The sequence below is a fragment of the Nycticebus coucang genome, chromosome 9 (assembly GCF_027406575.1).
Source record: "Nycticebus coucang isolate mNycCou1 chromosome 9, mNycCou1.pri, whole genome shotgun sequence".
Taxonomy (NCBI): Eukaryota; Metazoa; Chordata; class Mammalia; order Primates; family Lorisidae; genus Nycticebus; species Nycticebus coucang.
Genome location: NC_069788.1, coordinates 92,392,544 through 92,536,722, shown reverse-complemented (window position 1 = coordinate 92,536,722; position 144,179 = coordinate 92,392,544). Strand labels below are relative to the sequence as shown.

Genomic DNA, 144,179 nt, shown 5'->3' with positions numbered 1-144,179 from the left:
TCTTCTGTAGTCTAAGCATCCTGCTTATACTTTCCTCTTTTTTTTTTTTTTTTGAGATGGAGTCTCACTTTGTCCCCCTGGGTAGAGTGCCGTGGTGGTATCATAGTTCACAGCAACTTCAAACTCTTGGGCTCAAGTGATTCTCTTGCCTCAGCCTCCCGAGTAGCTGGGACTACAGGAGCCTGCTATAAAGCCCAGCTATTTTTAGAGACAGGGTCTTACTCTGGCTCAGGCTGGTCTCTAACTTTTTAGAGACCCACCTTCCTTGGCTTCCTAGAGTGCTGGGATTACAGGCATGAGCCACCACGCCCAGCCCTACTTTCCTCATTTTCTTCTAGTTTTTTTTTGTTCATTTAGCAAATTATTATGATCAGGTAGTATATATGATTATATATTGCTAAGTCAGTATATACTGCTGACTTCCTTTTAAAAATAAAAAAAAATTTCTTTAAGTGACTAGTCAAATGCAGTAGTGAAAAGAAGGGAAAGAATGGAAGAAATTTGATTTGTAACTGACTGTGAACAATGAGTTGAGATAATAATTCACTACCTTTAGCCTATGCTGACTTCTTTTTTTTTTTTTTTTTGAAATTACACAAGAATAATAGATTCTTTATCAAAGCAAATCCACAAATGTGTACATGCAAATAATAATACACCACAACCGAGTTTAATTTCAGAATGCAAGGCTGGTTCCATATTTGAATCAATATATGAATTTTGCTACTAAAAATATAAAAGCTGCATCCTAAAATAAGTAAAATTAAAAGAACAACGGGGGAAGCCATTTTAACATAGTACACCCAAGAGTCGATATTACTAACGATGTTCAAGTCATTTGAATCTGATTCTACGAAAAAAAGAGTTGGACACAAGCATAAAGGCTTATTACCTAAATAATCAAGAATAGAAAATTTACCGGGCTTGATAGTCAAGAATCAAGATAGTTGATAAATAGTCAAGAATTAGAAAATTTTCCAGGCATGGGCAGCACCTGTGGCTCAAGGAGTAGGGCGCTGGTCCCATATGCCGGAGGTGGCGGGTTCAAACCCAGCCCCGGCCAAAAAAAAAGAAAATTTGCCAGGCTTGATAGCTCATGCATGTAATCATAGCACTCTGGGAGGCCGAGATAGGAGGATCTCTTAAGCATAGGAGCTCAAGATCTGAGCAAGGATGAGGTTCCTTATCTATTTTTTTTTCTTTTTTTTTTTATTGTTGGGGATTCATTGAGGGTACAATAAGCCAGTTACACTGATTGCAATTGCTAGGTAAAGTCCCTCTTGCAATCATGTCCTGCCCCCATAAAGTGTGACACACACTAAGGCCCCACCCCACTCCCTCCCTCTCTCTTTCTGCTTCCCCCCCCCATAACCTTAATTGTCATTAATTGTCCTCATATCAAGATTGAGTACATAGGATTCATGCTTCTCCATTCTTGTGATGCTTTACTAAGAATAATGTCTTCCACTTCCATCCAGGTTAATACGAAGGATGTAAAGTCTCCATTTTTTTTAATGGCTGAATAGTATTCCATGGTATACATACACCACAGCTTGTTAATCCATTCCTGGGTTGGTGGGCATTTAGGCTGTTTCCACATTTTGGCGATTGTAAATTGAGCTGCAATAAACAGTCGAGTACAAGTGTCCTTATGATAAAAGGATTTTTTTCCTTCTGGGTAGATGCCCAGTAATGGGATTGCAGGATCGAATGGGAGGTCTAGGTTGAGTGCTTTGAGGTTTCTCCATACTTCCTTCCAGAAAGGTTGTACTAGTTTGCAGTCCCACCAGCAGTGTAAAAGTGTTCCCTTCTCTCCACATCCACGCCAGCATCTGCAGTTTTGAGATTTTGTGATGTGGGCCATTCTCTCTGGGGTTAGATGATATCTCAGGGATGTTTTGATTTGCATTTCTCTAATATATAGAGATGATGAACATTTTTTCATGTGTTTGTTAGCCATTCGTCTGTCGTCTTTAGAGAAAGTTCTATTCATGTCTCTTGCCCATTGATATAAGGGATTGTTGGCTTTTTTCATGTGGATTAATTTGAGTTCTCTATAGATCCTGGTTATCAAGCTTTTGTCTGATTGAAAATATGCAAATATCCTTTCCCATTGTGTGGGTTGTCTCTTTGCTTTGGTTATCGTCACCTTAGCTGTACAGAAGCTTTTCAGTTTAATGAAGTCCCATTTGTTTATTTTTGTTGTTGTTGCAATTGCCATGGCAGTCTTCTTCATGAAGTCTTCCCCCAGGCCAATATCTTCCAGTGTTTTTCCTATGCTTTCTTTGAGGATTTTTATTGTTTCGTGCCTTAAATTTAAGTCCTTTATCCATCTTGAATCAATTTTTGTGAGTGGGGAAAGGTGTGGGTCCAGTTTCAGTCTTTTACACGCAGACATCCAATTCTCCCAACACCATTTATTGAATAGGGAGTCTTTCCCCCAAGGTAAGTTCTTGTTTGGTTTATCGAAGATTAGGTGGTTGTAAGATGTTAGTTTCATTTCTTGGTGTTCAATTCGATTCCAAGTGTCTATGTCTCTGTTTTTGTGCCAGTACCAAGCTGTCTTGAGCACTATGGCTTTGTAGTACAGACTAAAATCTGGTATGCTGATGCCCCCAGCTTTATTTTTGTTACTAAGAACTGCCTTAGCTATACGGGGTTTTTTCCGGTTCCATACAAAACGCAGAATCATTTTTTCCAAATCTTGAAAATACGATGTAGGTACTTTGATAGGAATGGCATTGAATAGGTAGATTGCTTTGGGAAGTATAGACATTTTAACAATGTTGATTCTTCCCATCCATGAGCATGGTATGTTCTTCCATTTGTTAATATCCTCTGCTATTTCCTTTCTGAGGAGTTCATAGTTTTCTTTATAGAGGTCCTTCACCTCCTTCGTTAGGTATATTCCTAGGTATTTCATTTTCTTTGAAACTATGGTGAAGGGAGTTGTGTCCTTAATTAGCTTCTCCTCTTGACTGTTATTGGTGTATACAAAGGCTACTGACTTGTGGACATTGATTTTATATCCTGAAACATTACTGTATTTTTTGATGACTTCTAGGAGTCTTGTGGTTGAGTCTTTGGGGTTCTCTAAGTATAAGATCATGTCGTCAGCAAAGAGGGAGAGTTTGACCTCCTCTGCTCCCATTTGGATTCCCTTTATTTCCTTGTCTTGCCTAATTGTATTGGCTAGAACTTCCAGCACTATGTTGAATAGTAAAGGTGACAGAGGACAACCTTGTCTGGTTCCAGTTCTAAGAGGAAAAGCTTTCAGTTTTACTCCATTCAGTAAAATATTGGCTGTGGGTTTGTCATAGATAGCTTCAATCAGTTTTAGAAATGTGCCACCTATGCCTATACTCTTCAGTGTTCTAATTAGAAAAGGATGCTGGATTTTATCAAATGCTTTTTCTGCATCTATTGTGAGGATCATGTGATCTTTATTTTTGCCTCTGTTAATATGGTGGATAACGTTTATGGACTTGCGTATGTTAAACCAGCCTTGCATCCCTGGGATGAAGCCTGCTTGATCATGATGAATGACTTTTTTGATGATAAGCTGTAATCTATTGGCTAGTATTTTGTTGAGAATTTTTCCATCTATATTCATGAGTGAGATTGGTCTGAAATTCTCCTTTTTGTTTGGGTCTTTTCCTGGTTTTGGTATCAGGGTGATGTTTGCTTCATAGAATGTGTTGGGGAAGATTCCTTCTTCCTCAATTTTTTGGAATAATTTCTGCAGTACAGGAATAAGCTCTTCCTTGAAGGTTTGATAGAATTCTGGAGTGAAGCCATCTGGACCAGGGCATTTTTTAGTTGGAAGCTTTTTTATTGTTTCTTTGATCTCAGTGCTTGAAATTGGTCTGTTCAGGAGGTCTATTTCTTCCTGGCCGAGTCTAGGGAGAGGGTGTGATTCCAAATATTGATCCATTTCCTTCACATTGTCAAATTTCTGGGCATACAGTTTCTGGTAGTATTCAGAGATGATCTCTTGTATCTCTGTGGGATCAGTTGTTATTTCCCCTTTATCATTTCTGATTGAGGTTACTAGAGATTTTACTTTTCTATTTCTAGTTAGTCTGGCCAATGGTTTATCTATTTTATTTATTTTTTCAAAAAACCAACTCCTTGTTTCATTAATTTTCTGAATGATTCTTTTGTTTTCAATTTCATTGATCTCTGATTTGATTTTGGAGATTTCTTTTCTTCTACTGAGTTTAGGCTTAGATTGTTCTTCTTTTTCCAATTCCATAAGGTCTCTTGTGAGATTGTTGATGTGCTCTCTGTCTGTTTTTCGAATGTAGGCATCTAAAGCGATGAATTTTCCTCTCAAAACTGCTTTTGCAGTATCCCACAGGTTTTGGTAGCTTGTGTCTTCATTGTTGTTATGCTTAAGGAAGTTAGTGATTTCCTGTTTGATTTCTTCCTTCACCCATCTGTTATTCAACAGAAGATTGTTTAATTTCCATGCCTTTGGATGGGGTCGAGCATTTTTGTTAGAGTTGAGTTCCACCTTTAGTGCCTTATGGTCTGAAAAGATACAAGGTAAAATTTCAATTCTTTTGATTCTGTTGATATTTGTTTTGTGTCCCAGGATATGATCAATTTTGGAGAATGTTCCATGGGGTGATGAGAAGAATGTATATTCTTTATCTTTGGGGTGGAGTGTTCTATATGCGTCTATCAAGCATAATTGTTCTAGGGTCTCATTTAAATCTCTTATATCTTTGTTTAATTTCTGATTAGAGGATCTGTCCAGCTCTGTAAGAGGTGTGTTAAAGTCCCCTGTTATGATGGTATTATCAGATATCATATTGCTCAGACTGAGTAAGGTCTGTTTCAAGAATCTGGGAGCATTTAAATTTGGTGCATAGATATTTAGAATTGAAATGTCTTCTTGTTGTAGTTTTCCCTTGACCAATATAAAGTGACCATCTTTGTCTTTTTTGACTTTAGTTGCTTTAAATCCACATGTATCTGAAAATAAGATTGCAACTCCTCTTTTCTTCTGAATTCCATTTGCCTGAAAAATTGTCTTCCAACCCTTGACTCGGAGCTTTAATTTGTCTTTTGAAGCCAGGTGTGTTTCTTGCAGACAGCAAATGGATGGCTTGTGTTTTTTAATCCAGTCAGCCAATCTATGTCTCTTCAGTGGGGAATTCAAGCCATTAACATTTATGGAGATAATTGATAAGTGTGGTAGTATTCTATTCGTCTTATTTGGTGAGAGTCCATTGCTTAGTTTTATCTTTTGCATCAGTGTGGAGGTTAGGTTCTGTCCTTTGATTTCTGAGTTCTTACTTTGCTGCTGATCCATTGTGGTGGTCAGTGTGCAGAACAGGTTGAAGTATTCCCTGTAGAGCTGGTCTTGTTGTGGTGAATTTCCTCAATGTTTGTATATCCGTAAATGATTTGATTTCTCCATCAATTTTGAAGCTTAGCTTAGCAGGGTACAGAATTCTGGGCTGAAAATTGTTCTGTTTAAGTAGATTAAAGGTAGATGACCATTGTCTTCTTGCTTGGAAAGTTTCATTAGAGAAGTCTGAGGTCACTCTGATGGATTTGCCCCTGTAGGTCAACTGGTGCTTACTCCTGGCAGCTTGCAGAATCTTTTCTTTTGTCTTGACTTTGGACAGGTTCATCACAATGTGTCTTGGAGAAGCTCGGTTAGAGTTGAGGCGACCTGGGGTCCGATAGCCCTCTGAAAGCAGTGTGTCAGAATCTTTGGTGATGTTTGGGAAATTTTCTTTTGTAATATTCTCTAGTATGGCTTCCATTCCTCTGGGGCATTCTTCTTCCCCTTCTGGAATTCCTATAACTCGTATGTTGGAACGTTTCATAAAGTCCCATAATTCTGACAGTGAACGTTCTGCTTTCTCTCTCTTCTTTTCTGCCTCTTTTACTATCTGAGTTATCTCAAAAACTTTGTCTTCTACCTCTGAAATTCTTTCTTCTGCATGGTCTAACCTGTTGCTGATACTTTCCATTGCATCTTTAAGTTCCCTGATTGACTGTTTCATTTCCTTCAGCTCTGCTATATCCTTTTTATATTCTTCATATCGTTCATCTCTGATTTGATTCTGTTTTTGGATTTCCTTTTGGTTATTTTCCACTTTATTAGCAGTTTCCTTCATTGTTTCCATCATTTCTTTCATTGTTTTCAACATGTGTATTCTAAATTCCCTTTCTGTCATTCCTAACATTTCTGTATAGGTGGAATCCTCTGCAGTAGCTACCTCATGGTCCCTTTCCGGGGTTGTTCTGGACTGGTTCTTCATGTTGCCTGGAGTTTTCTGCTGATTCTTCCTCATGAGTGATTTCTTTTATCTGTTTCCTTGCCCTAATTTTCCTTTCACTTCCTCTTGCTCTTTAAGTTCTTGTGCCTGTGGACTAAGGGTTACAGGACCAGAAAGGTGAGAAGGTTGAAGAGCAAAAAAGGGATGAAAGAAAGGATGACCGAGTGATAAGAAAAAAAAGAAAGATAGAGAAAGGAGAGGGGGTAGGGATAAGGAATATTGACAAAAAGAAGAGAGGCACAGAAAGAGGGAGACAGGGCACTATAGGTGTACAGTAGGGTACTTTGACACAACCTTAAAAAACCCCACCTTCTGGGGGTTGGGTGCCCAGTTGGGTGGTTCCCTTGAGGTCAGCAGCTCTTTGCTAACCTGGTCAGACACAGTACCCCACCTCCACCAAGTAGAGAGGAAAGACAAAAATGCTATAAATCAAACCAAAACAAGCAAACAGAAAACTTTATGGCGATAAAATTGGGTGAAAAACCAAGTGATAGCGGTAGAAACACTAGCAAAAATGAAGTTGTAGTTATTAAAAAAGGCAGCAATGGGAAATTATAATTAAACTAGAAAAATTGAGAAAGAAAAAGGGATCTGTATGGAAAAGATTGAAATTAAGAAACAAAAGAACATCAACAACGTCAAAATAAACAAACAAAAAAACCCAACCAAACAAAAAAAAAAAAGAAAAAAAAATACACAACCAAAAACAAAGCAGTTTGTATATGTTGTTGAATATTGTCTGGGCAACACGTGGTCTTTTGGGGTGTGAGATGTTAGTCGCAGTTCTGATACGACTGGAGGCTGCTGATTTCTCAAACCCCAGCAGGTAGACACCCTAAATCTCTCTTCAGCCCACTTAAAAGGCACTTTGAACTTGTAAACTTGCTGAGCAGAAGCTTTCCCAGCTTTCTCGCTGGAATCACTGCTGAAGTGGCTATCCACTTACTCAGTGTGCCAAAACCGGTCTCACTCTGCCCCTGAGGGTTAGGGCTGCAAGGCGGCTCAGACCCCACCCTTAGGCTACTTGGTTGCTGGGTTACCAGCTCCCACCCGTTTCTAGCTCTGCTACCCTGAGGGCGGAGGTTGCCGGGGCAGATCACTGACAATGGATCCGTGTGACCCACCGCCAAAGCCAAACACTATTAGCTCCGTCTGGCTCAGCGGCTCAGACTGGGGCCCTAGACAACGGCCAAAGTTCTCCGCACTCCCACTCAGGCCTTCCCCAAGGCAGTTCAACTCAGTGCCAAGTCCAAGGACATCAAAAGAGTTCACAGGTAAGGCCTTTCTGGTTTGCAGTCTCGCTGCTACTGAACTTACAGTTGTGGGCGGGTTTAGACGGGTTGAACACACGCGACCACTTGCCGGTTTTCCACTGTTTTAGTCCTCCTCTTGGGGTCCAGAAGTCTCTCGCTGACTCCCTGTATCCTCATAGGAGTGATGATAGGCAGTTCCCACCAGCCAGAGATGCCTGGAGTCCTATCTCCCCAGACTCACGGTGCCCAGATGCAAGGAAGCTGTTACTCGGCTGCCATCTTGCTCCAGGTTCCCCTATGCTCAGAACCTAAGGTTTTCATCTGGACAACTTACCTGAGAGGGATGAACTGAGCAGAGGCCTGTATCCTGCACTTTACCAAGTCTTGCTCATCAGGAATCAGGCAAGGAAAGGCACATTCTCCTTCCTCTGGTATCTTTGGTAGACTCCTTCATTAAAAGGACAAGGTAATTTGACCACCTGCTGTCAACTGCCAAACTAGTACATGTTTAAAAGAAATACCAAGTTTTGCTTTCAGATCCAAGGTCTCAAAGCTGAGTATTTTCTCTTGATACTATCGCTACTGCTGTGATAGTAGCAAAGCATACATTTTAAGCTGATTCACACTGCTTACAGTTACCAAAAGCAAAATTAAAAAAAATAAATAACAATGATATTTTTACTTATATTAACATCCTTTTCATCTCATGGGATGCTGGTATATCATCAAAGGAAATGGAATTAATATTTACTGAGACTCTACTCCCAAATTTTCCAATGTATTTAAGTAAAATGAATTTACTCTTGAAATCAGTGATGGGGGCCAAGTGAAGATACCAATTTAAATAAAGGCTATTTTATTGCCACTATATTATTTTTTTTTTTTTAAAGTAAGACTAACAACACGATTTACTTTTTTTTCACAATTTGATATGTCAATCTTTATTTGGTTAAGACAACAAAAGTTTGCATATTTTTATCATAAGATATGTATCTTTTCTACTCATATCAAAATAACCTGATTTAATACCCAGAAAGAACAGATAGGCAATGAATGTAACTCCGTGGATTTTTAATTGGTTAAAAATTGTTAAACAAATGATAACAAAATATATTTATTAAAGGAACAGCTACTAACAGCAGGCAGTAGAGCAACATTCTTACATTGGCTGCTTTAACAATTTTATTAATAACTAGGGCAAAGAAGAAAAGAATTAAATTTTCAATTATACAAAAGCATAGGCCTATTATCTGGGTAACATTTGATATTTCTATATTTCCTCTTCTCCAATTAAAATAGTTACTGACATAAAGTCATACATTTTAAAATGATTTTAACCAAAATATTGCATTTAACACATTACCTCTAGATAGAACAGGTACTTGATGCCCGTTGAGTCAAAGATCACTAAACTAGACATCAGGAAAATCAGTCCTTTTTTTATAGCAGTATGCAAAATATTTTTTATTTTTATAAATACTTGTCATTAATACATGTAAAGCACAAACTGATATGACTATAAAAGATACTAAAAAATCAGAAGACTGTTAGCATTCAAGAGAAATGAAAACCTGAGCTGAATGTTTGACAGCTGGCACCATTCTGATGGAAGTTAAAGAAGCAGTTTACTAGACTTCTTAAACAATCATGAAATGAAAAAGTTAAATTTCAAAACACCTACAACGCACTGACACAAGAAATGACTTTTGTTGCTGACAAAAGTTTTATTAAGATAAGCAGGGTTATCTAAAGTTCACAGCCTTAAAAGCAGGGATATGTGTTAATTTTAGGTTTTAATTAATAAGCAGCAAGCTGAGTCGTCTTTTTTTTTTGTAAATTTGGTTTATTTATTCATGTGGACCTAAAAGGCTGGTTCAGTTTGTCAGAGTACAAGAGAATGCCAAGAGGTCAAAGGCATGGAGAGGAATCAACATAAATCCATTCTAACTCCTGGAAAACACAGCACTAAAAGAACAGAATTAGGAGGAATAGTTGACTTGAGGTCTAATTCAGTTCTCACTTTGGATTCCATAATATTTCTTACTAAGAAGTTGGTAAATACAAAATAAAACTTCTTATGCCATTAATTAGTAACTACCCATAGGCAGAAGGAAAGAAATAAAAGAAAGCTAATATAGCTTTGTTGAGTAAATATCTGTGAACTTGGATACATTTTAATATGTTGAATCTTGAATCATACTTATAAACCAATGGTTATTATACTACAAAACCTTACAATCAAACGTATAAGTAAGAAAAGAACAATTGATCCCCTTGCAGGGTGGGCAAGGGACTTGAAGAGAAATTTCTCTGAAGAAGACAGGTGCACGGCCTACAGACATATGAAAAAATGCTCACCATCCTTAATCATCAGAGAAATGAAAATCAAAACTACTTTGAGATATCATCTAACTCCAGTAAGATTAGCCCATATCACAAAATCCCAAGACCAGAGATGTTGGCGTGGATGTGGAGAAAAGGGAACACTTCTACACTGCTGGTGGGAATGCAAATTAACACATTCTTTTTGGAAAGATGTTTAGAGAACACTTAGAGATCTAAAAATAGATCTGCCATTTAATTCTATAATTCCTCTACTAGGTATATACTCAGAAGACCAAAAATCACATTATAAGAAAGATATTTGTACCAGAATGTTTATTGCAGCCCAATTCATAATTGATAAGTCATGGAAAAAGCCCAAGTGGCCATTGATCCATGAATGGATTAATAAATTGTGGTATATGTACACCATGGAATATTATGTAGCCTTAAAGAAAGATGGAGACTTTACCTCTTTCATGTTTACAAGGATGGAGCTGGAACATATTCTTCTTAGTAAAGTATCTCAAGAATGGAAGAAAAAGTATCCAATGTACTCAGCCCTACTATAAAACTAATTTATGGCTTTCATATGAAAGCTATGACCCAGTTATAACCTAAGAATATGGGGAAGGGGGAGAGGGAGGAGAAGGAGGGAGAAGGATGGGCCGAGGGAGGGTGATTGGTGGGATTACACCTACAGTGCATCTTACAAGGGTACATGTGAAACTTGTAAATGTAGAATATAAATGTCTTAACACAATAACTAAGAAAATGCCAGGAAGGCTATGTTAACCAGTGTGATGAAAATATGTCAAATGGTCTATAAAATCAGTGTATGGTGCCCCATGATCACATTAATGCACACAGCTACGATTTAATAATAAAAAAAACTTACAAACATAAAATCTCATTTGTTGAAGAACTTCAGAATTAATGGAATTAATTTACCCTTTTATTTAATTATTCTTTCTTTTCAAGAATGTCTTGAAACTGAGTAATCATCAGCATGCCTACACTTTCACAAATGTGTCATTAAAACATGACAGTTTTTGTCAAAATGATACAGGAAGCAATTTCAAATGAGGTCAAGGATTTTCTTACACTCTCCCAAACCATATTTTCAGTTCTTTGTGCTGTGTGGCCCATAAAAAGAAATGAGGGCAGCTGGACTCGTGTACTTTCTTTCAGCCCAATGTCATTAAATCTCCAGTGTCCCCAGCCTAGGAAAGGATCCAGTATTTAAGTGCTCTACTATAAAGCATCTCTATTTCTAAAATAGATTGCTTTTATTTTTTACTATTTTTTAAAACAGGGCTAAAGCAGTGCCCCTTAGCAGAGACAAGGCACTAATTTCCTTCTTATACCAGCTTTCCAAAGGGTGAGTTTTTATCCTGGTATGTTTACCCAGGGTTTATGGGGCTTCTCTTCTTTGTACACCTTCATGTGCTGCCTCAGATAACAGCTCTGGCTGAAGCATTTGCCACATTCCCTGCACTGGCAAGGTTTCTCCTCAGTGTGGGTTCTCTGATGTTGATAAGGTGGTAACTCTGGCTGAAACATCAGCCACAGATAGGGTTTTTCTCCAGTATGAATCTTACAGTGCTGAATATGATTGGAGCTCTGTTTAAATCTTTCTCCACACTCATCACATTTAAAAGACTTTCTCTCAGCCTGGATCCAGCAATACTGAATGAGATTAGAACTCTGAAAGAAACTTCCCACAATTAACACATTTATGGGACTTCTTTCCAATATGGATCTTCTGGTGTTGAAAAATGTTGAACTCTGACTGAAGCTCTTTTCACATTCAATACATTTATAGGATTTGTCATGCAAGCTTCTTCTCAGCCTATGCAAGCTTGAGTATAGTCATTCCCTATTTCTGCTGCTGTTGGCCTATATTGCACTTATTCTCATAGGCTTTTCTTTGGCTCTGAGAAATACTCCCTTTAGGTTTTCTTAACCTCATGGTGAATAGCCAAATATCCTTATAAGTGCGTCTACTGTCTTCTTCTGAACTAATGCTTCATTTCCTAGAGCTACACAGTTCAGAATTTTTTGCCACACAGTGCTGGTCACTACCCTCACTTGCTGGGCTGAAACGTGCATTCTTGACTCAGCTCTGTCATTAAATCTATGAAAGTCATTTATTTTGGACCCAGGTTTTTATTATAAAATGTCCAAATATTTAGGTTTTAAGGTTCTATGGTTCTAAAATCAGTCATATGGGCTAAATAATAATATTTTAAAATAGGAATTAGAATATAAAAATGTATACTTTATACATTATAAAGTTATATGGCATCAAATACTGAAAAACAGGACTAGAAGAGGAGAAATAAAATTGGTTCTTGCAGAGAAAAAGACTTAGTAGTTAAATTGTCTTTTTTTTTTTTTTTTTCAGTTTCTGGCCAGGGCTGGGTTTGACCTGCCACCTCTGGCATATGGGGCTGGCGCCCTACTCCTTTGAGCCACAGGCACTGCCCTAATAGTTAAATTGTAAAGTTAAAGAGTGATAGGACTAGGGGTAAAATGGAAGAAAACTTGGGTTATATATTGGTTAACATATTATATTACTGGCTGGTATATAATATAGAAGCCAGTCTACAGAAGAGAAAAATCTTTTTTTTAGTATAGAAAAATCTTATTGCAAGTGCTATGAACTGGTTAGATCACATCTAGAAACTCAGCATAATGGCAAACCAGAAACACCACTGTTTGCTAATTTTATAAAATAAGTTATTTCTGGGCGGTGCCTATGACTCAGTGAGTGGAGCTCTGGCCCCATATAACAAGGGCAGCGGGTTTGAACTAGGCCCTGGCCAAACTGCAACAAAAAATAGCTAGGCATCTATAGTGCCAGCTACTTGGGAGGCTGAGGCAAGAGAATTGCCTAAGCCCAAGAGCTAGAGGTTGTTGTGAGCTGTGATGCCATAGCACACTACCAAGGGTGACAAAGTGAGACTCTGTCTCTAAAAAACATGAAAATAAAGTAAGTTATTTCCAATGTTTCTCTAAAGCAAAAGTGGCATAGCGCTGACAATATTAATTCAGATATCCAGAGCCCTTAACTCAAACTTAGGTGAGATAAGGAAATGTGTGTGGTTAATTCTATGTGTCAACTTGGAGGGTGTTTTTGGATGAGATTAACATTAAATTGAGGAGATAAAGCATATCACCCCCCATAATGTGGGTGCACTTCATTCAATCAGTTGAAGACCTGAACAGAATAAAAAACCACCCCCTTGAAGCGAGAGGAAATTCTCCAGCAGATTTCCTTCAGACGGGAAGTGTACCATCAGCTCTCCTGGGTCTTGGGCCTATGAGCCCACACTTGGAGACTTTTGCACTTTCTAGTTCCCATAATCACATGTGTCAATTCCTTATAATAAATCTTTCTCTTTTTCAACCCATAACAAAGATCAAAGAACTACACCCAAAAGGTCAGTAGTATCAAGGTTAAGAAACTTTACCCTTACACAATGACTGATGGGGATAGAAGTATGAATAAACCAGTTTTTTCTCTTGTACCTGATTTGGTACAGTGTTCTTGAGAATGCTTCCTAATGAACCCCTTTTATATAAATCTTCATCTCAAGGCTACTTCTGGGGAAAATAACCCAAAACAATATATTCAAGTGGATACTTAAGGAGAACTACAGACTTTATGTACATAACATGGACTAAGTAACTGCCTATACTAACAGAACTCAGATAACTGGACAAACCCATAAGTAAGGATTCGGAGTATATTAAATTCAAACCAATAAAGCATGGTGTGGCATTGGAAAAAAAAAAAACTACTGAAAAATTAGAAACCTGAATTCTAGTTATAATTCTATGACTACAGAAGTATGAGTTTTTTGTTTGTTGTGTTTTGGGTTTTTGTTTGTTTGTTTTTTAGGCATGTGATCTTAACTAAACCACAGCCATATGGAAAACTAGAAAACAAAAACTAAATAATAGCTATGGTCTTTTTTCTAATATCCTATGAATCTTAGAGCAGTGGTTCTAAAACAAGGGCAATTCTGTCCCCTAAGTGATATTAGGGACATTTGGCAATCTTTGAAGATATTTTTGGCAATCATAGCTTGTTGCAAGTGCTATGAACTGGTCAGATCACATCTACTCAATATTAACTGCAAATCAGAAATACCACAATTGAGAGAAACAGAACAAATGTATATATATATACATATATATATATGTTTTTTCTTACCACTTTATCATAGACATGTATTCAAGGCAGTATGTAAATATGTTGAAATATGCATGCATACATTTTTCTCACCACTTTATCATATCATAGACATGCATTTGAGGCAGAATGCAAATACATGCTGAATATATATTATAAATAGACACACATACATACAAACATATATGGGAGGGAAGGGCAAGATGGCCGACTGAGAGCAGCTTCCGAGGGAGGCACCTGTCCAAAACAAAAGATAACATCCAGAAACAGCCCAGTTAAGCTGAAGACTGGGAGCCTAGCTGAGAGAGAGATGATAACTGCAGGTCACCTCTGCTAAGGCAAGCTACGACTCCAAGAAACCAAGCTTCAGGTACAAAATTCATCTGGAAGGAGGAGTGTCTGTCCCCTCCCCCCAGAAAACTGTGGTTTTTCTTTGTTTTTCTGTCTCCTTTCTTTTCTATCTTCGTTTGTTCCTGCAGGTTTTCTATGGACAAGCGGTGAACTGTGGACCTCTTACCTCACCCCATGGGTGAGTGCTGTGGGAAGTGGGGACTACTTCCTCAGAGGGACCTTGCTGTGACTCTAAACACTCTCTTGCTAGGCAGAAATATCGAACCAAGATCTTCCCTGCCATTCTGAACTTCCAGTACACCCTTCCCCCCTTACCCAATGAACCAGAAGCCTAACCCCTGCTGAGACTGAGGGAGGAGATTTTTTTTTTTTCTTTTTTATTAAATCATAGCTGTGTACATTAATGCAATCATGGGGCACTATACACTGGTTTTATAGACCGTTTGACACATTTTCATCATACTAGTTAGCATAGCCTTCCTGGCATTTTCTAAGTTATTGTGTTAAGACATTTGCATTCTACATTTACTAAGTTTCACATATACCCTTGTAACATGCACCAAAGGAGGAGGTTCTTGAGCAGTGCCCGCACTCCCTGTCTTCCGGACCAAGCGGGAGACTCAGGGGGCTGCACTGAGCTCCCCCCCCACCAGGATCTCCACCAGCAGCTGCACGGCCAGCGCCCCATGCCCACCAGGACCTCCGTACAAGGGGCGACCCGCTCCAGCCCAGACTTCCTTACCAGCAGCACCATGACCCAGCGACCAGCGACCCACACCCACCGGGCCTCCTCATGCCCTGACCTGGAACTCCACAGAGCCGTGCAACCCTGCGTCCTCCCTCCCCTCCCCTCCCTGCCTCCACACCGGCCTACTCATCTGGCCAGGGACTGTGGTAGCCGCACACCCTCTGGAGCACAGAGCCCTTCTCCTGGCCAGAGACTGCTGGAGGCTTGGGCTCTCTGTGCCAAAGTCACCAGGTGCCCGGCACTCGCAGAATTGTGTACACCACCCCCGCCCTGTTGCTGGATCTGGGTATGCCACACTCCAGAGATGCTCCCACAACAAGAACTCGCTGGCTGAGAAAGCCCCAGAGGAGCTACACTGGGTCATTTCCTACAAAGATCCAGCAACAATAGAGTGATCCCACTGGGGTCTAATCTTGGAGAGATACCTCCCCAAATCTGAGGATGCCCAGAGGTAACGGTGAAAAACAATCATGAGACAAAATCAATGGAAAAACTCTGGCAATATCAATAATCACAGTAGATCAACTCCCCCAAGGAACAATGGGGCAGACACAGCACAAGATCCCATGGCACAAACAAATAGCTGAGATGTTAGAAATCGAATTCAGAATCTGGATAGCAAATAAGATGGAATTAGAATTCCAAGCAGTAACCCAAAAGATGTCTCAAGAATTCAACGAATTCAAAAACCAAATGACCAAAGATTTTGACACATTGAGACAAGAAGTTGCAGCCCTCAAAGATCTGACACAGTAGAATCCCTCAGTAACAGAGCGGAGCAAGCAGAAGAAAGGATTTCTGACATTGAAGACAAAGCTTTCAAATGCTCCCAAACTGTCAAAGAGGAAGAGAAATGGAGGGCAAAAACAGATCACTCTCTCAGACAGCTCTGGGATAATTTGAAGAAACCCAATATTCGTCTTATAGGGATCCCCAAAAGCGATGAAGTGGCTTCACAAGGCACAGAGTCTCTTCTCCATGAGATTATGAAGGAGAACTTTCCAGACATGACAAGAGATTCTGAAATTCAGATAGCAGACAGTTTCAGAACTCCAGCACGACTCAACCCAAATAAGACATCCCCCAGACACATCATAATCAATTTCACTAAAGTTAATACGAAGGAGAAAATTCAGAAAGCAACCGGACGAAAGAAAACCATAACCTACAAGGGGAAGAATAGTAGAATAACTGTAGATCTCTCTGATGAATCCTTTCTAGCTAGAAGAAGATGGTCATCGACTTTTAATCTCCTAAAACAAAATAACTTTCAACCCAGGATCCTGTACCTAGCTAAACTGAGTTTCATTTATGATGGAGAAAGTAAATACTTTAATGACATTCACATGTTGAAGAAATTTGCCATAACTAAACCAGCTCTCCAGGATATTCTCAGACCTATCCTCCATAAAGACCAGTGTAATCCTCCACCACGAAAGTAAACCCACCCAGAAAATTTTGATCAAATTCCAACTTCCACAGTCGCAAAAAGATTAAAAATGTCCACCGGACTCTTGAAAGGCTTATCAATATTCTCAATTAATGTGAATGGTTTAAATTGTCCTCTAAAGAGGCACAGGTTGGCTGACTGGATAGAAAAACTGAAGCCAGATATCTGCTGCATACAAGAATCGCGTCTTATATTAAAAGACAAATAGAGACTCAAGGTGAAGGGCTGGTCATCTATACTCCAGGCAAATGGAAAGCAGAAAAAGCAGGCATTGCAATCCTATTCGCAGATACAATAGGCTTTAAACCAACCAAAATAAGGAAGGATAAGGATGGACACTTCATATTTGTTAAAGGTAATACTCAATATGATGAGATTTTAATTATTAATATTTATGCGCCCAACCAGAATGTACCTCAATTTATAAGAGAAACTCTAACATACATGAGCAACTTGATTTCCTCCAGTTCCACAGTAGTTGGAGATTTTAACAGCAGTGCTGGATAGATCCTCCAAAAAGAAGCTAAGCAAAGAAATTTTAGATTTAAACTTAATAATTCAACATCTGGATTTAACAGACATCTACAGAACATTTCATCCCAACAAAACTAAATACACATTCTTCTCGTCAGCCCACAGATATACTCCAAAATCGACCACATCCTAGGCCACAAATCTAACCTCAGCAAATTTTAAAAAATGGAAATTATTTCTTGCATCTTCTCAGACCATCATGGAATAAAAGTTGAACTCAATAACAATAGGACTCTGCATACCCATACAAAAACATGGAAGCTTAATAACCTTATGCTAAAGGATAGATGGGTAATAGACAAGATTAGGAAGGAAATCACCAAATTCTTGAAACAGAACAACAATGAAGGCACAAATAATCAGAACTTCTGGGATACTGCAAAGGGAGTCCTAAGAGGGAAATTTATAGCACTGCAAGCCTTCCTCAAGAAAACGGAAAGAGAGGAAGTTAATAACTTAATGGGACATCTCAAGCAACTGGAGAAGGAAGAACACTCCAATCCCAAACCCAGCAGAAGAAAAGAAATAACCAAAATCAGAGCAGAATTAAATGAAATTGAAAACAAAAGAATTATACAGCACATCAATAAATCCAAAAGTTGGTTTTGTTTTTATTTTTTTATTTTTATTAAATCATAGCTGTGTACATTAATATGATCATGGGGCACCATACACTTGGTTCATAGATTGTTTGACACATTTTCATCACACTAGTTAACATAGCTTTCATAGCATTTTCCTGGTTATTTTGCTAAGACCTTTATATTCCACATTTACTAGGATTCACATATACCCTTGTAAGATGCACCGCAGGTGTAATCCCATTAATCCCCCTCCCTCCCCTCCCTTTCCCCCTTCTCCCTATTCTTAGGTTGTAACTGGGTTATAGCTTTCATGTGAAGGTCCTACATTAGTTTCATAATAAGGGTGAGTACATTAGGTACTTTTTCTTCCATTCTTGAGACACTTTACTAAGAAGAATATGTTCCAGCTCCATCCATGAAAACATGAAAGAGGTAAAGTCTCCATCTTTTTTTAAGGCTGCATAATATTCCATGGTGTATATATACCACAATTTATTAATCCATTCGTGGATCGATGGGCACTTGGGCTTTTTCCATGACTTAGCAATTATGAATTGGGCTGCAATAAACATTCTGGTACAAATATCTTTGTTATGGTGTGATTTTTGGTCTTCTGGGTATATGCCCAGTAGAGGGATTACACGATTGAATGGCAGATCTATTTTTAGATCACTAAGTGTTCTCCGTATATCTTTCCAAAAGGAATGTATTAATTTGCATTCCCACCAGCAGTGCAAAAGTGTTCCCTTTTCTCCACATCCATGCCAACATCTCTGGTCTTGGGATTTTGTGATATAGGCTAGTCTCACTGGAGTTAGATGATATCTCAAAGTAGTTTTGATTTGCATTTCTCTGATGATTAAAGATGATGAGCATTTTTTCATATGTCTGAAGGCCGTGTGCCTGTCTTCTTCAGAGAAGTTTCTCTTCAAGTCCCTTGCCCAGCCTGCGATGGGATCTCTTGTTCTTTTCTTGCCAATGCATTTGAGTTCTCTGTGGATTCTGGTTATTAAACCTTTGTCAGAGACATAACCTGCAAATATCTTCTCCCATTCTGAGGGCTGTTTGCTTGCTTTACTTACTGTGTTCTTGGCTGTGCAGAACCTTTTTAGTTTGATCAAGTCCCAATAGTGTATTTTTGAAGCAGCTTCAATTGCCCAGGGGGTCCTTCTCATAAAAAACTCACCCAACCCAATTTCTTCAAGGGTTTTCCCTGCACTCTCTTCTAGTATTTTTATAGTTTTATGTCTTAGGTTTAAATCTTTAATCCAGACTGAGAGACAAGATGGCAGACTGAAGCCAGCTTTCAACAGAGGCTCCCATCCAGAAGGAGTTAAGGGACAGGAATTTAGTAAGTATCCTGGTGGACTTGAGCCTCACCAAGAGAGAAGGTTGAAGAATGCACATCAACACCGCTGAGGCAAGCTATGATCACAAGGACGCAAACAAAAGGTACAAAATCCACCACCAAGCAGACGGGAGTTCCCCTCCCCCATGAGACCGGCTCAAGAGCCCCACAATTAAACAAGTGGGCAGACATTAAAGGCCCTCCCACTACACTCCACGGGAGAGACCTTCTAAAAACTGGACCTACCTCCCCTACTGGGGTGTCGTGGCGTTCTCCTGCCAGGCATAAAACTGAATAAAACTTTGGGAATCCTTCGCCGGCAACCCTCCCGGCACTCCCCTCCCGCCCACTGAGGTCTGGTGGCCTGTCCCCCAGGAGTTTGGATCCTTGGGTGATTTCTCAAGGGGAGTGGACAGTCCCCGAGTTGCGACTGGTCAGCATTGACTCTGAGGCGCACCAGTGAGGAGAGGGCACCGGGCTGAGGGGGAGTCACGCCTCGCGGCACTTCCCTGCAGTGCAGTGCAGCAACCCTCCCCGGGCAACATTACGGGGCACAAGACTGAATATGACTCTAGCTTCCCCGCTGAGAGCTGAGAGCCCCTACCCTCACTCGGGGTCTGAGGGCCTATCCCCCAGGAGTTCGGATCCTTGGGTGATTTCTCAAGGGGAGTGCACAGTGCCTGAGCTGCATCAGGTCAGCACTGACTCTGGGACACGTGAGCGAGGAGAGGGCACTCTGCTGAGGGGAAATCAAGCCTTGGCGGCACTTCCCTGCAGTGCAGTGCAGGAGCCCTCCCCGGGCCGCAGTGTTGCGTAAAACTGAATGAAACTCTAGCTTCCCACCCCCCACTCCCAATCGGGGTCTGGGGGCCTATCCCCCAAGAGTTCTGATTCTTGGGGGATCTCTTGAGGGGTGTGGACCCAGCACAAACTGCGGCCACTCAGTGCTGACTCTGGGGCGTGGGACAGAGGAGAAAAGGGTTGCCTCAGTGCCCACACCAGAGCAGCAGTTCCCTGGAGGTAGATCAACAGCCATTTTTTATTTAACGGCAGAACGCTCACTTCTGGATATTCTGAGGCCACACCCCCTGTCTCCCTGGGCAACCAGAGGAGGCCACCGGTGAGCGGGGGATTTCCTGACATGGCTCACAAACCTGGGAAGCTTCCAGGGCGGGGCCGACCCAGAGAGGTGTTCGGACGCAAATCTCCAGCAGCAAAGACGTTTGAACTCAAAACAGCCCGCATTCTGTAGGTGATTTCGACAGGAACAGAGACAGAACCCCGCAAAGTTGTCTGTTCTGTTCTGTTAGCAGCATCCATCAGGGACGGGGCTAACCCTGAGTGAACACCTCCTTCCCATCACCTGCATCAAACACTCAAAGATGTCAGGCCCCATCTCCTCCTGCTAGATAGTGGCAGTCTGCGGGGGCCTGGCAGACTTCCTTGCGATTCAGGCAGGTGCAAACCCCTGGAGTGTCTGTTCACTGCAGGCAACTGGGTTAGCCATCTGCAGAGATACCAGTGACTGGGTCCAACGGAGGGGCAAAGTGGGGAAGGAGACGTCAACCTTCCTAGACTGCTCTGTTTGCTGGGTGGCTCCTCCTGACTCCACGCTGCACTGGGGTGAGCCGTGTCAGAGGAGTCACCAGGCCCCTGTGATCCAGTTCCCAGAGACCTCTAGAACTCTCCCACCCGAGACAAGTGCTGATTGAGACAGTTGATTTTGAACTGGGCTAATAGACTGAGGACTTTTTAGGCGGTGCCCTGGGTGTGCGATTGTAGGAAGGTTTGATTCTCCTTTTCCAACTGGGGCCAGAGGTGGGCTGGCGGGGTGACTTAATTGCTGATTTTTCCACAGCTGAGACTTCAAGCCAGACTAGAAGTTGCAATAGGATCAAACAGAAACCAGCTGAAAACAAGACAGAACCACTTTGCTCCACCACACCAGACAGGGCCCCAGTTTCTCAGGCCACAACACTGTACGGGCCCTCGATAAAACCCCAGGGGAAAAACCAAAGGGAGTAAAATAACCATGGGGCAGAATCAGCGGAAAAACTCTGGTAACATGAATAACCAGAATATAGCCGGGCGTTGTGGCGGGCGCCTGTAGTCCCAGCTGCTTGGGAGGCTGAGGCAAGAGAATCGCCTAAGCCCAGAAGCTGGAGGTTGCTGTGAGCTGTGTGATGCCATAGCACTCTACTGAGGGTGATAAAGTGAGACTCTGTCTCTAAAAAATAAAAAAAATAAAAAAAATAAATGAATAACCAGAATAGATCAACCCCCCCCCAAGAAAAGATACGGCAGATGTGATTGAAGATCCCATTCATAAACAACTGGCTGAGATGTCAGAAATCGAATTCAGAATTTGGATTGCAGACAAGATTAATAAAATGGAATTAGGAATTCAAGGAGAAATTCAAAAATTGTCTCAAGAATTTGACGGATTTAAAGACAAAACCACCAAAGACTTAGACACACTGAAGCAAGAACTTACAGCCCTCAAAGATATGAAATGTACAGTAGAATCCCTCAAACAGAATGGAGCAAGCAGAAGAAAGGATTTCTGACATTGAAGATAAAGTCTTCGAACGCTCCCAATCTCTCAAAGAGGAAGAGAAATGGAGAGCAAAAACGGATCACTCACTCAGAGAACTCTCAGATAATTCGAAAAAAAGCAACATAAGAATTATAGGGATTTCTGAGAACGATGAAGTGGCCTCCGAGGGCACAGAGGCCCTTCTGCATGAAATTATGAAAGAAAATTTTCCAGACATGCCTAGAGAATCTGAAATTCAGATAGCAGACAGCATCAGAACCCCAGCACGATTCAACCCCAATAAGACATCCCCCAGACATATCATAATTAGCTTCACTAAAGTTAACATGAAAGAGAAGATTCTCAAAGCAGCCTGGAGAAAGAAAACTATAACGTACAAAGGTAAGAATATTAGAATAACTGGAGATCTCTCTGCTGAAACTTTTCAAGCAAGAAGAGGCTGGTCATCAACTTTTAATCTCCTAAAGCAAAAAACTTTCAACCCAGGATCTTGTATCCAGCTAAACTGAGTTTCATCTATATGGAGAAATTAAATACTTCAATGACATTCATATGTTGAAAAAAATTGCCATAAGTAAACCGGCTCTTCAGGATGTTCTCAGACCTATCCTCCACAATGACCAACCCAATCCTATACCACAAAAGTAAACTCACTCAGAAACTTCGGATCAAACTCCAACTTCCACACTGGCGAAAGGATTAAAAATGTCCACTGGACCTTTGAAAAACTCGATACCCAAAATTCCACCAGACTTATCAATACTCTCCATCAATGTAAATGGCTTAAACTGTCCTCTAAAGAGACATAGGTTAGCTGACTGGATACAAAAACTCAAGCCAGATATTTGTTGCATACAAGAGTCACATCTCAACTTAAAAGACAAATACAGACTCAGGGTGAAAGGATGGTCATCCATATTTCAGGCAAATGGTAATCAGAAAAAAGCAGGTGTTGCAATTTTATTTGCAGATACAGTAGGCTTTAAACCATCAAAAGTAAGGAGGGACGAGAATGGTCACTTCATATTTGTTAAGGGTAAGACTCAATATGACGAGATCTCAATTATTAATATCTATGCACCCAACCAGAATGCACCTCAATTTATAAGAGAAACTCTAACAGACATGAGTAACTTGATTTCCTCCAGCTCCATAATCGTCGGAGGTTTCAACACTCCCTTGGCAGTGTTGGATCGATCCTCCAGAAAGAAGCTGAGCAAAGAAATCTTAGATTTAAACCTAACCATCCAATATTTAGATTTAGCAGACATCTACAGAACATTTCATCCCAACAAAACTGAATACACATAATTCTCATCAGCCCTCGGAACTTACTCCAAAATTGACCACATTTTAGGTCACAAGGCTAACCTCAGTAAATTTAAAGGAATAGAAATTATTCCATGCATCTTCTCAGACCATCATGGAATAAAACTTGAATTGAGTAACAACAGGAATCTGCATACCCATACAAAAACATGGAAGTTAAATAACCTTATGCTGAATGAAAGCTGGGTCAGAGATGAGATTAAGAAAGAAATCGCCAATTTTTTGGAACAAAACGACAATGAAGACACAAACTATCAGAACCTCTGGGACACTGCAAAGGCAGTTCTAAGAGGGAAATTTATAGCACTGCAAGCCTTCCTCAAGAGAACGGAAAGAGAGGAAGTTAACAACTTAATGGGACATCTCACGCAACTGGAAAAGGAAGAACATTCCAACCCCAAACCCAGTAGAAGAAAAGAAATAACCAAAATTAGAGCAGAATTAAATGAAATTGAAAACAAAAGAATAATACAACAGATCAATAAATCAAAAAGCTGGTTTTTTGAAAAGGTCAATAAAATAGATAAACCTCTGGCCAACCTAATCAGGAAAAAAAGAGTAAAATCTCTAATCTCATCAATCAGAAACAACAAAGACGAAATAACCACAGACTCATCAGAAATCCAAAAAATCCTTAATGAATATTACAAGAAACTTTATTCTCAGAAATATGAAAATCTGAAGGAAATAGACCGATACTTGGAAGCACGCCACCTTCCAAGACTTAACCAGAATCAAGCGGAAATGTTGAACAGACCCATATCAAGTTCAGAAATAGCATCAACTATACAAAACCTCCCTAAAAAGAAAAGCCCGGGACCAGATGGTTTCACATCAGAATTCTACCAAACCTTTAAAGAGGAATTAGTACCTATATTACTCAACCTGTTCCAAAATGTAGAAAAAGAAGGAAGACTACCCAACACGTTCTATGAAGCAAACATCACCCTGATCCCCAAACCAGGAAAAGATCCAACAAGAAAAGAAAATTATAGACCAATATCACTAATGAATATAGATGCAAAAATATTCAACAAGATCCTAACAAAAAGAATCTAGCAACACATCAAAAATATCATACATCATGACCAAGTTGGTTTTATCCCAGGGTCTCAAGGCTGGTTCAATATACGTAAATCTATAAATGTAATTCAGCACATAAACAAATTAAAAAACAAAGACCATATGGTTCTCTCAATTGATGCAGAAAAAGCTTTTGATAATATCCAGCATCCCTTCATGATCAGAATACTCAAGAAAATTGGTCTAGAAGGGACTTTTCTTAGACTGATAGAGGCTATCTACAGCAAACCCACAGCCAATATCATATTGAATGGAGTTAAATTGGAATCATTTCCACTCAGATCAGGAACCAGACAAGGCTGCCCATTGTCGCCATTGCTTTTCAACATTGTAATGGAAGTTTTAGCCACTGCAATTAGGGAAGAAAAGGCGATCAAGGGTATCCGTATAGGGTCAGAAGAGATCAAACTCTCGCTCTTCGCAGATGATATGATTGTGTATCTGGAAAACACTAGGGACTCTACTACAAAACTCCTAGAAGTGATCAAGGAATACAGCAGCGTCTCAGGTTACAAAATCAACATTCATAAATCGGTAGCCTTTATATACACCAACAACAGTCAAATTGAAAAAGCAGTTAAGGACTCTATCCCATTCACAGTAGTGCCAAAGAAGATGAAATATTTGGGAATTTACCTAACAAAAGACGTGAAAGATCTCTATAAAGAGAAATATGAAACTCTAAGAAAAGAAATAGCTGAAAATGTTAACAAATGGAAAAACATACCATGCTCATGGCTGGGAAGAATCAACATTATCAAAATGTCCATACTACCCAAAGCAATATATAATTTCAGTGCACTCCCTATTAAAGCTCCACTGTCATATTTTAAAGATCTTGAAAAAACATTACTTCGTTTTATATGGAATCAGAAAAAACCTCGAATAGCCAAGACATTACTCAGAAATAAAAACAAAACAGGAGGAATCACACTACCAGACCTCAGACTTTACTACAAATCGATAGTGATCAAAACAGCATGGTATTGGCACAAAAACAGAGAAGTAGATATCTGGAACAGAATAGAGAACCAAGAGATGAATCCAGCTACTTACCACTATTTGATTTTTGACAAGCCAATTCAAAACATTCAGTGGGGAAAAGATTCCCTATTTAACAAATGGTGCTGGGTGAACTGGCTGGCAACCTGCAGAAGACTGAAATTGGACCCACACCTTTCACCATTAACTAAGATAGACTCTCATTGGATTAAAGATTTAAACTTAAGACATGAAACTATAAAAATACTAGAGGAGAATGCAGGGAAAACCCTTGAAGAAATTGGTCTGGGTGAGTATTTCATGAGGAGAACCCCCCGGGCAATTGAAGCAGCTTCAAAAATACACTACTGGGACTTGATCAAACTAAAAAGCTTCTGCACAGCTAAGAACACAGTAAGCAGAGCAAGCAGACAGCCCTCAGAATGGGAGAAGATATTTGCAGGGTATATCTCTGACAAAGGTTTAATAACCAGAATCCACAGAGAACTCAAACTCATCAGCAAGAAAAAAACAAGGGATCCCATCGCAGGCTGGGCAAGGGATTTGAAGAGAAACTTCTCTGAAGAAGACAGGCGCACGGCCTTCAGACATATGAAAAAATGCTCATCATCTTTAATCATCAGAGAAATGCAAATCAAAACTACTTTGAGATATCATCTAACTCCAATGAGACTAGCCTATATCACAAAATCTCAAGACCAGAGATGTTGACGTGGATGCGGAGAAAAGGGAACACTTCTGCATTGCTGGTGGGAATGCAAATTAATACATTCCTTTTGGAAAGATATATGGAGAACACTCAGAGATCTAAAAATAGATCTGCCATTCAATCCTGTAATTCCTCTGCTGGGCATATACCCAGAAGACCAAAAATCACAACATAACAAAGATATTTGTACCAGAATGTTTATTGCAGCCCAATTCATAATAGCTAAGTCATGGAAAAAGCCCAAGTGCCCATCGATCCACGAATGGATTAATAAATTGTGGTATATGTATACCATGGAATACTATGCAGCCTTAAAGAAAGATGGAGACTTTACCTCTTTCATGTTTACATGGATGGAGCTGGAACATATTCTTCTTAGTTAAGTATCCCAAGAATGGAAGAAAAAGTACCCAATGTACACAGCCCTACTATGAAACTAATTTGGGACTCTCACATGAAAGCTATAACCCAGCTACAACTTAACATTAGGGGGAAGTGGGAAAGGGGGGTGTGAGTAGAGGGAGGGGGATCGGTGGGATCACACCTGTGGTGCATATTACAGGGGTATTTGCGAAACTTGGTAAATGTAGAATGTAAATGTTTTGGCACAGTAACTGAGATAACGCCGGAAAGGCTATGTTAACCACTGGGATAAAAATGTGTCAAATGGTTTATGAAGCGAGTGTATGATGCCCCATGATCATATCAATGTATACAGTTATGATTTAATAAAAATAAATAAATAAATAAATAAATCTTTAATCCAGTGAGAGTCTATCTTAGTTAATGGTGAGAGGTGTGGGTCCAATTTCAGTCTTCTACAGGTCGCCAGCCAGTTCACCCAGCACCATTTGTTAAATAGGGAATCTTTTCCCCACTGAATGTTTTTAATTGACTTGTCAAAGATTAAATAATGGTAATTAGCTGGATTCATCTCCTGGTTCTCTATTCTGTTCCAGATATCTACTTCTCTGTTTTTGTGCCAATACCATGCTGTTTTGATCACTATCGATTTGTAGTATAGTCTGAGGTCTGGTAGCGTGATTCCTCCTGCTTTGTTTTTATTTTTGAGTAATGTCTTGGCTATTCAAGGTTTTTTCTGATTCCATATAAAATGAAGTATTGTTTTTTCAAGATCTTTAAAGTATGACAGTGGAGCTTTAATGGGGATTGCATTGAAATTATATATTGCTTTGGGTAGTATGGACATTTTAACAATGTTGATTCTTCCCAACCATGAGCATGGTATATTTTTCCATTTGTTAACATTCTCAGCTATCTCTTTTCTTTTTTTTTTTTTTTGTAGAGACAGAGTTTCACTCCATGGCCCTCGGTAGAGTGCCGTGGCCTCACACAGCTCACAGCAACCTCCAACTCCTGGACTCAAGCGATTCTCTTGCCTCAGCCTCCCAAGTAGCTGGGACTACAGGCGCCTGCCACAACGCCCGGCCATTTTTTGGTTGCAGTTTGGCCGGGGCCGGGCTTGAACCCACCACCCTCGGCATATGGGGCCGGCGCCCTACCGACTGAGCCACAGGCGCCGCCCGGCTATCTCTTTTCTTAGAGTTTCATAGTTCTCTTTATATAGATCATTCACGTCCTTTGTTAGATAAACTCCCAAGTATTTCATCTTCTTTGGCACTACTGTGAATGGGATAGAGTCCTTAATTGTTTTTTCAATTTGACTATTTTTGGTATATATAAAGGCTACCGATTTATGAATGTTGATTTTGTAACCTGAGACACTGCTGTATTCCTTGATAACTTCTAAGAGTTTTGTAGTAGAGTCCCCACTATTTTCCAGATATACAATCATATCATCTGTGAAGAGCAAAAGTTTGATCTCTTCTGACCCTATGTGGATACCCTTGATCACCTTTTCTTCCCTAATTGCAGTGGCTAAAACTTCCATTACAATGTTAAAGAGCAATGGAGACAATGGGCAGCCTTGTCTGGTTCCTGATCTAAGTGGAAATGATTCCAATTTAACTCCATTCAATATGATATTAGCTGTGGGTTTGCTGTAGATGGTCTCTATCAGTTTAAGAAATGTCCCTTCTATACCAATTTTCTCGAGTGTTCTGATCATGAAGGGATGTTGGATGTTATCAAAAGCTTTTTCTGCATTGATTGAGAGAATCATATGGTCTTTGTTTTTTAATTTGTTTATGTGCTGAATTACATTTATAGATTTACGTATATTGAACCAGCCTTGAGATCCTGGGATAAAACCGACTTGGTCATGATGTATGATTTGTTTGATACATTGCTGGATTCTGTTTGTTAGAATCTTGTTGAATATTTTTGCATCTATATTCATTAGTGATATTGGTCTATAATTTTCTTTTCTTGTTGGGTCTTTTCCTGGTTTGGGGATCAGGGTGATGTTTGCTTCATAGAACGTGTTGGGTAGTCTTCCTTCTTTTTCTACCTTTTGGAATAGGTTGAGTAATATAGGTACTAATTCCTCTTTAAAGGTTTGGTAGAATTCTGACGTAAAACCATCTGGTCCCGGGCTTTTCTTTTTGGGGATATTTTGTATGGTTGATGTTATTTCTGAACTTGATATGGGCCTGTTCAACATTTCCACTTGATTTTGGTTAAGTCCTGCAAGGTGACGTGCTTCCAAGTAACGGTCAATTTCCTTCAGATTTTCGTATTTCTGAGAGTAAAGTTTCTTGTAATATTCATTAAGGATTTTTTGGATTTCTGAGGAGTCTGTTGTTATTTCATCTTTGTTATTTCTGATTGATGAGATTAGAGATTTTACTCTTTTTTTCCTGATTAGGTTGGCCAAAAGTTTATCTATTTTGTTGACCTTTTCAAAAAACCAGCTTTTCGATTTATTGATCTGTTGTATTATTCTTTTGTTTTCAATTTCATTCAGTTCTGCTCTGATTTTGGTTATTTCTTTTCTTCTACTGGATTTGGGATTGGAGTGTCCTTCCATTTCCAGTCTCTTGAGATGTCCCGTTAAGTTGCTTACTTCCTCTCTTTCCGTTCTCCTGAGGAAGGCTTACAGTGCTATAAATTTCCCTCTTAGAACTGCCTTTGCAGTGTCCCAGAGGTTGTGATAGTTCATGTCTTCATTGTCGTTTTGTTCCAGAAATTTGGCAATTTCCTTCTTGATCTCATCTCTGACCCAGCTATCATTCAACATTACGTTATTTAACTTCCATGTTTTTGTATGTGTATGCAGATTCCTGTTGTTACTCATCTCAAGTTTTATTCCATGATGGTCCGTGAAGATGCATAGAATAATTTCTATTCCTTTAAATTTACTGAGGTTAGACTTGTGGCCTAAGATGTGATCGATTCTGGAGTAAGTTCTGTGGGCTGATGAGAAGTATGTGTATTCAGTTTTGTTGGGATGAAATGTTCTGTAGATGTCTGCTAAATCTAAATATTGGATGGTTAGATTTAAATCTATAATTTCTTTACTCAGCTTTTTGTTGGAGGATCAATCCATCACTGCCAAAGGAGTGTTAAAATCTCCGACTATTATAGAGTTGGAGGAAATCAAGTTGCTCATGTCTGTTAGAGTTTCTCTTATAAATTGAGGTGCATTCTGGTTGGGTTCATAAATATTAATAATTGAAATCTCATCATATTGAGTCTTACCCTTAACAAATATGAAGTGACCATTCTTGTCCTTCCTTACTTTTGTTGGTTTAAAGCCTATTGTATCTGCAAATAAAATTACAACTCCTGCTTTTTTCTGGTTACCATTTGCCTGAAATATGGATGACCATCCTTTCACCCTGAGTCTGTATTTGTCTTTTAAGTTAAGATGTGACTCTTGTATGCAACAAATGTCTGGCCTAAGTTTTTGTATCCAGTCAGCTAACCTATGTCTCTTTAGAGGGCAGTTTAAGCCATTCACATTAATGGAGAGTATTGATAAGTTTGGTGAAATGTGGAGTATTGAGTTTTTCGAAAGTCCAGTGGGCATTTTTAATCCTTTTGCCATTGTGGAAGTTGGAGTTTGATCAGAAGTTTCTGAGTGAGTTTACTTTTCTAGTAGAGGATTGGGTTGGTTATTATGGAGGATAGGTCTGAGAATATCCTGAATAGCTGGTTTGGTTATGGCAAATTTCTTTAGCATATGTATGTCATTAAAGTATTTAATTTCTCCATCATAAATGAAACTCAGTTTGGCTGGGTACAAGATCCGGGGTTGAAAGTTATTTTGCTTGAGGAGATTAAACGTTGATGAGCACCCTCTTCTGGCTTGAAAAGTTTCAGCAGAGAGATCTGCAGTCATTCTAATGGTCTTCCCTTTGAAGGTAATAGATTTCTTTCGCCTGGCCACTTTGAGAGTTTTCTCCTTCATATTAACTTTAGTGGAGTTAATTATGATATGCCTGGGGGATGTCTTATTGGGGTTGAGTCATGCTGGGGTTCTGAAGCTATCTGCTATCTGAATTTCAGGTTCTCTAGGCATGTCTGGAAAATTCTCTTTGATAATTTCATGCAGAAGGGCCTCTGCACCCAGTGAGGCCACTTCATCTGTTTCAGGAATTCCTATGAGATAGATATTTGCCTTCTTCGAGTTATCCCAGAGCTCTCTGAGTGAGTGATCCATTTTTGCTCTCCATTTCTCTTCCTCTTTGAGAGTTTGGGAGCATTCAAAGGCTTTATCTTCAATGTCGGAGATCCTTTCTTCTGCTTGGTCCATTCTGTTACTAAGGGATTTTACTGTATTTTTCATATCTTTGAGGGCTGCAAATTCTTGTTTCAGTGTGTCTAAGTCTTTGGTGGTTTTGTCTTTAAATTCGTTAAATTCTTGAGACAGCTTTTGAATTTCTCCATGAATTCCTAATTCCATTTTGTTAATCTTGTTTGCCATCCAAATTCTGAATTCAATTTCTGACATCTCAGCCAGTTGTTTGTGAATGGGATCTTCAATTACATCTGCCGTATCTTTCCTTGGGGGGGTTGATCTATTCTGGGTATTCATGTTACCAGAGTTTTCCCGCTGATTCCACCCCATGATTGTTTTACTCCCTTTGATTTTCCTCTGGTGTTTTGTTGAGGACCTGTACAGTGCTGTGGCCTGAGAAACTGGGGCCCTGTTTTGTGTAGAGGGGCTAAGTGGTTCTGTCTTGTTTTCAGCTTGTTTCTATGTGACCCTAGTGAAACAGTTACTCTCGGTTGAAGTCTCAGCTGTGGAGAAATACCAGCAATTAAGTCACCCCACCCACCACAGGCAACAAATGGAAAAGGAAAATCAAACCTTCCTACAACCACACACCCAGGGCACCACCTGGATAGTCCCCAGGTGAGTGACTCAGTTCAAAAGGTCCAAGTCAATTGTCTCAGTCAGCAGCTGCCTCAGGTGGGAGAGTTCAAGAGGTCCCTGGGAACTAGATCACAGGGGTCTGGTAACTGCTCTAAAATGGCTTGCTCCAGTGCAGCGTGGAGTCAGGAAGAGCCACCTGTAAATAGATCAGTCTGGGAAGATTGATGCCTCCTTCCCCACCTTGCAGCTCTGTCACACCCAGTCACTGCTAGCCCCACAGGGCTGTGACCCAGTCAGTTGTCTGCAGTAAGCAGATACTCCAGGGGTTTGCACCTGCCTAAGTCACAGGGTAGTCTGTGTCTGCTCAACTAGGCTGCTATTCTCTGTCTTTATCCAGCAGGGGGTGGTGTGGCCTGTCAACCTCGGGCACTTGATGGAGGCTGGAGGTGTTCACTCAGTTCCAGCCCCACCCTTAGTTTATGTTACTGGGTGAAGGGAACAACCCTGTGGGAGTTTGTTTCTGACCTTGCCAGATTCCTCTGCAGAGGAGAGGCTGATTTGAGTTCCCAGAACCTGTGCCTCAGGCCCTGTCTTTAGTCCTGCAGGTTTGTATTTGCAGCACAATCAGTTGTTGGCTGTAGCCTCTTGGCCTCCTTTGTCTATAGGCTGGTGATCCCCTAAGGGCCAGGTGTGTCTTAGGCTCAGTAGATCGGTCCTCTGGGGGGGAATTTCCCGGCTCTGCGGGTGTGTTTTCTAGTCCCCGTGTTCCACCCAGGTTGGTACCGTCTCAGTAAAACCCTTTACTCACAGGGCCTGTGCTTCAGTCCCAGGTCTGTTCCATGGTGGTTGCCATCTGAGAAGATGCTTGGCCTCATCTGGTTGCCCAGGAAGACAGGAGGAGAGGCTATGGGATATCTGGGGGTGGGCCTTGTTATTGCTGAAGACGGCTGTTGCTCTGCACCTCGGGGCACCACCGCTCCAGTGTAATTCCCCCTCAGCCGACTGTCATCTTCTCGCTCCTTTGCTACAGAGTCAGCACTGGCCAGCTGCATTCCAGGTCCTGTCTACACCTCTCGAGAGTTCACCCAAGAATCTGGACTCTTGGGGGGGGCAGGTCTCCAGATCACGGAGTGAGAGTGGAGGGGAGTGTTAGGAGCTCAGAGTTGCAGGTCGTAACACCAAGCTCATTGAGACTAAATGAACAAATAAACAGATACAAAGGTTACCAGGCACATGGGCCCATAGATACAGAGACAGACGGAGACACAGACATACAGGCAACAGCCACGACAACAGCAATATAAGAACAACTGCAATAGAAATAGTGATAATCATAAAATAATTGAAAGAAAGGAAAAAAAAGAGAGAAAAAAGTGGTGTTGGAAGGAATGTTAAATGAGAAGAAGAAATTAAAATTAGAAGACATAGAAATAAAAGATATATCTATATAAAAAGTAATAAGAAAAAATTATTGAAATCTCCTCAAGAAAATGGTGAGGAAAAAACAGACAAAAACAAAACAAAACAAAAAAACCACGAAAACCGGGCGGCGCCTGTGGCTCAGCGGGTAGGGCGCCGGTCCCATATGCCGGAGGTGGTGGGTTCAAACCCAGCCCCGGCCAAATTAAAAAAAAAAAAAAACCACGAAAACCAAAAACAAAACAAAACAAAACAAAAAAAAAAGGCACCAACTACAAAAATATTCGTGTGTAGAAATATACCTATAAATATCTATATGTCTGTTGTAGGGATCAACTTTCATAGGAATATATTCATACTGTGATATACTTTCTGGACAGCAGGTGGCGCTGTGAGTGCTTCTGAGACTTATACCTGATTTACAGTTTATACCCTTACAATGGTAATCACCTTCCATGGCCGATTGCCATTTTGGAGTTTCCGTAAAAGATTGTTGCCTAAGAATTGTGCAACCTCGGCTGTTCTTTTCCAGACAGCACTTGCAACCGACTTTCCCACTCAGTGCAGGTGTCCACGCTTCCTAAGTCCCTCCACTCTGTTCCCAGGTTCCCCTGCAAACTGGCCACTGCAATTGGCCATAAGGGGAACAGTGCTGAGTTAGCGCGGTCGTTGGCGGGCTCCCGGCTCTATCTCCTGTAGCTGGTTCCCGTGGTTTCAGCAGCCAAAGCCGGTCCACGGCTTCAGTAGCTTCGCGGCTCCAGAAGCCAGAGCCGGGTCCTAGGCTTCAAGCCGGTTCCCGTGGTTGGAGCGCTCGGGGGACTTATTCTGAGTTTTATGGATCAGAGTTTCCCTTTTGGATGGGCGCCTGCCAGTTTGCCATGCGGCCTGAACCGCCAGCCCCCTCCAATGCCTGGGGGAAAGGTGCCCACCCTTTTGGGTAGTTCAAAATGTCTGTTTCCCGGGCAGGATCCCTTCCCTTCAATTGTCCAACAGTTTGCCCAGCTCCTCGTGGTTTTGAGTGGCTCTCCTTTCGGAAGCCTCCCTCAGTTCAGGATTAATTATTTGTCAATTGGATTTTGTCAGCATTTACAAGCTGCTGACCTCCGTAGGGGAGGGGCCTGCTGGCCAGCACGGCAAAGCAGGGAAGAATCTCTACAACAGAGTCTGTGATTTTAAATCACCCTTCATATATAGCAAACTGCCAGTTCGCTGGGCGTCTCCAGCTGTCTGTCCACTCCAATAATCCACACACAGGGAAGGTCCAGACCGCCTTTCCTCTCACCTGGTGGCTTGGGAGAGGTGGGCTACACATCCATCCTGTCCGCCATCATGCTCCACCTCCCCCAAAAGTTGGTTTTTTGAAAAGATCAACAAAATAGATAAACTTTTGGCCAACCTAACCAGGAAAAAAGGAGTAAAATCTCTAATTTCATCAATCAGAAATGGTAAAGATGAAACAACAACAGACCTCTCAGAAATTCAAAAAATCCTTAACAAATATTACAAGAAACTTTACTCCCAGAAATATGAAAATCTGAAGGAAATCAACCAATACTTGGAAGTACGCCACCTACCAAGACTTAGCCAGAATGAAGTGGAAATGTTGAGCAGGCCTATATCAAGTTCTGAAATAGCATCAACTATACAAAATCTTCCTAAAAAGAAAAGCCCAGGACCAGATGACTTTACATCAGAATTCTATCAAACCTTTAAAGAAGAACTAGTACCTACATTACTAAACCTCTTCCAAAATATAGAAAAAGAAGGAATACTACCCAACACATTCTACAAAGCAAACATCACCTTGATCCCTAAACCAGGGAAAGACCCACCAAGAAAAGAAAATTATAGACCAATATCACTAATGAATATTGATGCAAAAATACTCAATAAGATCCTAACAAACAGAATCCAATCCAACAACACATCAAAAAAATTATACACCATGACCAAGTGAGATTTATCCCAGGCTCCCAAGGCTGGTTCAATATACATAAATCTATACATGTAATTCAGCACATAAACAAACTAAAAAATAAAGATCATATGATTCTCTCAATTGATGCAGAAAAAGCTTTTGATAATATCCAGCACTGCTTCATGATCAGAACACTTAAGAAAACTGGTATAGAAGGGACATTTCTTAAACTCATAGAGGTCATCTACAGCAAACCCACAGCCAATATCATATTGAATGCAGTTAAACTGAAATTATTTCCACTTAGATCAGGAACAAGGCAAGGTGGCCCATTGTTTCCATTACTCTTTAACATTTTAATGGAAGTTTTAGCCATTGCGATTAGGGAAGAAAAGGCGATCAAGGGTATCCACATAGGTCAGAAGAGATCAAACTTTCACTCCTTGCAGATGATATGACTGTATATCTGGAAAACACTAGGGATTCTACTACAAAACTTTTGGAAGTGATCAAGGAATACAGCAATGTCTCAGGCTACAAAATCAATACCCATAAATCTGTAGCCTTTATATATACCAACAATAGCCAAGCCGAAAAAACAGTCAAGGACGCTATTCCTTTCACAGTAGTGCCAAAGAAGATGAAATATTTGGGAGTATACCTAACAAAGGACATGAAAGATCTCTATAAAGAGAACTATGAAACTTTAAGAAACGAAATAGCTGAAGATATTAACAAATGGAAAAACATACCATGCTCATAGCTGGGAAGAATCAACATTGTTAAAATGTCTATACTACCCAAAGCAATATATAATTTTAATGCAATTCCTATTAAAGCTCCATTGTCATAAAGATCTTGAAAAAATAATACTTCATTTTATATGAAATCAGAAAAAAACTTGAATAGCCAAAACATTACTCAGAAATAAAAACAAATATTTATGATCTATGTACAAAAGACTTAATAAAAAAAATTACTAAAAAAATGCTATGAACAAAATAGTCACCTGATTAAAAAAGAAGAAGAAGAAAAGAAATCAAAACAAAGCAGGAGGAATCATGCTACAAGACCTGAGACTGTACTATAAATCGATAGTGATCAAAAACAGCATGGTACTGGCACAAAAACAGAGAAGTAGATGTCTGGAACAGAATAGAGAACCAAGAGATGAATCCAGCTACTTATCGTTATTTGATCTTTGACAAGCCAATTAAAAACATTCCGTGGGGAAAAGATTCCCTATTTAACAAATGGTAGTGGGTGAACTGGCTGGCGATCTGTAAAAGACTGAAACTGGACCCACACCTTTCACCATTAACTAAGATAGACTCTCACTGGATAAAACATTTAAACTTAAGACATGAAACTATAAAAATACTTGAAGAAAGTGCAGGGAAAACTCTTGAAGGAATTGGCCTGGGTGAATATTTTATAAGGGGGACACCCCAGGCAATTGAAGCAGTATCAAAATTACATTACTGGGACCTGATCTAAACTAAAAAGCTTCTGCACAGCCACGAACATAGTAAGTAAAACAAGCAGACAGCCCTCAGAATGGGAGAAAATATTTGCAGGTTTTACCTCCAAAAAAGGTTTAATAGCAAGAATCCACAGAGAACTCAAATGTATTAGCAATAAAAGAACAAGTGATCCCATCTCAGGGTGAGCAAAGGACTTGAAGAGAAACTTCTCTAAAGACGACAGATGCACGATTCACAGACACGTGAAAAAAAGCTCATCATCCTTAATCATCAGAGAAATGCAAATCAAAACTACTTTGAGATATCACCTAACCCTAGTAAGAGTAGCCCACATAACAAAATCCCAAAACCAGAGATGTTGGCATGGATGTGGAGAAAAGGGCACACTTCTACACTGCTGGTGAGAATGCACACTAATACGTTCCTTTTTGAAGGATGTTTGGAGAATAATTAGAGATCTAAAAATAGACCTGCCATTCGATCCTATAATTCCTTTACTAGGTATATACCGAGAAGACCAAAAATCACAATACAACAAAGACATCTGTACCAGAATGTTTATTGCAACCCAATTCATAATTGCTAAGTCATGGAAGAAGCCCAAGTGCCCAGCGACCCACGAATGGACTAGCAAATTGTGGGACATGTATACCATGGAATATCATGCAGCCTTAAAGAAAGATGGAGACTTTACCTCTTTCATGTTTACATGGATGGAGCTGGAACATATTCTTCTTAGCAAAGTATCTCAAGAATGGAAGAAAAAGTATCCAATGTACTCAGCCCTACTATGAAGCCAATTTATAGCTTTCATATGAAGGCTATAACCCAACTATAGCACAAGACTATGAGGAAAGGGCCAAGGAAGAGGAAGGGATGGGGGAGGTTAGGGTGGAGGGAGGGTAATGGGTAGGGCCACACCTACCGTGCATCTTAGAATGGGTATAGGTGAAACTTACTAAATGCAGAATACAAATCTCTACATACAGTAACTAAGAAAATGCCATGAAGGCTATGTTGAACAGTTTGATAAGAATATTTCAGATTGTATATGAAACTAGCACATTGTACCCCTTGATTGCACTAATGTTTTGATTAGCTATGATTTAACAATAAAAAAACATATATATGTCGTTTTGATTAGCTATGATTTAACATATAAAAAAACATTTTTTAACAATAAAAAAACCAATAGGAGATATATATATATATATATATATATATATCCTCTTGGTTCTGTTGTCTAGAGAACCCTAAAGCAGAAGGTTCCTAGAGGAAGTGATGCAAGCTGAGACTCTTACAATATGTAGAAATTAAGCAGGTGATAAGCTGTAATCTATTGGCTAGGATTTTGTTGAGAATTTTTCCATCTATATTCATAAGTGAGATTGGTCTGAAATTCTCCTTTTTGTTTGGGTCTTTTCCTGGTTTTGGTATCAGGGTGATGTTTGCTTCATAGAATGTGTTGGGGAAGATTCCTTCTTCCTCAGTTTTTTGGAATAATTTCTGCAGTACAGGAATAAGCTCTTCCTTGAAGGTTTGATAGAATTCTGGAGTGAAGCCATCTGGACCAGGGCATTTTTTGGTTGGAAGATTTTTTATTGTTTCTTTGATCTCAGTGCTTGAAATTGGTCTGTTCAGGAGCTCTATTTCATCCTGGCTAAGTCTAGGGAGAGGGTGTGATTCCAAATATTGATCCATTTCCTTCACATTGTCAAATTTCTGGGCATAGAGTTTCTGGTAGTATTCAGAGATGATCTCTTGTATCTCTGTGGGATCAGTTGTTATTTCCCATTTATTGTTTCTGATTGAGGTTATTAGAGATTTTACTTTTCTATTTCTAGTTAGTCTGGCCAATGGTTTATCTATTTTATTTATTTTTTCAAAAAACCAACTCCTTGTTTCATTAATTTTCTGAATGATTCTTTTGTTTTCAATTTCATTGATCTCTGATTTGATTTTGGATATTTCTTTTCTTCTACTGAGTTTAGGCTTAGATTGTTCTTCTTTTTCCAATTCCATAAGATCTCTTGTGAGATTGTTGATGTGCTCTCTTTCTGTTTTTCGAATGTAGGCATCTAAAGCGATGAATTTTCCTCTCAAAACTGCTTTTGCAGTATCCCACAGGTTTTGGTAGCTTGTGTCTTCATTGTTGTTATGCTCAAGGAAGTTAATGATTTCCTGTTTTATTTCTTCCTTCACCCATCTGTTATTCAACAGAAGATTGTTTAATTTCCATGCCTTTGGGTGGGGTCGAGCATTTTTGTTAGAGTTGAGTTCCACCTTTAGTGCCTTATGGTCTGAAAAGATACAAGGTAAAATTTCAATTCTTTTGATTCTGTTGATATTTGTTTTGTGTCCCAGGATATGATCAATTTTGGAGAATGTTCCATGGGGTGATGAGAAGAATGTATATTCTTTATCTTTGGGGTGGAGTGTTCTATATGCGTCTATCAAGCATAGTTGTTCTAGGGTCTCATTTAAATCTCTTACATCTTTGTTTAATTTCTGTTTAGAGGATCTGTCCAGCTCTGTAAGAGGTGTGGTAAAGTCCCCTGTTATGATGGTATTATCAGATATCATATTGCTCAGACTGAGTAAGGTCTGCTTCAAGAATCTGGGAGCATTTAAATTGGGTGCATAAATATTTAGAATTGAAATGTCTTCTTGTTGTATTTTTCCCTTGACCAATATAAAGTGACCATCTTTGTCTTTTTTGACTTTAGTTGCTTTAAATCCACATGTATCTGAAAATAAGATTGCAACTCCTCTTTTCTTCTGAATTCCATTTGCCTGAAAAATTGTCTTCCAACCCTTGACTTGGAGCTTTAATTTGTCTTTTGAAGCCAGGTGTGTTTCTTGCAGACAGCAAATGGATGGCTTGTGTTTTTTAATCCAGTCAGCCAATCTATGTCTCTTCAGTGGGGAATTCAAGCCACTAACATTTACTGAGATAATTGATAAGTGTGCTAGTATTCTATTCGTCTTATTTGGTGAGAGTCCATTGCTTAGTTTTATCTTTTGCATCAGTGTGGAGGTTAGGTGCAAGGCTGGTTTAACATATGCAAGTCCATAAACGTTATCCACCATATTAACAGAGGCAAAAATAAAGATCATATGATCCTCTCAATAGATGCAGAAAAAGCATTTGATAAAATCCAGCATCCTTTTCTAATTAGAACACTGAAGAGTATAGGCATAGGTGGCACATTTCTAAAACTGATTGAAGCTATCTATGACAAACCCACAGCCAATATTTTACTGAATGGAGTAAAACTGAAAGCTTTTCCTCTTAGAACTGGAACCAGACAAGGTTGTCCTCTGTCACCTTTACTATTCAACGTAGTGCTGGAAGTTCTAGCCAATACAATTAGGCAAGACAAGGAAATAAAGGGAATCCAAATGGGAGCAGAGGAGGTCAAACTCTCCCTCTTTGCTGACGACATGATCTTATACTTAGAGAACCCCAAAGACTCAACCACAAGACTCCTAGAAGTCATCAAAAAATACAGTAATGTTTCAGGATATAAAATCAATGTCCACAAGTCAGTAGCCTTTGTATACACCAATAACAGTCAAGATGAGAAGCTAATTAAGGACACAACTCCCTTCACCATAGTTTCAAAGAAAATGAAATACCTAGGAATATACCTAACGAAGGAGGTGAAGGACCTCTATAAAGAAAACTATGAAATCCTCAGAAAGGAAATAGCAGAGGATATTAACAAATGGAAGAACATACAATGCTCATGGATGGGAAGAATCAACATTGTTAAAATGTCTATACTTCCCAAAGCTATCTACCTATTCAATGCCATTCCTATCAAAGTACCTACATCGTACTTTCAAGATTTGGAAAACATGATTCTGCGTTTTGTATGGAACTGGAAAAAAACCCCGTATAGCTAAGGCAGTTCTTAGTAACAAAAATAAAGCTGGGGGCATCAGCATACCAGATTTTAGTCTGTACTACAAAGCCATAGTGCTCAAGACAGCATGGTACTGGCACAAAAACAGAGACATAGACACTTGGAATCGAATTGAAAACCAAGCAATGAAACTAACATCTTACAACCACCTAATCTTCGATAAACCAAACAAGAACTTACCTTGGGGGAAAGACTCCCTATTCAATAAATGGTGTTGGGAGAACTGGATGTCTACATGTAAAAGACTGAAACTGGACCCACACCTTTCCCCACTCACAAAAATTGATTCAAGATGGATAAAGGACTTAAATTTAAGGCATGAAACAATAAAAATCCTCCAAGAAAGCATAGGAAAAACACTGGAAGATATTGGCCTGGGAGAAGACTTCATGAAGAAGACTGCCATGGCAATTGCAACAACAACAAAAATAAACAAATGGGACTTCATTAAACTGAAAAGCTTCTGTACAGCTAAGGACACAATAACCAAAGCAAAGAGACAACCTACACAATGGGAAAGGATATTTGCATATTTTCAATCAGACAAAAGCTTGATAACCAGTATCTATAGAGAACTCAAATTAATCCACATGAAAAAAGCCAACAATCCCTTATATCAATGGGCAAGAGACATGAATAGAACTTTCTCTAAAGATGACAGACGAATGGCTAACAAACACATGAAAAAATGTTCATCATCTCTATATATTAGAGAAATGCAAATCAAAACAACCCTGAGATATCATCTAACCCCAGTGAGAATGGCCCACATCACAAAATCTCAAAACTGCAGATGCTGGCGTGGATGTGGACAGAAGGGAACACTTTTACACTGCTGGTGGGACTACAAACTAGTACAACCTTTCTGGAAGGAAGTATGGAGAAACCTCAAAGCACTCAAGCTAGACCTCCCATTCGATCCTGCAATCCCATTACTGGGCATCTACCCAGAAGGAAAAAAATCCTTTTATCATAAGGACACTTGTACTAGACTGTTTATTGCAGCTCAATTTACCATTGCCAAAATGTGGAAACAGCCTAAATGCCCACCGACCCAGGAATGGATTAACAAGCTGTGGTATATGTATACCATGGAATACTATTCAGCTATTAAAAAAAATGGAGACTTTACATCCTTCGTATTAACCTGGATGGAAGTGGAAGACATTATTCTTAGTAAAGCATCACAAAAATGGAGAAGCATGAATCCTATGTGCTCAATCTTGATATGAGGACAATTAATGACAATTAAGTTTATGGGGGGGGGAAGCAGAAAGAGGGATGGAGGGAGGAGGGTGGGGCCTTAGTGTGTGTCACACTTTATGGGGGCAAGACATGATTGCAAAAGGGACTTTACCTAACAATTGCAATCAGTGTAACTGGCTTATTGTACCCTCAATGAATCCCCAACAATAAAAAAGAAAAAAAAGAATAGTAGTGATGCAAAAAAAAAAAAAAAAAAAAGAAGTGTGTGATTACAGCATGCTCTGTCCTTCAGAAAGGTGTGGTTCTAGATATCGACCCATTATAGGTGTTGGAATCCCTGTAAGAAACTCCATATTCTAATAAATTCACTCTTTTGTTTAAAAAAAAAAAAAAAGAAATTAAGCAGGTGATGTGAAGGAAGAGAGAAAGGATGTGGAAAGCACTGACGAAAGTGTTTTAGGCTATGGAAACAACATGAACATAGCTCCAAAAGGCAAGACTGCATCTGAAGCACCCACAAGTTAATGAAACTAAGCACTTAGATTTTATCAGTCTGTGTATTATTCTGCATCCTGAGAAAAGGAAAATTAAGAATTCCCAAAGAACATGAATTTACTATCATCAAATTACTTCTCTTTTTCTTAGAATATATTATTTCAAGAGACTTCTGGCAGGTAATTAATCCCTCTCGGTTAACGTTAACTGTGGCTAGTTAACTTGAGTAAGATTCAATTTGGAAGATTCCCAACCACTAACAGTCATTCACTTACACCAAAAATCAGCTAAGATCTTTTCCCCACCCCTTTTTCACAGACATATATGTGAGGCAATATACAAATACATGTTGAATAAATGAAAAACTAAAACTTTTAAATGATTGGTGCAATTTGATATGATAGTAAGGTCGATAATGGATATCAACTGAATTGTTAACTACAAAACAAAAAAATACAAAAATGCAATCTTCCCTGGACTCCACATATAACAGATATCCAATATACACTGGTTGATTGGGAAGGTACATCTAGCCTGGATTAATTTTAAGTCATTTATCACTTCTCATGTGTTTATTATTTTCTTTGAGTATGAATATTAAATTAACCTCTTTAAATGGACATGATTTTACTTATGACCAATTGGCTTGGAGATAAGAAATGACATTTTACTTTATTTTTTTCCTGTAAACTTGAACTTTACTTGTCTATATTGGTTTCCTCCTTATTACTTCCACCTCTATGACAGAATTATTTGGAATCTTAAATGTAAACATCCAGCTCTTTTTTATAAGACACAATGGTTACCTCTCCTATCCCCCCATAAAAACCCATTCTTTTTTTTTTTTTTGGCCGGGGGCTGGGTTTGACCCCGCCACCTCCGGCATATGGGACCGGCGCCCTACCCGCTGAGCCACAGGCGCCGCCCTAAAAACCCATTCTTAATGGTTTCTGTAATTGTGACCATATCCTGGAGACAGTAAACAGAAAGGTTAATCTCAGATTAAATAAATTCCTCAGCACCTTTAGCTAGAGTTCCTAGGAATTTCTTTCTCTAGGAAACATTGATGTAATAGGTTAAATTGATGACAATCATTTTGCCACTTTGATTAAAAATACAGATAATAAGTTACTTTTAGAACTTTTTAGCACCATCAAAAGGGGGAAAGATAGTGAAAGAATCTTTAAATTTTAGGTAACATTATGAATCTCATGAAACTTGCAGAAAATATTATGATAGTACAGATAGTACAGTAAATCTTTAAAACATAATACTGATATAAAACTACATTTCTTTCAAAACAGCTGTAACTACACTTGGAATGAAAACTCTGTTTATCATCATTTTCTTCCTAAGACATAAAGATAATCAAACATTGTTACCTTCACATAAATACATTAAGATGTCAGATTGTGTAAAAAATATACTTACAACACTTTCAAGTGACTCTGCAACAAAAATGGAAAACTTACTAGAGTGTGCGTGGAATGCACAAAGACAGGTATTTTATAACAATTTCTCTGTGTCTCTAGAAAACAGATCACTATTTGGAAACTCTCAACTCCAGTCATCCAAATTCCAAACTGACATATTCTTGGGATGCAGATTCACATGATTATGATGATGACCTGAGATATTCCTTAATAACCCAGCGAGAGATTCTATATTAATACTTTTATCTTCCTTACAGTATGAAACTTACCAACCAACCACAATATAAAACTCTGTATAGCTTTCCTACTTTGAATGATAATGTCATATTTTCCATTCCAGCTAATATAGTAATAAAAGAAACCACTCTGCCCCCAAAAATGTCTCTCAGAAGTGGAAAAAAAGCATTAGAGAAGGAATAATAAACTGTGTCAAATACTTAATGCTATTGCTAGATCAAAAATTATAAACCTAGAGATTTCAGTCATACATTTATTTATTATCAAAGAGTACAGAGCATTCTTAAAGCTGCACTTACAATGACCTGTATATAATGTCTGGGTGACATCATAAAATAGGATTATAATTTAGCAAGCTGAAATCTCATCAGTTAGGATAACTTGTCTGGCGAAAGATTCTATAAACAGGTGGAGATGGTTAAAATGAAATACAGCAAAAGATAGAATAAACAGTCTGAATCTGGTACTTCGCAGGAGAAAGACAGTAAATTCGGGCATCTGACGATAAGGATCTTCAGCAGACTTCTGCTTGGGGCAGGATGTTACACCAGCCACACCATAGCCTGGATAATGCTTCTGTCTTCAATCCACTTCCCTCTGCTTTGATTTCATGCTCCCCAAACAATTATCTCGCTTCTAAAATTCAATTTCATGCATGCCCTGACACACAACAGAGGTGTCATGAAGGCAGACATAAATATTTCTGTCATTGGAAGGGACTATCTCCCTTTTAGAAATAAATTGGTATTGTAGTTAGCACATCAGATTTTGGAAAGTTTTGTTAGCTGAACCAATTCCTGTAATTCATTAGGAACCAATTCCTGTAATTTCATCGCGATGAAATTAAAATTCAAGCTTGGAGAAACTGTAGGCCCAGGTCCTGCACTCTGCGACTTCACTCAGATGAAGCCATCCCTGAGTAGTGTTGGTCTCCCCAAGTTATTTCCACCTCTCTTCTCTAATAACAACCAAGCTTATTTACTATTTCACAGCAAGCAGACTATCACACAGAGTCCTGAAAAGAATCTGCTTTAGAAAGGAACAGTTTGAGTGATTTAAAGCAATGTTTTCCAACTATGGCCCAGATATTAAAAGATTAACATTTTCCAATATCCCGACTTTAAGAATAAAATAAATATATCTAGTTCATTTTCCTTACTCCTGGGACCTGGAAAATATCTAAGCAATAATATTAATAAGGAAAAGGTGATCAAGAAATTCGAAAGAATAAATTACATTTTAATGTGTGCACTGCTTAAAGATAAAACTACTCAGCCTAGGTATGTGTATAATTTCCCTATAGTCTACCTACCTACCTAATAATTCTTTTTTTTTTTTTTTTTGTAGAGACAAGAATCTCATTGTACCACCCTCGGGTAGAGTGCCGTGGCGTCACACGGCTCACAGCAACCTCTAACTCTTGGGCTTATGCGATTCTCTTGCCTCAGTCTCCCAAACAGCTGGGACTACAGGCGCCGGCCACAACGCCTGGCTATTTTTTTGTTGTTGTTGTTGCAGTTTGGCTGGGGCTGGGTTTGAACCTGCCACCCTCGGCATATGGGGCCGGCGCCCTACTCACTGAGCCACAGGCGCCGCCCCCTACCTAATAATTCTACAAGGAATGTAACAAAGTCATCCAGGGGACTTTTTTTAAGATTCACAACCTAGGTGCACATTATTGCTACTGTAACTATTACTGATGGAAATGTATAACCACCCTTCAGATATGTTGGAGAAAAAAAAGGTCAAGAACTATTTTGTTTTATATACCCAGGCTAAAATCACAAGGTTTTTAAAAAATTCTTTAAATCTTCTCAGATTTCAAGAAGGAAGCAGGAACAGAAAGCCCTAGAACATTCATTATTTATTACCTACAGGGCAGAGGTAGAATGCTCGACACAATGAGCAGATCTTGTCCCGAAGAACCATATATAAACTAGGCCAAAAAACCAGTGGCATCATTTCAAACATTTTATTGTTTTGTTGTTTCTAAAACTTACTTTCTTCTGGACTAGGAAAGGGAAAAATTTTCCCCTTTGTTATTTCCCAAGCTTAGTTTTTTCTGGACTGGGAAAAGAAACAAACTTGACTGTGATCAAATCTGTCATAATATTTCCACCACACTTCCAACCCTGTTAATCATTTATTCCCCTGGCTTGCAAGAAAACAGATGTCATTTTTAAAATTCTACAAGATAAAGGGCACATATGCTGTGTAACCAGGTTTTTGTACCCACATGCACGCAAACACACATGACATACATTCACACATGTATACACAAACATAAATTCTACAACCTGCTGTAATTTTCCTGACCTTTGATGCCATCATTTTCCTATAAAAGTCTATCTTTAGACATCTTGAAGAGTAGATGCTACAAATCTCCTTGGTTTACCTTTTGCCCTTCCTTTCACCTTACCCACATGCTTCAAAAAATCAAGATGCCTTTAAAGAAAAAAAATAACATGTTTTCAGAAAAGACATGAGAAGAAACTGTATTTGATCAAGAATCTAGTTTTATCATTTTAAGAAAATGTATCTGATCCCTTTCACCTTTCCTTCTTTTCTCTTCCACCTTAAAAGACAGAAAAAAATTAACATATGTGACTGTATTGGGTAGTATAAATATGAACACACACACACACAAGGATGTCAATACAGAAAATTGAACATATTTTCTCTTTGGCCTTCCCAGATAATCTTCTACAGTACGTGGATTCCATTGTCCTTTTTTTGTTAATTAAAAAAAAATAATATTTAAAACATCAACCTTATCACTACCATCTTTTAAAGTCAGAAAAACCCAAACACACAAGTAACCCAGACAAAAACTGATTTGCAAGTGGGCTGTTCTTAAAACAATCACAATACATCCCTAGGTTAATGATTACCTGACTGAATATATAAATATATGTGTTTCATATTTTTGATCAAATAATTCAAGGAAAATGATCTCCTTAAGTGTATCTTATATTGAAAAAACCTAAATAGTCCATTAATACATTATTAACACAAGCATTTCAAGTAAAGTAGGAGATTAAATGACAAGGATTAACACATTAAACAATCATATACATTGGGTGGCGCCCATAGGGTGGTGCCTGTGGCTCACAGGAGTAGGGTACCAGCCCCATATGCTGGAGGTGATGGGTACAAACCCAGCCCAGGTCAAAAACTGCAAAAAAAAAAAGAATAAGCAAATAAGCAAATCTATTCCTGGTCTGTTTGGAATTTAGATTTTCTGTTCTATTTGCTTATTCACTGCATGAAACCCAACAGAACATATTTTTATATATTCACTAAAATATAAGATCTATGAAGGCAGATTTATTAGATCTATTTTGTTGAGTGCTATATCCTCAGCACCTGTAATGAATGACACAAGGTAGCTATCTAATAAATGTTTATTAAATAAATATCCCTATTTTGGCGAGGCATTTCCACTACAGGACAGTTAAGGTCTTTGCGGGGCACAAGAGTGAATGATTTCATTATCACAGACCCGTCTAGTTTTCAGATGTCAATTAGAAAAGCAAAAATTGAACAGGAGTGGTGTAGCAAACAGCAGGAAGAGGGGTGAAAGAAAAGGAGGGCAGGAAGGAGTGGGTCAAGGACAGGGAAGGACAATAAGAATTTTGTATTTTGTGTACATCCCCCAGAAGGAAATCTGAATTATGATATGGTGTCTTATATAAACAGAAAAAGTATCTAGTACCAGGAAGCCTATAGGTTCACTGTACAACTGCACCCTTACCTTATTTTTCCGTCCCTTAACTGTTCTGCATAAACTTTTCTTTCTTTTAAAGGCCTCTCTGGCTCTCAATCTGTTCTTCCCATGGTTCCTTTTCCTTATGCATTTAGAAAGCATTACTCAGCAATCCTCTCCACCTTCCTTATCTGTCCCTCCTAGATAAGGAAAGGAAAAGGAAATTGATCTTTAACATGAGCTATATATGTGTCTAGGTCTGCTGCTCATACAACCCCTTCTCTGAACCCCTTTCTTAAATTATATTAGGAAAGATCTCCAAAATTCTCGTTCTATTCCACCAGGAGTAGAAGTATCACCTAGCCACACTTCTACTAGTCTTCTTTCATACAGAAGTCTTATGAATCCTATTTAGGCCAGTAAATAATAACTACTGTATCTGTTTATTTACGTCTCTTAAACTCTAAAAGTTATTTACATCTTATAAGAAATTTTCAAAGCTGGAACAATCTAAATATCCTTCCTGCTTTATATAAGAATCAAATTTAACTCATTCCCTGCAAAAAAATTAATTTTTTAAGTAAATTAATGCAATTTTATGCTTGGTAATGATAGATACAAATATTAAGCTACTAACATGTAATGATAAAGTAAAGTCTAATGACTACTTCAGCAACCTACTAAACTTAGCAATAATCATTTAATTCTAAGCCATGTTTAGAATCATGTATTAGAATCATGATTCATGTATTAGAATCATGTATTCTAAACATGGCTTAGAATTTCAAAAATTATTTTTCTACACCTTGATAGTATGAGTTAAAGAGATATGAGTCTACTATATTTCTCTTCTCTATGCTTAACAAACGTATCACTAGATTTTAAAAGTAAATATAGTAATAATGTATAATATAGCATTATCTCTCTCAGTAATGTTGGCCTTTGACTATCACTTTACTGGGCCATAAATCCTGACTCAATGTGTTCATTCATTTTTTTGTTTGTTTGTTTACTGTTATATCCCTAACACCCAAAACACTGCCTATCAGTAAATGAATGAATGAACAAATATTGACTAGGTACTTCCTACTGGCCAGATATTGGGCTAGACTTAGGAAAGTAGTAATAATAAAAGACTCCACTTTAATGGAAATTGCAGTGTAGAAAGAGCACATTGAACAAAAATTATGCAAATGAACTATTCAACTGTAATTGTGAAATAAAAGCTATAAGGGAAAACCATAAAGTATATAAAAATAGCATCTAATATTGCATGAAAAGTCAAAGACTTTTCTGATAAACAGACATATAAGCTAGAACCTAAGGAAAGAATAAATTTAGCAAAGGGAAGAGTGAAGAGGGAGAAACTATTCCACATAGATGAAATAGCAGGTGTGACAATCCTGAAGAAGCTGGGTGTATATTATCTTCTAAGAACTGAAAACTGGTTAGTGAGTCTAAAGAGAAGAGTTCAAAATAAGGCTGGAATAAAAGGCAGAGCTCAGATTATGACAGGGGTATTGTAAATGTTTTAAACTTCTTATGTACTGATTCCTTAACATTCCCACCTGCCCAGGCAACCAAGTGTACCAGTATGAAAAGGACGGTCCCTGCCACAAGTTCCCCTTTTTACCATACAGTTGTGACCTAGTGAAATCCCTTCTCATCTGTGTACTCCACTCTGATCCCAATAAAGGCCCACCGGTTCTCTCCTCACCCTCTCTGCCACTGCTGCTCATCTGCTTGGTAGAGACCACTCCCTGGGCACAAGGCCCCCTGCATAGCATGCTGTGCCTCCCTCTTCTAGGACCTGTGAATGTAAAAAATCCCTTTCATTTTCTTTTTTTTAAATTAAATCATATTTGTGTACATTAATGCAATCATGGGGTACAATGTGCTGGTTTTATATACAATTTGAAATATTTTCATCAAACTGGTTAACATAGCCTTCGCAGCATTTTCTTATTTATTGTGTTAAGACATTTATATTCTACACTTAGTAAATTTCACATGTACCCTTGTAAGATGCACCATAGGTGTGGTCCCACTAATTACCCTCCCTCCACCCCTCCTCCCCCTCCCCTCCCCTCCCTCTCCCCTTTCCCCTACTTCTTGGGCTATAATTATAGCTTTCTTAATTACAGCTTTCACATGATTCTCCATGGTATTTTTCCATGTCTGCATCTGAGTGATCATCCAAAAAAAAATATTTTTTAAGTAACATATTAATTATTCCTTACAACACAAACAGCAGGCTTATGGGGATCAGGATATAGCACCTCAAAATATGCCACTTTGACATAAGAATTATCTTGAGCTGAAGGCAATTGAGAATCAATAGATGTAGGAATAGCTTTCTGCACTTTCTTTATTATGCTAAAAGCAGGGCATAAATTACCCTTTGTAGAGGTGTTCCTTCCAACTCCCAGACCAGAAAGAGGAGTGATGTTACCACCAAAGATGGAGAGTCAATATAGAGATAGGTTTACATAAACAGACCTAACTAAAATAACCTGTATTTTCCATTAGTTCCTCCATATTTTTCCTTACTTCCCCATAATTTATCATCCCTTGAAGCCCAAACCTCCTTTCTTTTCCTAAAAAGGTAAATAAAACCCTGAGTCTAATTATTTTTGAGTTTCACTTATCTGTGAACTTTCCTGCATGCAAATATTAATTAAAATTTTGTGCCTTTTCTCCTGTTAATCTATCATTTATTATTTTAATTCATCAGGCCCGCATTTACTGGATGTAAGGGAAAAGAGGAAATATTTTTCCTCCCCCAACAAGGGCCTCTTAGATTGTATTAAGAATTTTGAACTTCATACCAAGAGCAATGAGAACTAAGGTATGACAATTAGATTTTAAAATGTCACTCTGGCTGCTAAGCAGAGAATGGACTAGAAGAGGACAAGGAGGCAGCAAGACCAATTACAGGATGAGTAGAGTACTGCAGGTGGGAAATGAGACTGCCTTTGAAGAAAGAAGTCACAAAGACGTTGGAGAAGTAGGTAGGGAGAATACCTCTACAAAGGGTAATTTATACCCTGCTTTTAGCAAGATAAAGTAAGTGCAGCTCTACACCTACATCTCCATCTATTTAGGGTGCCCATTTCTGAGTAGGGTGACTGAGTATGGGAGATGAGAGAGAAGTGTTCCAAGCTATGATATTGATCTAATAAGAAATATACAGTGGGTGCAGTGGCTTGTGCCTGTAATCCTAGCACTTTGGGAGGCTAAGGAGAGAGGATCACATGAGGCCAAGAGTTTGAGATCAGCCTAGGCAACATAGAGAAACCCCATCTCTAAAAAAAATTAGCCAGGCATGGTGGCAGTGAGCTACAATCACACCATTGTACTTCACCCTCTGCAACAGTGAGACTCTCTCTCTAAAAAAAAAACTTAAAAAACAATTAAAATATTTATTTAGTCTTTGTCTCTGGTTCCTGGCATAGAGTTCCTAAAAGCCATGAAATTACCTATGCAATAACAGCATCTTTTCTAATGGTTTTTGTCCCTGGCTCCTAAAATAGCTCTGGATATATAAAGGTAAAAGTAGCATCTTCTGTTATTTATAATAAGCACCTTTCAACCCCATCTGAACTTATGCTAATGAGGTGACTTTTGGAAAGCTCCTAAGGATGGAAGGCTGGTTCCCAGGGGAACCAACCATGTGACTAGAGTCAAAACTTTTGGGACTACTCCCCAACTGCTGGGGAGGGGAGAGGGCATAGAGGTTGAACTCAATCACCAATGGTCAATGATTTAATCAATTATGTTATACCTATATAATTATGACTTCATAAAAACCCTAAACTGTAAAGGGTTCAGAGAGCTTTAAGGAGCTGGAAGGTGGCACATCCTCAGGGGACATGGAAGTTCCCACCCCACCCCAAAACCTTGCCCTGTGCATGTCTTACATTTGCCAAATAGGACAAGGTTCATCCTTTATGATAAACCAGTAAATGTAAACAGCGTGTTTCCCTGAGTTCTAGCAAATTATTGAAGCTGAGGGGTCATGAGAAGCTCCTATTTGTAGCCAAATCAGATGGAAGTTGTGGGTAACCTGGGGACCCACCACATATGAATGGCATATGAAGTGGGGGCAATCTGAAACAGCCTTTAACTCTGGGTCTATGCTAATTCCAGACAGACAGTGTAAAAACTGAGCTAAATTGTAGGAAACCCAGTTGGTATCCAGTGAGAACTAGACATGAAGGTTATGCTTGGGAAGATGTAAGAAGGAAAGTAAGGAAAGAATAAAAATACCTATAAGAATAAAAAAAGAGCTTCTGGACCAAGGGTTATCTTCATTGGGTACATGCAGGCTCATCTATGGTAACATGGGGAAAATTTGGGAACCTGGAAAAACACACCTCTAAGGGGAACATGCTGCATTGTTTTCTGCTTTAAGTAATGTTTCTGTTTTAGTTTACACTGATAAAACAAAATGTCATGAACTATTACTCCTCATAGTTCTGGAGGATGAGAAGTCCAAAATCAAGGTCCCAGCAGATTTGATTTGGGGTGAGGACCTACTTCCTCACAGACAGCTATCGTCTCAATTATAACCTCACCCGGTGGAAGGGGCAAGGGATCTCTTTGGGATCATTTTTGGTAAGGAAACTAATCCCTTAATGCTCTAATGTCCTAATTGCCCTAATGACTAAAGCCTTAATGACCTAATGACCTCTCAGAGGCCCCACCTTCTAATATCATCACTTTGGAGATTAAGATTTCAACAGATTTTAGGGGCACATAAACTCCAGTCCATTACAGTTTCCATCGGTTCCTTTATCAATATAAAAACCTAACTCTCAAAATTATGTTTATAGAATTCTTTCCATCAAACATATCACTAACCAATTTTGAAATAGTCATACCCCAAGGAGGTTAGGAATGATGAAACAAAGAATCCTGTAGAACAGGAGAAGCTCAAGAGATAGGAGAGAATGGACAAAACAAATGGATGAGATCCCATAAAAAACAGAGGGACTGGGCATGATGGCTGACACATTAGCACTCAAGAGAGGCTCAGGTGGGTGGATTGCTTGAAGCCAGGAGTTTGAGACCAGTCTGAACAAGAGTTACACCCTGTCTCTACAAAAAAATAGAAAAATTAGCCAGGTGTGGTGGCGTGCACCTATAGTCCCAGCTACTGAGGAGGCTGAGGAAGAAGGATTGCTTGAGCACAGGAGTTTAAGGTTGCAGTGAACTATGATCACACCACTGCATTCTGGCCCAGGCAACAGAATGAGATTCTGTCTCTAGAAAAAATGTAAAAAAGTAGAAAGGATGGATTTAGAATTCTTTTTTTTTTTTTAATTTTTTTATTAAATCATAAGTGTATACAATGATATGATTATGGGGCATCATACACTCACTTCATAAACCATTTGACACATTTTTATCCCAGTGGTTAACATAGCCTTTCCGGCGTTATCTCAGTTACTGTGCCAAAACATTTATATTCTACATTTACCAAGTTTCGCAAATACCCCTGTAATATGCACCACAGGTGTGATCCCACCGATTCCCCTCCCCCTGCCCACCCCCCCCTTTCCCACTTCCCCCTATTGTTAAGTTGTAGTTGGGTTATAGCTTTCATGTGAGAGTCCCAAATTAGTTTCATAGTAGGACTGTGTACATTGGATATTTTTTCTTCCATTCTTGGGATACTTTACTAAGAAGAATATGTTCCAGCTCCATCCATGTAAACATGAAAGAGGTAAAGTCTCCATCTTTCTTTAAGGCTGCATAGTATTCCATGGTATACATATACCACAATTTATTAATCCATTCGTGGATCGATGGGCACTTCGGCTTTTTCCATGACTTAGCTATTATGAATTGGGCTGCAATAAACATTCTGGTACAAATATCTTTGTTATGTTGTGATTTTTGGTCTTCTGGGTATATGCCCAGCAGAGGAATTACAGGATTGAATGGCAGATCTATTTTTAGATCTCTGAGTGTTCTCCATATATCCCTCCAAAAGGAATGTATTAATTTGCATTCCCACCAGCAGTGCAGAAGTGTTCCCTTTTCTCCGCATCCACGTCAACATCTCTGGTCTTGAGATTTTGTGATATAGGCTAGTCTCATTGGAGTTAGATGATATCTCAAAGTAGTTTTGATTTGCATTTCTCTGATGATTAAAGATGATGAGCATTTTTTCATATGTCTGAAGGCCGTGCGCCTGTCTTCTTCAGAGAAGTTTCTCTTCAAATCCCTTGCCCAGCCTGCGATGGGATCCCTTGTTTTTTTCTTGCTGATGAGTTTGAGTTCTCTGTGGATTCTGGTTATTAAACCTTTGTCAGAGTTATACCCTGCAAATATCTTCTCCCATTCTGAGGGCTGTCTGCTTGCTCTGCTTACTGTGTTCTTAGCTGTGCAGAAGCTTTTTAGTTTGATCAAGTCCCAGTAGTGTATTTTTGAAGCTGCTTCAATTGCCCGGGGGGTTCTCCTCATGAAATACTCACCCAGACCAATTTCTTCAAGGGTTTTCCCTGCATTCTCCTCTAGTATTTTTATAGTTTCATGTCTTAAGTTTAAATCTTTAATCCAATGAGAGTCTATCTTAGTTAATGGTGAAAGGTGTGGGTCTAATTTCAGTCTTCTGCAGGTTGCCAGCCAGTTCACCCAGCACCATTTGTTAAATAGGGAATCTTTTCCCCACTGAATGTTTTTAATTGGCTTGTCAAAAATCAAATAGCGGTAAGTAGCTGGATTCATCTCTTGGTTCTCTATTCTATTCCAGATATCTACTTCTCTGTTTTTGTGCCAATACCATGCTGTTTTGATCACTATCGATTTGTAGTAAAGTCTGAGGTCTGGTAGTGTGATTCCTCCTGTTTTGTTTTTATTTCTGAGTAATGTCTTGGCTATTCGAGGTTTTTTCTGATTCCATATAAAACGAAGTAATGTTTTTTCAAGATCTTTAAAATATGACAGTGGAGCTTTAATAGGGAGTGCGTTGAAAGTATATATTGCTTTGGGTAGTATGGACATTTTGATAATGTTGATTCTTCCTAGCCATGAGCATGGTATGTTTTTCCATTTGTTAACATTTTCAGCTATTTCTTTTCTTAGAGTTTCATAGTTCTCTTTATAGAGATCTTTCACGTCTTTTGTTAGGTAAATTCCCAAATATTTCATCTTCTTTGGCACTACTGTGAATGGGATAGAGTCCTTAACTGCTTTTTCAATTTGACTGTTGTTGGTGTATATAAAGGCTACCGATTTATGAATGTTGATTTTGTAACCTGAGACGCTGCTGTATTCCTTGATCACTTCTAGGAGTTTTGTAGTAGAGTCCCTAGTGTTTTCCAGATACACAATCATATCATCTGCGAAGAGCGAGAGTTTGATCTCTTCTGACCCTATACGGATACCCTTGATCGCCTTTTCTTCCCTAATTGCGGTGGCTAAAACTTCCATTACAATGTTGAAAAGCAATGGAGACAATGGGCAGCCTTGTCTGGTTCCTGATCTGAGTGGAAATGATTCCAATTTAACTCCATTCAATATGATATTGGCTGTGGGTTTGCTGTAGATAGCCTCTATCAGTTTAAGAAAAGTCCCTTCTAGACCAATTTTCTTGAGTGTTCTGATCATGAAGGGATGCTGGATATTATCAAAAGCTTTTTCTGCATCAATTGAGAGAATCATATGGTCTTTGTTTTTTAATTTGTTTATGTGCTGAATTACATTTATAGATTTACGTATATTGAACCAGCCTTGAGACCCTGGGATAAAACCAACTTGGTCATGATGTATAATTTGTTTGATGTGTTGCTGGATTCTGTTTGTTAGGATCTTGTTGAATATTTTTGCATCTATATTCATTAGTGATATTGGTCTATAATTTTCTTTTCTTGTTGGGTCTTTTCCTGGTTTGGGGATCAGGGTGATATTTGCTTCATAGAACGTGTTGGGTAGTCTTCCTTCTTTTTCTACATTTTGGAACAGGTTGAGTAATATAGGTACTAATTCCTCTTTAAAGGTTTGGTAGAATTCTGACGTGAAACCATCTGGTCCCGGGCTTTTCTTTTTAGGGAGGTTTTGTACAGTTGATGCTATTTCTGAACTTGATATGGGTCTGTTCAACATTTCCACTTGATTCTGGTTAAGTCTTGGAAGGTGGCGTGCTTCCAAGTATCGGTCTATTTCCTTCAGATTTTCATATTTCTGAGAATAAAGTTTCTTGTAATATTCATTAAGGATTTTTTGGATTTCTGATGAGTCTGTGGTTATTTTGTCTTTGTTGTTTCTGATTGATGATATTAGAGATTTTACTCTTTTTTTCCTGATTAGGTTGGCCAGAGGTTTATCTATTTTATTGACCTTTTCAAAAAACCAGCTTTTTGATTTATTGATCTGTTGTATTATTCTTTTGTTTTCAATTTCATTTAATTCTGCTCTAATTTTGGTTATTTCTTTTCTTCTACTGGGTTTGGGGTTGGAATGTTCTTCCTTTTCCAGTTGCGTGAGATGTCCCATTAAGTTGTTAACTTCCTCTCTTTCCGTTCTCTTGAGGGAGGCTTGCAGTGCTATAAATTTCCCTCTTAGAACTGCCTTTGCAGTGTCCCAGAGGTTCTGATAGCTTGTGTCTTCATTGTCATTTTGTTCCAAAAAATTGGTGATTTCTTTCTTAATCTCATCTCTGACCCAGCTATCATTCAGCATAAGGTTATTTAACTTCCATGTTTTTGTATGGGTATGCAGATTCCTGTTGTTACTCAATTCAAGTTTTATTCCATGATGGTCCGAGAAGATGCATGGAATAATTTCTATTCCTTTAAATTTACTGAGGTTAGACTTGTGACCTAAAATGTGATCAATTTTGGAGTAAGTTCCGTGGGCTGATGAGAAGTATGTGTATTCAGTTTTGTTGGGATGAAATGTTCTGTAGATGTCTGCTAAATCTAAATACTGGATGGTTAGGTTTAAATCTAAGATTTCTTTGCTCAGCTTCTTTCTGGAGGATCGATCCAACACTGCCAAGGGAGTGTTGAAATCTCCAACGATTATGGAGCTGGAGGAAATCAAGTTACTCATGTCTGTTAGAGTTTCTCTTATAAATTGAGGTGCATTCTGGTTGGGTGCATAGATATTAATAATTGAGATCTCGTCATATTGAGTATTACCCTTAACAAATATGAAGTGACCATTCTTGTCCTTCCTTACTTTTGATGGTTTAAAGCCTACTGTATCTGCAAATAAAATTGCAACACCTGCTTTTTTCTGATTACCATTTGCCTGAAATATGGATGACCATCCTTTCACCCTGAGTCTGTATTTGTCTTTTAAGTTGAGATGTGACTCTTGTATGCAACAAATATCTGGCTTAAGTTTTTGTATCCAGTCAGCTAACCTATGCCTCTTTAGAGGACAGTTTAAGCCATTCACATTGATGGAGAGTAAGGATAAGTCTGGTGGAGTTTTGGGTATCGAGTTTTTCAAAGGTCCAGTGGACATTTTTAATCCTTTCGCCAGTGTGGAAGTTGGAGTTTGATCCGAAGTTTCTGAGTGAGTTTACTTTTGTGGTATAGGATTGGGTTGGTCATTGTGGAGGATAGGTCTGAGAACATCCTGAAGAGCTGGTTTACTTATGGCAAATTTTTTCAACATATGAATGTCATTGAAGTAATTAATTTCTCCATCATAGATGAAACTCAGTTTAGCTGGATACAAGATCCTGGGTTGAAAGTTTTTTTGCTTTAGGAGATTAAAAGTTGATGACCAGCCTCTTCTTGCTTGAAAAGTTTCAGCAGAGAGATCTGCAGTTATTCTAATATTCTTACCTTTGTACGTTATAGTTTTCTTTCGCCGGGCTGCTTTGAGAATCTTCTCTTTCATGTTAACTTTAGTGAAGCTAATTATGATATGTCTGGGAGATGGCTTTTTGGGGTTGAATCGTGCTGGGGTTCTGAAGCTGTCTGCTATCTGAATTTCAGATTCTCTAGGCATGTCTGGAAAATTTTCTTTCATAATTTCATGTAGAAGGGCCTCTGTGCCCTTGGCTGCCACGTCATCAGCCTCCGAAATTCCTATAACCCTTATGTTATTTTTTTTCGAATTATCTGAGAGCTCTCTGAGTGAGTGATCCGTTTTTGCTCTCCATTTCTCTTCCTCTTTGAGAGATTGGGAGCGTTCGAAGACTTTATCTTCAATGTCAGAAATCCTTTCTTCTGCTTGCTCCATTCTGTTACTGAGGGATTCTACTGTATTTTTCATATCTTTGAGGGCTGTAAGTTCTTGTTTCAGTGTGTCTAAGTCTTTGGTGGTTTTGTCTTTAAATTCGTTAAATTCTTGAGACAGTTTTTGAATTTCTCCTCGAATTCCTAATTCCATTTTATTAATCTTGTCTGCAAACCAAATTCTGAATTCAACTTCTGACATCTCAGCCAGTTGTTTATGAATGGGATCTTCAATCACATCTGCCGTATCTTTTCTTGGGGGGGTTGATCTATTCTGGTTATTCATGTTACCAGAGTTTTTCCGCTGATTCCGCCCCATGGTTTACTCCCTTTGGTTTTTCCCCTGGGGTTTTATCGAGGGCCCGTACAGTGTTGTGGCCTGAGAAACTGGGGCCCTGTCTGGTGTGGTGGAGCAAAGTGGTTCTGTCTTGTTTTCAGCTGGTTTCTGTTCGATCCTATTGCAACTTCTACTCTGGCTTGAAGTCTCAGCTGTGTGAAAAAATCAGCAATTAAGTCACCCCGCCTGCCCACCTCTGGCCCCAGTTGGAAAAGGAGAATGAAACCTTCCTACAATCGCACACCCAGGGCACCACCTGAAAAGTCCTCAGTCTATTAGCCCAGTTCAAAAGGTCCGAATCAACTGTCTCAATCGGCACTTGTCTCAGGTGGAAGGGTTCAAGAGGTCTCTGGGAACTGGATCACAGGGGCCTGGTGACTCCTCTGAGACAGCTCACCCCAGTGCAGCGTGGAGTCAGGAGGAGCCACCCCGCAAACAGAGCAGTCTGGGAAGGTTGACGTCTCCTTCCCCACTTTGCCCCTCCGTCGGACCCAGCACTGGTATCTCTGCAGATGGCTAACCCAGTTGCCTGCAGTGAACAGACACTCCAGGGGTTTGCACCTGCCTGAATCGCGAGGAAGTCTGCCAGGCCCCCGCAGACTGCCACTATCTAGCAGGAGGAGATGGGGCCTGACATCTTTGAGTGTTTGATGCAGGTGATGGGAAGGAGGTGTTCACTCAGGCTTAGCCCCATCCCTGATGGATGCTGCTAACAGAACAGAACAGAACAGACAACTTTGTGAGGTTCTGTCTCTGTTCCTGTCGTCGCCTACAGGAGACGGGCTGTTTTGAGTTCAAACGTCTTTGCTGCTGGAGAATTGCGTCTGAACACCTCTCTGGGTCGGCCCCGCCCTGGAGGCTTCTGGGTTTGTGAGCCGTGACACCGGTGGCCTCCTCTGGTTGCCCAGGGAGACAGGGGGTGTGGCCTCAGAATATCCAGAAGTGAGCGTTCTGCCGTTAAAGAAAAAACGGCTGTTGATCTACCTCCAGGGAACTGCTGCTCTGGTGTGGGCACTCAGGCGACCCTTTTCTCCTCTGTCCCGCGCCCCAGAGTCAGCACTGAGCGGCCGCAGTTTGTGCTGGGTCCACACCCCTTAAGAGATCCCCCAAGAATCAGAACTCTTGGGGGATGGGCCCCCAGACCCGGATTGGGAGTGGGGCGGGGGGAAGCTAGAGTTTCATTCAGTTTCACGCAATACTACGGTCCGGGGAGGGCTCCTGCACTGCACCGCAGGGAAGTGCCGCCAAGGCTTGATTTTCCCTCAGCAGAGTGCCCTCTCCTCGCTCACGTATCCCAGAGTCAGCGCTGACCTGACGCAGCTCAGGCACTGTGCACTCCCCTCGAGAAATCACCCAAAGAGCCGAACTCCGGAGGGATAGGCCCTCAGACCCGAGTGAGAGTAGGGGTTCTCAGCTCTCAGCGGGGAGGCCAGAGTCTGATTCAGTCTTGGGCCCCGTATGCCCGGGGAGGGTTGCTGTACTGCACCGCAGGGAAGTGCCGCCAAGGCTTGATTCTCCCTCAGCAGAGTGCCCTCTCCTCGCTCACGTATCCCAGAGTCAGCGCTGACCTGACGCAGCTCAGGCACTGTGCACTCCCCTCGAGAAATCACCCAAGGAGCCGAACTCCTGGGGGATAGGCCCTCAGACCCCGAGTGAGAGTAGGGGTTCTCAGCTCTCAGCGGGGAGGCCAGAGTCTTATTCAGTCTTGGGCCCCGTATGCCCGGGGAGGGTTGGTGCACTGCACCGCAGGGAAGTGCCGCGAGGCGTGACTCCCCCTCAGCCCGGTGCCCTCTCCTCACTCGGCGCGCCTCAGAGTCAATGCTGACCAGTCGCAACTCGGGGACTGTCCACTCCCCTTGAGAAATCACCCAAGGATCCGAAGTCCTGGGGGACAGGCCTCCAGACCTCAGTGGGCGGGAGGGGAGCGCCGGGGATTCAGGGTTGCCGGCAAAGGATTCCCAAAGTTTTATTCAGCCCTATGTCCGGCAGGAGAACGCCACGGCACCCCAGTAGGGGAGGTAGGTCCAGTTTTTAGAAGGTCTCTCCCGTGGAGTGTAGTGGGAGGGCCTTTAATTTCTGCCCGCTTGTTCAATTGTGGGGCTCCAGAGCCGGTCTCATGGGGGAGGGGGACTCCCGTCCGCTTGGTGGTGGATTTTGTACCTTTTGTTTGCGTCCTTGTGATCACAACTTGCCTCAGCGGTGTTGATGTGCGTTCTTCAGCCTTCTCTCTTGGTGAGGCTCAAGTCCACCAGGATACTTACTAAATTCCTGTCCCTTAACTCTCCTTCTGGACGGGAGCCTTTGTTGAAAGCTGGCTTCAGTCCGCCATCTTGTCTCCCCGGATTTAGAATTCTTAAAGAAGGACTGGCTCTTTAACATGACAGAGAAGATGGATATGGATTAAAAACACATTTATGGATATGGTGGTAGGAAGTGGAAGAACACCTAATATTATCTTTGTGATTCATAAGAATAAGATTTACTAAGAGTAAAGAAGGGAGCAGGTGGATTAAATGTTAGAAGAGAGCACAAGGAAGCATTTTCAGTGAGTCAAGCTGACAAAACAAATGAAGTGTGATTGCTACGTAGGCAGTCAATGATCATGGATAATCATGCTAATGATCTGCTTGGTTTTGTGTGTTTCAAGTCAGGGATCTATCAAACCTTTCCTAATTCTTCAGCTCTATAATTTTAATAATATTAATAATAATAGATAAATAAAATAATATTTATAATTAATTTAATTCTTTATTTGAGCCTCTAAAGCAAGGTATCTATACCAAAGATCCTGTTTTTACTATAATCCTGCTTTATATTGCTTTATTTCCCTATAAAAATGTAGTATTTCTGTAAACAATAATGGATTAGTCTTCCTTGTATCCCTAAAAGCACCTAGTACAGTTCCTTGTATAAAGTATTATATATTTTTACGTTTGTTAAAAATATCATATAAAATTGCTAATTAAAAAATTGAGTTCTCTTAAGATCAAGAATCTACACATTAATCAAGAAAGATAAAATACATAGAAATTAAACTAAAAGACAATTTAGAACAAGGTCAACCAAATTTATTTCTGCTAAAATAAATTTAATCCTATTATGAAGAGCAATTATTTTAATCATACTCCCGCCTCAGAAACTAAAAATGGTGACCCAGAAACAAATCCCATAATATGAGTATATGAAAATCAATCTTGAATAAACATCAGTATCATTTTAATGGCACATCTCAGTGACTCAGTTCAGCAGGAATCAGATAACTATTAGCCATCTGAAAACACAGAACTTTCTTTCCAGAAATTGATTGCCATTATCAGATTATGGTTTAATGTTATTGCTTAATCATTGCTTTCAAAGATATTTTGTACAGATGAAATTTAAAAACCAATAAGTAATCAAGTTTAAAAAAAATTCACCCTAGAAATCACTAAAATTTAGGCAGCATTCATCTTCAGACAATTTGTTACCCACAAAATAAAATCCAATTTTGGAAAAGTTGTATTAATTCTGTTAGTATCTTTTTATATCCTAAATTTGTACTTCAAAATGGACATGGTACTTCATATGTGCTCACTTTCTTTTAACTCAATGTTTCAGCCAAAACTGCCAACATCTGAAATTTAATTTTGAATAAAAATGACAGCTTATTCTTCAAGAGAATATTAGAAATTGTCCTCATGGGGCGGCGCCTGTGGCTCAGTCGGTAAGGCGCCGGCCCCATATGCCGAGGGTGGCGGGTTCAAACCCAGCCCCGGCCAAAATGCAAAAAAAAACAGAAAATAGCCGGGCGTTGTGGCGGACACCTGTAGTCCCAGCTACTTGGGAGGCTGAGGCAAGAGAATCGCTTAAGCCCATGAGTTGGAGGTTACTGTGAGCTGTGTGAGGCCACGGCACTCTACCGAGGGCCATAAAGTGAGACTCTGTCTCTACAAAGAAAAAAAAAAAAAAAAGAAATTGTCCTCATAACTATCATAGACAGACATTTTATCTGATACTTTCCCCAGTATATCCAACCATCCATGGAAAGGAAATATCAATTTTTGAAATATTTATTATTGCCATGATATGAAAAGTTGAAATTTATTGAAAAATCCTTCATGAATAAGCAAATACTTGATTAAACAAACAATGAAATTTTTTGCTGGGAAATACAATTTCCACCTAGCTGTTGAGTACATTAGTATCAGATAAATTCACACAACTATATTCAAACAGAACAGGTTATTTTCAGATCATAATTACATAACAGATGTTCAAAATCCCACTGGTTCCTTCTTAACAGTCTGATAAGAGCTGGAACTGATATATTTCGCTGGTTATTTCTCTAGGAGTTCTGCTTTAAAAAGTCACACAAAATCAAATGAAAGCCAAATAATGGTGTTATATTTTGACATAGGCTGCAGGTATTTAATAGTATTCATCTGAAGTGTATTAAATATGCTATTAGGCATTAGCACGTGCAAACTAGCAGCTATTAATACGAATTCTTCCATGGTTTCCTCAGGTCACCCTGTATCATTTTGCTCCATTCTCCTTGTTACAAGTTGGTAAAGGTCAAGAAATGCCTAAGCAAACGTAGAGAGGAATTATTTTGGCATAGTATTTAAATATATGTATTTTTGAGACAGGGTCTCACTTTGTCCCCCTCGTAGAGTGCCAATGGCATCATAGCTCACAGCAACCTCAAACTTCTGGGCTCAAAGTGAATCTCTTGCCTCAGCCTCCCTGTTAGCTGGGAATACAGGTGTCTGCCACAACGCCCAGCTTTTTTTCAAATCCTATTTTGCAAGGATTACAGGTGTGAGCCACCATGCTTGGCCTAGTATTTCATTTTTTATAACCAGCTCCTAATGTGTTTCTCACCATATGAGTACCTAATAACAGAAGGTATATTTTTATTTATATTTCCATATAAATCTTCAAGGAAACGACCAGCATATCAGCTATGTACACTACCTGAAATAGGCTTAAGTAAACACTAATTAAAACATTCAGGATCTTAGTTGTATCAATACTTCTGTACCTAAATGGTCTTTTAAATGAAAATATTTCTTTTCTTTTTTTTATTGGTTGCAACATTTTTTAATAATAATACACAATTTGAGGCATCCTTAATGTCTATGAATAGAGGAATGGTTACATACAGTTCAGAGTACTCATTTACGGGATATAATGCACTCTATCAAGGAATGAGGTAGGAATATAGTGAATATGAATATTGTTGAGGAAAAACAGCAAGTTGTAGAACATTATGCATAAATTCATATATATATGCCCAAAATAAGATCAAATCATTTAAAGAATGGTGAACTAAATGCATTTTATTTCATAATCAGCAATTGCATTGTTATATTCTCAAAATAACTTCTGCATATCCCCACTGTTCCAGCACTTGAAACATTATCTGAACATCTCCTTTGAAATTGCCTTCAAATGGTCTATTATGTCAGATGTGAGGACTCTGATGGTGTCAGATCCTCTCCTTTCCATTTGTTTCAATCTGGAAAGTAGTCAGAAGTCCCTGCAGTGACAAGATGGTCATAAATTCACTTTGTTGTATTTTTATCTCCCTAAATTGCCAAGTGGTAAGTGAAGTGCTAAGCTGTAATCAGCCCAAAAGACAAACTTCTCAAAGAATGTTAACAGTATAGACCAATATGAATGACGCTCACAGTGCCCTGGAGTGTAACAACCACAAACACTTTTAAGTGCTCAGGAGAGAGCTCTCCAAATAAGTCTGCCCTCCAACACCCTCCCTCCCCTCATCTGTCAGTGGTGCCCCACTGACTGACCTCATATGCATGAGCCAACAACCAAAGCAAATAGACAACCTACCCGATGGGAAAGGATATTTGCATATTTTGAATCAGACAAAATCTTAATAACTAGGATCTATATAGAACTTCAATAAATCCACAAGAAAAAAACCAACAATCCCATACATCAATGGGGAAGAGAGATGAATAGAACCTTTTCTAAAGAAGACAAATGGCTAGTAAACACATGAAAAAATGCTCAACATCCCTAATTATTAGAGAAATGCAAATTAAAACCACCCTGAGATATCATCTAACCCCAGCGAGAATGGCCTGTATCACAAAATCTTAAAACTGCAGATGCTGGTGTGGATGTGGAGAGAAAGGAACACTTACACTGCTGGTGGGACTGCAAACTAATACAACCTTTTTGGAAGGAAGTATGGAGAAACCTCAAAGCACTCAAGCTAGACCTCCCATTTGATCCTGCAATCCCATTACTGGTCATCTATCCAGAAGGAAAAAAAAAATTATTATAAAATACTTACGCTAGGCTGTTTATTGCAGCCCTATTTACAATCGCTAAAATGTGGAAACAGCCTAAATGCCTTTCAACCCAGGAATGGATTAGCAAGCTGTGGTATATGGATACCATGGAATATTACTCAGCCATTTTAAAAAATGGAGATTTTGCAGCATTTGTACTAACCTGTCTGGAGGTACAACACATTATCCTTAGTGAAGCATCACAGGAATGGAGAAGTATGAATCATATGTATTCAACTTTGATATGAGGACAATTAATGAAAATACTTTCTTTTTATTATTTTTTTTTACCTAGGATTCTAAGAAACCAAGAAGTTGCAGCTTTTCATCAAATTACACATTATACACATATTGTAAGAATATTGAAAATTAAATAAAATAATTAAAAATGTAGTTAAATACATGACTACATATATTAAATTTAGTAACTGAAAACATTAACAGAACACAGAAAACTTCTGAAATTCTAAATTTTTTGAAAAGCCTGTTATTTATTACCTAAAAGCCAAAAAACATATTTACTTATTTAGTACCTATATTAAAACAGTTGCATTTGCAGAGGATTTTTTAGGGCAGTGAAGCTACTATATATTACAATGGGAGTTACATGTCATCATACATTTGTCAAAACCTACAGAATGCATAACACTAAGAGGCAACTCTAAACTATGAACTTTGGGTGATAATGATTTATAATTTATCACTGTCTTACCACTCTGCTGCAAAATGCTGATAATGTAGAAGGCTATTCATGTGTTGGGAGGAAGGTGGTACATAGAAAATTTCTGTACCTTCTTAATTTTGCTGTGAACCTAAAACTGCTCTATAAAATAAAATCTGGAAAAAAAAAATGAAATCTGGATTTTTTTTTTTAAAGAAAAAACAACTTTAAAAAATTGTATTTGTGGGTGGCACCTGTGGCTCAGTGAGCAGGGCGCTAGCCCCATATATTGAGGGTGGCGGGTTCAAACCCGGCCCTGGCAGAACTGCAACAAAAAAATAGCCTGGTGTTGTGGTGGGCGCCTGTATTCCCAGCTACTCGGGAGGCTGAGGCAAGATAATCACCTAAACCCAGGAGATGGAGGTTGCTGTGAGCTGTGATGCCACAGGACTCTACTGAGGGCAATAAAATGAGATTGTTTCTACAAAAAAAAAAAAAAAGTATTTGTCTTGAAGGTTCAAAACATTACCATATAAGCTGATTCCTCTTAAAAGTCCATGTGAGTACTGAGCAATATGCCATTTTAACAAATCTAAAACAAAAATATTTCAAAATGTTCAGTGGGAGAAATACTTGTCAACTCCACTGGTATCATAAAATCTAGGCAATAGAAGCAAAGGAGATGTAAAATATTTACATGTACATTTCATAGCTTGAGGAAATGGTACTCAGGAAAAGGAGTATTGTTTATTTGGGAAAATTTTGATGAGATACATTGAATATAGGAACTGGAATGAAGAGAGAATGCTTATGTTATAGCAAGGTATAATATATACTTCAGTCCTAAAATATCACTGTCTATCTCTTAGCATGTGTGGGACAAAGTAAGAAAGAATAGAAAAATGAAAGACCAAGAACATAGAGTACTCTCTCTACTTAACTAGCAAAAATAAAGTCAGATTTTCCAAGATCAGGGATAGCGCCATTTGTTTCTCCAAAAAGCTGTTCTTTCTAACCAGAGCTCTTAGGGCCAACTAAGCTGAAAATTGTCTCCATATACTGAGTTCTAATAAGTACCTGAACAAAAAGCTGCAATAGAAAGTATTTATTTGTTACACAGTATTCTCAGGTATGGTTATGTGGGAAAATACTAAAACACTGTGGATTATAGAACAAATAGTTCAATAATTTAACAAAACTAAAAACAAGGAAGTGATTACCATAAATTATTGAATTTGCTATTTAAACTCATTTAATTCTACTAATTAGGATGGACCATATGAATGATACTTTTATTTCAACTCCAAATAAAACAAAAACTAAAATATTTGAGGGAACAAAACAGCAAAATACATAAGTTCTGGGTTTCTAATTAGCCTTCAACTTTCTGGTGTTTTCATTTATTCCTGACAAATGTAGTTTTCTACTTCTTAAGTTTCTTGGAGATAAATAGCTTATAAAGTTGCAATGTGATTGAGGTCCTATGGATAAGAAATTATAAATACAAGGTCCAAACTTTCCCCAAATACAGAAAATAGTTGAAATGGTTCAATTCAGTTTTGCTGAGAGAAAAAAATATATAGCAAGAGGTAAACAGAGGAACCAAGATCTAATCAATAATGTCTAGCACTGAAGTAGTGGTAAAGTCTTTCAAATATCTAATAGCATTAACAGATTTGATAGAGCTTTGAATATCTAGGTAAAGTTTAAAAAACAAAAGCAAAAACATAACAAAGAAAGAAGTATCTATGGTTGATATTCACATAGACTTTGTAATTTATTTAGTTACCCTAATAATATTACCTTCTTACTATCTGTTTTGGTAGGTTTAAAACATTTCCTTCATGGGCGGTGCCTGTGGCTCAGTGAGCAGGGCGCCGGCCCATATGCCGAGGGTGGCGGGTTCAAACCCAGCCCCAGGCAAACTGCAACAAAAAAATAGCTGGGCGTTGTGGCGGGTGCCTGTAGTCCCAGCTGCTGGGGATGCTGAGGCAAGAGAATCACGTAAGCCTAAGAGTTAGAGGTTGCTGTGAGCCGTGTGACGCCACGGCACTCTACCCCAGGGCGGTACAGTGAGACTCTGTCTCTACAAAAAAAAAAACAAAACATTTCCTTCATTTTGAGTATCTGATAAAATTCATTATGTTTTCCATCAAGTTTAGTTTTCTATCAGATCCACCCATATACTGTAATTATGATCTCCAATAAAATTTTAAAATGCATTGATTTCTCTCTTCTCATTAGTAACAAATTGAAATCATAGGTCTTCGAAAAGACTGTCAAGTTCTTCATCAAATTCATGTGTGCAGGTCTCAAGATGGATTTAATTTGTGCCACTTGATAACAACCTTTTCTGGATTTATAATTGTCTCTTTCCACTGGTTCGACGCTTCAATGCTATTACTGTCTTCACTTACCCAAATCTGTAAAGGAACAGTACAATCATTTAACTTAATACAATAATGATAATTGAATTCAAACAGTTAATTATTCCTATTGATAAAAGACATCTGAAAGTTTGAATTACATATTTTCAATTAAATCTTTCCTTTTTTCCAAGTAAGTTTAGTTTCTCTATTTCACACTTCAATGTTAAAACATTTAACCTGTTTAGTCATTCTAAGATTATTTTATATGATCCAATTAAATTAAAAAATTCTGGCTAAGATATTATAAAATCATTTCCCCTGGAAGAGTTATTAGTATCCTTTCCTACTCAAAACAAAGAACTCAACTTAAAACTGATCCCAACCACTCAAAAACATCTTTGTGAAGATTAACCGGACTGAAGTTAATAATGCCTTAGATTAGTAAGGAATATACATTTTAAAGCACCTTTTACATTAAATAAACCATAATCTTTTGGGGGGTTTTTTGACACAGAGTCTAGTACTATGTCATCCTCGGCAGAGTGCCATGGCATCACAGCTCACAGCAACCTCAAACTCTTGGGCTTACGCGATTCACTTGCCTCAGCCTCCCAAGTAGCTGGGAGACATCTGGCACCCCCAACAATGCCCGGCTATTTTTTGTTTTGGTTTGGTTTTTGTTATAGTTATCATTGTTGTTTAGCAGACCTGGGTCAGGTTCAAACCCGCCAGCCCCAGTATATGTGGCTGGTGCCCGAATCCTGGGCTATGGGCGCAGAGCCATAAACTATAATCTTAATTCAAATCTAATAAAAAGTCACTCTTGATCAACTGTAAGTAATTTCAGGGTGTCTACCACTTATGTAATACCAAATGTGAATAAATTTGGGAAAACTGTGTGTGTGTGTAATATAAAATGCTAATGTAAGGTATCATAAGGTTACACATTATGAAGGTAAGGAGGACAAGAAAACAAAAAACCTGACTTCTCACCTCAGCTTTTGCACTAACAAATGCTGTTACCTTGGAGTTAACTTCTCAGAGACTCATATTTTAATACTTTTAAGTAAAGAGATTGGAGAAGGTCATTGATTTTTAAACTTTTTCCTTTTCTTTCTTGGTTTGACCACCTTCACTTCAAATGAAATCTTACAAAGAACCCCGATATATAAGAGACATTAGAGCATTGGTTGATACAGGGTTAGGAGAACGTGAATCCACATTTGGTTATCCCATCATGGTGACTAAGGCTACTACGTGCATAGATAAACCATGAGGAATAGATGACCAGCAAGAATCTTTCCAAAATTACTATTCTAACTGGAATCTCAACCAAGAAATACAACTACCATAAAAGTTATCCTGAAAGTGGTCTCTCACGTAAATTTCCTACTTTATTTATATATGATAGTTGAGGTTTAATAATATAGGAAAACTTTAACTGAACTGAATTCATAGGCCTCATGGCTATCAAAACTATGCGAGTTATATTCCTGAGTTCAAACTCTAATGAAAAAAAAAATAACAAAATTACAACATTTTAAATTGGTATTTTAGGTAAAATATATGGAGTAGTGTGTCAAGGGGTTGATAACAGTCTGAAAATTTGTATGTAATTTGAAGATTTCATGTAGACTGTTAACATCTTTGTTGTCAGGTGGTAGCTTTGAAAACTAAGAATATATATATAATTAAGATAAAAGATAATGGACAGCTACCACTAATTCATTCAGAGTAAGGAAAGAAAACACAAAAGGAAACAAATTATGTTGTCTTATACAAACTGTACAAAGATTTTTTAAATAGATGATCCAGACACCAGTATTGACTATCTTTTAGCCACTGCTAAAATTGATGTTTTCTAGAAATTCAAATGTAATGTAACTAAGTTTACAGTATATAAAAGTATCCCCATTAAACACTGAATTGAAGATGAAAGTAAATATGATATCCAAAGACTTTAGAAATTTGACTTTAAATACTTAATGTTCCCACATTCTACAAGGAACAAGTCAGTAGTACTGAGAAACTGATCTTTCTTACAGTTTTAAATGTCAAAAAGCTCAAAAAAGACATATGTAAAGACAAACCTGATTACTCAAAAATTCCAACTATTTGCAGAACAAAAAGTCTGACAAGATTTGATTTCTGTGGCAACACTGAATTTTGCTTTGTGATGATAAAGAATTTTATTCTATTTAACTTCAAAATTATTCTATATTCCCATTATCAACCAATTGTTTAAATGCATAGAAAAATACAAGGAAGAAAGTCAATATAAAAACTACTAACCTGGCCCACAAAGTGTTTTCTTCTTACAGAGCTTCGACTATAAAGCTTAATGAGGAAAACAATTTCCTTTTCATTCTGTATAAGTGGAAAAATCATAGTTTCTCCCCACTTTACTCTTCCATTGGAGGCCTTTAGCAAGCGTGTCTTCTTCTTATAAATCAACTCTCCAGAGCTAAACATTGCCACCTTCACAAAAAAACCTAAAAAAATGAGAGATTTGATTTACAAAATTATATTCAAGATACGACATAAAGGTATATTATCTGTATATTATGTTTATGGTAAAAATACAAATAAGTCACTTTCAAAGGTTTGATGAGCTATTGTCATACAGAAAATATCTGTAGACAATAACTTTTACCAAACCTTACAAATAACTATAGTAACGTTAAATGTAGGCATAAATAATAATAAGCAGTTAAGGAGTAAACATTAAGAAGAATTACACTAAACAGAGGCACCAGCTCTTTGGACAGCTGGAAGTATTTATTTCACAATATTATACAGATAAAATTCTCAGGTAAAAGTCTCAAGCAAAGAATTTTACCTGAGACTCTAGAACAGTGGTTCTCCACTGTTCTCCACCTTCCTAATACTTTCATTGCTACTTAATTTTATGGTTGGGGGTCACCACAACATGAGGAACTGTATTAAAGGGTTGTGGCATTAGGAAGGTCCAGAACCACTGCCCACTAGAAAAAACTGATTCTTTAAATAAATTTGAGACGCAGAGCTCCCAGTAATGGTAGAAGTGCTTGTATGAACTCTTTCCATAAATAATAATTATAAACTTTTACAATAACTAAGAAAATGCCATGAAGGCTATGTTGAACAGTTTGATGAGAATATTTCAGATTGTATATGAAACCAGCACATTGTACCCCTTGATTACACTAATGTACACAGCTATGATTTAACAATTAAAAAATAATAATAATTATAAACTTTAAAAAAATATTAAAAACACACTAAAGACTGGCCACAAACAAAGAAACTGGAGGGGAGGCAAATCTTAAAAGACAGAAACTTCGGCCGGGCACAGTGGTTCATGCCTATAACCCTGGCACTTTGGGAGACCAAGACAGGTGGATCACTAAAGGCCTGGAATTCAAGACAAACCTGGGAAACAGATAGACCCTATCTCTACAAAACGTAAGTTCGCTGAATGTGGTGACATGTACTTGTAGTCCTAGCTACACAGGACGCTGAAGCAGGAGATCACCTCTAGGAGTTGGGTGTTACACTGAGCTATGATCACACCAGTCCACCGTAGATGCCAGTGAGACTCTATCTCAAAAAAAAAGCTGGGAACTTCATTGAGTAAAATTCAGGTTGATACAGCTTTTCACCTAAGTACCCTATCTGACTGACACACAATGCCTACAGCTCAAGCAGAAAGAGCAGTTTGACTAATCTGAGGTGACAGAGCTGGGGCTGCCAGGACAACAAGAAAGTGAGAAGAGAACTCCCAGAAACTAGGGTGTCACAAAGTGAGGAGCTATAACCTTGCCGTTAGACTTATGAAATGAAGACCACAGTAATCCTGATAAACTATTTTAATTGAGGTGGGCCACCTGTTAATACAATAAATTGCATCTGTAGATTTCTACTGTTGTCTTTGTTACCTAGAATTAACTATAACTAGTCCTGGTTACTTATTCCAAGTTGAATTTTATTTGCTTATTTCTATTTTAGGATTTTTCCATCTTTCTACATAAGTGATGTTAGTCTATAGTCACTTTTATTGTGTGCTATCCATTCTGTTTTGATATCAAGAATATGCTAACCTCACAAAATTATTTTTTTCATGTTTTCTTTTATGCTTTAGAATAGCTTAAATAGAATACAAATTATACATTCCTTGAAAGTTTGGTAGAATCTGCCAGTAAAATTACGTTTTAATTACGTTCTAATTAGAAGTACTTTAATTAGAAGTCATAATCATTCTTTTATTCAGATTTCTTCATCTTCTTGAATTTCTTACAAAATTATTTATTTTACATAGACATTCAAATGAACTGGTACAGTTATATATAAGTACTATCTGATATATTATAGAATCTCTTCTGAATTTGTGATTATATACTCTTCCCTATTCAAAATACCATTCATATTTTCTCTATTTTTTCCTTGATCTAACCTGCTATCCATTTGTCTATTTTAATAATTCTTTCAAAAAAAGTTTTTGATTTTATTGTCTTTTGTTATTGTTTCCGTATTTATCAATTTCAACTTCAGCTTTATTATCTTAATTCCACTTTCCTTATGCTGTTATTTTTCTAACTTCTTGAATTGAACACTGTTTCATCTTTAGTCTTTCTAGTTACAGTGAAAATCCATTGCTTTTGCCTGCTACCAGATAGTTTCTTTCTTTTAATATGAAAAAGGGGCATTTCTTCTTCACTCTTAGCCCTTTAAGTAGGACTGACCTCAAACCTGCAGCTCTATGATTGGCCAAGTGAGCCAGGTCTAGACAATCAAACTGCTGGTTATGTTTAAAAATACAGGTAGACAAAAGTGTTTCCAGGTTTGTTTTTGATATTTGGGGTTTTTTACAATTAAGTTTCTAGTTAGCAGACCATACAATTGAGGGCATAGGCCTAGACAAAGGATAAATTATTTAGGCTGATAAAACATATGAGAATCCGGCGGCACCTGTGGCTCAGTAGGTAAGGTGCCGGCCCCATATGCCGAGGGTGGCGGGTTCAAACCCGGCCCCGGTCAAACTGCAACAAAAAAAAATAGCCGGGCGTTGCGGGCGCCTGTAGTCCCAGCTACTCGGGAGGCTGAGGCAAGAGAATTGCTTAAGCCCAGGAGTTGGAGGTTGCTGTGAGATGTGTGATGCCATGGCACTCTACCGAGGGCCATAAAGTGAAACTCTGTCTACAAAAAAAAAAAAAAATATGAGAATCCTCTAGACATTCAACCTGTATGAACTGATGAGCTAAATAAAAAACAGTATCAAATTCAGAGAAGTCACAATTAGCGAAGAATTGAGAGACCAATAGATTAAGCTAAAATGGCTAACATTTGAATCTGATAAAATAATTTTAAAAGTAAATATTTACATTAAATGATAAAAGTAACTAAGATATTAATCTCCATTTCAAGAAATATAGGAAAAAACTTTCTATTACTAATATTTTCTGAAGATTTCACTTTGACCCACTGATATACTTACTCAAAGTCAGAGGTGTTGAAGAGATTGGAAGGTACTGAGCCTCAAGAATTTGTAACTGAATCCTGCTATTTACTGCCTGAAAACAAGTCCCCAATTCAAGTTCTGCATGGCAAACCTGCATATCCAAAAAAGTGTTGTTTGGTAAGTAATTTTGGAATATTTCAAAAATTCAAAAGTAAAAAGCTGTTAGAAAATTTGAAAGCTTTCTAATGACACTCAAAGTCTTAAGTTATAAGAGAAAGTTGAGATGATAAATGTCATAGTATTTTTTTTTTATTAAATCATAGCTGTGTACATTAATGCGATCATGGGGCACCACACACTGGTTTTATAGACCATTTGACATATTTTCATCACACTATTTAACATAGCCTTCCTGGCATTTTCTTAGTTATTGTGTTAAGACATTTATATTCTATATTTACCAAGTTTCACATGCACCCTTGTAAGATGCATTGTATTTTTTAAATATAAGGTATTCACTTCCATGGATTATGAAAATACACATTATGCCAATGTACTGGACCTTCAAAATTAGTCACCCCAAAAGAAAATTCAAATTAAAACCAGATTAAATTCATGAACAGTATTACTGAAAAAAAAAACAATGAAATTAACACAAAGAACACACTATCAAAAGAATTAAATGTAGTCAACTTAGTTATTAAGAACAATGAAATATTATAAAAACATTATATATGAGAATCGTTATTTTATCTAATTATAGAAATCAGAGACTGATATGGTGGCTTATACCTATACTCCTAGCACTCTGGGAGACTGAAGTAGGAGGACTGCTTGCGCTCAAGAGTTCAAGACCAGCCCGAGGAAGAGTGAGATCCCATCTCTACTAAACATAGGTATGGTGGTACATGCCTGTAGTCCCAGCTACTTGGGAGGTTGAGACAGGAGGACCACTTGAGCCTAGGAGTTTGAGATTGCAGTGAGCTATGATCACGCCACTGTACTCTAGCTGGGGCAACAAAGTGAAATATTCTTTCTCCAAAAAAAGGAAAAGGAGGGAAGGGAGGGAAGGGAGGAAAGGAAGGAAGGAAAGGAAGGAAAAGAGGGAAAAGAAAAGAAAGAAATCAGAGAGAGTAGATGCTATCAAAATCAGAAGACAAAGGATTACTACAATAAACAGAGTTGTGGGTTATGGAGTGAATTACTGTGCTGAATGAAAGCAAGCCAGAGAAAGCTGGCAAAAAAGAAACTAGTCAAAGTGATGAAACAGTAAATAAGGAAAAGGTCAAAGAAAACCTGAGGCAAATATTAAAAGGAGAGAGATTAAGAGAGAAGGGAAAATTAAAATGTGCTCTGCAGTACTGCTGACCAACAGCAGAAACTTAGCAGTCTGTGAAATACAACACAAGCCAGACTACTTACGTAGATTCCAAGGTCCTTGGATTGAAACATAAAAGAGAAATATAAAAGTTGCCCAAACACAAAAACATTACTGTTCACATGTTGAAAAGACTAAGAATGCAAAAAGAACATAAACGTTTATAGACCCTACCAGGGCTCAGCACAGATGCAAAGTTTTTGCTAGTACTGATTCCAATAAAGTTACAGAACTAAACAACCATAGTTGCCCAGTATTCCCCACTAAATGCCTCATGGCTCATTGAGAAAAATAAAGAAAAGACAAACACCTGTCAAATAAATAATATTGACTGAAGTTTGAGCATTTTCTTAAAACAGGGTTCTGTGTTGTTTTTTTTTGGGGGGGGGGCGTTTTGAGACAGAGTATCACTATGTTGCCTTTGGTAGAGTGCCGTCTTGCCTCAGTCCCTGTAGCTGGGACTACAGGCACCGGCAACAGGCACCCGCAACAATGCCCACCTATTTCTTTTTGTTGTTGTTGCAGTTGTCATTGTTGTTTAGGAGGCCTGGGCCGGGTTCGAACCCACCAGCCCTGATGTATGTGGCAGGCACTCTAACCATTGAGCTACAGGCACTGAGCCAAGGTTCTGTGTTTTAAAATTGGTCATGCATAAGAAATGATGAGATGGACAATGAAAAGTTAATTGCTTAACAAGTATAAACTCAATGATTGAGGTTAATTCTCCCTTGAAAGAGTCTAAAATGAAGACAAAATTTGTTATTGGTAACAATGCAGATTTCGAATGCTTTTGATTTTAATCAAATAAGAATGTATTAAAAACTTTTCACATGAACTAATTTTCTTGAACTAATTTGGTAGCCATATATAAAATAAAACCTTTGCTAATTAAAAAGAAATATTACTATCCTTGGCAATTTAAAAAATACATTTTAAAAGATAGAGTCCTGGCTGCCATGGTGGCTCATGCCTATAATCCTAGCACTCTGGGAGGCTAAAGCAGGTGATTGCTTCATCTCAGGAGATTGCGACCAAGAACAAGAACCCATCTCTACTAAAAGAAAATAAAAAACTAGACAGATATTGTGGTAGGCGTCTGTAGTCCCAGGTACTTGGGAGGCTGAGGCAAGAGGATTGCTTGCACCCAAAAGACTGAGGTTGCTGTTAGCTCTGATGATACCACAGTACTCTACCCAGGGTGATAGAGTGAGACTGGCTCAAAAACAAAAAATAAAAAAAAGCCAGAGTCCTAACCAATATAGTAAGAACACATCTCTTTTAAAAAGGGGAGGAATTAATTAGTCAAGCGTGATGACATGAGCCTGTATAGTCCCAGCAACTAGGAGGCTGAGTCAGGAGGATACAAGGAGTTTGAGGCTGCAGTAACCTATGATGTGATGATGCCATTGCCCTCTAGTTAGGACAACAGATTGAGACCTTGCTTCACAAAAAAAAAAAAAAAAAGATACAGTCACTTATTGTTTATAAAACACAAAATTGTGATTAAAATTTTTTAATCAAGACTGGCGCCCGTAGCACAGTGGTTACGGCACCGGCCATGTACACTGAGGGTGGCAGGTTTGAAACTGGCCTGGGCCTGCTAAACAGCAATGACAACTGCAACAACAACAACAAAAAAAATGGTGGGTACCTGTGGTCCCGGCTACTTGGGAAGCTAAGGCAGGAAAATTGCTTAGGCCCAAGAGTTGGAGGTTACTGTGAGCTATGACACCATGGCACCCTACTAAGGGCGACATGGTGAGACTCTGTCTCAAAAAGAAAAAAAAAAATTTTTTTTTAATCAATTCTTCATTACAGTTTTGTACCCACAGTGTAGTAACACATGAAAACACCTAAAGGTAGTGAAATTTCTCTTATTGTTACACAATTGTAGAGTTTACTTTCATAAAACAAAGCATCATCTGGCAATGGGTTTACCATTTCCTATCTGCCAGGGTTATTTCACAAATTTATGTTCTAGGACATTAGTTCAGATCAAGAGAAATGATTCAAACTAGTTTCCAATCTCATAATAACTAAGAAGTTAAAATTCTAGTCAATCAGTAGGTATGTATTGACTGCATTCAATGATCATAAGACTATGGAAGACATAAGACATGAACTCTGCTCCTGAATAATGTATTATTTCTTTCAAAGAAAACAAAACGTTATTAGCCTTCCTGGAATAATTGAAAATGAAATAATAATAATTATTTCTCTTATAATTAGAGAAAGCCATGATGTAGCGATGTTTGAAAATATCGTCTTAGGATGGCAATACATGGTAAAGTTAAGAAAACTGGCTCTGGAATCAGAATGCCTTCACTCAAATCCTAACTCCCCAACTACTATCAACTCAGGCAATTGCTTCAGTGTCTGGACACCAAGATAGGGATAAAGAGCAAAGGATTGCAAGCGCAGTGTGATTATTAGATCACTGAGCATTGTGTCAGCCAAAAGGTAAATAAATCTATAAATGCCAGTTTCTTCAGGAAACCTTGTCTCTTCCACATTAGTCAACATAAAATTTGAGATCTAAAGTATCTTACATTACTATTTGCCAAAGTCAAGAACTCTTTATTGAGTAAAAAATTAGCTCTACATGAAGGTTGTGAGGTTCATGGTAAAACAGTGGTCAATGTGGATAAATAGGTAAGTCTAGCTCTTTCAATGTCACAATAAGAATATCTATTTTCCTGAGCCATCGCAATCAGGCAAGAGAAGACTATCAAGGGTATCTGCCATCAAGGATATCCAAGTATGGTCAGAGGACATCAAACTCTCACTCTTTGCTGATGATATGATCCTATACCTGGGAAATCCCAGGACTCAAGTACGAAACTCTTAGAAGTGATCAAGGAATACAGCAGAGTCTCAGGATACAAAATCAATACTTGTAAATCAGTACCTTTTATATATACCAATACTCAAGCTGAAAATATAGTCAAGGACTCTATTCCTTTTACAGTAGTGCCAAAGAAGATGAAATATCTGGGAATTTACCTAATAAAGGATGTGAAAGATCTCTATAAGGAGAACTATGAAACTCTAAAAAAAGAAATAGCTGAAGATATTGACAAATGGAAAAACATACCATGCTCATGGCTGGGAAGAATCAACATTGTCAAAATGTCCATTACCACCCAAAGCAATCTACAGATTTAATGCAATCCCTATTAAAGCACCACTGTCATACCTTAAAGAGCTTGAAAAAATAGTGCTTCATTTTATATGGAATCAGAAAAAAACTCAAATAGCAAATACATTACTCAGAAATAAAAACGAATCAGGAGGTATCATGTTACCAGACTTCAGGCTATACTAATGATCAAAATAGCATGGTACAAAATAGCATGGGACAAAAAAAAACAGAGGTATATTTACGCAACAGAATAGAGAACCAAGAGATGAACCCAGCTACTTATCGTCATTTGATCTTCGACAAGCCTATCGAAAATATTCAGTGGGGGAAAGACTCCCTATTTAACAAAAATGGTGCTGGGTGAACTGGCTGGTGACCTGTGGAAGACTGAAACTGGATCCCTACCTTTCACCATTAACAAAAATTGATTCTCACTGGATAAAAGATTTAAACTTAAGACATGAAACTATAAAAATACTAGAAAAGAGTGTAGGGGATACACTTGAAGAAATCAATCTGGGAGAAAATTTTATGAGGAGGACCCCCCCAGGCAATTGAAGCAACACCAAAAATACATTACTGGGATCTGATCAAACTAAAAGGCTTTTGCACAGCCAACAGCACAGTAAGTAAAGCAAACAGACAACCTTCAGAATGGGAGAAGATTTCTGCAGTTTATGCCTCGGACAAGGGTCTGACAACTGTAATCCACAGAGAACTCAAAGTAATCAACAAGAAAAGAACAAATAACCCCATTTCTATGTGGGCAAGAGACTTGACCAGAAACTTCTCTGATGAAGACAAGCACATGGTCTACAAACACATGAAAAAATAAGCATCATCCTTAATCATCAGAGAAATGCAAATCAAAACCACTTGAGATATCATGTAACTTGAATAAAATTAGCCCACATCACAAAATCCCCAAACTACAGACATTGGTGTGGATGCACAGAGAAGGGAACACTTCTACATACTGGTGGGAATGCAAGCTAATACGACCTTTTTGGAAAGAAGTTTGGAGAACACTCAAGGAACTAAAAGTAGACCTACAGTTCAATCCTGTAATGATCAAAAATTATTTTACTACAAAGACATATGCACCAGAATGTTTATTGCAGCCCAATTCATAATTGCCAAGACATGGAAACAGCCCAAGTGCCCACTGACCCATGAATGGATTAACAAATTGTGGTATATGTATTCCATGGAATACTATGCAGCTGTAAAAAAGATGGAGAGTTCACATCTTTTATGTTTACCTGGATGGAGCTGGAACATATTCTTCTTAGTAAAGTATCTCATGAATGGAAAAAAGAAGTATCCAATGTACTCAATACTACTATAAAATCAATATATAATCACCTACACATTCACATGGATGGTAAAACATAACAATAGTCCAGAAAGTAGACGGGAAGAGGAGGGAGGGGGAGTGGGGGAGAGAAGGGAGGCTATTTGGGGGCACCTCACCTAATGTACGTGCAGCAATGGTACATTTCAAAACTGTTAGAAAAAGAGTATAATTGTGATGAATGTGTTACTTAGTTCAATGTAAGCATTTCACACTGTATATCAAATCAGTACACTGAACCCCATAAATAAATCAATGTACACAGTTATGATTTAATAAAAACAAACAAAAAAAGAATAAGAGGTGGTCTTTAGTGTTATGTAACTCCTCTGTGTTGTTGTATATGCATACTGATAAAACAAAATTTAAGAATAATATGTAAAAAATAAATAAATAGTGGTGATTATAATTTCAACTCTTTTATTAGAAATTACTCTGGCTCCTTGTTAACATACAAAGCTGGTGATGGTGTTGATGTGATCGTGAGCTATTGGGCATGAAATCTCACCTAGGCAATATACACCATTAATAGCCCCGTACTCTAAATTCACATTTCTTAATGTAGTGTTGTAAAAAGATGTTAACTTAGCAGCAAATATCATCAACATGTATCTTTTGCAATCTGGGGAATATTAGAACTATATTTTTGTATAGCCGTGGTCTATGTAAATTGCATCCTGAATGCATCTGGTCTCTGGTGTAGGCATCAAAGGAAACCCTTCTGGTGTCTAGGAAAATGGATTTTTTTTTTGATGCTGTCTGTGACGTACTCCCAGGTCTCCTATTATTCAGGATCCTGGGGTTTTAGATAGCAATCTCCAGCTGAGTTCTCTGCTAAATGAATTCTTAATATGTTTCATCTTTCCCCTCTTCTAGTATATTCTTTTGGTTTTAGCAGAGGAAGTCTCTCAATTCCTTCCCAGTCTGCTACTTTATCTCTAGACGGTATGATTACTGTCATCTTTTTGTTCATCTGCAGTTTGTCTTTTAGGGTTACAGTTTTTTACTACTTAAATAATTTCTGTCTTTTCTATATTATGTCTCATTTGTCCTTCCTATTAATGAATGTAATAATGAATGTGTTTTTCTTATTCTCAATTACTAGAATTTTGTGTATTTGTTGATGTTCTCATAAGCTCTTGGGTTTATTTAATAGTGGTATTAATTTCCTACTTCTTATGTCACTGTAATTTTCTAACTTGCTATCCACTAAAAATACACTGAGATTATTGTAAAGTAAATTTATTTTAGAACTAATCCTAAAAGAATAATTGTCACAGCAAAACATTTCTATAACAGCAAAAGAGTAGAAAAAATAAGTAAACTAAAATAAATACCCCAAAAGATGTATCATGTAAGTTCAGAGATGTATTACATTTATAGTACCATCATAAAATGCAACATTATTCAGTAATTGAAATTGTTTTATTTAAATATTTGCTTCTGACAAGTCTATAAAATGTCAACTAAAGGTTAAAGTTATAAGATATTTTGTAAATTAAAAAATAAAAAGGTAAGAAGGATATACAGTATTTTTTCCATTTTTAGAAATGGGCATATATGTATATATATTGTCTGTTTATGTGTTACCTATTTGTACACATAAATGCCCGAAAGAATATATTGTAAGCTACTAACGGTGAAAAAAATTAAATAAATAAATAAATTTGGAATATTTTCATTAATTATTTTCTTAACTAGATTTTCTAAACTTTTTTTAACTTCTCTCCCCCTTCAGGAATATTTATAATTTGTAAGCTTGGTTGCTTCAAGTCCAAGATGTCTTGAAAGCTTTGTTCATTCTTTTTTATTCTTTTTTTGTTATTTTTTCACCTGATTGGATTATATCAAAAGACCTGCTTTCAAGCTCTGAGATCCTTTCCTTTGCTTAGTCTAGTCTACTATTGAATCTTTGTAAATGTATTGTGTATTTCCTTTAATTTTTTATTTCCAGAATTTGTTTGTTTGTGTTTTTTAGATATCTATTGCCTTGGTAATTTTTTTTTTTTTTTTTGAGACAGTCTCACTCTGTCACCCTGAGTAGAGTGCTGTAGCATCCTAGCTCACAGTAACCTCAGTCTCTTGGGTTGAGAGCCTCTTGCCTCAGCCTTCGGAGTAGCTGGCACTACAGATGCCCACCATGATACCCAGCTAGTTTTACAAAAATTTTTAGTAGAGATAGGGTGTCACTCTTCCTCAGGCTGGTCTCGAACTCCTGACCTCAAGCAATCTACCTTCCTCAGCCTCCCAGAGTACTGGGATTATAGGCATGAGCCACTGTACCCTGACTCCTTGGTAAATTTCTCATTTATAGCTTAATATTTGTTTTCTGATTTTTCTTGACTCTCATTTAACTTCTTCAAAATTAAGATTTTAAACTCTTCATGTGGAATTTTGAGGAATTATTTTGGTTACGATCTCTTGTTAGACAATTGTGGTCCTTTGGTAGTATCAGATTTCCTTGCCTTTTCATATTTTCTGTATCCTTCTGTTGATGTCTACACATCTGACATAGCAGTCACTTGTTCTAATTTTCTGAAATTGTTTTCATAATAATGTTTTTCCAAAGATTTAAAAAATACATCTATTTTCCTTTTCAACACATGAAACAAAGCATATTCTTCTTGCTTTAGCCAATACTATGAAATAGTCACATCTAGTAATATAAATTCATTTGTCCAACATAACCCAAACTCTTTCAGGGCATCAATATTTGTATCCCTAGAACTCCGTATACAGCTGATATACAAATGTTTACAAGACCTCTAATAAATGAAATATAATTTAATAGAAATTTAACCATAATCATGTATTCAGATGCTCCAAGGCAGATAGTAAAGTCTCAATTCCCCACAAAACACTGTTGTTAAGCTGTCATTAAGTTCTCTTCTGATGTACTGTCTTTATATTTTTAATACATAAATTATTCATTTGAATAATACATCTGTGCTTGCTATGAAACTTGGTTGCAGAGTACTATCAACTAAGCTAGTGTCAAAGATGACACTGACAAACTCCTGTCATAGTTACAGAACAAAATAGCTGTCTTTTAACAAAAAATAACGTTATTTGGCATGTTTTTATTCATCCTTTATTCTTTCATACCTACCTACATACATAGAAATATTTGGTGCCAATAATATGTCACACCCTTACTAAGAGAACAGTAAAATATGAAGAAAACAGATGGAAGCTTGAGCCTAGTTTTGTTTTGTTTAATACAATTTAAATTATTATGAGTTGTAATAAATGCTATAAAGACTACAAATTGGGGGATGAGATAAGGAATAAAAGGTAAGAAATCAAGAAAATTCAATTCTTCAATCAGTTATAATAATCTTTCTTTTTTTTAATTTTTTACTCCCTACCTCCAATTTGATGGTTCTCAGACCAGACTATACAGTAGAATCACCTGGGGAGCTTTTAAAAACTAACTGCTCTATCCCATACCCTCCCCAAATTTTAATTTTATTGGTTTAGGTTTGGGAAATTTTTTAAAGCTCCCAGATGATTCTAATGTGCAGCCAAGGTTAAGAAGCACTTATTTAAGTCACCTTAAATATTTTTGGAAGCAGGTAAAATTAAAATCTTACATAAATTTAACATCACATGTAGGCCTGAACTTATAAAAGCTCGTAACTGATCTTATTTATGTTATCCCAATATAGAAATTATGTAAGTTATTAGAAATCTATAAACAATTTAAAGGCAATTAGCTGGTTAATTGAGAGACACAAATAAGCCAGGTTACATTGATTGCAATTGTTAGCCAAAGTCCCTCTTGCAATCATGTCTTGCCCCCATAAAGTGTGACATACACCAAGGCCCCACCCCCCCCGTCCCTCTTTCTGCTTTTCCTCCCCCGCCCCCATAACCTTAATTGTCATTAATTGTCCTCATATCAAAATTGAGTATATAGGATTCATGCTTCTCCATTCTTGTGATGCTTTACTAAGAATAATGTTTTCCACTTCCATCCAGGTTAATACAAGGATGTAAAGTCTCCATTTTTTTAATACCTCAATAGTATTCCATGGTGTACATATACCACAGCTTGTTAATCCATTCCTGGGTTGGTGGGCATTTAGGCTGTTTCCACATTTTGGCGATTGTAAATTGAGCTGCAATAAACAGTCGAGTACAAGTGTCCGTACAGATAGATAGACTGGTAGATTACTGGTAGATGCCCAGTAACGGGATTGCAGGATCAAATGGGAGGTCTAGCTTGAGTGCTTTGAGGTTTCTCCATACTTCCTTCCAGAAAGGTTGTACTAGTTTGCAGTCCCACCAGCAGTGTAAAAGTGTTCCCTTCTCTCCACATCCATGCCAGCATCTGCAGTTTTGAGACTTTGTGATGTGGGCCATTCTCACTGTGGTTAGATGATATCTCAGGGTTGTTTTGATTTGCATTTCTCTAATATATAGAGATGATGAACATTTTTTCATGTGTGTGTTAGCCATTCGTCTGTCATCTTTAGAGAAGGTTCTATTCATGTCTCTTGCCTGTTGATATATGGGACTGTTGGCTTTTTTCATGTGGATTAATTTGAGTTCTCTATAGATTCTAGTTATCAAGCTTTTGTCTGATTGAAAATATGCAAATATCCTTTCCCATTGTGTAAGTTGTCTCTTTGCTTTGGTTATTGTCTCCTTAGCTGTACAGAAGCTTTTGAGTTTAATGAAATCCCTTTGTTTATTTTTGTTATTGTTGCAATTGCCAAGGCAGTCTTCTTCATGAAGTCTTTCCCCAGGCCAACATCTTCCAGTGTTTTTCCTATGCTTTCCTTGAGGATTTTTATTGTTTCGCGCCTTAAATTTAAGTCCTTTATCCATTTTGAATCAATTTTTGTGAGTGGGGAAAGGTGTGGGTCCAGTTTTAGTCTGTTACATGTAGACATCCAGTTCTCCCAACACCATTTATTGAATAGGAAGTCTTTCCCCCAAGGTATGTTCTTGTTTGGTTTATCAAAGATTAGGTGGTTGTAAGATGTTAGTTTCATTTCTTGGTTTTCAATTCGATTGCAAGTGTCTGTGTCTCTGTTTTTGTGCCAGTACAATGCTGTCTTGACCACTATGGCTTTGTAGTACAGACTAAAATCTGGTATGCTGATGCCCCCAGCTTTATTTTTATTACTAAGAACTGCCTTAGCTATACGGGGTTTTTTTCCGGTTCCATACAAAATGCAGAATCATTTTTTCCAAATCTTGAAAGTACAATGTTGGTATTTTGATAGGAATGGCATTGAATAGGTAGATTGCTTTGGGAAGTATAGACATTTTAACAATGTTGATTCTTCCCATCCATGAGCATGGTATGTTATTCCATTTGTTAATATCCTCTCCTATTTCCTTTCTGAGGATTTCATAATTTTCTTTATGGAGGTCCTTCACCTCCTTCGTTAGGTATATTCTCAAGTATTTCACTGTATTCTCAAGTATTTGAAACTATGGTGAAGGGAGTTGTGTCCTTAATTAACTTCTCATCTTGACTGTTATTGGAGTACACAAGGCTACTGACTTGTGGACACTGATTTTATATCCTGAAACATTACTGTACTTTTTGATGAATTATAGGAGTCTTGTGGTTGAGTCTTTGGGGTTCTCTAAGTATAAATCATGTTCTCAGCAAAGAGGGAGAGTTTGACCTCCTCTGCTCCCATTTGGATTCCCTTTATTTCCTTGTCTTGCCTAATTGCATTGGCTAGAACTTCCAGCACTACGTTGAATAGTAAAGGTGACAGAGGACAACCTTGTCTGGTTCCAGTTCTAAGGGGAAAAGCTTTCAGTTTTAATCCATTCAGTAAAATATTAGCTGTGGCTTTGTCATAGATAGCTTCAATCAGTTTTAGAAATGTGCCACCTATGCCTATACTCTTCAGTGTTCTAATTAGAAAAGGATGCTGGATTTTATCAAATGCTTTTTCTGCATCTATTGAGAGGATCATGTGATCTTTATTTTTGCCTCTGTTAATATGGTGGATAATGTTTATGGACTTGCGTATGTTAAACCAGCCTTCCATCCCTGGGATGAAGCCTACTTGACCATGATGAATGACTTTTTTGATGATAAGCTGTAATCTATTGGCTAGGATTTTGTTGAGAATTTTTGCATCTGTATTCATGAGTGAGATTGGTCTGAAATTCTCTTTTTTTGTTGGGTCTCTTCCTGGTTTTGGTATCAGGGTGATGTTTGCTTCACAGAATGTGTTGGGGAAGATTCCTTCTTCCTCAATTTTTTGGAATAATTTCTGCAGTACAAGAATAAGCTCTTCCTTGAAGGTTTGATAGAATTCTGGTGTGAAGCCATCTGGACCAGGCCATTTTTTGGTTGGAAGATTTTTTATTGTTTCTTTGATCTCAGTGCTTGAAATTGGTCTGTTCAGGAGCTCTATTTCTTCCTGGCTAAGTCTAGGGAGAGGGTGTGATTCCAAATATTGACCCATTTCCTTCACATTGTCAAATTTCTGGGCATAGAGTTTCTGGTAGTATTCAGAGATGATCTCTTGTATCTCTGTGGGATCAGTTGTTATTTCCCCTTTATCATTTCTGATTGAGGTTACTAGAGATTTTACTTTTCTATTTCTCGTTAGTCTGGCCAATGGTTTATCTATTTTATTTATTTTCTCAAAAAACCAACTCCTTGTTTCATTAATTTTCTGAATGATTCTTTTGTCTTCAATTTCATTGATCTCTGATTTGATTTTGGACATTTCTTTTCTTCTACTGAGTTTAGGCTTAGATTGTCTTTTTTCCAATTCCATAAGATGGCTTGTGAGATTGTTGATGTGCTCTCTTTCTGTTTTTCGAATGCAGGCATCTAAAGCGATGAATTTTCCTCTCAAAACTGCTTTTGCAGTATCCCACAGGTTTTGGTAGCTTGTGTCTTCATTGTTATTATGCTCAAGGAAGTTAATGATTTCCTGTTTTATTTCTTCTTACACCCATCTGTTATTCAACAGAAGATTGTTTAATTTCCATGCCTTTGGGTGGAGTCGAGCGTTTTTGTTAGAGTTGAGTTCCACCTTTAGTGCCTTATGGCACTGAAACTGGACCCACACCTTTCCCCACTCACAAAAACTGATTCAAGATGGATAAAGGACTTAAATTTAAGGCATGAAACAATAAAAATCCTCCAAGAAAGCATAGGAAAAACACTGGAAGATATTGGCCTGGGGAAAGACTTCATGAAGAAGACTGCCATGGCAATTGCAACAACAACAAAAAGAAACAAATGGGACTTCATTAAACTGAAAAGCTTCTGTACAGCTAAGGAGACAATAACCAAAGCAAAGAGACAACCTACACAATGGGAAAGGATATTTGCATATTTTCAATCAGACAAAAGCTTGATAACTAGGATCTATAGAGAACTCAAATTAATCCACATGAAAAAAGCCAACAATCCCTTATATCAATGGGCAAGAGACATGAATAGAACTTTCTCTAAAGATGACAGATGAATGGCTAACAAACACATGAAAAAATGTTCATCATCTCTATATATTAGAGAAATGCAAATCAAAACAACCCTGAGATATCATCTAACCCCAGTGAGAATGGCCCATATCACAAAATCTCAAAACTGCAGATGCTGGCGTGGATGTGGAGAAGGGAACACTTTTACACTGCTGGTGGGACTGCAAACTAGTACAACCTTTCTGGAAGGAAGTATGGAGAAACCTCAAAGCACTCAACCTAGACCTCCCATTTGATCCTGCAATCCCATTACTGGGCATCTACCCAGAAGGAAAGAAATCCTTTTATCATAAGGACACTTGTACTCGACTGTTTATTGCAGCTCAATTTACAATCGCCAAAATGTGGAAACAGCCTAAATGCCCACCAACCCAGGAATGGATTAACAAGCTGTGGTATATGTACACCATGGAATACTATTGAGCTATTAAAAAAAAATGGAGACTTTACATCCTTCGTATTAACCTGGATGGAAGTGGAAGACATTATTCTTAGTAAAGCATCACAAGAATGGAGAAGCATGAATCCTATGTACTCAATTTTGATATGAGGACAATTAATGACAATTAAGATTATGGGAGGGGAGGAAAAGCAGAAAGAGGGACGGAGGGAGGGAGGTGGGGCCTTGGTGTGTGTCACACTTTATGGGGACAAGACATGATTGCAAGAGGGACTTTAGCTAACAATTGCAATCAATGTAACCTGGCTTATTGTACCCTCAATGAATCCCCAACAATAAAAAAAAAAAAATGTCCACTGGACTCTCGAAAGGCTTATCAATATTCTCAATTAATGTGAATGGTTTAAACTGTCCTCTAAAGAGGCACATGTTGGCTGAAAGGATACAAAAACTCAAGCCAGATATCTGCTGCATGCAAGAAGCGCATCTTACATTAAAAGACAAATATAGACTCAAGGTGAAGGGATGGTCATCTATATTCCAGGCAAATGGAAAGCAGAAAAAGCAGGCGTTGCAATCCTGTTCACAGACGCAAAAGGCTTTAAACCAACCAAAATAATTAAGGATAAGGATGGACACTTCATATTTGTTAAAGGTAATACTCAATATGATGAGATCTCTATTATCAATATTTATGCACCCAACCACAACGCACCTCAATTTATACAAGAAACCCTAACAGACATGAGCAACGCAATTTCCTCCACTTCCATAGTAGTTGGAGATTTTAACACCCCTTTAGAAGTGCTGGATGGATCCTCCAAAAAGAAGCTAAGCAAAGAAATCTTAGATTTAAACTCAACCATTCAACATCTGGACTTAACAGACATCTACAGAACATTTCATCCCAACAGAACTGAATACACATTCTTCTCATCAGCTCACGGAACATACTCCAAAATCGACCACATCCTGGGCCACAAATCTAACCTCAGCAAATTTAACAAAATAGAAATTATTCCTTGCATCTTCTCAGACTATCATGGAATAAAAGTTTAACTCAATAACAACACGAACCTGCATACCGATACAAAAACAAGGAAACTAAACAACCTTACGCTGAAGGATAGATGGGTTATAGACGAGATTAAGAAGGAAATCACCAAATTTTTGGAACAAAACAACATCAAGACACGAATTATCAAAACCTCTGGGATACTGCAAAGGCAGTCCTAAGAGGGAAATTTATAGCACTGCAAGCCTTCCTCAAGAAAACGGAAAGAGAGGAAGTTAATAACTTAATGGGACATCTCAAGCAACTGGAGAAGGAAGAACACTCCAACCCCAAATCCAGCAGAAGAAAAGAAATAACCAAAATCAGAGCAGAACTAAATGAAATTGAAAACAAAAGAATTATACAACAGATCAATAAATCCAAAAGTTGGTTTTTTGAAAAGTTCAATAAAATAGATAAACCTTTGGCTAACCTAACCAGGAAAAAAAAGAGTAAAATCTCTAATTTCATCAATCAGAAATGGTAATGATGAAATAACAACAGACCCCGCAGAAATTCAAAAAACCCTTAACGAATACTACAAGAAAATCTACTCTCAGAAATATGAAAATCTGAAAGAAATCGACCAATACCTGGAAGTACGCCACCTACCAAGACTTAGCCAGAATGAAGGAAGTGGAAATGTTGAACAGGCCTATATCAAGTTCTGAAATAGCATCAACTATACAAAATCTCCCTAAAAAGAAAAGCCCAGGACCTGATGGCTTTACGTCAGAATTCTACCAAACCTTTAAAGAAGAACTAGTACCTATACTACTAAACCACTTCCAAAACATAGAAAAAGAAGGAAAATTACCCAACACATTCTACGAAGGAAACGTCACCTTGATTCCCAAACCAGGGAAAGACCCAACAAGTAAAAAAAATTATAGACCAATATCACTAATGAATATTGATGCAAAAATACTCAATAAGATCCTAACAAACAGAATCCAACAACACATCAAAAAAATTATACACCACGACCAAGTGGGATTTATCCCAGGCTCTCAAGGCTAATTCAATATACATAAATCTATAAATGTAATTCATCACATAAACAAACTAAAAAATAAGGACCATATGATTCTGTCAATTGATGCAGAAAAAGCTTTTGATAATATCCAGCATCACTTCATGATCAGAACACTTAAGAAAATTGGTATAGAAGGGACATTTCTTAAACTTATAGAGGCCATCTACAACAAACTCACAGCCAATATTGTACTGAATGGAGTTAAATTGAAATCATTTCCACTTAGATCAGGAACCAGGCAAGGTTGCCCCTTGTCTCCATTGCTCTTTAACATTGTAATGGAAGTTTTAGCCATTGCGATTAGGGAAGAAAAGCCGATCATCCACATAGGGTCAGAAGAGATCAAACTTTCACTCTTCGCAGATGATATGAACGAATATCTGGAAAACACTAGGGATTCTACTACAAAACTTTTAGAAGTGATCAAGGAATACAGCAAGGTCTCAGGCTACAAAATCAACACCCATAAATCTGTAGCCTTTATATATACCAACAATAACCAAGCTGAAAAAACAGTCAAGGACTCTATTCCTTTCACAGTAGTGCCAAAGAAGATGAAATATTTGGGAGTATACCTAACAAAGGATGTGAATGATCTCTACAAAGAGAACTATGAAACTTTAAGAAAAGAAATAGCCAGAGATTATGTGTTAAACATCTCTTACTATTTTTAATCTGGACATATTATATTTTCATTCTATCATGATTTTCATGTTTCAAATGTATGTTATATGACTCATTTGAAATTATATTACTTTTGAATTATCTGGTGAAATTATGTACTTTGAATTATGTAGATCCAGAGACTATTTTCTCCAAAGTCTATTTTGTCACATATTTCATTTTCCTCTTGTATTAAAAAAAAATAACACCCTAAAAAAAATAAAAAAAAAAAAAAGAAAAGAAATAGCTGAAGATGTTAACAAATGGAAAAACATACCATGCTCATGGCTGGGAAGAATCAACATTGTTAAAATGTCCATACTACCCAAAGCAATATATAATTTTAATGCAATTCCTATTAAAGCTCCACTGTCATATTTTAAAGATCTTGAAAAAATAATACTTCGTTTTATACAGAATCAGAAAAAACCTTGAACAGCCAAAACATTACTGAGCAGTAAAAAAAAAGCAGGAGGAATCACACTACCAGACCTGAGACTGTACTATAAATCGATAGTGATCAAAACAGCATGGTACTGGCACAAAAACAGAGTAATAGATGTCTGGAACAGAATAGAGAACCAAGAGATGAATTCAGCTACTTACCGTTATCTGATCTTTGATAAGCCAATTAAAAACATTCAGTGGGGAAAAGATTCCCTATTTAAGAAATGGTGCTGGGTAAACTGGCTGGGAACCTGTAGAAGATTGAAACTGGACCCACACCTTTCACCATTAACTAAGATAGACTCTCACTGGATAAAAGATTTAAATTTAAGACATGAAACTATAAAAATACTTGAAGAAAGTGTAGGGAAAACTCTTGAAGGAATCGGCCTGGGTGAATATTTTATGAGGAGGACTCCCCAGGCAATTGAAGCACTATCAAAAATACACTACTGGGACCTGATCAAACTAAAAAGCTTCTGCACCGCCAAGAACACTGTAAGTAAAACAAGCAGACGGCCCTCAGAATGGGAGAAAATATTTGCAGGTTATACCTCCGATAAAGGTCTAATAACCAGAATCCACAGAGAACTCAAACGTATTAGCAAGAAAAGAACACGTGACCCCATCTGAGGGTGGGCAAGGGATTTGAAGAGAAACTTCTCTAAAGAAGACAGATGCACGATCTACAAACACATGAATAAAAGCTCATCATCCTTAATCATCAGAGAAATGCAAATCAAAACTACTTTGAGATATCACCTAACCCCAGTAAGAGTAGCCCACATAACAAAATCCCAAAACCAGAGATGTTGGCATGGATGTGGAGAAAAGGGCACACTTCTACACTGCTGATGGGAATGCACACTAATTATGTTCCTTCTGGAAGGATGTTTGGAGAATACTTAGAGACCTAAAGCTAGACCTGCCATTTGATCCTGTAATTCCTTTACTAGGTTTATACCCAGAAGACCAAAAATCACAATATAACAAAGACATCTGTACCAGGATGTTTATTATAGCCCAATTCATAATTGCTAAGTCATGGAAGAAGCCCAAGTGCCCATTGACCCACGAATGGACTAGCAAATTGTGGTACATGTATACCATGGAATATTATGCAGCCTTAAAGAAAGATGGAGACTTTACCTCTTTCATGTTTACATGGATGGAGCTGGAACATATTCTTCTTAGCAAAGTATCTCAGGAATGGAAGAAAAAGTATCCAATGTACTAAGCTCTACTATATAGCTAAATTATAGCTTTCATATGAAGGCTATAACCCAACTATAGCACAAGACTATGGGGAAAGGGAGGGGGGAGGTTTTGGTGGATGGAGGGTAATGGGTGGGGCCACATCTACGGTGCATCTTAGAATGGGTACAGGCGAAACTTACTAAATGCAGAATATAAATGCCTGCATACAGTAACTAAGAAAATGACATGAAGGCTACGTTGAACAGTTTGATGAGAATATTTCAGATTGTATATGAAACCCACACATTGTACCCCTTGATTGCACTAATGTACACAGCTATGATTTAACAATAAAAATAAATAAATTAAAAAAATAAAAATAAATAAAAACAACTTCCATTCTAACCAATTTATAAGCACATACACAGCTTATTCATGATTAAAACAACTTTCCTAAATCTATTTCATGGAAGTCTGTGGTTGAGTTTGCAATTTATGATTCTTTCTTGTTTGTCAAGTTATCAACTACTAACGAAACTAAAAATAATTAATAATTTAAATTATTTGTACTTCATGGTTATTTCTCCTAGAGTATAAAACATTATTAAACATGTCCTAGGAGAAAGGAACCCTGAGGTTATTTTCCATTGAAGAAAGAAAAACAGTCTATTAACATTTTATCAATTATTTCTACAAATTTTCTTTTTTGATTAATTTTTTAAGAGATGGGATTTCATTCTGTCACCCAGGCTAGAGTGCAATGGCATGATCATAGCTCAATGCAGCCTTGACTCCTAGCTAGCCTCAGGCAGTCCTCTTCCTTCACCTTACCAACTAGCTTGGATTATAGGCATGAGCCTCTGCATCCTGGCAACTACCACTTTTGAATGAAATGGAATTATTACTACTTACTGAGAGCATCCAAGGTCATTTAATATTCTGTAGAGGTCAAGTTATTCTCCATTAAACAAGTATACAAAGTCAAGCACTAAATAACTCCAAAAGTATGAAATACTTTTAACACTCTATTATCACTTACAGAAATTTTTGAAGGTGGTATTATATCCAAAGAGTAATCCATTTCCTGAGTGCTAAGAGTTCTGAGTGATAGTGAGCATTCTCCAATGGTTTTCTTCCTGGGTGTCTGCGTTTGAATCTTAAACACAAGTCTTACAGTTTGTAGACTTTGAAGTTTAATAGCAAATACAAAAGTTTCCATAAATTCAATAGCCTTTAAAAAAGAAAACAAAATACACAAAGAAAAGATTGATATGCCAATACAAACTAATATTTTATTTCTAGGAAAGGTATATTTAATTCTTTTTACAACAAAAATTTTAAATATATATATATTTTAATGTAAATGAAAATGAGAAAGGCCAAGATTTGTTTTCCCAGAGATTATCCTGAATGTTATCTTCCTTAAATTCACAGATCATTCTTTTAATTACTCAGGAATTCAGGTCAATATCAACACAACGCTCACCAGAATATAGCTTTTTCCCTTAGTTGAAAATTTGATTGTTTTTTCATCTTTGGTTCTGGGCATATTTCCTGCTATTCATCACAATTCTTCAATAGTTAATGAGAGTGCTTCATGAATCTCACGTGGGAGCACTCGCAGTACTCAAAATTCAATTTGCTTACAAGGAAGAGACTTGAATTATTTCTTTAAAGAAGCAACATTTTATCTAATTTTCTTCCCATCTATCTTAGGCTTCAATTTCTCTTATGGTGACACTAATTCCACGCTTTCCAATCTGAAAATCAGATTCCTTAATAGAGAAAACAAAGGAAAATAGGAGCTTAAAGCTCTACCTTCCATCATGAGCACCCATCTAAAGAAGCAAGTCAGTGTTTTCCATGCTCAGAATGTTTTTAAATGGTATTTTTTATCCTTTTAATATTATTAAACCCTTGGCTTACCATGGGCTAACATCTTCTTGATCTCAGACTGTTCTTTGCTGAAAATGCCTTCTTTTCATCTTAAGTGAGTCCTTAAAAAAAGGAGCTCTTTCTTTTTGTCTTTTGGAAAGGCAAGCTATCTGAACAACTAACAAATATTTTAAATACAGGCACACCTTGCTTTATTGTGCTTTATTGCACTTCGAAGATACTTGTACCTATGTTGGGTACATCTATTGGTACCATGTTTCCAATAGTACATGCTCACATTGTGTCTCTGTGTTACTTTCTCGTGATTCTCCCAATATTTCAACCTTTTTCATTATTTTCATATCTGTTATGGTGATCTTTAATCACTGATCTTTGTGACTGTCTTGGGGTACCACAAACCATACCCACATACGATGGGGAATTTGATCAATTAATGTTATGTGCATTCTGACTGCTCTACCAACCAGCCATTCCCGTGGCTCTCTTCTTCTCCTCAGGTCTATTTCTTGAGACCCAACCATGTTGAAATTAGGCCAATTAGTTACTTACTATGGTCTCTAAGGGTTCAAATGAAAAGAGGAGTGGCATGTCTCTCACTTTAAACCAAAAGCTAGGAATGATTAAACTTAGAAAGAAAAGGCATGTCAAAAGCTAAGATAAGCCAAAAGATAAGACCTGCACCAAACACTTAACCAAATTGTAAAAGCAAAGGAGAAGTTCTTGAAAGAAAGTAAAAGTGCTACTCCAATAGACACAGATAAAAAAGCAAAACAGCCTAACTGGTCACATGGAGAAAGTTTTAGTGGCCTGGATAGATCAAACCAGTCACAACATTTTCTTAAGCCAAAGCACAATCTAGAGCAAGATCCTCACTCCTTTCAATTCTATGAAGGCAGAGATAGGTGAGGAAGCTGCAGAAGAAAAGTTGGAATCTAGCAAAATGTGGTTCATAGGGTTTAAGAAACAAAACTATCTCCATAACATAAAAGTGCAAGATGAAGAAGCAAACGCTGAACCTGTAGCAAGTTATGCAGAATAGTGAGCTAAGATCATTGATGAAGGTGGCTACACTAACCAACAGATTTTTCAATGTAGAACAAACGGACTTCTATTGGAAGAAGAGGCTATCTAGCACTTTCATAGCTACAGAGGAGAAGTCAATGCCTGGCTTTAAAGCTTCAAAGGACAGGCTGACTTTCTTATACAGGCTAATGCAGCTGGTGACTTTAATGTTCAGTTAAAGTTCACTGGTGACCAATGTTCATTGACCATTCTGAAAATCCTAGTACCTAAGAGAATGATGCTGAATCAACTCTGCCTAGGCTCTGTAAATAGAACAACAAAGCCAGGATGATGGCACTCCTATTTACAATATGGTTTACTAAATAGTTTAGACCCACTGTTGAGACCAACTGCTCAAAAAAAAAAAATTCCTTCAGAATTATTACTGATCACTGACAATGCACCTAGTCACTCAAAAGCTCTGACAGAGATATACAAGAAGATTAATGTTGGCTTGGCACCTGTAGCTCAGCGGCTAGGGTGCCGGCCACATACACAAGGGCTGGCAGGTTCGAACCCAGTTCAGGCCTGCCAAACAACAATAACTACAACAAAAAAATAGCCAGCATTGTGCGGGTGCCTGTAGTCCCAGCTACTTGGGAGGCTGAGGCAAGAGAATCGTTTAACCCCTAGAGTTAGAAGTTACTGTGAGCTGTGTGCCACAGCACTCTATCGAGGGCAACACAGACACTGTCTCAGAAAAAAAAAAAAAGAAGATTAATGTTGTTTTCATGCATGCTAACATAACATCCATTCTGCAGCCAATGGATCAGATAATACTTTTGACTTTCAGTCTTAATATTTAAGAAATACATTTCCCAGCTGGGCGCAGTGGCTCACGCCTATAATCCTAGCATTTTGGGAGGCTGAGGGAGGTGTATCCCTTGAACTCAGGATTTCAAGACCAGCCTGAGCAAGATTAAGACCCTGTCTCTACTATAAATAGAAAAAAATCTAGCTGGGTGTTGTGGCAGGCACCTATAGTCCTAGCTACTTGGGAAGCCGAGACAAGAGGATCACCCGACACCAGGAGTTTGAGACTGCTGTGAGCTATGAGAGCTATGATGCTACAGCACTCTACCCAGGGTGATACAATGAGACTCTGCTCAGAAAAATATATATATTTCATAAGACTATAGCTGCCATAAACAGTGATTCATCTGATGAATCTGAGCAGAGTAAATTGAAAACCTTCTAGAAAAGATTCACCATTCTAGATGTCATGAAGAACATTCATGATACATGAAAGGAGGTCAAAATATTAACATGAACAGGAGTTTGGAAGAAGTTGATTCCAATGCTCATGGATGATTCTGAGGGGTTTAAGACTTCAATACAGGGTATAAATGCAGATGTGATGGAAAAGCAAGACAACTAGAATTAAAAGTAGAGCATGAAGATGTTACTGAATTGCTGCAATCTTGACAAAACTTGAACAGATGAGTCGCTTCTTAACAAGCAAAGAAAGTAGTTTATTGAGATGCTATCTACCCTTGGTGAAGATGCTGTGAATGTTGTTGAAATAACAATAAAAGATTTAGAATATTACATAAATTTAATTCATAAAGCAGTGGGAATTTTGAAAGAAGTTCTACTATGGGTAAAATGCTATCAAACAGTGTTACATGCAATAGAGAAATCTTTCATAAAAAGAAAAGTCAATCAATGCTGCAAACTTCATCGTAATCTTCTTTTTAAAAATTGGCATGCTACCTCAAGCTTTAGCAACCACTATCCTTGATCAGTCAGCAGTCATCAACATTAAGGGAAGACTCCACCAGCAAAAAGATTATGGTTTGGTGAAGGCTCAGATAATTATCAGCATTTTATGCAATAAAATATTTTTATTTAAGATACGTACATTGTTTCTTTAAACATAATGCTATTGCTTAATAGACTATAGTCCAGGGTGGACATCAAATTCATGTGCAATTTAAGCTATTTTAAATTGCATGCAAACTTTATGTCCACCTTGTATAAATATAATATATAAATGCACTAGGAAACAAAAAAAATTTGTGTGACTTGCTTTATTACAATATTTGCTTTATTGTGGTGGTCTAAAACTGAACCTGTAGTAAGTCCAAGGTATGCCTATACTGTGCCCAAATTTTTACTCTTAGTGTAATAGCTTATTTCTGTACAGCCAGACTTATACTTCTGAGTCTCTCAACCACTAGGCTCAAGCCATGAGATGGCACCAATAATACAGTGTGTATTACACATAAAATGTTTAATGAGCTTACATATCAAGCAAGTGTGGTAATTTAATTCACATTTTCCTAATTTTGCCACAATAGGGATTTCTCAAACAACTTTATCTGCAATCATAACATTTTTAAATGTTAAGATTCTATATAGGTTTTAATATAACATTTTCTCCTAACTTTTCCTAAGTTAACTTAGTTTTATTTGAAGACCAAAAAGTAAAACTGTTTAATTCAGAAAGTATTCATCTTTAAGTGTCAGGATTATAACCAGAGCTAAGATGTATTTCCATCTAGAATTTCTATGATGTATATTTTCATAATGTGAGATCCTAATGTATATATATATATGCCCATTTTACTACTTTTTCATTAATTAAGAACATCTTTTATGTCCTTAAAAATTCTTCCTAATCATTACTTTTCATAGCTGCCTAATATTCTATCGCATAATGTTAAAGGTTGAATTGTATCCCCCAAAATAGATATGCTGAAGTCTTAACTGCCACTATCTCAGAAAGTAACCTCATTTACAAACAGGATTGCTATAGATGTAATTAATGAAGTTAAGAAGAGGTAATACTGGAGTAAGGTGAACTCCTAATCCAGTATGACCAGAAGGAATCCTTGTAAAAAGATGGCCATGTGAAAACACAGGTACAAGTAGAATGCCATGTGAATATTTAAGCAAAGATTGCAGCGATCTACAAGCCAAGAAATATCAAGGACAGCTGGCCATCACAGAAGCTGAGAGAAAAGAAGCCAGCATTGCTGGCACTTGTGGACTTCCTCCAAAGCTATAAAAAGTAAATTTCTGTTATTTCAATCACCTAGTTTGTGGTACAGTACTTTGTTATGGCAACCCTAGAAAACTAATAGGTTTCTCAAACATTCCTCTATATGAGGAATGGAATATTTTTAATTTTCCACTATGAAAAAAATGCCAAAAGTAATTTAAATATTTTTTGTTTACATTTTAGATTATTTCTGTGGAATCATTTCCAAACAGGATTACTGTGTGAAAATACTTCAAAGTTTTGTTGTGGATTGTTAAAATAATTTCTAAAAAGTTGTATGTTCTAGAGTACATATAAAATTTTTCCTAATTGAATAATGAATGATTGAATTTTTCCTAATTTTTCCTTCATTCAATGATGAATGAAGTAAAAGCAATATATAATTTAAATTTATATTTTTATGATTAATGGTGAGAGTAAACATTTATGTTTATTAGTCATTTGAATGATATATCTGTTAGAAGATGCTTTTTCATTTGCATAAAAATAATAATCTTTTAACCCATATCAAATGGGTTAAAAATGAACATATATTTAAATTAATGTAAAATCTATAAAACCAAATGCAGGATCATAAGTCTCCCAGTTGCCAATAGGAAGTATTCAAAAGAAATTAATTGTTCTCATGCAATTATTTTTCAAAGCTAAAATGGGATATGGTAAAGAAAAGACAAAATTTATTTCCTTTCATATAGGAGAAATAAATAGGTTTCTTAAATATTGTTCATCTTCTGCATATTTTAGTAGTAACAATTTTCTTTTTAAATGCATCTTAATATTGGACAATGAAATATCAAATATTTTTGAGACTTAAAATTATCTTTAAAAAACAAAGGCACATAGTTTATAGTTTCCCAAAATAAAACACTTTCTTATTGTGATTGTTTACATAAATGAAAGTAACAAACATGAGAAAAATAGAGAAGAAATTAAAATACAAACAGCCGCACTTACATTGGAACCTTCCTTGGCTGAAGACTTGAAATGTACTGGTTTGGGCAATGTCAATATTCCTTTTACAGAAATAGTAGGAGTTTCTCCATAAACAGAGGGCCAACTTAAATCTCTACACTAAGAAAATTAAAAATATAATTTGAATTTTACAGAGGACCCTGATAATACAAATATTTGATTATTTCTTGATTTAGTGCTTTAAAATAAAAACTATAAAAATAAACTTTAGTCTCCACTGAGATCTCATGTTTCATCCATATTAAATAAATTTTGAAAAAATAAATAAATAAATAAATTTTGATGTTTAATGTTCTACAGGTCATATCAATTACCTTCTTGAGGTTAAAAACACACACATACTTCCATCATAAGATAGATTTATTTTCTGAATGCTTTATAAAATACTATTTTCTGTGAAATACTACAGAATCCCAAATTCCAAAAATGATATTGGCCCATTCCCCAGAAAAGGGCAACAATAAATGTCTATAATATCTAATTATTCAATTTTATAATAAAAGTTGGTATCAACTACACTAATTTACCTGTAAAACTGTGATCCAGATCTGCTCTACTGAAGAATTATAAAACAATTTCACATTCAATCTCCCCAAATCTCTTTCATCTCCTGATAGATTAATTGTATCTGAATTGTAAAAGGACAAAGATGTTTGAAATACCATGAAATCCTTTAAAAGGAATTAAGGTCTGATACAGTCCAATTTTAAGAGCACAATTGAAAAATGCACAAATATTTTATAAAGCTCTCAATTTAATAAGACAAAAACCACACTTCAATGTTTTTATTGAAGTACTAGTAAGATATACTTTAAAAAGCACATGGTTTAAAAACTCAACACAATTGCAATGTGAGGGATTTAAATTAAAACTAAGAAAAACCTGCTCAAATAACATTTATATGGCCTCAATACTGATGCTTCTGGAAGTTCTTTCACTTATATACTTTAAAACAAACAAAAGATATTTAACTACTTCATTATTAAAAGATTCATTCATGCCAGAACAATGAAAAATAGACCATCTGATCAGGGTATCCATATTAGTATGCTGATAATACTGCTAATGTAGATAAAATCATCTGGAATTATTTTTTACCTTATCATATAAATTCTCAAATTACTATCAAGTAGAAACAACTCTCTTAAAGTATAAAAAAAGAATACTTTCTTTATTCCTTACCCAGGCTTCTGTTACTCCCCTGAGAATTTTTCCTTGAAGAAGAGCTACTGGGTACACTGGACAATGAATCATGTCTCTACAAATAAAATTCTTCTTCAGTTAGAAATTGCATATGAAACTTAAAGGAGTCTGATAGTTATGCCTCAATACCCATCCTTTCATTAAATTGCATGCTAACCATTTTGACAGTGTTACTGATCAGAATTTCCCACTTGTAGGTAGTAAAGTGTGTGTGGGGGCTTTCTGCATGTATTATTAGGAGAATTTTAAGTATCTTACAAGCTAATATATTGGAAAGCTGTTGTTTTGGGTTTAGTTTTGTAACAAAGAGAATGATGTTACTACTTAAGTCTCATACATGAAAGCATTAATGATAATCAGAATATATTTTGAATTACTCTATTATCTAAAAATCTGCAAAGCAGCAGTTATCTAACTATAGTCCCTCTGGACCAGCCTTATCAACATTACTTGGGAACTTGGTAGAAATAGAAAATTAGGCCCCATTACAGGGATACTGAATCAAAAACTCTGGGGTAAGGCCTGGTAATTTGTATTTTAATAAACTCCAAAAAATTCTGAACATATTAAAGAGTTGTTGCTATAAAGAACTCTCTATAAAAATTTAACTCAAGTGAGTATTAAGAACTATTTAGAATATGTTCCTTTTATAAAACATATGTATATACATTCAAATGGAAAAAAGTCAAGTATATATTACAATATTTTCACAGTGCTTTTACTCTCAGTTATAGAAAATACAGGTGATTTCTCTTTTTACTTTGCTTATCTCTATTTTCTAATTTTAAATGACCACAGTTTACTTGAACTAAAATAGAAACATTTTTTTAAGATAGTAAAGAAAAATTCTCAACTCCATTTCAAAAACAGGAAGACAGGTTTTATTAAAGTCCTACCTCAGTAGAAATTCCAATCTTTACTTACTTGCTGGTTATGTTCAATAAAGAAAGTTAAATTAATAAGCAATATTAATAACACTATTTTAAATACCAACTACCTCAAGATCCCCTGAGCATGTACCAACTAAGAGATATAAAATTCATAATAAACAAAGAAAGGAAAACTACAAATGATAACTTCCTAAAATAACATAGAAAATTTCAAGTATTTATTCTTCAATTACGAGAACAGATAAACCTATAAAACATACACAACATACTGTTCCTACATACATTTCTACACTTTTAATTTAAAAATAAATTATTACATATAATTAAATTTATATAACTAGTTTACCTGGATGAATCGCTGAGATGAACTTGTCAGATCAAACATAGATTTGCTTAGCCCAGGGGAACTGGGAAGTTTGCTGGCCCTTAAATCACAAACTACAAAGGGACATGAGAAAAGTATTTACTTTATAATAAAGAAAAGAAACACTGCAATTCTACTTAATTATCATAAATCATATTTCTATAGGAACATATCATGAATATTATATGCAAATCTGCAAAAGAAATGAAGTTTTCTAGCGAAAATTTAAAAAAAATTCAATTATTTTACTTTTACTTGAAATGGAAATCAACATAAAGTAACATATTTTCACATCCACATCAAATATCAAACAGGGAATGTTCATTTTCTTCCTGATACTCCCCTCTCCTTGATCTGGAGAAAAAAAAAATCTAAGTGTAAGTACTCTGTGCTAAACCCAATTCAGCTACGATTTAATAAGTACTATTACTTTAAAAAATCAATACTGAATTCCATATACTCCTGTGTACCCTGTCTATTATTTTTGGTTTCTCTCCTAAGCAATAAAATCCTTAAAGCAAGGAACTTTGTATGCGAATTGTGTATTCTAGGACAGTGGTGAGCATAAAGCAGGCTCTTAAATAAATATTTCTTCTTTATTTCTAGGAAAACAGTGAGAATTTCATGAATCAGACATGTACATGGTAGACTATAATTGATACAGTCTCAAATATGAAACTTAAGTTCTATAACTTTTCTATTTTCTTTGCTTGTATTTCTAATCACATTGTAGGTTTTTAAATTCATGATTTTCATTATATAGAACAGGAAAGAAAAAAATCATAACTACCTATTATAGAATTTATATATAGATAAATGGCATATTTAAAATGCATTCAAAATAACCATGAAAACAAAACCTTTTTTATCATATGTATCATGTACAACATGTTTTAAATTTGCAGGGATGTCCAAACTTTTTTCTTTTCTGCTGTTCACTGAAAAAATAACAGTTATCTTGAGCCACACAGTAAATATACAAACACTAAGGAAAGCTGACTAGCAAAAAAAAAAAAACAAAAACGATCCACTCATGCTTCTCATGAGATATGACACAACAGATAAGCAAAAAAAAAGTCCTTACAAAATCAGCATGTGGCCCACAGACTACAGGTCGGGTACCTCTGTAGTTTTAATAATGTAAACATTTACTGTGGAATGGTTAAAGCTAGCTAATTAACAAATGCATTACCTCACAGTTATCATTTTTTAGTGGCGAGAACATTTAATATTCCTTCTTGGGCTTTTTCATGAATACAAAATATCATAGTTAACTATAGTCACCATGCTGTACAACAGATCTCTTGAACCAAAACTTCTTTCAAAAAAGGAAAAATAAAACTGAACTACCAACAGACATAATTCATTCATTTTCCCATTTTTACATTACAAAATACTACAAAAGAAACATGATATTTATCATAATACCTTATGAAGCCTACTTTCTTTGTATTTTTAAATTGCTTTAATAAGAAGAATCCCATTTCTTCCATAGTCTTAGATTTAATTTGCTTTCTAAATTTGTTAAAGAGAAATACAAAAAGGAAAAGCATAAAAAAAGTTTATACCTGATCCATACAGTCTTGTTGCTTCTGAACGAGGAGGAAAGCGCCGATTCAAATCAGGTGAAATATGCTGATAAATATAGAATGGGTTATATACATCATAGCCGGGCCCATGCTGGAATGAACTGGAAAGTTCTACTTTTCGATCTCCAAAAGATGCTCTGGCAGATCCTGAAAGCAAATGATTCTAAAGTTTTACAACATCGTTTTCCTAGAGTTATTGCTCAACGGATGGTACATACAAGGCAAAAGAAAAAAAAAAAAACATTTTGTCTGAAGTAACACTACATCACATGCCTTTTATATCTAAAAATATGAGGGCACATTTATGGAGTTGTGTATGAATTATTATGCCAAAGATTAACTGTGAAACCTGCTCTCAAAACAATCTGGTACATTTTGGGCATTTTTCTTACCTATAGACAATTTTATATTGTGATCTAACTTTCTTCTTATTTTTCTACTTACATGGAGAATATCTCTTAAATAAAAAGATTGATTTTTTTGAGATATGTCATTTACGAGAAGACATAGAACATTTATAAAAATTGGCACTGAGATACACTGGGAAACTCTCAAAAATGAAGGCTTGAAATCATACAAAATATGTCTTCTTACCACAATGCAATTAAGTTGGAAATCAAATAGCAAAAGATGAACAGAAAATATTTATATGAAAACACTAAGGACCAAAAATAACCAAAAATATAACCTTTTAAAACAAAAAGCAAGACTGAGATTTGTTCTAAAATGTATTAAGAATAGAACAAAGGCACAATTGTACAAAAATATTATCAATGGAAAAGAAAAGACCAGAAATAGATATCCACTTTATAGATACTAAATTTATAATTAAAGTAGTTCTGTACAGCAGTGAAGAAAGAATGGCCTTTTCATTAAACAGTGATAAAACAAACTGCATATTGATATAGGAAAAAATAACACTTAAAACAACCAAACATATTCACAAAAATTAATTCCATGGGATTATAGTTCTAAATTAAATGTTAAGGTAAATCAATAAAGGTTCCATATTTAAGTTAACTTATAAGAAATTTTTCATGAACTTAGGAGAGGGAAACACTTCTTAAATGGAACACAAAAAGCATTAATCATAGAAATATTGTGATAAACTGCAGTAGATTAAAATTAAAATTTTATATTTGTCAAAAGACCATTTAAGATAATGCAAAGGTAATCCTTAAAGTGGGAGAAGATATGTGAAACAAACATAACTAACAAAGGGCTCATATCCAGAATACATGAGGAATCCCTATAAATCAATAAGAAAAAGAAAGAAGAATACTATATATAAATTGACTAAAGATATTAAGAGAGAAAAAAGCTCTCACAAGAAAAATAAATGAAAAAAATCTCTCCTTTTCTGTCATCTCAATATGGGCAAAAGTGTCAACCCATCTACACACAAAACTTCCCAAGAGATTCAATCACCACTCCCAGAATTTATGTACATGGTCTGATTGAGATCTTTGACATTCTACTCCTAGACTGTACTCCCTGTCCCATACTCTATTTGTGTTAAGATCATAAATAACTTAGATTAATAATACTAAGAATAAATCAGTCTAATTAACATAATTTAAAAATAGCTGAGTTAGAAAATAACTGTTTGGGGCTAGTCCCTTAAAGTTAATAATCACATCAGGAATATTATATAGACATAAAAAATAAAAACTGTTAAAGTAGAAAAAAGCTTATAAAGTAAGGATGTAAGGAAAGAAAGAATTTTTGGACAACTGCTCAAAGTGTTTGTGTTTTAAACGAAGTATTATCATAAAAGAGTTGAAAAATATTAAAAAGTTTATAAAGTAAAAAAGTCACAATAAGCTAAGATTAATTTATTATTGAAGAAATAAAAATACTTTTATTTATTTTTAAATAAATTTAAATTTACTTTTAGAGATAGGGTCTCTGTTGCACAGGCTAAAATGTAGGGTTATGATACCAGCTCACGGCAACCTTGAGGTCCTGGGAGCAAGTGATCCTCACAATTCTCCCTCCCGAGTAGTAAGGACTACAGATACGCCTCACCAAGCCAAATCAATTTAATTTCTTTTTTTTTTAGAGATGAGGGTCTCATTGTGTCATCCAAATTGGTCTTGAACTCCTGGCCTCAAGTGATCCTCTCACCTCAGTTTCTCAAATTATTGGGATTACAAGCATAAGCCACTGTAATCAGCAGAAAAACTGTTTTTATAAATGTAGTATAACCTAAGTACACACCCAAGATGGGTGGATTGCCAAAGCTCACAAGTGCAAAATCAGCCTAAGCAAAAACGAACTCCATTTCTAAAAGGTAGCCAGGCATGTGCCAGGAGCCTGTAGTACCAGCTACTTGGGAGTATGAGGCAAGAGGATCACTTGAACCCAACAGTTCGAGGTTGCTGTGAGTTGTGATGCCACAGCACTCTATCAAGGGCGACATAGTGAGACTCTGTCTCAAAAAAAAAAAAAAAGGAAGAAAGAAAGAAAGAGAAAGACAGAGAGAAGGAGAGAAAGAGAGAACGAGAAGAGAGAGAAAAGAAATCCCTACCAGACCCAAGTCTTTTGCAGATTACAATAAACTATAGGCCAAAAATAAAACAAAACAAACAAGTAAAAATCCTGAAGTCTCTGAAGAGTAAAGAGAAGTGGTGCAGATTCTATACATAAATTGACTTTTAGAAAAAAAGGTAATGACACAAAGTAGATTATCTATCTTTGATGACTTTCACTCTGAGTGCAGGTCAAAGTTGGCATGACATAGGGTACATAAAACTCCAACAGAAAACTCATAGCACTTCAGGCCTGAAGAACCAGAGGGCAGACTTCAGGGAAACCAGAGATGCTGAAAATTAAGGTGAGAATCCTAGAAAGGAAAGTGTCCCAAATTCTGTGAATAAAGTCTGCTCAAATGTCTAGCTAATCTATGAACTACCACTCAAGAGCCATCATCACCCAAGACACAGAAGCTGTAGTATGTGTTCAACCAAGTTACAAGGAAGGGAGGGAGGGAGAAAGAGGAAAAGAAGATAAGAGAGAGGGAGGAAGGAAACCAAATCTAGAATCTCCACAACGTACCATTCAGTGTCTGGAATACAATCCAAAATTACTCCATGTACAAAGAAATAGGAAAATGTGACCCATTTTAAACAAAAAAGGTAATCCACAGAATCCAAATCTAGATGACACAGATGTTAAAATTAGCAAAGATTTCAAAGCTCAAAAGACATAAAAGAAAAGAAGTTTACAAAACTATAAAAATACAGGGCGGTGCCTGTGGCTCAGTCGGTAGGGCGCCGGCCCCATACACCGAGGGTGGCGGGTTCAAACCCGGCCCCGGCTGAACTGCAAACCAAAAAATAGCTGGGCGTTGTGGCGGGTGCCTGTAGTCCCAGCTACTTGGGAGGCTGAGGCAAGAGAATCGCTTAAGCCCAGGAGTTGGAGGTTGCTGTGAGCTGTGTGATGCCATGGCACTCTACCGAGGGCCATAAAGTGAGACTCTGTCTCTACAAAAAAAAAAAAAAAAAAAAACTATAAAAATACAAAATTGCATCAGAGAAAGAAAAACTATTTAAAAAGAACCAAAAATAAATTCTAGAACCGAAAAATGAAATGTCTAAAATAAAAAATTCACTAGATAGGCTTAATAGTAGAATGAAGATAACAGAGGAAAAAGGAAACTTGAAAATAGATCAATATTATCAAATTTAAAGAACAGAGAGAAAAAAATTGAACATATGAATAGCCTCAGTGACCCACAGAACAATATCAAAAGGTCCAACATAGGCGTAATTGAAATCCCAGAAGAAGACAGGGGGATTAGGACAGAAAAACATATTTGGACAAATGTTCTAGATTTTGACAGGGATTTGGATTATACTGATATATACATTCGCCAATATTTAACAAATACACACAAAATTCAACAATATACACTCAGGCAGCTCACTGTGTATAAAATTTTACTTCAAAAGAAGAAAACTATACACAAAACATTGAATTCCAATAAATGATATATATGTTTAAGTATTTAAGAAAAGTATATTTATGTCTTTAACTCACTCTGACATGCATCCCCCACTAAAAAGGAGATTAATAATGAACAGAAGAATGAGTAGGTGAACAGATATGTTGATAAAAAAGTATAGTAAAATAGTAAAGGCAGAATTCATACGGTGGACACACAGATATTCACTGTTATGTTCTTTTCTATATGTCTGACATTTTTCGCAAAAAAATGAGAGAAAAAAGCCATTAAAAGACTGACAGCATTTCAGTGGACTAGCACAAATTGTTTTTTTTAAAAAACAGGAACTATAACTGAATACACATTCTTCTCATTAGCCCACGGAACATACTCCAAAATCGACCACATTCTAGGCCACAAAGCTAACCTCAGCAAATTTACAAAAATAGAAATTATTCTTCACATCTTCACAGACCATCATGGAATAAAAGTTGAACTCAATAACAACAGGAATCTGCATACCCATACAAAAACATGGAAGCTAAATAATAGGATAGATGGATTATAGACGAGATTAAGGATAGATGGGTTATAGATGAGATTAAGAAGGAAATCACCAAATTTTGGAACGAAACGACAATGAAGACACGAATTATCAGAACCTCTGGGATAGTGCAAGGCAGTCCTAAGAGGGAAATTTATAGCACTGCAAGCCTTCCTCAAGAAAACGAAAAGAGAGGAAGTTAATAACTTAATGGGACATCTCAAGCAACTGGACAAGGAAGAACACCCCAACCCCAAACCCAGCAGAAGAAAAGAAATAACCAAAATCAGAGCAGAATTAAATAAAATTGAAAACAAAAGAATTATAAAACACATCAATAAATCCAAAAGTTGGTTTTTTGAAAAGTTCAATAAAATAGATAAACCTTTGGCCAACCTAACCAGGAAAAAAAGAGTAAAATCTCTAATTTCATCGATCAGAAATGGTAACGATGAAATAACAACAGACCCCTCAGAAATTCAAAAAATCCTTAACAAATATTATAAGAAACTTTACTCTCAGAAATATGAAAATCTGAAGGAAATTGACCTATACTTGAAAGTATGCCACCTACCAAGACCTAGCCAGAACGAAGTGGAAATGTTGAACAGGCCTTTATCAAGTTCTGAAATAGCATCAACTATACAAAATCTCCCTAAAAAGAAAAGCTCAGGACCAGATGGATTTATGTCAGAATTCTACCAAACCTTTAAAGAAGAACTAGTACCTATACTACTAAACCTCTTCCAAAATATAGAAAAAGAAGGAATACTACCCAACACATTCTACGAAGCAAACATCACCTTGACCCCCAAACCAGGGAAAGACTCAACAAGAAAAGAAAATTATAGGCCAATATCACTAATGAATATAGATGCAAAAATACTCAATAAGATCCTAACAAACAGAATCCAACAACACATCAAAAAAATTATACACCACGACCAAGTGGGATTTATCCCAGGCTCTCAAGGCTGGTTCAATATACGTAAATCTATAAATGTAATTCAGCACATTAACAAACTAAAAAATAAAGACCGTATGATTCTCTCAATTGATGCAGAAAAAGCTTTTGATAATATCCAGCATTGCTTCATGATCAGAACACTTAAGAAAACTGGTATAGAAGGGACATTTCTTAAACTCATAGAGGCCATTAACAGCAAACCACAGCAATATTGTATTTAATGCAGTTAAATTGAAATTATCTCCACTTAGATCAGGAACCAGGCAAGGTTGCCCATTGTCTCCATTGCTCTTTAACATTGTAATGGAAGTTTTAGCCATTGCAATTAGGGAAGAAAAGGCGATCAAGGGTATCCACATAGGGTCAGAAGAGATCAAACTTTCACTCTTCGCAGATGACATGATCGTATATCTGGAAAACACTAGAAGTTCTACTACAAAACTTTTAGAAGCGATCAAGGAATACAGCAAGGTCTCAGGTACAAAATCAACACCCATAAATCTGTAGCCTTTATATATACCAACAATAACCAAGCTGAAAAAACAGTCAAGGACCCTATTCCTTTTACAGTAGTGCCAAAGAAGATGAAATATTTGGGAGTATACCTAACAAAGGATGTGAAAGAGCTCTACAAAGAGAACTATGAAACTTTAAGAAAAGAAATAGCTGAAAATGTTAACGAATGGGAAAACATACCATGCTCATGGCTGGGAAGAATCAACATTGTTAAAATATCTATACTACCCAAAGCAATATATAATTTTAATGCAATTCCTATTAAAGCTCCATTGTCATATTTTAAAGATCTTGAAAAAATAATACTTCGTTTTATATGCAATCAGAAAAAACCTTGAATAGCCAAAACATCACTCAGAAATAAAAACAAAGCAGGAGGAATCATGCTACCAGACCTGAGACTGTACTATAAATCGATAGTGATCAAAACAGCATGGTACAGGCACAAAAACAGAGAAGATGTCTGGAACAGAATAGAGAACCAAGAGATGAATCAAGTTACTTACCGTTATTTGATCTTTGACAAGTCAACTAAAAACATTCAATGGGGAAAAGATTCCTTATTTAACAAATGATGCTGGGTGAACTGGCTGGCGATCTGTAAAAGACTGAAACTGGACCCACACCTTTCACCATTAACTAAGATAGACTCTCACTGGATAAAAGATTTAAACTTAAGACATGAAACTATAACAATACTTGAAGAAGGTGCAGGGAAAACTCATGAAGAAATCGGCCTGGGTGAATATTTTATGAGGAGGACTTCCCAGGCAATTGAAGCAGTATCAAAAATACATTACTGGGACCCGATCAAACTAAAAAGCTTCTGCACACAAAAACAGAGACATAGACACTTGGAATCGAATTGAAAACCAAGAAATGAAACTAACATCTTACAACCACCTAATCTTCGATAAACCAAACAAGAACATACCTTGGGGGAAAGACTCCCTATTCAATAAATGGTGTTGGGAGAACTGGATGTCTACATGTAAAAGACTGTAACTGGACCCACACCTTTCCCCACTCACAAAAATTGATTCAAGATGGATAAAGGACTTAAATTTAAGGCATGAAACAATAAAAATCCTCAAAGAAAGCGGAAAAACACTGGAAGATATTGGCCTGGGGAAAGACTTCATGAAGAAGACTGCCATGGCAATTGCAACAACAACAAAAATAAACAAATGGGACTTCATTAAACTGAAAAGCTTCTGTACAGCTAAGGAGACAACAACCAAAGCAAAGAGACAACCTACACAATGGGAAAGGATATTTGCATATTTTCAATCAGACAAAACTTGATAACTAGGATCTAGGATCTATCAAATTAATCCACATGAAAAAAGCCAACAATCCCATAGATCAATGGGCAAGAGACATGAATAGAACTTTCTCTAAAGATGACAGACGAATGGCTAACAAACACGTGAAAAAATGTTCATCACCTCTATATATTAGAGAAATGCAAATAAAAACAACCCTGAGATATCATCTAACCCCAGTGAGAATGGCCCACATCACAAAATCTCAAAACTGCAGATGCTGGCGTGGATGTGGAGAGAAGGGAACACTTTTACACTGCTGGTGGGACTGCAAACTAGTACAACCTTTCTGGAAGGAAGTATGGAGAAACCTCAAAGCACTCAACCTAGACCTCCCATTTGATCCTGCAATCCCATTACTGGGCATCTACCCAGAAGGAAAAAAATCCTTTTATCATAAGGACACTTGTACTCGACTGTTTATTGCAGCTCAATTTACAATCGCCAAAATGTGGAAACGGCCTAAATGCCCACCAACCCAGGAATGGATTAACAAACTGTGGTATATGTATACCATGGAATACTATTCAGCTATTAAAAAAAATGGAGACTTTACATCCTTCGTATTAACCTGGATGGAAGTGGAAGACATTATTCTTAGTAAAGCATCACAAGAATGGAGAAGCATGAATCCTATGTACTCAATTTTGATATGAGGACAATTAATGACAATTAAGGTTATGGGGGGGGGAGCAGAAAGAGGGATGGAGGGAGGGGGGTGGGGCCTTGGTGTGTGTCACACTTTATGGGGGCAAGACATGATTGCAAGAGGGACTTTACCTAACAATTGCAATCAGTGTAACCTGGCTTATTGTACCCTCAATGAATCCCCAACAATAAAAAAAATAAAAATTAAAAAAAAGCTTCTGCACAGCCAAGAACATCATAGTAAGTAAAGCAAGCAGACAGCCCTCAGAATGGGAGAAAATATTTGCAGGTTATACCTCTGATAAAGGTTTAATAACCAGAATCCACAGAGAACTCAAACGTATTAGCAAGAAAAGAATACGTGATCCCATCTCAGGGTGGGCAAAGGACTTGAAGAGAAACTTCTCTAAAGAAGACAGACACACGATCTACAGGCACATGAAAAAAAGCTGATCAACCTTAATCATCAGAGAAATGCAAATCAAATTACTTTGAGATTTCACCTAACCCCAGTAAGAGTAGCCCACATAACAAAATCCCAAAACCAGAGATGTTGGTGTGGATGTGGAGAAAAGGGCACACTTCTACACTGCTGGTGGGAAGGCACCCTAATACGTTCCTTTTGGAAGGATGTTTGGAGAATACTTAGAGATCCAAAAATAGACCTGACATTTTATCCTATAATTCCTTTACCCAGAAGACCAAAAACCACAATACAACAAAGACATCTGTACCAGAATGTTTATTGCAGCCCAATTCATAATTGCTAAGTCATGGAAGAAGCCCAAGTGCCCATCAACCCACGAATGGACTAGCAAATTGTGGTACATGTATACCATGGAATATTATGCAGCCTTAAAGAAAGATGGAGACTTTACCTCTTTCATGTTTTTTTTTTTGTAGAGACAGAGTCTCACTGTACCGCCCTCGGTAGAGTGCCGTGGCGTCACACGGCTCACAGCAACCTCTAACTCTTGGGCTTACGCGATTCTCTTGCCTTGGATGGAGCTGGAACATATTCTTCTTAGCAAAGTATCTCAAGAATGAAAGAAAAAGTATCCAATGTACTCAGTCCTACTATGAAGCCAATTTATAGCTTTCATATGAAGGCTATAACCCAACTATAGCACAAGAATATGGGGAAAGGGCCAAAGGAGGGGCAGGGAGGGGGGAGGTTAGGGTGGAGAGAGGGCAATGGGTGGGGTCACACATACGATGCATCTTAGAATGGGTACAGGCAAAACCTACTAAATGCAGAATACAAATGTCTACATACAATAACTAAGAAAACGCCATGAAGGCTATGTTGAACAGTTTGATGAGAATATTTCAGATTGTATATGAAACCAGCACACTGTACCCCTAGATTGCACTAATGTACACAGCTATGATTTAACAATAAAAAAAAAAGCAGGAACTATATGGTATTTAATTTTATCTTCATGAGTTCATCAGCCTCTACATTAACCAAATTCAGCCAATGAATCTACCTTATTGAAGTAGCTATTTAGACTAAGAAATACACCCTGGTGAAGAAGGGTTATTTGATTGTTTATTTCTCATTGTAACAAATATGAGAAAATGGTAAATAAGAAATGATATGTTTTCTATGTTTACAGACCAAATATAAAATAATTCCTTTACTTTTTCTTTCTAGATATGTAAAGGATAATAATTATCTTGTTACAGTCATCCTTTGGTATGCATGAGGGATTGGTTCCAGGAACCCCCACAGATACCAAAATCCACAGATGTCAAGTCCCTTATATAAAATGATGTAGTATTTGCATATTACCTATGCACATCCCCCCATATATTTTAAATCATCTTTATATTATTTATAATACCAAACATAATGTAAATGCTATGTCAATAGTTACACTCTATTCTTTGGGGAATAATGACCAGAAAAACAGTCTGTATATGTTAGAAACAGATGCAATCATCCATTTTCCCCTCAATACTTTTGATCTGCAGTTGGTTGAAATCATAAATGCAAAAAAAAAAGAAATCATAAATGCAGAATCCATACATATGAAGAGCTGACTACATATTATTCCCTTCAAAAAGCCCAAACCCACACACAAATGTGTTGCATTGTGATCAGATTTCAAAATGGAAACTTTGGAAAATACTATACACAGTAAGTCCTGCAATAGAAAGTGCAAAACATATAAAAAGCAAAATATAAAAATTTTATATAAATTTTGTATTAAAGATATAGAGAAGCAAGATAACTGTAATGAGAGCATTTAAGTGATAGATATTGACATTGAAATCCTGCCATTTTATTGTTTACCTTCAAGTTCTTCCAAATTGGAAGGAGTTGCTTGGGTCCTGGGCTGAATATAAGATAACTTAAACTTGGGCACCACAAATGGCACTTCTTTGCCATCAGAAGGTAATTTGGAAAGCAAATAATCCTCAGTACAGCCAACCTGAGGCTTTACAGAAACAGATGTAAATGGAAGTACACAGATGGCAGTATTCTGACTATTTGAGACTGCTGTTTTAAAGTCTCTTTCCACTGAAATTGCAAATAAGAGAAATAGAAAAGAAAAAAGTCACAAATATGCATATCTATTACCTGTAATAATCTAAACCTAACATGCTGTGGTACTTATTTAATCATTTTAGAAGAAATTCCTGATACACAAACTATTCTTGAGTCCGATCAAACATAAATTGGAAATCCTCTTCATTTAAGTGAAAACATTTGTCACAGTATGTTGTCCTCCAAACAAATTTTTCTCTCCTTGCCTTTGCCTATACTATTCCATCCTCCCGTAATGCTCAAGTCCACTTTTCACCTTCTGTTCCTTCATAAAGCTGTCTCAGGGTGTCACCTGGGTTAAATTTATCTCTTTCTACCCATGCTCCAGGGTACTTGGAGTTCTGGAATACTTATCCAGTGTGACTTATGTTGCTGCCTTCCCCCTTGAAGTAAGGAAACATGCCTCATGTATCTTGGTATTACAAAATGCCACGAACAAAGAAGGCACTAAATAAATGTTACTGAAGACAAAACAAAACTCACAATTGTGCTTTTCTGTTTCACCATAGAAACATCCTCTGCAGCAACTCTTTATAAATTCTGTAGCCATTACATTCAATTTCCAATATCCAACAAAATTTACAAACTTCCAAGTTTACTATCAACCTGTTGATAGAAAACGAAGTCAAAATGATCATGCTTAATGTCATCAGATATCACTAAATAAACCATGTTATCTCTTGCTAAGACATAATAAGAGCTCTGAAGTAAAAATATTTACGTGGAAGATAAATTTTTATTCTCATATGGAATTTTGTATAACCTAGTATCCTCATAAGTTATTAAAACAACATACTTAAAAATTACTAAACAATCCCAAAGTTTAAAAGAATGTTTTAAAAAAAGAAAAATTCCATTCTCAATTTTCTCTTTCACCTGATATACCTATAACTATGTCCAAGCAAAAAAAAAATTTTTTTTTTTATTAAATCATAGCTGTGTACATTAATGTGATCATGGGGCACCATACCCTGGTTTCATAGACGGTTTGACACATTTTCATCACATTGGTTAACATAGCCTTCCTAGCATTTTCTTAGTTATTGTGCTAAAACATTTACATTCCACATTCCAAGCAAAATTTAAAAGAAAAGATGGCACTCACAAAAAGTTTGACAAAAATTTCACTTCCTCCCAATCAATTATTTTGGTAATCTAAAGGGCTCTATAATAGGACCAATAAACAAAAGTCTGCATACTTTATGAGTTATTTTAATCCTTAGAATTACACAAATACAGTGCAAAGACAGCCTGTTTTACATTTACCATAAACACAAAGCTGCATAAGAATCACCTGCCTTCCTTGATCTCTATACCTTTGTTCCAAATGCACTCTCTTCATTTATGCCTGCCTTAAATTCCATACATTTTTTTACAGGAAAATTTTTTTTTTTTTTTTATTGTTGGGGATTCATTGAGGGTACAATAAGCCAGGTTACATTGATTGCGATTGTTAGGCAAAGACCCTCTTGCAATCATGTCTTGCCCCCATAAACTTTAAATTTTAAAATTTAAATTTTAAAAGGAAATTCCAATCAACTAAACTATTATCACCTCATGATAAATCTTATTTCATCTCTACCTCCCCACTTCCCTGTCCTTTGGATTATTTTGAAATAAATTCTAATCAAATAATTTCATATATAAATGCTTAAGTAATGATTTCTAAAAGACATGGCAGAAGGATTCAGGAGTTAACTTCAAGGGGCTCTCACTGGTTAAAGATGGATAACTTCAAGCATTAAAAAAACAGTATTGGTAATGGACTATAGCTTATCAAATATTCCTAAAAGGTGCTTCTTTTTTAACATAACCATAATAACATTATCATATATAATCAACATCATCAATTGCACACATTTGCAACTACTTGCTCAGTGTTTAAATTTCCCCTATGGTCTCATTTTTTTTATGGTTTTATTAAAACTGGGATTTGAATTGTTTCATCTTTCGCTATCAGAAATAGTGTTACAGTAGCTTTGTACACACATATTTCTCAGATATTTATCAGTATATGATTCCTAAAAATAGAACAATGGGGTCAAAAGGTACATATACATAATTTTGCTTGTATTGCTAAATTAATCTCTAAATGTATACCATTTCACATTTCTAATAGCAATGTATGAGAGTACCTGTTTCTATCACCAACAAAATATGTTGTTGTTGTTTTTTTATTTACCAACAAAATATGTTATCAAATGCTGAGCTTCTGCCAATGTGATAGGAAAGAAATGATATGTTATGCTGTTTTAATTTGCATCTCTCTTATAAGTAAGGTTGGGCTTCTTTTCACATAAGACCAATCTATATCTGTTTCTATGAATTCTCTGTTTATTATCTCCTGGCCATCTTCTTATAAAACTGTTGGTCTATCTCTTCTCCTTTTGGAAACACTATATATTTGTCAGATTAATTGACTGCCCATGATATAAATGGCAAACATTCTTAGTTTCTCATTTGTCTTTTTGATTATGGTGTTTTCTGCTACGTAAAAGAGTGTGTGTGTATGCATGTATATACATACACAGGGTGGCCATAAAGTTCATGCACAATTTTAAATTGCACATGGACTTTATGGTCATCCTGTATATACATATATATTGTGAGGGTATGTACATAAACATATATACATGCACACACATACATATGTAATCATGCTTATCAATGTTTTTTGTTTCTGGATTGATTCATCATAAAGGTTTTCCCATAAATAGGTTATAATTTGCCCATGTTTTCTTCTAGTTGTTAGTATAGTATTACTTTCTATATTGACATGCTGTCATACAGTATGAGAATAGATTCAAACCTATTTTTTCCCAATTGACTATGCCAATTTCACAAACATCACGTATTAAAAATTCCAGGTTGGGCTAGTTGTTCATCCCTCTAATCCCAGCATTTCCCAGTGAGGTGAGAAGATTGCTTGAGGCCAGGAGTCCAAGACTAGCCCGGGAAACATAGCAAGACCTTGTCTCTACAAAAGAAATAAAAATAAAAATTAATTAGTTGGGTATGATGGTGTGTGCCTGTAGTCCCAGCTACTAGAGAGGCTGAGGTGAGAGGATCACTTGAGCCTAGGATTTCAAGGTTGCAGTGAGATGTGATCACACCACTGTACTCCAGGTAGGGTGACAGACCAAAATCTTGTCTCTAAACAAACAAACAGAAAAAAAAAAATCCTGCAGAGGCGGAGCAAGATGGCGGCCGAGTAACAGCTTCCTTGCATCTGGGCACCGTGAGTCTGGGGAGATAGGACTCCAGGCATCTCTGGCTGGTGGGATCTGCCTATCATCACCCCTGTGAGGATACAGGGAGTCAGTGAGAGACTTCTGGACCCCAAGAGACAGTATCTACAAATCTGTAGACAAATCTACAGTAAACATCATTGTAACTGGTGGAGGACTGAATGCTTTCTAAGACCAGAGGAAAAACAAAGATATCTACTATTTCCACTACTCATTTAACACTGTACTGGAGATTCTAGCCAGGGTAATTAGGCTAAAAAAATAAATTGAAAGAATTCATATTTTAAATGAAGAAGTAAAACCTTCTTTATTCCCAGGTAACATTATCTTGTAAACAGAAAGAGCCTAAGGAATACACTAACAAGCTACTAGAAGCAATACACAAGTTCACTAAGATTGAAGGATGTAAGAGCAATATACAAAAATCAATTGTATTTCTTTCTTTGTTTATCACCCTTTCTTTGTGTGTGCCATGGCATCACACAACTCACAGCAACCTCCAACTCTTGGGCTTACGCGATTCTCTCCTGAGTAGCTGGGATTACAGGTGCCCACCACAAGGCCCGGCTATTTTTTTGTTGCAGTTTGGCTGGGGCCAGGTTTGAACCCACCACCCTCGGTATATGGGGCCGGCGCCCTACCTACTGAGCCACAGGCGCCACCCAAAAAATCAATTGTATTTCTATACACTAATACTGAAATGTTCATGTAAAAATGTAGCTCAGAAATAAAATTAAGAAAACAATTCCATTCATGGTAACGTTTTTAAAAACTAAAATACCTAGAATACTTCAACAAAAGAAATGTTAAGACTTGTACACTGAAAACTAAAAAACATTAAAAGATATTAAAGACTTCAATAAATCTAAGAACATCCCATATTCATGGATTGTTAAATGTAATGTTGTTAAGATGGCAAGACTCCTTGAAATGGTCTCCAGATTCAACACAAACCCTACCTACCAAAATCCCTTCCAGCTTCCTTATAGAAATTGACAAGCTGGGTGGCGCCTGTGGCTCAGTGAGCAGGGCACCGGCCCCATATACCGAGGGTGGTAGGTTCAAACCCAGCCCCAGCCAAAACTGCAACAATAAAATAGCCGGGCATTGTGGCAGGCGCCTGTAGTCCCAGCTACTCGGGAGGCTGAGGCAAGAGAATCGCCTAAGCCCAGGAGCTGGAGGTTGCTGTGAGCTGTGTGATGCCATGGCACTCTACCATGGGTGATAAAGTGAAACTCTGTCTCTATTAAAAAAAGAAAGAAAGAAAGAAAGAAATTGACAAGCTGATCTTAAAATTAAAATGGAAATGCAAGGAATGCAGAAAAGCCGAAGCAATCTTTTTTAAAAAAGAGCAAAGTTTACTATAAAGCTACAGTAATCAAGACAGGGTACTATTAGCGTAAGTGAAGACATAGATAAATGGAATAAAATTGAGAGTACATAAACCCTTACATTTACAGTTGAGTTTTAACAAATATGCCAGGAAACTTTAAAGGGAAAAGAACAGTCTTTTGAACAAGTCATGCTAGGACACGGGATATCCACTTGTCCACAACCCCCCCCACATTAGATTCTTACCTCACACCACACACAAAAACTAACTCAAAATCGGTCACAGACTTATATTGTAAGAGCTAAAACTTCAAAACTCTTAGAAGAAAACACAGAAATAAATCTTTGTAAAACTTAGATCTCTTGAGCCCAAGAGCTTAAGGTTGTTGAGCGCTAAGATGCCACAGCACTCTACCCAGGATGCCAGAGTGAAACTTTGTCTCAAAAATTAATTAATATACATATATATGTATGCATATACACAAATGGTCAAAAAACACATAAAAACATCTTCAACACCATTACTTATTAGGGAAATGGAGAGATCACACTACCTATTTATTAGAAAGTATAAAATTACAAAGAATGACCATTCCAAGTCATTTGATAGTATGTGGAACACATAGTATTCTCATATTCTACTGGTGGGAATGTAAAATAGTACAACTTTAGAAAATAGTTTGACAGTTCCTTAAGTTAAACATATATATACCATAAGATCCAAAAATTCCATTCCCACATATTTACTCAAGACAAAAGCAATCATATGTCTATACAAAGACTTGTACATTAGTGTTCACAGCAGCTCTATTTGAAAGAGCCAAAAAGTAGAAATCATCAAATATCCATCTATTTTATCTATTCAGATAAACGAGTTATACTATATCCATTCAATGAAATACTACTCAGCAATAAAGAAGTAAACTATTTATACATAACTGACATAGATCACTCTCAAAATAATTATACAAAGTGAAAAAACACCAAAAAAAGAGTACATGCCATACAGAAACATGCCATATTCTCTTGTATTAACTTTATTAATAACAAATGTTTCGGTTCTCTATCTGCTTTATTATTTCATTATTCTTTAGTTTTTCTGGCTATCTGATTTGTAGCTGAATTCCACTGTATGATTCAATTTATATAAAATTATAGAAGATGGAAATTAATCAGTAGTAATAAAAAGCCGATCAGAGGCTGCCTGCAGACAGTGAGGGGTGAGGAGACAGAGAACAGAGATGGGCAGGAAGAAGAGCTACAAGAAGCAAGAAGAAACTTATATAATAAGTGATATACTACTTATTATATTGATCATGGTGATGATATTTTCATGAGTGCATACATACACGAAAACTTATCAAATTGTATACTTCAAGTGTATGTAATTTTTCATATATCAATTGTATCTCTGTAAAGCCGAAACAAAATAACAGTTATAGAGCATTAACAGAAAAAGAAGTCTCAAAAACATTAACAGAGAAGGCCTTTAGAGATCATTTTGCCAGTTCTTCATTTTGCACATACAGAGGATGCTAAAAAAATGTGTACACATTTTGAGAATGGAAAAACTATATTAAATACTCAAGTTACGTCTGACGTCTGCAACAAGAGGTGCTCAACATAACATGTATTCATCTTTTATTATTGACATATATTGACTATTACAATTTTAATATAGTTTTTTTCCTTTCTTAAAATATATATACATTTTTTGGCACCCTCTGTATTAATAGAAAATAATCAACCAGTTTGAAGAAAATATTTCAAATTGTATATAAAACCAGTGCATAGTGCCCCATGTTTGCATTAATGTACACAGCTATGATTTAATAAAAAAAAAAAAGAAAAGAATCAGTTGGACTAGTTAATGATAGGTGCAGAACTAAAACCTAAGTTTCACAGCTTTTTCTAACCAGTCAGGTTAACAGACCATATGCTGGCTATCGCTAGGGTACAGCACTTGTTTGCTTTTTTTTCTTTTTCTTTTTAGCAATAAAGGGAAGCAAATATAAATGGTTAAAAGCATACTGCTTGGGTTCTAATCCTGTAACTTTTATTCATTAACTAAATGACCTTAGGTAAGTTACTTAATCTCTCTAACCCTGAATTTCTTCATCAGTTAAAAAAAAAAAATCACTTCTTAGGGATACTGTAATGATCAACCAAGGTAATGCCCATAAAGCACTAAACTAGTGCCAGACCCATTATAAGAGAATAGTAAATATTTGCTGCCATCATAATGACTATAAATATTATCATTAGATCCCACTTACAATCTATCTGATTCACATGAGGCACTCTATCTACAGGCATGTGCCACCATGCTTGGCTAATTTTTCTATTTTTTGTCTTACTCCTGTTCAGGTTGGTCTCAAACTCTTGACCTCAAGTGATCCTTCTGCCTCGGCCTCCCAAAGTGCTGGGGTTACAGGCATAAACCATCATGCCCAGCTTGTTAACATACTTTTAATATCAGCCAGGCACAGCGGCTCATGCCAGTAATCCCAAGAGTTGGAGGCTGTAGTGACACTGCACTCCAGCCTGGACTTCAGAGTAAGATGACTACTTCTCCTAAAAAAAAAAAAAAAAAAAAAAAAAATCACCTTATGCCTGAGGTTCCCAAAGAGCTTATTTGCCTCCTTAGCCTGACATAGTCTAGAAACAGCCCTGCCTCTAGCATTCTTACAAATGAAGGCCCCTACATTCTAATGACCTCCCCCCTCACACACAAACCTACTAGTCCTCTGGTATTTTCTACTACAATGCCACCATCCAGCTATGCCATCCTTGAGTCCTTCAGCTCCCTAATCAACACACCAAAGTTATCCATTCACGTATTTGTAAGTATTTTACTGAGCATGTAACATGTATGAGGCAATACACTAAGCACTGAAGATACAATAGTTAACGAGCTAGATGAGAGCTCTACTTTCAGAAAGCTTACAGGGGGATAAACAGAAAACTTAAGCAAACACATGAAATATTCAATCTGATGAAAAAATTAACCAGGATACAAAAGGAACTAACAATCAGAAAAGCCTTCTCAGAGAAGGTAACAATCTAGTGACGTTCTTGAGAGCAGAACATTCCTGAAAGTATAAACGCCTTGAATTATACCCACTTTGCATTATTTGCAAGGTACTGAGCAACAGGAAGAGTACACTTGGCAAGGACTAGAATTCTCTCGAGTAGAGCTCCTTAATGCTTGGCATTTCTACACTTTCCTTTCCATCCTCAATCTGACTATCTTGATTTAGGTGTCATCATATGCCCAAATGACAAAAAGCAAGCTAAGCCTTTTCAAACCTTTTCAAACTCTTTTTATCCGCCAACTCTGCTGCCAGTGTCCTTCACCTGCTTTAAGCAATTTCAGGGCTCTGTATCAGGATAAAATCTATTCCCCTAAATATAATATATGACCCCCCTTGCTTTGCTCATCTTCCACCATCTCCTGCAAACAGTAAGCTTCAAAATATAACCATCTGCAGTTCCATAAACAAATCATTTCTCTTTTACCTCCGTGTCTTTGAACTAGGTTAGGGCAGAGATGCTTCTTCCTCCTGTCTCTGGTTTCTTTGAGAAGGATTCATCCTTACTCCTTCTCAAGGACACTGAAGTTAACTGGTTTGTGAGTTTGGGAGAGGAATTGGACATGCATAGCCCAGCTCCTTTCTCTCCATTTCCTTTTTTGGGATCTGGATACTCACAGGAAGCACATATTTTACTCTGCTCTCTACAATGCAGTGAAACTGATTTGCCCCATAGGCTATCTTCCAGTTATCAAAAAGTATTGTCTGTGACCCAACAGGTAAGCCTACCAAATTTCTGTATTAGGAAACCTACTTGCCTACAGATACACGCCATACCCTCTTGTCTTATCTTTATTAATAACAAAGCCCTATTTTAGTTCCCCATCTGTCTTATTCTTTTGATTTAACATTTAGCTTTTTTTTTTCTTTCATTTAGCTTTTCTAGCTGTCTTACTGGTATTGATTGGTAGCTGAATTCCAATTGAAGTCAGAGAACTTATTCTGTATGATTTCAATACTTAAAAATTCTTGAAATTTGCTTTGTGGCATAGTATATAGCAAATTTGGATAAATGTTCCATGTACATTTGCAACTTTGCAGTCATTCCATGTATATATCTAGGTCAAGTCTATTGTTCAAGTTAAAATCTTTTATATCTCTATTTATTTTTTTCTCTGCTTATTTTATAAGATCCTAAAAGAGACAGGCCCAGTGGCTCATGCCTGTAATCCTAGCACTTTGGAAGGGGCCAAGACAGGAAGACTGCTTGAGGCCAAGAGTTCGAGACCAACTGAGCAACACAGCTAGACTCCCCCCAGGTCCCCACCTCCAAAAAGTTTTTTAAAAATTAGCTGGGCATGATGATGCCACTGCCCTCTACCTTGGGCAACAGAGTGAGACACTGTCTAAAAAAAAAAAAAAAAAGATGCTAAAAGAGATTTATCTAAAAAGAAAACTCTAACTATGATTGTAGATACATCTATTTATCCTTTTAGTTCTACCATATTTAAATATTTTGAGGCTAGTCGATGAGATGCATACAAATTTAAGTTTATTAAATATGTTAACAGTATTAATATTAAATTAAATACTACTGGTCTATAAATGTCCCTTATTTTATTCTTTTCTTATGAAAAATACATACAAAAATAGATAGAATATAAAAAAATTTACTTGGACATTATCACTTAGCTTTAATTTTTCTCAATTCCTAGTCAAACTTTTTTCCACGATATTTGCCCATTTTCAGATAATTTTGGAAAAAATCAAGATATTTTATTTGTAAATATCTCAGTATCTAAAAGACAGGTTCTCCCTTTAATGCAACCACAGTATCATCACACTTCCAGAAAATCCACATTCTTTTCATATTATCAGTATACACATTTCCTCAATTTTCCTATAATTTTCTTTTTTTTTCTGGTTTTTGGCCAGGGCTAGATTTGAACCCGCCACCTTTGGCATATGGGACTGGCACCCTACTCCTTGGGCCAAAGGCACCGCCTGATTTTCCTATAATTTTCATAGCTCATTCATTTAGAGTGAAATAAGTTTAAATATTTCTTCTGTTTTAATCTACAGATTTCCTTGTGAATATTTTGATGCTGAAACCAAGTCTTTTATCCAACAGAGTTTATAAAACTGGATTTTGCTGACTACATTCTCATGATGTCATTCAGCACATATTTTTCTTTAAGTGATAGTTAGATTTATAACTTAATGGTATTCAGATTTTTAGGTTTGATTTTTGGCAAGACTATTCCATAGGTTGTAGTTAGTGTATAGTGCCCAGATGTCTTTGTTTTTTAAATGATGTTACCAATCATTGATGATTGGTAACAAAGAATGAAATGTCTTTCATTCTTAAAGACATTTCCTTTGATCACAGAATTCTAATGACAAGCTATATTCTTTAAGACCCCAAAATTAAAAAAAAATAAAAACACATGTTCTATTATCTTCTGTCCCACCACTGCTATACAGAAGTCAATTGTCATCTGGGTGTGGTTGCTCATACCTATAATCCTAACATTCTGGAAGGCTGAGGCCAGGCCAGTGGATGACTGGAGCTCAGGAGTTGAGACCCAGGGTGAGCAAGAGTGGGATCTTTTCTTTACTAAAAATAGAAAAACTAGCTGGGCATGGTGGTGGGTGCCTGTAGTCCCAGCTAATAGGGAGAACAAGGTAGGAGGATTGCTTAAGCTCAGGAGTTTGAGGTTGCTGTGGGCTATGACACCAGAGCACTCTAGCCTGGGCAACAGAGTGTGACTCTGCCTAGAAAAAAAAAAAAAAAAAAAATCAACTGTCAGCATAATCACTATTCTTTTGAAGAAAATCTCTATTTTTGTCTAGGCCCTAGAATTACACTATTTTAAAGATTTTCTCTTTGTCTTTGATTTTCTTCATTTCATTATATTTCTCCCATCAAGTACTAACCAGGCCCAACCCTGCTTAGCTTCCGAGATCAGACAAGATCGGGCGCGTTCAGGGTGGTATGGGTGTAGAATCACTATGATATTTCTAAGTGTGCACTTTCTTTCTTGCTTGAAATTTATTGAGATTCTTGAATATATGATGTGGTATCTTTCCTCAGTACTAAAAAATTCTCATTCATTATCTCTTTAAATATTGCTTTTGCCCATTCTCTATTTCTTATCTTCAGAAATTCCAATTTATTATACTTTCTCACCATGACTTCTCACTCTAATCATTCTAATTTCTATCTTTTCATCTCTTTTTTTTTTTTTTTTTTTTTTGTAGAGACAGAGTCTCACTTTATGGCCCTCGGTAGAGTGCCGTGGCCTCACACAGCTCACAGCAACCTCCAACTCCTGGGCTTAAGCGATTCTCTTGCCTCAGCCTCCCGAGTAGCTGGGACTACAGGCACCCACCACAATGCCGGGCTATTTTTTGGTTGCAGTTTGGCCGGGGCCGGGTTTGAACCTGCCACCCTCGGTATATGGGGCCGGCGCCTTACCGACTGAGCCACAGGCTCTGCCCCTTTTCAACTCTTTTATATTTATGTCTCTTTAAGCTGTATTCTGAATGATTTGTTTTGATCTGTCTTCCAATTCTTCTTTCTCCTTCCTCCTTCTTTTCTCTCTCTTTCTCTCTCTCACACACACTTAACTGCCCAACCTGTGATTAAACTCAACAAATGAGTTTTGAGGTTTTCTTATTGTATTTTTCATTAATAAAAACTATGGCCAGGCACAGTGGCCTATGCTTATATAATCCCAGTGCTTTGGAGGTTGAAGCAAGAGGATCACTTGAGCCCAGGGCAACACAGAAAGACATAGCAAGACTCTGTCTCTATAAAAAATAGAAAAATTAGCCAGTCATGGTGGCATGTGCCTGTAGTCCTAGCTACTCAGGAGGCTGAGGTGGAAGGATTGCTTGAGCCCAGGAGTTTGAGGCTGTAGTGAGCTATAATCATGCCACTGCACTCCATTCTGGGTGACAGAGCTAGACTCTGTCTCTAAAAAATAAAATAAATTACATTTAGTTCTTTTTCAGTCAGCTCTATAGTTCTGTCACTTTTTAGACTCCTGATCTCTGCATATAGCTTCTAATTTATCTTTTATTTACTTAAATATGCACCACTAATTATTTTAATAATCTATGACTGGCAATTCATGCTTATATAGGTTTATTTCTAATTGTTATTTCTGCTGATTCTTGCTCAGGATGTTTTATTTCCTTATGTATTTAGTTATCTTTGACAATAAATTATTCATAGATCATGAAACTTTACTGGTAGGACTTTTTTTAAGCCAAAATGAAAAGTATACTCTATTTGCATTTGTTTACTAGATCATCTTAAGTTCATGCTTTGATAAATAATCCAATTTTTAAAATGAGAAAACGATTTAAATAGATATTTCTCCAAAGAACATATACAAATGGTCAATAAACACATTAAGAAGTGTTCGGTATCATTAATGATTAGGGAAATGCAAATCAAACCACAATAAAATACCACTTAACATGCTTGACACAAAAAAATAAGCATTGGTGAGAACGTGAAGATTGGAATCCTCATATGTTGTTGATGTAAATGTAAAATGGTACTACTACTTTGGAAAACACTTTGGTAACTCTTCAAAAACTTGATACAGAGTTATCATAATGACTTAAGAATTCTACTCCTTAGGTAAATATCCCTGTGGGAATAGGAAACGTATTTTCACAGAGAAACTTTTACAAAATGTTTATAGCAGCATTAATTATAATAGCCAAAAAACAGAAACAACCTAAATATCCATCAACTGATGAATGAAAAAACAAAATATGGTATATATCCATACAATGGAATGTCATTCAACCATAAAAGGAATGAAATACTGAGTCATACTACAACATGCATAGACCTTAAAAATATCATGCTATAAAAGAAGACACAAAATGCCACATATTATTTCACTTATATAAAATATCCAGAATAGGCAAATCCATGTAAGTAGCATGTAAGTGGTTGCCAGAGGCTACTGAGAAAGGATGAAAGGAGAGTGACTACTAAATGGGTACAAAGTTTCCTTTGGTAGGTGATCGAACTGTATACTTTAAAGACCTGAATTTTGTGGTATGTGAAGATCTCAAATGAAAAAGATTTTTTTAAAATTCACATCTTGAAAATTTTTTAGACCCACCAAACTGATATGAAATTTGGTATCCCAGAATTGAGACTAGAAGGTCTCTTAGCTTACCATGGGCTGACTTCCAATTATCCCTAGTGCCCTGCAAATCTACCAAATTCCTATTCAAATTCATCATGTTTCCCCAGTTTAGCAAATATCATCAGAGAATTTAAGACTTTGTAGGGTCTTTTGAGGCCAGGCGCAGTGGCTCACGCCTATAATCCTAGCACTTGGGAGGCAGAGGCAGGTGAACTGCCTGAGCTCACAGGTTCGAGACCAGCCTGAGCAAGTGCAAGACCCCTTCCTAAAAAATAGCCAGGCATTGTGGCAGGTACCTATAGTCCCAACTACTTGGGAGGCTGAAGCAAGAGAATCGCTTGAGCCAAGACTTGAAGGTTGCCCTGAGCTATAATGCCACAGCGTTCTATCAGGGTGACAAAGGAAAACTCTCGTCTCAAACAAATAAATAAATGGCCTTTTAATCTTTCATATTTTCATCTTTTGCTTTGATTATGGCATATTAATTTCTATCCTTTTGAATTGTTTTTAAAATAAAGTATTCTTAGCTGTTTTCATTATAAAGTTGCTCCAAATATCTCAACTTACTATATGCTCATAATGAAAATCCTATATTTACTTTTCAAGTCAAAATTAACTCTAGTTACAGTTAGTAAAGGATTTGCAACCTGATGTAATCTACATTAAAGTAATTTCAGTGTTATTTATGAGCTTGGGTGATTGATTACAGTATATATTTAAGAATCAACACATTACATTAGTTCTTTTTTTTGCAGTTTTTGGCCAGGGCTGGGTTTGAACCCGCCACCTCTGGCATATGGGGCCGGCACCCTACTCCTTTGAACCACAGGCGCCACCCTAAAAGTTTACTTTTAAAAAAGAAAAATATTAAACATTTAAGGAGGAGTCTAGTTTTCAAAGAAGGGTGAGTGGGTGACTTGTTTTCTCATGTATCAAGGTTCTTTATACAGCTAAAAAATAAGATTACACAAACAGATCTGTCTGTTTTAGAAAGAATAGCCTAGAAAAATATCCACACATACAGAGAAACTTCATATATTAAATCTGTAGGTCACTAGAATGAAAAACAATATTTAGTAAATGATGCTGAGAAAAACTAAAAATAAAAAGAAACTAGGCCCCCATTTCACAACCCCACTTTACAACACACAATCAGTTCTATACAGATTAAGAACACAAATATGAAAGGTTTCTTAGCTTTCTGAGTGGGGAAAAAATAAATAATTTTTTAAAAAGACAAATATGAAAGGCAACTTTTTAAAATAGACTTTATTTCTTAGAGAAGGCTTAGAATCACAGCAAAAGTAAGAAGGTACAGTGATTTCCCATATACCTGCTTTTAGCAGAAAATACCAGGCCATAAAAGGAAAAGGTTGACACAATCAACTTTTCCATAAAAGGAAAAGGTTGACACAATCAACTACATTAAATGATAAAATGTATTTATCAAAAGACATACAAAAGTAAAAGGCAAGCTGCTCCTGTTGGGAAAAAGCAAGATGCCATATACATAATTGACATGGAATAAGTATTCGGAATATATGTATAAAGAAATTCTAGTAATTAATTTTTTAAAGACAAAAAAAAAAAATAGAGGTCAGGTATAGTGGCTCATGCCTGTAATCCTAACACTCTGGGAAGCTGAGGCTGGTGGGTTGCCTGAGCTCAGGAGTTCGAGACCAGCCTGAACAAGAGACCCCCGTCCTTACTAAAAACAGACAAAAAAATTAGCCAGGCATTGTGGTAGGCGCCTATAGTCCTAGCTACTAAGGAGGGTTGCTGTGAGCGAGGCTGATGCCAGGGCACTCTACCTAAGGCAGGTAAGTGAGACTCTCCAAAATAAAAAAAAAAAGAAAGAAAGAAAGGAAGAAAAAGAAAATATGCAAAAGACATAAGGATACACCCACACAAGAGTAACTATGAAAGGTTCAACATCAGGGGGTCCTCAAACTAGGCCCTCCGAGGACCGGACCCTCTGGGTGTTTTTGCCACGCTGCCCGTCCTGCTACAGTGCGCATGTGTGGAATGTGTGCGGCACTCCCCAACTCCCTCCTCTCTGTCTCTCGACGACTCCTCTCAGTCTCGGGACTAACTGATGCACACTTGCATCACTTGTTACAACTAGCAGTGACAAATATGGAGCCAGACACTGAACATCTCATTAGCCAAAAGCAGGCCCATAGTTCCCATTGAAATACCGCTAAGTTTGTTGATTTAACTTTAGTTGTTCTTCATTTTAAATATATTGTATTTGTTCCCGTTTTGTTTTTTTAATTCAACGTAAAATATGTGTAATGTGCATAGAAATTTGTTCATAGTTTTTGTTTTTTAAACTACAGTCCGGCCCTCCAACGGTCTGAGGGACAGTGAACTGGCCCCCTGTTTAAAAAGTTTGAGGACCCCTGTTCAACGTCATCAGTAATTAAAGTAAATTGAAACCCCAGTAAAATACCATTTCTCAACCACCAAAGTATCAAAAAGGAAAAATTCAGATGATTGCAAATGTACAAATGTTTTAAATGTTGTTGAGAAAGGGAACAAAGTGAACACTTATAAACTGGTACAGCCACTTCATAAAACAATTTGGTATTATCTAGCAAAACTGATGATCCACAACTCTACTCTCAGATTTTAAAAAGTCTGGGAAGTTTGTAATCATGAACACAAAGAGATATGGATTAGAATAGTCATAAAAAATCAGCTTTTAAAGGCAAAAAGTAAAAATTAAATTTTAAAAAAAAGGGGAAAAAGAAGACTGAAAACACCCTAATATCTATCAAAAGGATGATGGATGGATAGTGATAAAGTCACACAATGAAATGATGTGCATCAATAAAAAATCAACAAGAAGGAATCTTACAAATAGTATAATGTCCAAATAGGTCACAGAAATCATAGAGTATAATATCATTTATACAGCATTGCAAAGTAGACTAAACATACAATGTTTAAGAATGTGTACATATGTGGTTAAACCATACAGAAAATTAAAGAGAATGGAAATATATAATATATAATCACACAGAATACATAGGTTGGCTTCAAATATATTGATCATGTATTATTTCTTAAGCACGATATGGGTATGGAATATTTATTTTATTTGTATTCTTTAAATCTGTAGATGTGTCAAAAGCACTATTTTGCACATATGGAATAATTTTTCATTTAAAAATGTAATACATACATATTTATAGTACAAAATATAAAAATACAGAAAACTATATGAAGAAAATAAAAGTTATCCATAATCCCATTACCCTTAAATAACTATAGTATTTGAAGGAGATAAATATACATGAATGATATGTTTCCTTCCATTCTTTATTTTTATTTAATTCTTTTTAAAACTGTATTTAGGTATAATTTATCTATAATACATTGCACATATCTAAAATGTACAATTAAACAAGTCAGACATATGTATGTTTTGGTAAAAGCATTATCACAGAAAATGAATATGTCCATCATCCCCAAAAGTTTCCTTATGTCCTTTTATCATCCCTCCTTATTCTCATCCCTACCCCCAAGTTACCACTGATGAGTCTTCTATCACACTAGTTTAGTTTGCACTTTCTAGAATTTTATTGAGTATATGTTTGGGCATAGTTTATGCATATGTTCTACTTTAGTACACATTGCCAGAAAGTTTTCCAAAATGATTACACCCATTTACACTTCTATCAACAGAATATGAAATTTTTAGTTATTCCACATCCTTGTCAACACTTGGTTGTTGGCCTTTTCAGTTGTAACCATTCCATTCACATTCCTAAGGAAAATATCCACAAAACCATATGTCTGAACTCCAAAACAAACAAAAAACAAAATGAAACTTTTAGTGAAGACTAAAGTGAAACTCATGATACAAAAATTTTAATCTAAAAGCATTTTTCCTTGAGTCTATGATAATAACTGAAGCAAAGGCCCTAACTGATGTATACCTTACAGATTCTGATTTAGATCAAATGCTTGATTCCTACATAAGACCTTTAGAAGAATCACTGAGACATACATGAAAGAATCAAATAACTTACTAGCAACTTGGAAGTACCACAGTACTAGAACTCAAATGAAATATGATCCAACACAGTTTATACTTGTGTCTTAAACAAAACAACACTTGAACTCAATACACCCAAACACCACTAAAACAGTGCTCACCGATAGGAGTTGAGGGAGAGGGTGATAAAAAAATACTTCATTTTGAGTACACTCAGTTACTTGCGCTCAGTTTCTGGTACTTCCCCTCCTTCAGACTCATTTGGCTACCAAAGAGACTTCTCTCATTAAAACTCCTTTCCTGGCTTCTCCAGCACCACTGCCTCCTAGCTTTCCTCCTTTCCTGAATGCTTTCCCTTGGTCTCTCTGACTATCTCTACCCATCACTTAATACTTGCCTTCCTGATTTTTGGTGTTGCTCTCTTCTTACTCTATACTTACTTTAATGACTTCTTGTACCCTTACAGGAGTAACTATCACAAATCCACTGCTGCTTCCAACGAGCCTAACTTCAGAGAAAATTGGACACCAATATATCTAATTGCCAACCAGACAGCTCTGCCAGGTGTCCCACAAGAATCTCAAATTCACCTTTTATCCAGTGAGAATCAATTTTTGTTAATATGATTTTAAAATTAAAAATTAACAAAAAATACAAAAAATAAAAAGAACCACATTAAAATTTTAAAAATCTCAAATTCATATTCTCTCAACCTGAATTACTCTCTCAATTTATTAGTTTGACTCGGAAATTCAAATACTTGAATTAAAATTCAAGTAAAGCCAATAAAATACAACTTAAATTTTTCTTGAAGGGTTAAAAAATTTCTATTCAGGCTTTTCTCACAGTTACCAAATACAAGCGATGATAAAAAGCAAGTCTCCTCAAATCCCATCTCTCAAAGGCAAGCCCCATTAGCACTTCCTTCCAGAAAAAGCAATTTTTAACCATGATGAGGTTACATGCCAAATATTACATTGGTAAATAGGACTGAGGAGTTGTTGCTAATTCTCAATATAATCTAGGCTATTTATTACAATATTAACCAGGAAAAACATAACTCCATTAAATGCCTACCTGGAATGAGAATCAGAATGGCATTTTAATTACAAAAGCAATTCTCTTATATGCTGTATTTTAAATATTCTAAAGGAATCAAATTTTCGAGTAGGCAGCTGTCTCATCTAAAGCTGGACATCGACCGAGTGTGCAATATATCCTACAATTTTATCCAGAGTACCTTTCTATATTTGAAACAAACCACAGCAAAGAAAAAAAAAACTGTAAGAAGCAGAAGTCAAATCTAAAAACTTGTTGGATAGACTGTGGTTTGCAAAAATCACAGGAAAGTGACATTTTAACACTTTCTCAGCTTCACGAAGTTTCAAAAACCGATAAAAACCGTTTGCTAACCTGTTCTCATCAGACCTTGTTCGCCGGGGAAAGAAGACTGGCTTGTTTCTGTCCTAGAGCCCGGAGCCCACCTGGGATGGGTCGCGGCAGGCTCTCTCTCCGCTCCCGGGTCCCACTAAGGGACCCCCAACCCGGCAGCACACTGGCCAGGCCTCGGCCGGCCGCGCACTCCAGCCCCACCGGGCAACCCACGGCGCCCCAGGCCACCGCGATGGCAGCTGTTGCGGGGCCTAAACCTCCAGCCCGGGAACAGCTCCCGGACCCCCAGCCACGATGTGTTGTTGTTTTTTTAATTAAAGTTGAAGAAAAGAAGACAGAAAGCCATACAAAACAGCCAGCCCCCCGAGGCTGGGGACGTGCGACCCCCAGCTAAGGCGAGGCCGCTGCCCCTCGTTTCCCCTCACGTCGGGAGGCCCGCACGCCGCCCGCCCGGGGACGCGTCCCGAGAGGCGCACCTGAGCTGCACCGGTTCCTGCCGCCCTCCGTGGGTCTCCGCGCGCGGCTCTCGGGGCACCCCCGCCCCACCGCGCGCTGAGGCGAGCGCTGCCGGGTACCTGCTCAGAGGCAGTGGACCGTCCGCCCCCGCCGCCACCGAGAACAAGTCAGATTACCTCACGCGGCCGCGCCTCGAGGCTCCGAGGCCCCGCCCCACAGGCCCCGCCCCCCCGGGCCGCTCCCACCCTGCCCTCTCCCCTTCCAGGTACCTGCCTCTTCCAGCCCCGCCCCCAGGGCCGCCCCGCCCTACCCAGAACTACCGCTCCGGCTTCCAGCGCCCCACACGCAGACTTCCCCCTTCTCCTTCCCTTCAGCGCCTTAGCTCCCCGCCCAAGGGCCGCCCGCCCCCCGGGAGGTGCCCGGGCGGCGCACCTGAGCCGCGCCGCCCTTGGGTCCCAGACGTCTGCTTTCAGTTGCTCCCTCTGGAAAAGTCTAAAATGGAGCCAGGCAGAGCCCGGGATATGTTGAAGAAGCAGAAGGGAGACAAGCGGAAGAAACGGTATGGAGGGAAAGCTCCAGGCCTGATGAACTTTTCTGAGTTGGGCAGTTTCTGCGCTCTTTTCTTAGAAGGGGAGAGTTTTTATAAAAAGCGTAATAATAAAGTCTGAGAATCAGCCCGCGCCTCCTCATGTTTGTTTCTTTATATTTGCTACTGCAAATCAACAGGTGTCTTGGAAGAAGTATTAGATGTATCCACTACAAAACCTCGTATCCACAGTTCTATGCTGGAATCCCCTCTATCCCTCGCGTAGGGGTTGGCTGGCCCTTTAGAAATCCCTACATAAGGCTCGGCGCTGTAGCTCAGCGGATAGGGCGCCAGCCACATACACCAGAGCTGGCGGGTTCGAACCCAGTCCATGCCTGCCAAACAATAACAACCAAAAAATAGCCCGGCGTTGTGGCGGGCACCTGTAGTCCCAGCTGCTAGAGAGGCTGAGGCAAGAGAATCGCTTAAGCCCAAGAGTTTGAAGTTGCTGTGAGCTGTGATGCTACAGCACTTTACCAAGGGCGACATAGTGAGACTCTGTCTCAAAAAAAAAAAAAAGAAAGAAAGAAAGAAAAAGAAATCTCCACATTATACTTGAAAAGTTGTTAAATGGATTTCTAGATTATCTTATAATGAATAGCTCAGCTTCTGAGATGCTGATGGATTGTAAATGGAAAGTTAACACTTTTCTTCCTGGAGAGCAGTCTTTCCCATAGTGAATTCTGTCAAGCTCAAGGCCCTAGAGATGCTGGAGTAGGAGTGGGAGTCTCTTCTCATTAATTTGGAGAAGAGACAGAGTATATATGAATACTGGCTTTCCTTTCAATTCACAAGACACAGGCCTAAGGACCATATCTTTGTTTAATCCTTCATTTCCCAAATTTATTTGACTCTTGGAATTCTCTTCTTGAGAAATATTTGTTACCATTCTTGGGCATTAGTGTTTCAACACTTTGACAAACACTGCTTTAAAGTCCCAGTACATTTACCTTCAATCATTGATCACTAATGTTTGCGAAGTTCTGTACTGTTTACTCAAAGCTTTCACATGAGTCATCTCATTTAATTCTGGCAATTGTGATATATCTGTTATTATCCTCATTTACAGTTGAAAACAATGAAAAGTCAAACAGCCCGTGAGTGGTTGCCCAAGATTTGAATCTGGACTTGGAACTCCAAGACTTTTTAAACTACTATTCTCTGTTTCCCTCTCCCTCTCCCTCTTTTTCTCCTTCTAACTCTTTTTCTCCGTCTTCCCTTTTTTCTCCTCCCTACCTCTCGCTCTCTCCCCTCTCTTATATTTGATGCTGAAATAGAGCACATCCTTGATTAGAAATTTGTAGGTTCAAGTTTCTGAAGAACAACACCATTATTCGTACTTATCTTTTACTCCCTTGCAGCACCTGACGTACGTGATGCACAAAAGGGTCATTCAAATTTGCTGAATAAAGAATGAATGAACGCCTGAGTGCTCAATAACTGATGGAACAGCGCTAAGAACTCTGTTTTCTAAATGAACAACTTTAACAATCTCTTTCCTGTTGCAAAAATTTCAAGAGTAGGAGCAACAAATTGTTCCTAGTTTTCTTCCATAGTCCATCTAAAAAGCTTTTGTAGGAGAATCCACTCCGTTGACAGATTAGAGTTCTTATAAAACCATAACACTTCCTTGAAGTAGGCCTCCTTCCTGTTCTACTCTCAGAGCCAAGACTGCAATAAGATAAATAGAGGATATTGTATGCCTTTCTTTATGTTCTTCCTCTTCCCACAACAAGATCATCATTGCAACATTCTGAGTGAGTTACCAATCTTATATTATATGAGGCAGAGCTGGAGATAAAAATAAATATTGGTTGGTATGGATAAAAGATTTCACTGTGTGTATCAAATCTTTTGTTTGACAGAAACACATCTCATACTCCCTCTTCATAATCCCTATTCATTCTTCATTGAATGCAATTTATAAGTGCTTTGCAACTCACCCTAGGCCCCCAGTGTCATCTCCCACAATCCCCCCCACACACACACGTTTTTAACCATCTGAACTAATTACAGTTCTTTAAGTTGTCAAATTTGCACACACTGTTCCCTTTACCTCTCTTTTATGGATATCTACTGGCAAATTCATGTTCAGTCAGTTGATGTATCTATCACCTCTTCGGAAAGATGAAACTCCACAACACCATTCCCAACTGAATTAGGTTCCCTCTCTCCACACTCTCATCACAAATCCATCTATATCTCTATCAAGGCACCTACATAATAGCTGTAATTATTGGCCTTTTTTCCTCTTTTCACTAAGCTCATTAAATGGGCAGGAATTACGACTTCCACCTCTGTTTCCTGAGCACATAGCATAGCACTAGACACATAGAAGATACTCGAATGTTTCTTGAATGAATGAAAATATAGCTTCAAAAACCCTGGAGTGCTTGTGAAATAATTTCACAAACATAAATGGTCATATGAATTATGTGGGGAGTAGCAGAAAGATTTTGACTACTCCAAAATTATTTCCTTTCAATTTTATGCCTTAGAAGAACATAATAGCAGAACCTATACATAATTCATCCATTCATTCATTCATTTACTTGTTTAACAAACATTCTTGAGTGCCTAATACATAAGAGGTGCAGGCCTACACACTTGCTTCAGAGAGAAAGTGACATTTCAAAAGCATCATGGACGTTCACTGAGCCTCAATTCCTCTTCCTGAGCACAAAGCTGAACTGCTTTGCCCATTCTCCATAGGCTTAGCTAAACATAATGAAAATAATCGGCCACTGTTCCTTCATTTGCTTGATAATAGTTAGTCAATGTCCCATGTTTACTTACAGCTGGCAGTAGTAAAGATTCCTTTCTCCATAGATAAAATCACCTTTTGGAACCCTAACAGTAGTTCCTAAGATATCTTCCAGGCCCCGAATTTTAGTGGATTGGCTAACCCGCCCAGACCAGTGACCCATACCAAGAAACTGACTCAACTAGAATCATAACCCCAGTAGCTGAAGTAAAACAAAATGATTTCCAGACCCCTACAATTTTGCCCCAAACTTAGCCAATTAGCAAACCTAATTACCCAATCCCCTGCCTTTCAAACTAGCCTTTAAAACCCTGTGTCCCCAATTATCTAGAAGGAGGATTTGAGAAATTCCTCCTGTCCCCCCACTTAGCACAAAGTGGAATAAACTTTCTGCTGTAGACCCTGCTGTCTCTGAATATTGACTTCCTCTTGGGCAGTGGGCAGATGAACCTGGTCGGGCAGCAACAAAATTACTAATATTGGGGACTTTTGCCCTCAATAGCTAGCTTTATTTAGTCTGATCAGCGCTGTCATGAATGATGACAGACAGATTACATAAAACATACAGAAAATTCTATCTCTTGCTTTAACAATTACATGAGAAACATGGAACATAAAAATTTATCAAAGAGGGTTGTTAAGGTCATGAAACTTTTAAATTTGTTCCCAAGTGGATAAAGAAAATTCTTAATGGCTATGTTTGGCTGCCTGATCATAATGCTGACTTTTTAACCTGAAAACAAGCATAGAATAACTATCACATCATCTTCATCATCTTTATTAGCCCTCAGTCTCTTCCATGCACTTTGAAGGGTTTTCCTGAGTAGGCTTCAGGAGATCTAGTTGACTCGAAGTTGAGTGCATGTATATCGAAGAGAAGACAGGAAAGTAGGCTCTGAAGGGTTGTGAATATTTTACTAAGGACTTTGCACATTTAATCTACAGTACACATAGCTGAATAAACTAGGAACTATTTGTAGTGTGATGACTTTCTCTTTTCTTTCCTTCCTCCATCATCTTTTTACCTGGGTACCAGGCACCCATTAAACTAAGGTTACAATGGGAAAATGACTGGTCATAAATGCTCCACCAAGACATCTAGTCTTGATGAAGTCATCTTTTCTCAGTGCCCTCCCACAAAGCCTTCCTTCAAACACCCCCTTCCCTTCATCATAACTCCCTCCAAATCCCACTAATCAATAAAATGTCATAGTACCGAAATGCTGACAGTGTCACTGGAAGCAAATGAAAGGTATTTAGCACCTAACACAAGAGCAGTAGCACCAGTGGGATTAAAAGAAGGCCATGAGCCAGAAAACAAAGAAATAGGGGATTCAGACAAAAAGGAAGTTTTCTACCAATCACATAATTTACTCACCCAGATTGAGCAGCTAGTCCAAAGAGGATGAGAGGACCTTAGAGCAGGCCCTATGAAACTGCCCCAGGATTGTAGAACAAAGGTCCCCAGATTCACCAAGTAGAGCCAAGAAACAACTAGGTATATCCCCACTTCTGTGAACTCTGTATGGATTGGAAGAAATGCCTCAAATCTAAAGTAAATGACTCTGCACTCTTGTAGATTCTGTGTCGATGTACATAAACCGGAACTATGGTTTCCCCAAATTTCTTTCCTTATGTGGTTCTATGTTAGATAAGCCAAAAAGAGAAATTTGGGTGAGATTTGGAAGGTAGAAGGGAATCAGAGCTGGTCTCTCTGAAAATCATCATGACTAGACACAGTGGCAGATAGACACAAAGAGGCCGGCAGGCTCTGGCTGGTCATTTTCCCCCTGTCTAGCTTTTCTTCTCAGCTGCTGGCCCTGCTGACCACCAGAGGACACAAGCCTGCCTCCAGGACTTGGTGGAAGACTTTCAGAAGCAGCAACAACTTAGAGGTGACACCTATCTATAGACTTTTCACAACTTGCCTCCTCAGTACCATGCCAACAGTTAGATGTGCCTGGCTCATTGTAAATTCTGACCCCACAAGTTCACCTGTATTGGGGCTTCAGGAGAGAACTGGTTAGTGACTTTTCTATTTCCTTCATTCTTGCTTTCAGAATTTTATATCACCAGTTTCTGCCACGGTCGTTCAAGCTCCTGCGGGTGACTTGGCACGTAAAGCACCGTTTCTGATGCCGTTTGTGCAGGGGTCGCTGGGGGCGAAGCTCCGTGGAGCACAAGCCTCCTTACCAGCGTTCTAAAACGCGGACAGCGCCGCCTCACTTCGGCTGTGGTGCCGTGGGTGCGGCAGTTTCTCCCATAATTCTGTAAGATATATTCCTAGATAGGTAATACTCTAGTCTCTGCTTCCCTGACTGAATCCTTCTGATAGACCAACCATGCATTTACTTGGCTACCCAATGGTAAGATTATGTGGGTTGTACCACACTTCCCTTCCACTATGGAAGGAAAAGTTTTAGGGTTATATATAGTAATTACAAAAATTGGGTAAAAAATCACATCATGATAGGGTACCTTTATAGTACGAACTTACAGTAATAAAAGAATTGACTTTCATCTTGTCAAGCTTAGAAACTTGCTTCTTTCCCCCTTCAGCATACTAAGAAAATCTCTCTTGAAGAAGGAAGCTTGGGCAGATTCACTAAAAGTAGATAATAGTACACCTGTATGTTAATGTAGAATGGGAAATACCGTTGTCACAGGGACCAGACATTTGTTATCCTATGGCCAAAACACTATGCCCTATAGAAATAGCCAACCAAGAAACTAAATGATAGTTAAAAGATCGCCTGAGGAGGGACATGGAGGCAACATTAGGGGAGTTAGGAAGAATATCGAGTATTTAATAGCATCAGTCACAATGCCATCATTAATACCACAGAAGGGACTAGCCTGTCACAGCTACAGACAAAGTCATTAATTCTGCTCACTGGAAGCATAGTCATAATCATACCCCTTCCTTTCTATAATAGATTACAGTTTGACCCTAGCACTTCATCCTGCACTGCATCCATGCCCTTTTGCTATGACTTTGAAGTTCCTTCTGCTGAAGGAGTAGAATATTATTTCACTACCACTTGAATTTTTGTTTTGACCATGTGATTTGCTTTGATCAATGGAATGAGGTAGAAGTAATAGTGTTCAAATTCAGAGCTTAGGCATTAAGAGACTTTGGGTGTTTCTGCCTGCTCGCTTATGTTTTTACCAATGCTAGAAGATTTGTCTGAGCCAGTTAGCTGGTCTAAAGATGGAGAGAGATCCATGGAACAGTGTCATGCCAGAAAAATCCAGCCTAGTACAGCTAATACCCAGATGAACAGCAGAAAGGTGATCTTTTTTTTTATATATGCCATAGCATTTTGGAACTATTTGTTACACAGCAATAATTACCTGACATATCCTCTAACTATGATTTTCTGGGATGAGGAAGATCTAACCCCACTGTGGCCCGAGTTCCAGACCAGTGCCCTTCTATGTCACTAGAGAGCACCAATTGGTAAGTTGAAGAATTCAGCTTTGCACCCTCAGTGAGATTCTATTAGATTTTTTTTTTTTTTTTTTTTTGTCCTTTGAGTTAGATGTGAATCAAGGCAGAGAGAGAAGAGAAAGATTTAAAAACTCTTCAGAAGCTTACCTCTGAAGAATAATGATTATAAATGCCACTCAAAGGCACTATCTGAAGTACAATCCAAAGCCTATCATTTGTAATTCTTGTTTTCATCAGAGTTTCAGGAAAACTCCTACGCCCAGCAAAATCCCCAGGCAGCTTAGGATGCCAAAGCTTTCTTCTTCTCTTATTAAACGTGTTCTAAATCCATAAGGAGAATTCATGAATAAATGTGGTTGGCAGATGAACAAAATATCCAAAGGCATTTTTTTTAAAGACTTTAGTTAAGATGTTTAGTTTGTTAAAGTTTGCATTGATCTGTGTATGAATTAAAGGGGGAGGGGCCTCAAAATGCTTTCCAATCCTATTTATTCAGACATTCTTTCTTTCTCCACCAGTCCCAGCATTTCCCTAGCTTCTCCTACCCTTCTAGTTTATGAAAGGACTGATGATGGCAGGAATTATTTTTTGAGGAAATGTGGGAGGTCCAAAATCCATTTCCTACTTGACGTGGATTATATTTACCAGAAGAAGAAAAAAAACACAAATACAGTTCCAGCACAGCTGGGCTGCAGCTCTATAAAGCGGCTTTTAAAAAGAGGTATCATATCCACCCTGTGAGGTGACAGCACTCCAAGGATGGGAGAGAGTCCGTGAAGGCCAGAAAAGCACACCCTTCTATTCCTAAAACATCGCCTAAGGAAGCAACTTGGCAATTCTTGAAAAACACGAACTTGCTTGGCAGCCTGACTAACTCATCACCCCTATTCATCTCATACTGCATGCCTGATTAAGAACAATGATGTGTCTGAGAACATAATGACTACAGCTTCAACAGAAGGGGGAAGGGGAGACAAACAACACCCTTGCCAAACAAACACGCATATTCACGTGCTCACAGACACACACACACTCACACACACGCCCCAAATATGCAAAGCCACTCCTAAAATGTTGGGAAATATAAAATGCTTCAATCAAAATGATCTTACATAATTGGAAGCACTGTTGAAAATTATTTCCCTTCTCCCATTCAAATATGCACAACAGTGTACTCTGGAATGACAATTGCTAACATTCTCTATTGGTCCATTATGTGCCAAGCACAGCGCTGAAGGGTCTTATATATGCAATTATTTCAATTCCTGCAGCAACCTTCTAGGAACTGGTAGGTATTATTATATAGACTTCACAGATAATTAAGTTTTCTAAGATCACAAAGAAGTGATCAAGGAGCCAGGAATTGAACCCAAGGTTGTATGCGACTCTAAAGATCAAGCTCCTTTCACTAAACCACAGGCTCAGCTAGTCAACTGCAAAGCCCAAACATAGGTGTTGCCTTTACATAAACCCAATTCATTACTCAAAGCCCATTGGAACTGTCATCTCTTCTATGGATTCTTAACTTGTTCTAAACAGGGTTCTGATGGTTACAAGTAACAGAAACTCACTCAAATAAGCTCAAGTAAAAAGTAGGGAATGGTATTACTTCCTCCTACCTTGGGTAAATAAATGATGGCACCATATCCAGGAATTTGAACAATTTGAAAGGGTAGGACCTGAGGCAGCCCAGACACCACTCAACCTCTCAGTTCACGGAGACTGCTTTATTTTACACACCTGCATATCCCAATCAGCTTCTCTGAGCCTCCAGTCCCTCAAAGCTTCAGTCTGCACTTGATTCCCTACTGACTTGCTTGGTGGTAAATCTAGTAGACCTTTGGGCTCAGGATCCATTACCTAAGAAGTAACCACTTCTTCCTTTCCAGATTCCTAAAGCTTATATTTTCCAGGCCAACACAAGGTGTAGATTGCTGGCTGTGTCCATGGTTGGGTACCCCTAGGTCAGATAATCAGGTCCAGTCAGAGGTAACTGAGGAGGAGACAGCCAAAGGATCTGCTGCTATGCCTCCAGATGGAGAAGCATCTTAAAATCCAGCAAATGCTCAGTTTTTCTTTCTTTTACTTTTCTTTATAAAGCTATCCACCTGATGTAGCACATAATTTTAAATAGCCTTCTATTGCTGTCTGACTGCCTTCAATTTTTTATTTTCCAGTCTTAGAGAAACACATCTTATTGTCGTTATTTCTACAGTGCCTAGCAGAGTGCTAAGAACACAGTGGACACTACAAAAGGACTTCTTGCATTAAACAGAGTTAATGATGGGGTAGGGCAATGCAAAAGAGCAAGGAGAATTTCCTTCTCCTTTCTCTTGTCAACAGATCACCAGAACTGGAAAGGTAGTGTCAAATGTTTGTTGACAAGTTTTCAGCCCCACTGACTTAACTGGAGCTTATGTGAGAAGAAAAGAATTTGCGCCTGAACAAAGGAACTCTAAACTTCCTTCCAATTGTTTTACTAAGAGAAGCATCCAGGCCAATAGCTCTCAACCTAGAGCAAAGCTCCCATGTATCATCTTGAGTGTTCTTGCTCTGATTCCATCCTTTTATCCCCTGTTCAAAAAATTCTACTTGAATTAAAATAAAGGACTCTTATGCTATTTTTGAAGTAGGACTTGAATCAAAATAAAGGACTCTTATGCTATTTTTGATTCTGCTCTGATTTGAAAAAGTAAATGATTGCAAAACCTTGGTATTAAATTGCTAGCAAGAAATTACTGGTAACTGTGTTACAATTGGCATTGTGATTGAGAGGTGTTAATGTAGGACATTCTGTTGCCCACAGCTGAGATGACAGTAACTGTACCAGTAAGGATGCCTTCAGCCACAAATAACAGAAAACACAATTCAAATGGTCCTAGAAATAAAGAAATGTTTTACCTGGTATGGTGGTTTAAATGATGTCCACAATTCTTTAAAATGTCTCTCAACAAAAGTTGGAATCTATACCCTCTATAGTGACTGGTCAACCAGTAAAGTACAGTGGGAATGTTACTGCACGATGGCCAAGGGTAGGCCATAAAAGGTGATACAATTTCTATTTAGTTCTCTTTAAATGTTTGCTCTTGGAATCTAGCCACCATGCTCTAAGGAAGCTCAAGCAGCTGTGCAAGACTCACAAGGTGGAAAGGAATAGGCCTATGACATCTGATCGAGCCAGGACCAACTGTTTGTGGCTAAGTCATCTTGGAAGTGGACTTTTAGAGCTCTCATTAAGCTGTCTGAGCTGACACTTTGAGGAACAGATACAAGCCTTCCCCACTGAGCCCTGCCTATGTATTGGGAACCAAACAATGATAAAATGTTGTTGTTTTAAGCCACTAAGCTTTTGGAAGTTTTGTTACACAGCAATAGATAACAGATAAGGTTAACCTAAATAGAAGCCCAAAGGTAGATTAGCTTTCAGACTCATTTATTTAGCAATTCAACCATTTATCATTGAATATTTTCCTTCCCTTTTCTCTGTTCTACATTGTATAAGCTTTAACCTCAATTTAGTTCCCTTTGTGGTTGTAGAATGGCTTCCAGGGACAGTAAAACATTCCTTCTTCAATTCAGGTGAGGGAGATAGAATGAATTCCCTTGGATTGCTCTTGAGAGAGAAACTTTTCCAGAATCCAGTAAACCTCTCTTAACATCTCTCTGGCCAGAACTGGGCCACATTCTTGTTCTTGAACCAATACTGGAAAAGAGGATAAGGTATCATCTTCACTAATCAGGTCTACCCCTTAAATTAAGATCAGTTTCTCAAATCACATTGTTGGTTCTTATGGGAGAGAATGGACCTAAGACATTTGACAAAAGAGGTGGGTATATGGGAAAACCCTCAGGTTGTGGCCAGCCTAGGCATACACTAACTAGGAGTAAATCCTCAGGCTCATGATTATCCTGAGTAAGTTAGTAGAGGATCTAGCTTGATACAAGTGGTCCAAAATTAAAACCCATTTGGCCCTGAACTTTTCCTTTATCCCCTTTTTTGGCATCTCCCATTTTTATCACCTGTTTCACCTTCATCAGCCATATACATGTTTACACCTCTCTTGCAATGGTCAGTCTACTGGGGGAAGGAGGTGGAATGCACTGTTTAACTTCTGGTATCTTATTAAATTTCCCTTTGAAGAAAAACTTCCTGATGTATGCAAGAATTGGTGTCATTATTTTCCCCATTTTTGCCACAAAATAACTAAGGATTTATGATAGTCTTGGGAAGATTACTTCTCCTTGGATCTGTCTACTTATAAGAAAAGTGAAGGGAGTAGACCAGAAGATTAATAGCTTTTCTAGATCCAAGAGTTTCTGTACTCTGCCTCCTATCTTTTCCAAAATGACTACAGCCACGCCTAAAAATTTATGTAGCTTTTTGTCATTTGTGCCATACGCTTACATTGTCTTCATAATCATTATCTCCCCATCCTTCACTGATTTGCTTTCTCTGTTCTGGGCCGTATTTCTTTAAAGGAAAATTTTTCCTTTTTCACTTCCTAAACTGGCTACCAAAGTATGAGGACTCTTTAGCATTACTACATGACTGTTCTCTGTCTTCTTCTTTTTTTTTTTTTTTTTTTTTGAGACAGAGTCTTACTATATCACCCTGGGTAGAGTGCCTGGCATCATAGCTCTCAGCAACCTCCAGCTCTTGGGCTTAAGTGATTCTCTTGCCTCAGCCTCCCGAGTAGGTGAGACTACAGGTGCCCACCACAACGCCCAGCTATTTTTTGGTTGTAGTTGTCATTGTTGTTTGGCAGGCCCTGGCCAGGTTCGAACCCACCAGCCCCAGTGTATGTGGCTGGCGCCCAAGCTGTTGAGCTATAGGGGCTAAGCTGACTTTTTTCTGTTTTATACTTTTGGCATTGTACTGACTCCTTTAAACATGGCACAACATCATGATAGAGCTTAGCAAATATTTCATTTCCAGAAATTAAAGAGGATATTTCTTGAAAAAAATATTTTTGTGAATTAAGTTTAGGATGCTCAGAGTAAACATCTATTTTTACTATGATCATGAGAATGACCCTTCCTCCATCCCAAAGATGGAGGTTGCCTACGAGTACCATGATTTCACTCTCTTAGTCAAAGTTTATTGGTTCATGAAAAGGAATCTGACCCAAGATGGTTAATCAGAATCCTTCCATAGAATTCTTTTTCAAAGTATAAATAGGGAAAACCAGTCAGTCCTGTTTTTAGTAATATAAGACACCTTGGTGGTTATGTTTCTGAGGCAAAAGAAGTCAATCTATAACAAAGGAGAGCAAAGTTAACATGCTAAGAGAAGTAAAGATTAGAGATTGTGTAAGGAGTTCCAAAGGCATTAGATTTCTTGGTTATATTTAGTCATGACATAAATTTCAGCCTTACTTTTCCCATATTACTAGTGTATAAACCACACCAATTACATCTTTTGCCTAAGTTAATGCATATTTAGTTTTTTTTTCTTTTTTTTTTTTTTAAAGGAGACTGTCTCTTTTTTTTTTTTTTTTTTTTTTGTAGAGACAGAGTCTTACTTTATAGCCCTCGGTAGAGTGCCGTGGCCTCACACAGCTCACAGCAACCTCCAACTCCTGGGCTTAAGCGATTCTCTTGCCTCAGCCTCTCGAGTAGCTGGGACTACAGGCGCCCGCCACAATGCCCGGCTATTTTTTGGTTGCAGTTTGGCCGGGGCCGGGTTTGAACCCGCCACCCTCGGTATATGGGGCCGGCGCCTTACTGACTGAGCCACAGGCACCGACCCATATTTAGTTTTTGTTACTTAAACACGAGAGACTTAATATGAGTACTGAAAAAAAAACTGTGTCCCTGTAAGATTCCTTGGCACTGAGTCTTTGGCATTTCCATTTTATTATTTGCATACATTTTCATTTGCTTCAAATAATTGCTGCCTCTTAGTATTTGTTTATGGTTCGGGACTGGTTGAAAAAAAAATGGGACTTAGCAGCAGACTTTAAGTTCTGGCTTTAATCCTTTTTGTCACAATGTGAGAATCTCCCCAAGCCTCAATCTCTTTCCTACGAAATGGGAATAATAATAACCTTTCCCCATCATATTTTCATTATGATGATGAAAATAATAAAAGGGAAGTGACAAGGCCATATTCATCTTTTCATTCCTAAATGTCTGCTACAAGGCCTGGGACAGTGGTGTAGATACTAAACAAACATTTGATGAATGAAAGAAAAAACACAAAAGCATTTTGTACACTTTAAAGCAGTATTTAAATCTGAATTATATGATGAGACCATTTTACAACATCTATATTGTCAAGTTAAGTCAATCTTGGGCTAAATAACAATTTCAGTGTCATGAACAGAGCTTCCTACAAGTAAGCTACAAAGTGAATGGAATCTGTGTCCAGTACTCCTCCATCTTCTCTTGAGTTTTTCTTCCTCTGTTTAGGCTAAATAGTGTGTTGAAGTGTCTGGTGCTGAGTTCCGTAAGTATCCAGTGCTCTAGGGCTGTTTGAGCAACAGAATGGAGAAGAAGGAGGTTTTTAAAGTCACCTAAGTCCCTTTCACTTGAATTGGCACATAAAGTTATCTCTCCATTTGAAAGGTCACAATGGCTGAGGCTCCCACAAAGTTCTTAGGCTTCAAATTGCCTCTTTTTTCTTTCCCAAAAGCCCATGTGAAATTGTACAAAGGAGACAAAAGGATTCTAGAAGCACAGCAGCCTGGGGCCATTCAATGTGGGCAAAAGACCTACCCACTGTATTATAATACAGCAGGGTGTAGCCACTGATGTTTATCCTGAATCGTCACCAACTAAAACTTTACGCATGGAAGAATCTGGCTACTAAGACAAAAAGCAGTCAAAGTTATTTTTAATATCCATAAAAAGTACTAAAGTTATTTTAAAAGTTTAGTGCCTCAAAAGATATTTTCTGAATTATCTAAAACATATTTCCCCAAATGATTCATTTTCTAACTATTTAAGGTAGCTTTAGTTTTTC

The 144,179-nt window shown here is 37.5% G+C and overlaps 1 protein-coding gene across 1 annotated transcript; it reads right to left on the bottom strand.

Moving 5' to 3' along the window:
* Positions 1–61,389: 61,389 nt before the first annotated feature.
* TC2N (tandem C2 domains, nuclear) lies at positions 61,390–130,571 on the bottom strand. The gene is made up of 13 exons (XM_053601223.1): positions 130,435–130,571; positions 114,584–114,751; positions 112,258–112,380; positions 111,520–111,747; positions 101,254–101,421; positions 99,668–99,759; positions 98,411–98,486; positions 97,756–97,856; positions 97,211–97,327; positions 91,334–91,525; positions 72,184–72,298; positions 69,003–69,202; positions 61,390–66,764 (listed from the first exon to the last, which is right to left on the bottom strand). Exons 3-13 carry the CDS (start codon positions 112,322–112,324, stop codon positions 66,654–66,656), a joined length of 1,467 nt encoding a protein of 488 aa, XP_053457198.1. The 5' UTR covers positions 112,325–112,380; positions 114,584–114,751; positions 130,435–130,571; the 3' UTR covers positions 61,390–66,653.
* Between the last annotated feature and the right edge of the window lie 13,608 nt (positions 130,572–144,179).

Coding starts and splice junctions, on each gene's coding strand:
- TC2N (XM_053601223.1), bottom strand. CDS start 112,324: ATGGCTACAGAATTTATAAAGAGTTGCTGCAGAGGATGTTTCTATGGT. Junction 98,487..99,667: donor CATCTCAGCGATTCATCCAG/GTAAACTAGTTA, acceptor TTTTATTTGTAG/AGACATGATTCATTGTCCAG. Junction 91,526..97,210: donor CAGCCAAGGAAGGTTCCAAT/GTAAGTGCGGCT, acceptor TCTTTTTTAAAG/GCTATTGAATTTATGGAAAC.